Here is a 113,643-nt window from a genome sequence, read left to right on the forward strand (position 1 = left end):
CTCGCTCAAGGGGCTCAGTGGGGGTCCATGCTGTTGAGGGTAGAAGCTCTCATATCATCATATCATCATATCAGGGGATGTGGATTCACCGGCATTTATTGTCTATCCTGTTGCCTCTGTGTTGAGGACACTTGACTAACACATAGACCTGAATGAAACAGTGAACCCGATTACATTTGCTGACAATCTGCTAGTTTCAGGGTCATTATTTTCCCCAAGATTGGTATGTTAGTAAAAATCCACATTTATTCTATGACTCACATGAGCATAGTGGGAAACAACCTTGTGTCCCAGAGCACGGCCTCTCGTTACAGAGCACAGCCTCTCATTACAGAGCACGGCCTCTCATTACACAGCACGGCCTCTCGTTACAGAGCACGGCCTCTCATTACACAGCACGGCCTCTTGTCCAGCGTCGTAATTGCAACCCCAGTATACGGCTCCTCATATGTTTGTACTGTTGCTGGCAGCAACCAACTGAATGCAAAACATCCTCTTCAGAGTTAATTATCTTCTCCTCATACAGTAGTGGTTGCATCGATACCGTATGTCAGTGCACTATAGTCTGACAGATACTGGTTGTCAGTGAGGGTACAGTCTCTCACACATACAGACACAGACAAACACACACACCCTCACACTCTCTCACTGGGGCACAGCTCCCACACACACACTGACCCTCACTCAGGGACGGGTCTGACACACACACACACTGACCCTCACTGAGAGACAGGTCCAACAGACACACTGACCCTCACTGGGGGATGGCCGACAGACACACTGACCCTCACTGAGGGACAGGTCCAACAGACACACTGCCCCTCACTGGGGGATGGTCCGACAGACACACTGCCCCTCACTGGGGGATGGTCCGACAGACACACTGACCCTCACTGAGGGACAGGTCCAACAGACACACTGACCCTCACTGGGGGATGGTCCGACAGACACACTGACCCTCACTGGGGGATGGTCCCACACACACACTGACCCTCACTGAGGGATGGTTCCACACACACACTGACCCTCACTGAGGGACAGGTCTGACACACACACTGACCCTCACTGAGGGATGGTCCCACACACATACTGACCCTCACTGAGAGACAGGTCTGACACACACACTGACCCTCACTGAGAGACAGGTCTGACACACACACTGACCCTCACTGAGGGATGGTCCCACACACACACTGACCCTCACTGAGGGACAGGTCTGACACACACACTGACCCTCACTGAGGGACATGTCCCACACACAATGACCCTCACTGGGGGATGGTCCTAGACACATTGATACTTCCTGAGATATAATAAGACCAAGTGACCATAAGACTCAGGAGCCGGAGCAGGCCATGCGGCCCATCGAGTCTACTCTGCCATTCCATCATGGCTGATTTATTATCCCTCTCAACCCATTCTCCTGCTTTTTTCCCCATAACCTTTGACACCCTGACTACTCAAGAACTTATCAACCTCTATTTCAAATATACCCAGTGACTTGGCCTCCGTAGCCATCTGTGGCAAGGAATTCCACAGATTCACCACTCTCTGGCTGAAGAAATTCCTCCTCACCTCCGTTCTAAATCGATGTCCCTCTATTCTGAGGCTGTGCCCTCTGGTCCTAGACTCAGCCACAACAGGAAACAACCTCTCCACATTCACTATATCTAAGTCTTTTAATATTCAATAGGTTTCAATGACATCCCCCTTATTCTTCTGAACTCCAGTGAGTACAGGCCCAGAGCCATCAAACGCTCCTCATAAGTTAACCCTTTCCTTCCCGGAATCATTCTTGTGAATCTTCCTGGACCTTCTCCAATGGCAGCACACCTTTTCTTAGAAAAGGGATCCTAAACTGCTCACAATACTCCAAGTGTGATCTGACCAATGCCTGATAAAGCCTCAGCATCACATCCTTGCTCTTATATTCTAGACCTCTCAAAATGAATGCTAACATTGTGTTTGCCTTCTTTTCCACCAGCTCAACCTGCAAGTTAACCTTAAGGGAGTCCTGCACAAGGATTCCCAAGTCTCTCGACACCTCTAATTTTTGAATTTTCTTCCCACTTAGAAAATAGTCTATGCCTTTATTCCGTCTACCAAAGTGCATGATGATTCACTTCCTTACACTATACTCCTTCTGCCATTTCTTTACCTGCTCTCTCAATCTGTCCAAGTCCTTCTGCTGGTTTCCTGCTTCTTCAACACCACCTGCCCCTCCATCTATTTTTGTATCGTCCGCAAACTTGGCTACAAAGCCATCAATTCCATCATCCAAATCATTGACATATAACGTGAGAAGGAGTGGTCCCAGTACAGACCCCATGTGGAACACCACTAGTCACTGGCAACCAAGGCCCCCTTTATTTTCACACTTTGCCTCCTGCCAGTCAGCCTATCTTCTATTCATGCCAATATCTTTCCTGTAATACTACGGGAAAGCAGCTGTAATACTCTTGTTAAGCAGCTTTTTTTTTGGCGCATGCCTGCGCGTCTGTGTGTCCGTGCGTGCGTCCGTGATGATGTCTTTTTCATGGCTTTTACAAGGCGCAGAGCGAGGGAGAGACTGTGTGGCGCGCCACTCCCCACACAGACACTTTCGCAGTATTTTCCCTTTATTTTACGAGGTCGAGTTGCGATCGTGACACTCAACCCGGCACGGATGGGAAGCGTACTCGGGAGCAGACCCGACTAGTTTCAAATCCGGGAACCTCCGCTCCTGGGTCCGGCACCGACGTCGTTGCGCCACCAGCCGGCCCTTGTTAAGCAGCTTCATGTGTGACACCTTGTCAAAGGCCTTCTGAAGATCCAAGTACACAACATCCACTGACTCTCCTTTGTCTATCCTGCCTGTTATTTTCTCAAAGAATTCTAACAGACTAATCAGGCAAGATTTCCCCTTAAGGAAATCATGCCGAATTTGGTCTATGTTATCATATGCCTCCTTGTACCTTGAAACCTCACCCTTAATAATGGACTCCAACATCTTCCCAACCACTGTCAGGCTAACTGACCTAAATTTCCTTCTTTCTGACTCCCTCTCTTCTTGGAGTGGACTGACATTTGCAGTTTCCCAGTCTTCCAGAACCATTCCAGAATCTAGTGATTCTAATGCCTTCACAATCTCTTCAGCTACCTCTTTCAGAACTCTGGCATGTAGTGGGTGATTGGGTGACTGTCAAGTGAAGGAAGGGAAAACGTCAGGTAGTGGAGAGCACCCCTGTGGCCGTCCCCCTCAACAATAAGTACTCCATTTTGAGAACTGTTGGCGGGGGGAGTCGGGAAATGACCTATCTGGACGAAGCTATGGTGGCCGCGCCTCAGGCACTGAGTCTGGCCCTGTGACTCAGAAGTATAGGGAACTGAAGACAATGGCAGCAGTAATAGGGGTCTCGATAGTTAGGGGGGTAGGTAGGCGATTCTGTGGGTGCGAATAAGAAGCACAGATGGTAGTTTGTCTTCCAGGTACCAGGGTTCGTGATGTTTCTGAACGCATCCACAATGTCCTAAAATAGGAGGGTGAGTGGCCAGAAGTCGGGATATATCAGTGACATAGGTAGAAAAAGGGAGGGGGTCTTCAAAACAGATTACATGGAGTTAGGAAGGAAGTTGAGAATCAGGACCTCAGGGGAATTAATCTCGGGATTGCTGCCTGTGCCACATGACAGTGAGTATAGGAATAGAATAAAGTGGAGGATAAATGTGTGGCTGAGGGATTGGAGCAGGGGGTAGGGATTCAGATTTCTGGATCATTGGGACCTCTTCTGGGGCAGGTGTGACCTGTCCAAAGGAGATGGTTTGCACTTGAATCTGAGAGGAACCAATATCCTTGCATGCAGGTTTGCTAAAGCTGTTGGGGGTGGTTTAAACTGATATGGCAGGGGGGTAGGAACCAGTGTGATAGAGCTGAGGATGAGCCAGTAGGTTGCTAAGTAGATGGTGGATGTTTTATGAATATAAGGAAGGGCAAGCCAATGATTGGTTACAAATGCAGACAGTGCAAAGAGTTAAGTTGTACCACAGAGGCAAAATTTAAAAGGGTGAAGAATGCAGAACTGAAAGTGCTATATTTAAATGCACATAGCATTCGGAATAAGATGGCTGAACTCATGGAGCAATTAGAGATTGGTCAGTATGACGTTATGGGCATCATTAAGTTGTGGCTGAGGGAATTTGTTGAATGCCTATGAGATGGCTTTTTAGAGCAGCTTGTGCTTAAGCCTACTCAGGAAAAGGCTACCTTAGATTGGATGTTGTGTAATAACCCAGATCTTATTAGGGAGCTTAAGATAGGAGACAATGATCATAATATCATTGAATTCTTACTGCAATTTGAGAGGGAATCACACAGGCATGAGTGAGGAGCTTGTCCAAGTGGATTGGAGGGGGATACTGGCAGGAATGATGGCAGAGCAGAGATGGCTGAAATTTCTGGGAATAGTTCACAAGGCGCAGGATAGATATGTCTCACAGAAGAAGATGTTCTCTAATGGCAGGAGTAGGCAACTGTAGCTGACAAAGGAAGTTAAGGACTGCGTAAAAGCCAAGGAAAGGGCATACAAGGTAGCAAAAGCGAGTGAGATGTTGGATGATTGGGAAGCTTTTAAAATCCAAAAAAAGACAACTGAAAAAGCTATAAGAAGGGAAAAGATGAAATATGAGGGCAAACTAGCCAATAATATAAAGCAGGATACCAAAAGTTTTTTCAGTTAGGTTAGGTGTAAAAGGGAAGTGAGCGTTGATATTGGACCACTGGAAAATGATGCAGATGTTGTAGTTATGGGGGATAAAGAAATGGCAGATGAACTTAATGGGTATTTTGCTTCAGTCTTCACTGCGGAAGACATTAGCAGTGTGCCAGAGGTCCGTGAGTGTCAGGGAGCAGGAGTGAGTGCCATTGCTATTACAAAGGGAAAAGTGCTGGACAAACTGAAAGGTCTTAAGGTGGATAAGTCACCTGGACCAGATGGACTACATCCAGAGTTCTGAAAGAGATTGCTGAAGAGATAGCAGATGCATTGGTTATGATCCTTCAAGAAACACTTGAATCTGGCCTAGTTCCGGAGGACAGGAAAATTGCAAATGTCACTCCACTCTTTAAGAAGGGAGGAAGGCAAAAGAATGGAAATTATAGGCCAGTTAGCCTAATCTCAGTGGTTGTGAAAATGAGGTTTTGGGGTACTTGGAGACTAATGACAAAATAAGACCATAAGTCATAGGAGCAGAATTAGGCCATTTGACCCATCAAGTCTGGTCTGCCGTTCATGGGAAACATCTACTTTCTACTTCTACTCTGTCTAGGCCTTTCAACATTCGAAAGGTTTCAATGAGATCCCTCCCTCCCCCCCCCCCATTCCAGTGAGTACAGACCCAGAGCCATCAAAAGTTCCTCATATGATAACCCTTTCATTCCTGGAATCATCCTTGTGAACCTCCTTTGGACTCTCTCCAATGCCAGCACATCTCTTCTAGGATGAGGAGCCCAAAACTGTTCACAATAGTCAAGGTGAGGCCTCACCAGCACCTTATAAAGCCTCAGCATCACATCCCTGCTTTGTATTCAGAACCTCTTGAAATGAATGCTAACATGGCATTTGCCTTCCTCACCACAGACTCAACCCACAAGTTAACCTTCAGGGTGTTCTGCACAAGGACTCCCAAGTCCCTCTGCATCTCAGATTCCTGGATTTTCTCCCTATTTAGAAAATAGTCCACACATTTATTTCTACTTCAAAAGTGTATGACCATGCATTTTCCAACATTGTATTTCATTTGCCACTTTCTTGCCCATTCTCCCAATCTGTCCAAGTCCTTTTGCATGCTACCTGTTTCCTCAACACTACCTGTCCCTCCACCAATCTTCGAATCATCTGCAAACTTGGCAACAAAGTAACCTATTCCATCATCTAAGTCATTGACATACAGCATAAAAAGAAATGGTCCCAACTCCAACCCCTGTGGAACACCACGAGTCATTGGCAGCCAACCAGACAAGGATCCTTTTATTCCCAACCTCTGCATCCTTCCAATCAGCCAATGCTTTAACCATGTTAGTAACTTTCCTGTAATACAATGGGCTCTTAACTTAGTAAACAGTCTCATGTGTGGCACCTTGTAAAAGGCCTTCTGAAAGTCCAAATATACAGCATCTACTTTATCCCCTTTATCTATCCTACTTGTAATCTCCTCAAAGAATTCCAACAGGTTCATCAGGCAGGATTTTTCCTGAGGGAAACTATGCTGACCTTGTCCTGTGTCACCAAGTACTCTGTCACCTCATTCTTAACAATTGACTCTAACATCTTCCCAACCTCTGACGTCAGGCTAATTGGTCTGTAATTTCCTTTCTGCTACTTTCCTCTTTTCTTAAAGAGTGGAGTGACATTTGTAATTTTCCAGTCCTCTAGCACCATGCCAGAGTTCAGTGATTTTTGAAAGATCATGGCTAATGCTGCCGCAATCTCTAATGCTACCTCTTTCAGAACCCAAGGATGCAGTTCATCTGGTCCGGGTGACTTACATACCTTTAGGTCTTTCAGCTTTTTGAGCACCTTCTCTCTTGTAATAGTAACTGCACTCACTTTTATTCCTTCACACACTACATCAGGCATACTGCTAGTGTCTTTCACAGAGAAGACTGATGCAAAATACTCATTTCGTTCATCTGCCATTTCCTTGTCCCCCGTTATTATTTCTCCTGCCTCATTTTCTAGTGGTCCTATATCCACTATCATCTCTCTTTTATTTTTTACATACTTGAAAAAACTTTTACTATCTACTTTGATATTATTTGCTAGTTTGCTTTCATATTTCATCATTTCCCTTCTAATGATTCGTTTAGTTGTTCTCTGTAGGTTCATAAAAACTTCCCAATCCTTTATCTTCCCACTAATTTTTGCTTTGTTTTATGCCCTCTCTTTTGCTTTTTATGTTAGCTTTGACTTCCCTTGTCAGCCACAGTTGTACTATTCTGCTATTTGAATATTTCTTCATTTTTGGAACACACATGTCCTGCATCTTCTTCATCTTTCCCAGAAATGCACGCCATTGCAGCTCTGCTGACATCCCTGCCAGCAGCTCCTTCCAATTTACCTTGGCCAACTCCTCTCTCATACCACTGTAATTTCCCTTACTCCACTGAAATACTGCTACATCAGACTTTACTTTCTCCCTACCAAATTTTGAAGTTGAACTCAATCATATTGTGATCAAAATAAGTCAAACTTAGCATGGTTTTTGTTAAGGGAAATCTTGCCTGACAGATCTGTTAAAGTTCTTTGAGGGAGTAGCAAGCAGGGTGGACAAAGGAGAGACAGGAGATGTTATTTACTTGGATTTTCGGAAGGCATTTGATAAGGTGCCACACATGAGGCTGCTTAACAAGATAAAATCCTGTGGCGTTACAGGAAAGATGCTGGCATGGATAGAGGAATGGCTGACAGGCAGGAGGCAGTGAGTGGGAATCGAGGGGGCTTTTTCTGATTGGCTGCCAGTGACTAGTGGTGTTCCTCAGGGATCAGTATTGGGACCACGACTTTTCACATTGTTTGTCAGTGATTTAGTTCATGGAATTGATGGCTTTGTGGCAAAGTTTGCAGATGATACAAAGATAAGTGGAGGGGTAGGTAGTGCTGAGGAAGCAATGTGATTGCAGAAGGACTTGGACAAATTGGAAGAATGGACAAAAAGGTGACAGATGGAATACAGTGTTGGGACATGTATGATAATGCATTTTGGTAAAAGGAACAAAAGAGCAGACTATTATCCAAATGGAGAGAAAATTCAAACATCAGAGATGTGAAGGGACTTAGGAGCCCGCGTGCAAGACTCCCAGAAGGTTAATTTACAGGTTGAGTCTGTGGTAAAGAAGGCAAATGCAATGTTGGCATTCATTTCAAGGGGAATAGAATATAAAAGCAAGGAGAGAATGCTGAGCCTTTATAAGACACTCGTCAGGCCGCACTTGGAGTATTGTCAACAGTTTATGGCCCAATATCTCAGAAAGGATGTGTTGTCATTGGAGAGAGTCCAGAGGAGGTTCACAAGGATGATTCCAGGAATGAAGGGGTTAACATATGGGGCGCGTTTGGCAGCTCTGGGCCTGTACTCACTGGAATTTAAAAGAATGTGGGGGTGGGGGAATCTCATTGAAACCTGCTGAATGTTGAATGGACTTGATAAGGTGGATGTGGAGAGGATGTTCTGGGGGTGTCCAGAACTAGAGGGCACAGCCTCGAAACGGAGGGGCGACCCTTTAGAACAGAGGGATTTTTTTACCCAGAGAGTAGTGACTCTGTAGAATGCTCTGCCACAGAGAGCTGTGGAGGCCAAGACCGTGGGTGCATTTAAAATGAAAATTTATAGTTTCCTGATCGGTCAGGGTATCAAAGGTTATGGCGAGAAGGCAGGTGTATGGGGTTGAGTGGGATTTGGGATCTGCCATGATTGAATGGAAGAGCAGACTCGATGGGCTGAATGGCCTAATTCTGCTCCTATGTCTTAGGGTCTTATGGACACATGTCAGTCATAATAAACCTCATTTTGGTTCTTTCTTTTTCAGTGAAATATGCAGTTGATCCCCTTTGTATTTCAATGCTATTAAAGTATTTACTTCTCCTTTCATTTGACCACCATTACATTTCACCTGCCAATTTATATCCTGCCACAATCTCTCACCATCTATACACAATTCATATTACTAAGAAATTTGTCCCTTCTTCAAATTTAAAAACTGTGGCTTACATCCTCAAGTGTAGGTTATTAACGGAGATTGAAAATAGCAGTGCCCAAACACTGATGCTAGAGGAAAGTCATAAATTAACTTTGTCATCGTGACTCTTGGATGCTGGTTACTCAGCCAACTTCGGATCCATGCTCTCGCAGTTCATTTATGGTTCAATTTAGCAAATAAATCTCTGCTGCCCCTGATGTTCGACAGAAACACCTTACCCCATTAACTCCATCTATTACCTCATCAAAAAATTCTAACAGATTGGTTAAGTTCTGTTACCTTAATGTGGCCTTACCTTAATTAATCAATTTTCCTCCAGATGACTATTCATCCTGGCCAAGATCAATGCTTCTAAAAACTTTCCCGATATCAGTTTAAGTGACTGGCCTGTAGGTGCAGATACTCCCTTTTTTGAACAAAGGAGCGGAGTATTTCCTAGGGCAACTCAATAAAGTGCAGCACAACCTCCAATGCACAGAGGATTGATTCACCTCTCATCAGAAAATAGACCATTTAATCATTTTCAGTATGACAGGCTCAGTGGAGACCAGACTGGTTTGAAGCTATACAAATCGTAGCCATATCATTTGGTTTACTGCAGACATCCCACCTCTCCCGGAAGTTCCGGGAGTCTCCTGCAAATTAATAGTGGCTCCCTGATGCCCGCAAATTATATACAATGTCCCGGAAACTGATTTTTTTGAGAGTGAGCGTGAGAGAACACGCGAGAGAGCGAGCGCAAGAGCAAGAAAGCAAGCGTGCGAGAGCGAGAGCAAGAAAGCAAGCGCGAGTGAGAGTGACCACGAGTGAGAGAGCACGCGATAGAGAGAGAGCAAGAGCAAGAGCGAGAGAGTTCAAAAAAAAGTCAGAGTGGCAGAGTGTTCCAAAGAAAATGTAAAACGTATGTCACCCCAGACTACACTAAAGTGTACCCCTGCCTAACAGGGGTCAAAAATAATGACAGTGTTGCTGGCTGCACTGTTTGCAACAGTGGCTTTTCTATTGCCCATGGTGGGTTAAGACTGTAACATGTTGAGGTGAGTTTAACAGGTGTCATTCGTTCACTAGCATAGCTCACGTTATTTAAACTAGCTGGCTAGCTGCTAAGGAGCTACTCTATCGCAGACATCCCACCTCTCCCGGAAGTTCCGGGAGTCTCCCACAAATTGATGGTGCTACCTCCCTGAAATGAGTTTTTGCAGGGTGGGATGTCTGTTACTGAATGAGCAAACATCTTGCAGATGTTGAAAAAATACAAGTTTATCCATTTGATAGGAAGATTAGAGAGCAGAGTATTGTTGAGAGCAGGAGTGAGGCTGCATTGCAGTGGGAAATAAAAGCCAGATACAGATCTACCAAATAATTCAGAATACAAATGAAATCATAAGTTTTATTGCAAATGGGATGGCATATAAAAGTATGGAAATCTTATTACTGTAAAAGATCTTGGTGAGATCATTCTTGGTTACTATGTAGAAGAATGAGAGGAGATCTTATAGAAGCATATAAAATTATGAAAGGGATAGATAAGACAGAGGCAGGAAAGTTACTTCCACTGGTAGGTGAGAATAGAACTAGGAGGCATAACCTCATGATTTGGGAAGTAGATCTCGGATGGAAATGAGGAGGAACTGCTTTTCCCAGAAGGTGGTGAATCTGTGGAATTCTCTGCCCAATGAAGCAGTGGGGACTACCTCAGAAAATATATTTAAGACAAGGTTGGATAGTTTTTTATGTAGTAGGGGAACTAAGGGTTATGGGGAAAAGGCAGGTAGGAGATGAGTCCATGGCCAGATCAGCCTTGGCCTACTTCTGCTCCTATTTCCTATTTCTTATTTAGTGTTTCGGTTTCCGTATTTAGAGATGGAGGCAGTTCAGAAAGGCCACAAGGCTGATGCCAAAGATGACAAGGTTGTCTTATGAGATTGAATAGATTGGACCAGTACTTATCAGAACTGAGCAAGATGAACATAGAAATTTACAGCACATTACAGGTCCTTCGGCCCACAATGTTGTGCCAACCATGTAACCTACTCTAGAGACTGCCTAGAATTTCCCTACCACATAGCCCCCTATTTTTCTAAGCTCCATGTACCTCCATATTACTTCTAGGATTGAAGTATACTAACTGGAATTTAGAAGAAATCTGAGGTAATTTTACAGAAAGATTAAAAAAAAAAGAGACTATTTTTTTCTACTTATGGTCTTGGGATAAATGGTCTTTCTCTGAAATGTTGATTGTTTATTTCCTTCCATAGATACTCCCTGAATTTGCTGAGCTCCTCTACCATTGTTCGTGCGTGTGTGTGTGTGTGTGTTGGTCAAGATTTTCAGCATGTGGAGAATCTCTTGTGTCTATGGTCTTAGAATAGGTCATAGGCTATTTAGAACTTTAAACAAAATCTTTAAAAGGATTGTAAATCTTTGGAATGCTTTCCCTCAAAATGTATGTATACTGGATTATAAACAAGGTCTGCATTGCCTGCTCCTGCTCTTAATAGTTGTAATAGTTGCAACCTGTTTTACTACTTTAGTTGTGTGATCTGTCTACGTCTGAAGCTAGACACTCAAATCGGTGGATCAGCAATTTTCTTGAAGCAAGATTACTAATTTAGTAGCATGTGCAAAGAATTGAGATGATATCATAAAGAAAGCGAGCAAGTTAGTGGAAAATAGGCAAATGTTTAATTTTGCTTTACTTATGCACTGTCCTTTACATCCACATATAATCAACTTGATCAGCAGAATTGATTCAACTTTCTTGGCCTTTGAGGATTTTCATCACTTGCATCTATTTTGTGTAAGTGTGCACACACCACATCAACGCCTTGATCATGTGTGGCAGCAGCCATTGCTGAGTTCTTCATTATCTGATATCTTATCTGGTATAGTGAGTGATTTGGAAGACATCCATTTTGAGCTTTCATTCAATCAGTGGTAAGTATCTGATTCTGTCCGTACTTTTCCTCTTGCTCAATTGAATTTTGGTCTAAAATTGATTAGCCTAACTAAATATAATGAAATTTACCAAGGGGTTAGTAATATTTAAGCATGACCCATACAAGTTGTCCATTTTGAAAAGTAATGAAATCTAGGAAAATATTATTTAAAGAGTTTGAGGTACCAATTTTTAAAAAGCCTCAGGCTCTGTGGTCCATATCACATCATTATATATGTAAAAAGTAATGTTTAACAAAGCAACCTTGAGACTATGTAGTAACAAATGCTTCCACAGACAAATCAATTGATACACGCTATTCTTCTCGGGTACACAGCTTTGTCCTTGGAAACAGTATTGAACACATGAAATATGTCTTGCACTACGACAAAATCCCTGGAGCTCCTCTTCTTAACCATTGAAAACCTAAAATTATCTCCTAACTCTCAGCAACTCTTTATTTTTAAACTTCAGTAATATTCACTTCTATGCAGTGGTCAAGGCAAGTTTGTTTCCAATTTTGTATTGTCGAGTCTTCCTGCAGAGGGAAACCATTGAATTTTTGGAATGCCAAATTTATTTTCATACCTCTGCAATTCCCCAATAGCTAACAATTTAGTCTCTTTGTGCAGACGTCCAATTATGAATTGAAAGTTCCAACGAAATCTGATTTCATTAAGCCTTTAGGTGGAAACGTGCTTCACTTGTAGTCAATATTTTGTTCTATTCAGTGATACAAATTACTGAAATTGATTCTCTTCCAGATGAGTGGTGATCGTATTGAAACAGGTAGAATATTGAGGTGGCTCGACAGTGTAGATAGTGGAAGGGAAAGCTGGGACCATTATCAACATGAGACATCAGTTTCGCTGCTCTCTCTGTGAGAGCTGTGTGACATACCATGCAATATCAGCACTTTCTGACAATTTAGCACAGAGAAACAGGAAATGCTGAATACGTCAGGCCGCTTCTGTGGGAAGAGAAAGAGCTAACATTTCAATACGGAGGTGCTTTGTCAGACATTTCCATGTTTACTGTCAATAGAACAGCATGTATTGTGCTAACCTTTTAATCTACTGCTCTATCAATATAACCACTCCCTCCCACATAACCATCCATTTTCCTTACATCCATGTGCATATCTAAGAATCTCTTAAGTGTCCCTAGTGTATCAGCCTCAACCACCACCCTGGCAAAGCACGTAGACTCTCATCACCCCTAGACTTTCTTCCACTAATCTTAAAAGGATGTCCTCTGATATTTGCCTTTTCCACCCTAGGAAAAAGGTGCTGTCTGTCCACTCCATCTATGCCTCTCATAATCTTATACACCTCTATCAAGTCACTTCTCATCCTCTTCACTGCAAATGGAAAAGCCCCAGCTCACCCAAACTCCCCTCATAAAACACGTTCTCTAATCCAGGCAGCATCCTGGTAAATCTGCTCTGCGCCCTCGCTCAACCTTCCACATCCTTCCTATAATGAGTTGGCCAGATCTAAACGCAATACTCCAAGTGTGGTCTGACCAGAGCTGATCATGGCTCTTGAACTGAATTCCCTTACAAATGAAGGCCAACGCACTATATAGCTTCTTAACTATCCTATCATTTTGCATAGCAACTTTGAAGAATAAATGGACTTGGACTCCAAGATTCCTCTGTTCTTTCACACCGCTAAAAATTCTGCCATTCACCTGGTACTCTACCTTCAAGTTCAACCTTCCAAAGTAAGTTACAGTACTTCACACTCTCTTCATCCTATCTACGTTCCATTGTGACCACGATCTTCTACACGATCAACAACACCACCAACTTTTGTGTCGTTTGCGATTCCAGCAGGAAGCTCAAGATTAGGATATTAGGGAGAAAGTAGATCAGTAGTATAACCTTTCCAAGATCCTGAGTTGGATGACTAGTCGTTTTGGTCAAGCAGAAGCTTCAGAACATCAATGAATCAGAACTTTCACAATTTGTAGAGTTAAAGCCCTGCTAAGTCCCCCGTGTCAATGTGTATTTGATGTTGTACCTTTGAAGCCTTGCCTCATATAACTCCATCTCTCTTCTAATAAAGGCAAGCATGCCTTTACCATCATATCAACCTGTGCTGTCTCGTTCAGAGAACAAAGGACCTGCACCCCAAGATCCCTCGACATCAGCACAGTTCAGGGTCCTGCCATTGACCGTACACTGTTCATTGGGCCTTTTGAGCTTATGCTGTCCTGGGTTCCACAGGGACTACACTTAATTTCAATGTCAGATTGTATTTGTATTGTATTTGCATTGGTATTTATTTTATTTCTTACATCCAAGGAAGTGAAAATCTTTATGTTGCATCTCTGTTGCAATGTACAAGCAGTAAGAAGGGGAATTGTGGGAGGATATTGACCAGTCACTAAAATTGTAAACATAACTGGTTTGTATACATGTATGTAGTCAGATATGCAATCTGATCAATATGTATTGATAAATCATGATGGCCTGATGAAAGAAGCTGTCCCATAGCCTGTTGGTCCTGGTCTTAGTGCTGTGGTACCATTTGCCAGATGGTAGCAGCTGAAACAGTTTGTGGTTGGGGTGACTGGAGTTCCTGATGATCCTCTGGGCCCTTACTATGCACCTGCTGATGAAAATATCCTGAACAGAGGAAAGTCAGAGAAAACATAAATACTTTGTGCACATCCACGGGCACCTAAGACTTTTGCACAGGACTGTACTCATCAACGTGGAGTGGAGAGTGAGTTTGTAAATCTGGCAGGAGCGAAGGATGTTTTGGAATGGCGAGGGAGGGTGGAGCACTGCAGGAGGGGTGTGGGACAGACGGTAGGGAAAGAGTACCTCGGGGCTGGGGGTGTGGTGTGGGTGCAGACACACCCAGCCCTGAGACACCGGGCAAGGTCATTTGATTCCAAACAATTGGTTTATTGATCATCACAGAATATCCCTCTGGAGCTTCCCGCTCCCTTTCCCTTTTCCCAAACATGATTCCCTCTCTCTGCCCCTTTCAGACTCCCAGTCCGCAATAGAAACTTATATCAAAATCAGGTTTATCATTACTCACATATATCAAGAAACGTGTTTTCTTTTGTGTGGCAGCGGAACAGTGCAATACATAAAATCCTGACATAGCTATGTATATGTGCCAGAGAGTATTGCACAGTACTTTAGATGGGCTCAGGCTGATAGGTAGACAACACTACAGGTGGAAATTTGGCCTTTGGAAAACCTGACTATATTCTTAAGTTTGTAAACATGAGGAATTCTGCAGATGCTGGAAATTCAAGCAACACACATCAAAGTTGCTGGTGAACGCAGCAGGCCAGGCAGCATCTCTAAGAACATCGGCCCGAGACGTCGACTGTACCTCTTCCTAGAGATGCTGCCTTGCCTGCTGCATTCACCAGCAACTTTGATGTGTGTTGCTTATATTCTTAAGTTCCTGTATATTCACCTTGCAGGACTTAGTCTGGTTAGTTTCTCCTGACAAAATTATGTTTTAGAATCGATAGGAAATTCATTGGCAGCCCACAGCCATCTGAAACATAAAATAGAAAGGAATCCATTAGTCCCAACAAGAAAATGTAACTGGTATCTCAGCATTTATTCAGAAAAAGACACCATTTGTATCTGAGCTAATCCTTTTGAAAGTGCTCACCAATTATCCACACTTTTATGCATTTCCACAGCCTTGCGTACAACTCTTTAAATGTGGTTTATTGCCTTTCTGCCACAGTTTATTCCTATAAACTCTGTCAAAGCCAATCACACAATCTCATTCACAAAATACAGAAAATATAGACCATTTATAGAATTTTCATTTCATGGATGAAAATCCCTGAGGCATGGAACAACTGAAATAATGAATTGTAACTTCTGTAAATTGAACTCTTTCAAAGGGCAATTCTTTACCCCCTTAAGTAACATGCATTTAGCTGTGTATCGTTAGATATGCACATTGGGTCTCACGTTCTTTGACTATCCGAGATTTCATATCACTCAGCTTTCAGAATGTTACATTGTTTAAACTTATGAAACATCTTTCACAGTCATTGAATGGTAGTCTTCTCATCTTTTGGTCCGTGCGTGAACTCAGCTGACCTTGACAAGATGTAACAGTAAAAATATTTGTCCTGCAGCATTTTGTGGTTGGGCAGGAGGATGGAAAAATTAGAAATAATTAACAACTGATAAGTGTGTGGCAGGTAGTAAACAAAATGTTTACTTCTGAGAAAAACACTTCATGTACGCAGAAAGGACAGTTTTTGGAGGGAGAGGATGTGTCAGGCAAATAGTGGAAACTGAGCACAGAACACAGCTCCATCGTTTCCATTGTTTTACTATCATAATTTCATTTCCTTATGGGAAACTCCAAGGTCTCAAGTGAATATTGTGTTCTAGCACCCAATATCATCGTACTTTTTAAAGAGAGAAAAAGTTTTTGCTTTCAGCAACACAAGAAAATCTGCAGATGCTGGATATCCAAAGCAACATACACAAACTGCTGGAGGAACTCAGCAGGCCGGGCAGCATCTACAGAGACGAGTGAACATTCAACACTTTGGGCCGGGACCCTTCATCAGGACTGGAAAGGAAGTCAGGGTAAGAAGGTGGGGGGAGGGGAGGAAGAAGTACAAGGTGGTAGGTGATAGGTGAAACTGGGAGAGGGAGAGGGTTGAAGTAAAGAGCCGTGAAGTTGATTGATGGAAGAGATAAAAGGCTGGAGAAGGGGGAACCTGATGTAACACTTGGCTCGATCAACTCATGTTCGTCTGGGGGGAGCTGCCGTCTGCCCGCCAAACTGTGTCTCACGTTTGCGTAGATGCTGTGTAATGCACTCCGGTACGCACCCACAATGTAAAACATCAGACAGTACACAATATGCGATTAAATAATTATACTCCATAACTCTTTTTTGGTGATGTGGTTAGTAGAAAAGCAAAATAGTTAAGAAAAAGGCGCCACTGCAGTTAATTTTAATCAGTCAGTGCACAAGTAAATTTGTTGGAGCTCACGGAACCAGGTTTCCATTGGTTAGTTCCCCATTATCTGTAGTTATAACCCAAACATCGCAGCTACAGAGAAATATTACCTCATCCGTTAACATTACAGAGAAGTCATTTTATTATAACACTCCAGAGAAGCCATTTTATTATTAGCAGTTAACATCACTGAAAATCCCCCTACATTCTCCTCCACTGAATTTAGTCATGCCCTCATGACGCTCAGATAATTTGCCAACCCTTCCTGCAAAACACAGAGCCTAATCCAAGTGCAGAAAGCAGTGACATAGCTCCCCAAAACAGTAGAGATCACACGTTGTTCCCCAGGCACTACACAGGCCAACCTATCCGGGGGCGGGGGGGGGGTTCCTTATTCTCTGAGACCTCCATACCCCCTCTTCTAACTCTTCCGGCTCAGACACTACTAGGGACACTTTGGGGCTACCTGGCGAAACCGCTGGTGATCTGTCACTCAAACCCCTCTGCAACTCGGAGCCCCCTGCCTCAGGTTCAGGCCTCCCTCCCTCTCCTTCAGAGTCCTGCTGCACTCCCTGTTGCCCACCAATAGCCCCCCTCACCTCGCCTGACTCAGTGGGAGAAGGGCCAGGAGTCTCTTCCTCCATCACGGGGGAGTTAGCGAATGGCAGCACGTACCACTCATTCGAATCATCATCCTCCGAGTCAGTATTCCTCACAGGGGCTGGGCCCGGCCCAGTCTCTTCCAGGGTGGGCTCTTCCGTCACCCCGTGTGCTCACAGAGTCCTCGTACCAGGTGTAGGCCCCAAGTCGGGCTCTCGGTCTACCCGCACCTCTTGTCCCGGGGGCAACAGGTGGTTCCGATGGAGAATCTTGACAGGTCCCTTCCCCTCCTCTGGTCTCACCCGGAAAACTGGTAGGTTTGGCATCTGACCCTCCACCACATAGTGTGTGGCCGCCCAGGGGTCAGCCAACTTGTGCTTTCCAAGTACTGTAGTCCCAAATTCCTTATGAGGACTCGGTCTCCTGGGGGGAGTTGGGAGAACTTCACTTTCTGGTCATACCTCCTCTTACTTCCTCAATTCTGCTTGGCGGCCGCGATCCCAGCCAATTCATAAACCCTTTTCAGCTCTCTCCTCATATCAGACACATACTTCAGATAAGGCTTCGGCCGTACGCCACCCGTGTCGGTCCCGAAACAGAGGTCAAAGGGCAACCTCGCCTCGCGCCCAAACATCAGATAACAGGGCAAATACGCAGTAGCTTCATTGTGTGTACAGCTGTAACAGTGAACCAGATGCCCAATATGTTGACTCCAACTGCTCTTCATACTGATCTCCAGGGTCCCGAGCATGTCCAGCAAGGTCTGATTAAACCTCGCAGGCTGAGGATCGCCCTGCGGGTGATAAGGCATGGTCCTGGGTTTCTCAATTCCCAGCAGGCCCAGTAACTCATAGATGAGTCTGCTCTCGAAGTCCCGTCCCTGATCGCTATGTATCCACCAGGGAAGGCCATAATAAATGAAATACTTCTCCCATAGCACTTTTGCCAGCGTAGTTGCCCTCTGGTCCTTGGTAGGAAAAGCCTGAGCATATCTAGTAGCGGTCTGTGATGACTAAGACATTCGCCGTGTTGCTGGTGTCGGGTTCTATGGACAGGAAATCCATACACACCAGGTCCAGGGGCCCTGAACTCTGCAAGTGGGACAGAGGAGCGGCCTGCACAAGCAGTGTCTTCCGGCGTATGCAGCGAATGCACGACTTGCAGTACTCTTCAACCTCCGACTTCGTTCTGGGCCAGTAAAACCTGTCTTTGAGCAATCCATAGGTCTTCTCCACCCCCAAATCATGCAATTTCTTCATCGCAATCTTCCGATACTTCTCAGGCAGGACCAACTGCCAACACTGAGGTCAGTCCAGGGGTGATGTGACCCGTTATAAAATTTGGTTCTTCAACTTCAACCGAGGCCATTCTCTCAGTAATGGTAGCACCGAAGCGGGTTTCATCTTCTCTGCCCGCGCCATATCCCCCTTTTCCACTGCGTACCAAATGGTGCCAATGCCCGGTCATCACGCTGAGCAGCGGCCTCTTCCCCTGGACTCAATTCTGGCAGCTGCCCAGTCCTCATAGCAGTCAGGTTACAGTAAACTGTGGGTAGGGCGTCATCAGAAGCCCCCAATGGGTCCACTGCATGATCCGGCCTCTTCTTCTTCTCGGCCTTCATGGTGATAGCAAACTAGAGGCAGGAACGCTCTCCCACTCCTCGTCCATGTCCAGTCCCTCATGCATCCATCAGGACAAAGCATCTGCATCGACGTTCCAGCTCCCCGGCCGGTACTTCAGGCTGAAATCATATGCAGACAAGGCTGCCAACCACCGATGGCCTGTGGCATCCAGTTTTGCCGAGGTCAGGATGTAAGTGAGCGGGTTGCTGTCCATCCACACCTCAAACTTGGCCCCGTAGAGATAGTCTCTCAGCTTATCCGCCACCGCCCATTTCAACGCCAGAAATTCCAACTTGTGGGTGGGATAGTTTCTCTCCGAGGGCGACAAACTCTGGCTTATAAACGCCACCAGCCTCAACCCAGTGCCCTAATCCTGATACAGGATGCCCCCTAACCCCTCTTGGCTGGCATTGGTGTGCAGTACAAAGGACAATTGGGGGTCCGCAAAAGCCAGCACTGGTGCCTGGGTCAGCAACTCTTTCAGCGATTTCAACGCCTCCTCACATTTTGCATCCCACCTCTGTCCGAAGGGCTCTGCCGGGTTGAGATATTCTCCAACCTCCCGTCTCCTTTTCCCTTTCCTTTTCTTCCCCAAGGGAGGGTAACCTTTGGCGTAGCCCTTCACAAATCTCCGATAATAACCGTAGAACCTCAAGAACGAGCGCAGAGCGCTCATGGTCTAGGACTTCGGCCATGTGGTCACCGCTTCTATTTTAGCTGAGTCTGTAGCTACTCCAGTCTGTGAGATTATGTGCCCAACCTAGCTAACAGACGTCTTGCAGAACTGGCACTTGTCCAAGGAAAGTTTTAACCCTTCCTCCTTCAGTCGGTTTAGCACCTTCAGTAGCCTCGCTTCGTGTTCTTCCAAGGTGGGTCCAAATACACCAACACTTCAAGCAAGTTCGTATCCCCCACTGTCTTCTCCATGACCCTCTGGAAGGTGGTAGGGGCTCCTGATATGCCCTGGGGCATCCTTTCGAACTGGAAAAATCCCAGAGGGCATATAAGTGCCGTCTTCTCTTTACTGGCCTCACTCATTGGGATCTGGTAATATCCACTCCTCAAGTCCAGCACACTAAACTACTTCACCCCGCTCAGACAGGCCAACGCGTCTTCGACCCTTGGGACCGTATACTGGTCAGGGATGGTGCACCTGTTCAGAGTCCTATAGTCCACACACATACGTACGTTTCTGTTTTTCTTCCAGGCCACTACTATTGGGGATGCATAAGGCTTTGACTGGGTGCACCACACAGTCCCTTGTTCAAATTCAGTATCCGGCCCAGTGCAGCCCCGCACATCTTCAAAAGCGGCTCAAAACAGTGGGTGCACAGTCAGGTTCCCCAAAATGTTCCTGCCTGCCTTCTCTTTACGGGCCCCCATGAGCCTCCGCACCAGAATTGAAGCACCCCCTGTCTCAGCCGGGTCTGGACAAACCAGCACTAACGTCTCCAGAACTTCGCACACTCCCACATAGACTTCTGAAAACTCCAGTCTCACTGACAAATACCCATCATACGAATAATCACCAACACTGATGGCCCAAATCTCCAGCGCACTGAATGGGGTCAAGGGCAAATGCTTTAAATACTGGTTGTAAAACGAACGGTATAGTAACATGACCTGCGACCTGGTGTCGAGTAGGGCTTTAGCATAGATTCCCTCTATCCGTAGCGACACGCTGGAGCGGGGTCCCACTAATCCTTCTGGAATTGGGTCTTTTGCTTTCGGGGGTTCCTTGGTACATCGCTGGGAACATGTTCCCCCAGAGACACCAGGCCGTTCCCTCACTGGATCTCCTCTAAGTTTCCCGACACCTCTCCCTGCTTGGATGCCCGGGGAGTCACCCGCTGAGGGGCTCCCTGCTGCTCACATTCCCGCCGGAAGTGTCCCTCTTTCCCACAGTTATAGCACGCGCTACCAGCCGCCCCTCTTCTCGCGGTTCCCCCCTGCCAATCGCAGCCCTCTGCGTGGTCCGTCCCCTGAGGGGGGGCCCTCCCTACAAGTCCTTTCATACGAAGGGTCCACACCCACTCTGAACCCCCGCGACTTCTCATTTCTCAGCTCTGCCACCACCTCCTTTACCAGTTCCCGGTGGAGCTGGCTCCGATCACTTCACCACAAGGGGCTACAACTGAGGATTGTACCCTGCTGACAAGTCCTCCCCCAGCCCCAACACGTTCTCATCCCCCCGCACCTCTCTGATCAGCTGAATGAACGATGGAGGGGGGCATGTTTTATAGGACTGCCAGAGACTCCAAGCAATCCTGTCCTCAGCCTGGGCACCTCTAGTTACCTGGTCCATCCTTAACTGATCCACCTCAGCTGCCCGAACGACCCCCCCCGGAGCCGCAGCCCATTTAGTCTAGTCGAGAAAGGTACGTGGATAGCTTCTCACCCTTCTCCTGACGTGCATTTTTAAACTCCCCGAGGAGCTCCCAGTCAACCCAAAAGCACTTTCCAAGGCCTCCGGATATTCATCAAGGGACGTTTGCTCTACCCATGTCCCATAATCCTCTACACCTTTGGGGGTGGGCGTTATCCCAGAGAAAATTCTTATCTTCTGGTGGGGCCCCTCTGCCTTTCTCGCCAGGGAGGTAATGGCAGATGCCAACTCAGAACTCTCGCCTTTTGCTAGGGGACGGAAACTAATCAAGTTTTCCAAATCTGACCGCTCTTTCCCCTCATCCCTCAGTAACGAGAGAATTCGTTCCCTAAGATCTCCGCCCTCATCCGCTGGCAACTCCGCTCGCTGAGCTCCGGCCCCTCCCTCCCTGACAGTTTTCAGACACCATGGTCCCGCCTCCCCTGGGATGCCAATAAGCTCTGGCAACTCCGCCCCTCGTACGTCCATGCTTGTCTGCACCAGCACTAGGTCTGTTCTCGTCTCAAAATCAAATTTGCGCAATACGATTTCAACTTTGTCAACAGCTTTAACCATACTCAAACCTCGAAGTAACACTTCATCTGGGGTATGAACCTCTACCCCACTCAACACGCACGCATTACTCACTGGCAAACTTTCAGCCCGGCACCAGCGCTAAAATGCGGCTGTCACCATAGCAACACTACTTTAAACAGGGCGATCACACAGCATCCACAGAATCCAATCCCGGACGAGCCCCCACAAATGTAACACCTGGCTCGATCAACTCACATTCTTCTAGGGGAAGCTGCCATCTGCCCGCCAAACTGTGTCTAATGTTTGTGTAGATGCTGTGTAATGCGCTCTAGTACAAACCCATGATGTAAAACAGCAGACAGTACACAATATGCGATTAAATGATTACACTTTATAACTCTTATTTGGTGATGTGGTTAGTAGAAAAGCAAAATAGTAAGGAAAAAGGTGCCACAGCAGTTAATTTTAATCAGTCTGTGCACAAGTAGATTTGTTGGAGCTCAAGGAACCAGGTCTCCTTCCCACCAATCGATCTTCTCTGAACTCCGTCGACCCTCAGCTGGGACCACCCCTGGTGATCTGCCAGAGCGCTCCACACGCGTCCTTCCTCTTCTCCTCGACTAAAAGCCCGTGCACTAACTCTGGTTACCACAGATACAAGATAGAATAACATGACTTCCATTGGTTAGTTCCCCGTTATCTGTAGTTATAACCCAAACATCGCAGCTACGGAGAAACATTACCTCATCAGTTAACATTACAGAGAAGCCATTTCGTTATAACACTACAGAGAAGCCGTTTTATTATCAACAGTTAACAATACTGAGAACGCCCCCCCACACTGATAGGAGGGGATAGAGGACCATGGAAGGAAGGGAAGGGGGAGGAGCACCAGAGGGAGGTGATAGGTAAGTAAGGAGATAAGGTGAGAGGGGGAAATGAGAGTGGGGAGTGGAGAAGGAGAGGACGGTGCGAAATTACTGGAAGTTCAAGAAATCAATGTTCATGCCATCAGGTTGGAGGCTACCCAGATGGAATATAAGGAGTTGCTTCTCCAACCTGAGTGTGGCTTCATCTTTGTGGACTGATATGTTGGAGTGGAAACAGGAAGTAGAACTGAAATCGGTGGCCACCTGGAAATTCTGCTTTTTCTGGTGGATAGAGCGAAGGTGCTCGGCGAAGTGGTCTCCCAATCTGCGTTGGAGGGGATCCCACCAGACTCACAGCTGGAGCGTTGCCTCACCTGGAAGGACCGTTTGTGGCCCTGAATGGGGGTGAGGGCGGAGATGGAGGGGCAGGTCTAGCACTTGTTCTGCGTGCAAGGATAAGTGCCAGGAGGAAGATCAGTGAGGAGGGGTGAGTGGACAAGGGAATTGCGTGGGGAACGATCCCTGTGGAAAGCAGAACGTGAGGTGGGGGGCGGGGGAAGGGAAAGATGTGTTTGGTGGTGGGATCCTGATGGAGATGCTGTAAGTTATGGAGAATTATGTACTGGATGTGGAGGCTTGTGGGGTTGTGGGTGAGGACAAGAGGAATCCTATCCCTGTAGGGCAGCGGGAGGATGGGGTGAGGGCAGACGGGCATGAAATGCAAGACGTGGGTGAGGGTAGCATTGATGATGGAGGAAGGCAAGCCCCTTTCTTTGAAGGAGGGCATCTCAGTTGTTCTGGAATGAAAAGAGCAGATACGGCAGAGATGGAGGAGCTGAGAAAAGGAGAAAAGATTATCTTCGTCTGTCAGACGTACATTAATACATGGAGTGAAATGAGTTGTTTGTGTCAAATCAAATTGCTGTGATTGTGCTGGGCAGTCCATGAGTGTCACCATGTTTCCCTCGCCAACTTAACATAGCCACAGCTCACTAAACCGAACCCTACATCTTTAGAACGTGGGAGGGGACTGAGCACCTGTAGGGAGATCACATGGTCTCAGAGAGAATGTACAAACTCCTCACAGGCAGTGGTGGTAATTGAGCCCTGACCGGTGATTGCGGGCGCCATAATAGTGTTACACTAAGCAGTACGCTTCCATGCCTCCCTTTCTCTGGTCTTAATAATTCACACAAAGAATAAGTTGAGGATCATCTGTCAAACTTTCTTTATTCCCCCCAACTTTATCAGTATTTAGAACATTAGAATGTAGAGCATAGAACAGGACAGCACAGGAACAGGCCATTCGGCCCACAATGTTGTGCTGAACCAGCTAAAAAGCAAATCAAAAACACCTGAACACGACCCACACCATGATGTCCGTATCCCTCCATCTTCCTTACATCCAGGTGCCTATCTAAATGTCTCTGAAAAGCCTCTAATGTATTTACCTCTACCACAACACCAGGCAGCGCGTTCCAGGCATCCACTACTCTCTGAGTAAAAGATTTTCCCCTCACATTCCCCTTGAACCTATCCCCTCTCACTTGAATACATGCCCTCGGGTTTTAGACAATTCAACCCTAGGAAACAAGATACACGAGGAAATCTGCAGTTGCTGGAAATTCAAGCAACACACACAAAATGCTGGTGGAATGCAGCAGGCCAGGCAGCATCGCTAGGAAGAGGTGCGGTCGATGTTTTGGGCTGAGATCCTTTGTCAGGACTCAGATACTCCCTGTCTACTCTATGCCTCTCATAATCTTGTAAACCTCTATCAGATCTCCCCTCAGTCTCCAGCACTCCAGAGAAACCAACTCAAGTTTATTCAGCCTCTCCTGATAGCATATGCCCTCTAAACCAGGCAGCGCCCTGGTATATCTCTTCTGCGCCCTCTCCAGCTTCAACATCCTTCCTATCCGACAACCAGAACTGTATGCAGTACTACAGATGTGGCCTAACCAGACTTTTATAAAATTGCAACATAGCCCCTCCACATTTGAACTCAGTACCTCGACTAATGAAAGCAAGCACTCCATAAGCCTTCTGAACCACCTCATCAATCTGTGTAGCCACTTTCAAGAAGCTATGAACTTGGATCCCAAGGTTTCTCTGCTCAGCAAGACTTATTGGAGTTTATAATTTTTTATACCTCTAAGGAGTCTTGATCATAAGCGGGCCGAAACTCCTTGAGAGGTGGCAGATCAACTGATGATCCCACTGGTGATAGCACAGGACAGTTAACATCTTAGTCCAAGTGTATTTTTAAACTCTTGCTGTCTTGCAAAACAACAAATTTCACGACAGCACACAAAACTGCTGGAGGAAGACAGGTCGGGCAGTATCTATTGAAAAGAATAAACAGTCGGCGTATCGGGCAGAACCCCTTCTTCAGGACTGAGCTGAATTAAACCTGATACTTAAAAAAAATATTGTAAAACGTAGCTGAAGTGAACTGTGCTAGGTCAATGCCTAAAAAGGTTTTATTTTATTGTCTTCCCGAAGAAAGAGGAGGAGTATTCAGGTATCGTAGAAACCAGCAGACAAAGGAGAAGGAGAATCTCGACTCCGGGACATTCCAGCCGCACACAGCACATTAACGAGAAATCAAGCTGGTGTCACATGGTCTCACACATGACCTGATGTCACGTGAACAAATCCGGTGGGCTCAGCGGATTCCCGTTCACCCAGTTAGCTTTCTCTTACCCCGGGGGCAGCCCCCTACCCCACAAAATTTCCTCACTTTCAGGGCTCGCATATCTCTCCCCCCCCCCGCTCACCCGAGGTGCACCGACCTCTAATATCACTCCCTCCTACCGCCTTCCCAGCTGGCCCATGGGGTCAAGCTTTCTCTTAACCCGAGATGGTAGCTGACATTGGCAGGGTGGAGGGTGGAGGGTGAGGCTTTAGCCTGCAGTCCTGGCGGTTCTGGTCATTGATAAAGTTTGGGAGCAAAGAGCCTAGTGGTGGTAGAGAGCCGCCTGTTTTCCCCGACAGATTAACGCAAATTCTGCGGATTTTTCGGGTAGTGGTTCGTAGAGCACTGCGGACTATGAACGCCCGGCCCCGGCCCCGGCCCCGGCCCCTGGCTGTGGCCGGTCTGTTGTTCGCTGCCGCCGGCACCGGCCTTGTGCTTGTTACTCCGCTCATTGTATAGCCCCAGGTGAAGGCGGTGAGTTTTGCTGTGAGCCTTCTCTCAGTTCGTTTTAAATTCTAGATTTTAATGTCTGTAATCTTATTCAGCTTCTCTCCCCGTGAAAACTCTATACTTACCCGAGTAAGAGTTTGCTGCTCGATGTAGGAATTTAGATTAATGTTCATTTCTGGCTTAATTTGCTTTTATGCTGGCAACGCGAATTGCTCCCGGCATCAGCGCGGTCATTGCATCCTAGGTCTAGGAGGACCAAGTCTGGAGGACTACAATTAGTGGTGTTCCGTAAGGATTTGTGCTGTGGCCTTTGCTGTTTGTAATGTAGATAAATGACCTGGATGGAAATGTAGATGGGTGGGTCAGTGAGTTTGCGGTGATACCAAGATTGGTGGAGTTGTGGATAGTGGGGAAGACTGGCAAAAATACAGCGTGATACAGATCAGTTGTAGATACCGGCTGAGAAATAGCAGATGGAGTTTAACCCAGATAAATGTGAGGTGTCGCACTTCGGTTGGACAAATACAAGGACTCTGCACTGTTCAGAGTAACAGGGCCTTAAAGGTGTTACTGAGCGGGGAGACCTCGGGATCCAAGTTCACACGTCCTTGAAAGTGGCGACAACGGGTGGATAAGGTGGCGAAGCTGGTTTATAGAATGCTTGGTTTTATTAGTCGAGGCATTGAGTTCAGATGTGGCTTGGTTATGTTGCAAACTTGTAAAACTCTGGTTAGGCCACATCTGGAGTATTGTGTGCAGTTCTAGTCACTGTAGGAAGGATGTTGAGGCTTTGGAGAGGGTGCGGAAGAGGTTTATTCAGGATGCTGCCTGGTTTAGAGGGCATGTGCTATCACGAGAGACTGGATAAGCCTGGGTTGTTTTTCTCTGGAGCACCGGACACTGAGGGGAGATCTGATAGAGGTTTACAAGATTATGGGGCATAGAGTGGACAGAGTTGCTGTTTCCCGGGATTGAACTGTTTTAATAGCAGAGGGCAGACAATGACGCTGAGAGGGGGTTGGTTCAAAGGGGATGTGAGAGTCAGTTTTTTTTACTCAATGGTGGATGCGCTGCTGGTGTGATGTAGAGGCGAATATACTAGAGCTTTTAAGAGACGTTTGGATAGGCATGTGGATGTAAGGACGAGTGATATGGACATGCTGTGGGTAGGAGGGATTAGTGTTTGGCTGTTTTTGATTTGTTTTTTTTTTAAAAACTGGTTCGGCACAACATTGTGGGGTGAATAGCTTGTTACTGTGCTGTACTCTATTAACCCCCAGGGTTTGTCAGGTTCGGTATGTACTAGTTAATGGAAAACAATATGAAGTTTACTGAGGCATTGGGACCTCCTGTTTACTCCTTTCTGATGGGCTAGGGTAAATTAAGAGTCAGAAGAGTACAGCACAAAAACAGGCCCTTCGGCCCATATCGTCTGTGCTAAACCGTTTAAACTGCCGACTCCCATTTTAAACGTTGAAATCGAATTTGCATGCACCGCTTGCCTCCACCTACATCTCCTGGCCTGTGGGGGGGCGGGGGGAGGGTTTTTGCCTGGAGTCCTGGGGGTGGGGCCGGTCTGGGCATTGATAAAGTTCGGGAGCGGGAGCCTAGTGACCGTAGTGATCTGAATGTCGTTTCCCCCAATAGGTTAATAGGTTGTTCTCCGGACAGCGATTAGCGGGGCGCTGTGGAAAATGAACGCCGTGAACCGGCCCCGGGCTCTAGCTGTGGCCGGTCTGTTGCTCGTTACCGTCGGCACCGGGCTTCTCCTCGCGATTCCGTACGTTATACAGAGCCAGGTGAAAGCGGTGAGTTTTGCTGTGAGCCCTCTCTCTGTTCGTTTTAAATTCTGGAATTTAATGTCTGTAATCTTATTCAGTTTCTTTCCCGGTGAAAGCGCTATGTTTACCTGAGTAAGAGTTCGCTGCTCGATGTAGGAATTTGGATGAGTGTTCACTTCTGGTTTAATTTGCTTTTATGCTGGCAACGCGAATTGCTCCCGGCATCAGCGCAGTCATTGTGTGCTAAGTCTAGGAGGACCAAGTCTGGAGGACTACAATTAGTGGCGTTCCTTAAGGATCTGTGCTGGGGCTTTTGCTGTTTGTAATGCTGATAAATGACCTGGATGGAAATGTAGATGGGTGGGTCAGTAAGTTTGCGATGATACCAAGATTGGTGGAGTTGTGGATAGTGGGGAAGACTGGCAAAAATACAGCGTGATACAGATCAGTTGTAGATACCGGCTGAGAAATAGCAGATGGAGTTTAACCCAGATAAATGTGAGGTGTCGCACTTCGGTTGGACAAATACAAGGACTCTGCACTGTTCAGAGTAACAGGGCCTTAAAGGTGTTACTGAGCGGGGAGACCTCGGGATCCAAGTTCACACGTCCTTGAAAGTGGCGAAGAAGGTTTATAGCTTTTATTAGTCGAGGCATTGAGTTCAGATGCAGAGGGGTTATGTTGCAAATTTATAAAACTCTGGTTAGGCCACTTCTGGAGTACGGTGTAGAGTCCTGGAGACAAATACATTAGAGGCTTTTAAGATGCTGGGATAGCCACGTGGGTGTAAGGAAGACTGAGGGACATGGACACAGACCAGGGAGGAGGGAGTAGTGTTTGAATGTTTTTGATTTGCGTTTTAGCTGGATCAGCACAGCTTTGTGGGCCGAATGGCCTGTTTCTGTGCTGTACTCTTTAATGTTCTATTTTCTAATTAACCTTCATGGTTTGTGAGCATTGACGTGTGAGGTGAGGGTCTCCGTCGGTCAGAGTTGACGATGGATATTGTGTCCTAGCTGTCTAGATACGCAAGCCTGGACAGTACAATATGGAGAGCAAAGTGTTGCCTGTGTAGCAAGCTCCCCCTCTCCATCTGATGAACCTAAAGGAATGGCAGAGACCGATACAGTTTGGTACCAGCAGCATCGCAGGAGTTGCCAGTCAGCATTGAACTCAACGTAGGACTGCCTTAGAGACTCCAGCTCCAGATTTTTCCCTCGGGGTTTACTCCCAAAGCCTCCCCCATGAGTGGAAGGCAGCGGAGGTTTGAGATCAGAGTTTTCCTCACAGATGAGCTGCCAACCACGGCTAACAGTCCCATCTGCCCCAAGCGATTGTTGTTAAGGTACCAGTAACCGGTCTTTGCCCCTTCAGTAGAAACAGTTCCGTCTGGCTTAGTAGCTAAACTACATGGAGCTGGAGCTGGTTGTCAGAGGCTATTTGAGATGCACACCATTGGGAACATTTAATAGGTAGTGGGAGCTTGTCCCCATTACCACCCCTGGCTATAGCAACTTTAAGGATGTGTACTAGTTAAAGGAAAACAGTATGAAGTTTCCTGAGGCACTGGGAACTCCTGTTTACTCCTTTCTGATGGACTGGGATAAATTAGACCCATAGAAAAGTTCCTCCCAACTATTCCATTGTCCACCTGGCCCAGTGATTCAATCCCCCCCATGGGGTTGTTTCTCTCACCCTGCGATGGCAGCTGATATTTGCAGGGCAGGTGGTGCAGGGAGGGTGAGGTTTTTGCCTGGAGTCCTGGGGGTGGGGCAGGTCTGGGCATGGATAAAGCTTGGGAGCAGGAGCCTAGTGACAGGAGGGAGCTGAATGTCATATCCCCGCTAGATTAACGCAGATTCTGCCGCTTTTCCGGATAGTGGTTAGTGGAGCGCTGTGGAATATGAATGCCTGGTCCCGGCCCCGGGCTCTGACTGTGGCCAGTCTGCCCCTCACTGTCGCTGGTGCCAGGCTTTCCTCGTTACTCCGCTCCTCCTACAGCGCTAGGTGAGGGCGGTGAGCTTTGCTGTCGGGTCTTCTCTCGGTTCATCTTAAGTTCCAGATTTTAATTTGTAATTTTATTCAGCTTCTTTCCCCCCGAAAGCGTTGTGCTTAGTTTCTGTGGGAGTTCGCTGCTTGCTGCGGGTAATTGGTTTAGTTTTCATTTCTGGCTTAACTTGTACTGTCAACGTGAATGCTTCTGGCTTCAATGTGGTCATTGTTTACCAAGTCTAGTTGTTCTGCTACCTAACTTTCCTTATTTTTTATTTTCGCTCTTTGCCATCTCTCCAAGGGTCCGCACAATTTTTCAAAAAAGCCTTCAATAACGCTCGGGGTTTGTGAGTGCCGAACATGTCCCTACCTTAGAAATTACTAGGCTTCCCTATAGCCCTCTATTTTTCTAAGCTCCATGTACCTATTCAAAAGTCTCTTAAAAGACCCTATCGTATCCGCCTCCACCACCGTTGCCGGCAGCCCATTCCACACACTCACCACTCTCTGTGTAAAAAAACTTACCCCTGACATCTCCTCTGTACCTACTCCCCAGCACCTTAAACCGGTGTCCTCTTGTGGCAACCATTTCAGCCCTGTGAAAAAGCCTCTGACTATCCACACGATCAATGCCTCTCATCATCTTATACACCTCTATCAGGTCACCTCTCATTCTCCGTCACTGCAAGGAGAAAAGACCGAGTTCACTCAACCTATTCTCATAAGGTATGCTCCCCAATCCAGGCAACATCTTTGTAAATCTCCTCTGCATCCTTTCTATAGTTTCCATTTCCTTCCTGTAGTGAGGGGACCAGAACTGAGCACAGTACTCCAAGTGGGGTCTGACCAGTGTCCTATATAGCTGCAACTTTACTTCTCGGCTCCTAAACTCAATCCCACGATTGATGAAGACCAATGCACCGTATGCCTTCTTAACCACAGAGTCAACCTGTGCAGCAGCTTTGAGTGTCCTATGGACTCGGACCCCAAAATCCCTCTGATCCTCCACACTGCCAAGAGTCTGACCATTAATACTATATTCTGCCATCATATTTGACCTACCAAAATGAACCACTTCACACTTATCTGGGTTGAACTCCATCTGCCACTTCTCAGCCCAGTTTTGCATCCTATCAATGTCCTGCTGTAACCTCTGATAGCCCTCCACACTATCCACGATACCCCCAACCTTTCTGTCATCAGCAAACTTACTAACCCATCCTCCACTTCCTCATTCAGGTCAATTATAAAAATCACGAAGAGTAAGGGTCCCAGAACAGATCCCTGAGGCACACCACTGGTGACAGACCTCCATGCAGAATATGACCCGTCAACAACCACTCTTTGCCTTCTGTGGGCAAGCCAGTTCTGGATCCACAAAACAATGTCTCCTTGGATCCCATGCCTCCTTACTTTCTCAATAAGCCTTGCATGGGGTACCTTGTCAAATGCCTTGCTAAAATCTATATACACTACATTGATTGCTGAGGCACTGGGAACGCCTGTTTACTTCTTTCTGATGGGCTGGGATAAATTAGTCATAGAGAAGGCCCTTTGGGCTATCTGGTCCGTGCCAAATCATTCAAACTGCCTCCTCCCATCTTAATTGCTGAAATTGAGCTCGCATGCAACACCTGCTTTGGCAGCTCATTCCACACTCTCATAACTCCGAGGGAAGAAGTTCCCTCACCTTTCACCCTTAACCCTTGACCTCTAGTTGTCATTTCGCCCAACTTTGGAAAAAGCCTGTTTGTATTTACCCTTTCTATACCACCCATAATTTTTGTATACCTCCTGTCAAATCTCCCCTCAATCTTCTACACTCTAAAGAATACAGTCCTAGCCTATTCAATCTTTCTCAAAAACTCAGCTCCTCCACACCCCACACCATCCTTGTAAATTTTCTCTGTACTCTTTCAACCTTATTTACATATTTCCTGTAGGTAGGTGACCAAAATACAAACACAATACCCCAAATTAGGCCTCACTGAAGTCTTATACAACTTCAACATAATATCCTATCTCCAGTACTCAGTACTTTGAGTTATGAAGGCCTAGGTGCCTAAACCTTTCTTTAGGACTCCACTTACCTATGGTGCTAATTTCAATGAATTATGGGCCTGTATTCCCAGATCCCACACTCCTTGGTGCCCTACTGTCTAAGACCTACCCTGGCTGGTCCTGCCGAAGTGCAAAGCCTCACACTTGTCTGCATTAAATTCCATCTGCCATTTTTCAGCCCATTTTTCCAGCTGGCCCTGATCCCACTGCAAGCCATTATAGTGATCTTGTCATCTGCAAATTTGTTGATCCAGATAACCACATTATCATCCAGATCATTCATATAGATGACAAACAATAGGGGATCCCTGTGCACTCGTCACAGAACCCAAGTCACAGGCTTCCTGTCAGAGAGGCAACCATCTACTGCCACTCTCTGACTTTTCCCACAAAGCCAATCTCTAATCCAATTTACTACCTCATTTTGAAAACCAAGTGACTGAACTTGACCAACTTCTGATGCGGGTCCTTGTCAAATGCCTTGCTAAGGTCCATGTAGACAACATCCCCAGCCTTGCCTTCATCAGCTTTCCTGGTAACTACTTTGAAAAACTCTGAGATTGGTTAGACATGACCTACCATGCACAAAGCCTTGCTGACGATCACTGATCAATCCATGTCTATCCAAATTCTCATATATCCAGTCCCTTAGAATAAGTTCCAATAATTTTCCCATAACTGATGTCAGGCTTACTGGCCTGTTATTTCTTTGGTTTATTTTTAGAGCCTTTCTTAAACAACAGAACAACATTAGCTATCTTCCAATCCTCTGGTACCTCCTGTCACTAAGGATGATCTAAATCTCTGCTCGGACCCCAGCAACTTCTGCACTTGCCTCCCACAGGGTCTGAGGGAACACCTGAGGATTTATCTCAGGACAGCAAACACCTTCTCCCCTGTATAAGGTCCACAAAGTCAATCCCATTCTCTCACTTCTGTAGACTTTGTGTCCGTCTCCTGAGTAAATACAGATGCAAATAAAGACTCAAGATCTCGTTTGGCTCCCACACATGGATTACCGTTCTGATTTTCCAGAGGACTAATTTTGTACCTTGCAATCCTTTTGCTCTTAACATGTCTGTAGAGTCCCTTGGGAATCTCCTTCAGCTTGTCTACTCATGCAGCCTTTTAGCCCTCTTGATTTCTCCAGCCCCAACACTCGGGATTTCTAACCTATCTGAGCCGGCGTTTAAGTTGTCTGAGCACCTGGGACCTGGGTCCTGATGCAGCGACACACCTGGGCCGCGTAGCCCGAAGTCGTTCCTGATCTCACCAAATCTGCTCGGCGCTTGGAGTGATCTGACCTCACGCCCGGGTTACGTGGGCAGATATCGAAACTCTTCCATATCGACTCCTCTCCAGATCGTTCACTCCAACAGCGACAGTGGTACCAGCTCGGTCTGCGACCCCGTCTCGAACACCTTGGCTTTGTGATGCACCTGCACAGCCCATCCTTCGAATCATCTTCATCTCCACTTCTTCATTGACACCAGCCCCGTAATGAGCCAGTTTCTTTCCCCTCCGCCCATCACTCTTCTCACTGGTTCCCCTTGCCCTTCCCACCCTGCCCCCCCATTTTGTTCTGTGCTCCATCTACAATATTTCCCGTTCAGTTCCGCGTCTGCAGCCCTTCGCCTCCACCTTCACCTCCTGGCTTGTGTCACTATTTCTGTCCGTCCCTCCTCCAACTGCTTTTCACCCCCCCTTTTTTTTTTAAACAAATGCTTGTTACACAAACCTATACAAACATCAGGTGTTTCCAAGAGGGTGAACAAATTCAAATTAAGACATGATTATTACTGTCTATGTATGAGTCATTGATCGTGGGGATAGCCAGAGACTTTTTCCCCAGGGCTGAAATGGCTAACATGAGGGGGCACAGTTTTAAGCTGTCTGGAAGTGGGTACAGAGGGGATGTCAGGGGTGAGTTTTTCACACAGAGTGGTGGGTGTGTGGAATGCACTGCCAGTGACGGTGGTAGAGACGGATACAATAGGCTCTTCTAAGAGACTCTTAGATAGGTACATGGAGCCTTGCAAAAGAGGGCTCTGTGGTAGGGAAATTCCAGGCAGTTTCTAAAGTAGGTTATATGGTTGGCACAACATTGTGGGCTGTAGATTTTTTTTTAAAAGTCAGTTCCTGGGGGAGCCTAGAAATCCCCCACTGTACCCATGTAATTTATTTTTAAATTTAGTTGTCATGAACATGCTATCAAAAGGTTTTGGGGAGCTGTACCTTGTCATTACTAACACCTTTTCTGGGGTAAATTGTGGTCAAGTATCACCGCAGACAGTGAAGAAGCAAGCGAAGGTGAAGCTGATTTGAAGAATGGGCCGTGTGGGTGCATCGCGAAGCTGAGGGGCGGTGTGTTTGAGACGGGGTCGCAGATGGAGCTGGTATCGATACGGAAGAGTTTCGATGTCCGTCCACCTAGCCCGGGTGCGAGGTTGGATCGCTCCAAGTGCTGGGTCGATTTGCTGAGATCAGACACTGCTTCGAGCTGTACGGCCCAATCGTGCTTACACAATTTAAACTCAGGTCCAGATGGACTGGAGGCGTGGGTTGGACTGGTTATGGTTGCTCTCCTGTGATGTTCATTCCTCTCTCTGGCGGCTGTCAGCAGTGAGCTTTGCCCTGCTAATATCATGACCTGAGATGGGGGCTTAGGCCTACTCCAGCTTATCCAGGGAGCGGATCTGTGGGCTCAGTCTGGTTCGGAATGCTGTCGTTGGCTCCTATTGCTTGCATGCTGTGTGCCTTTTCCCTCTTTCTCTGTGCAGTGGTAATGGTCTTTTTTTTAAAATTGGTTTCCTCGGGTTTCTTGCTTTGTGACTGTCTGCAAGCAAACAATCCTCAAGATGTCTAATTTATACATTCTTTGGTAAGTAACGAACTTCGTTGAAGGTTCTGAGGAGTCTGAGGTGTTTGCTGGTGAGTTCCTTGTGTATCAAATGGGACAGGGAACCTTCCCCATCATTCCTGGTATGGTCCTCGGTTAAAGGGCAAAGTTTCTCCATGTCTTGGTGTTCAGGATATGATAACGTTGTAAAGTGTTTGATACAGCCTCTCAGTTTAGCTAGTCAAAGTTACTGCATTCTATAATCTTGGTAATTTTGAAAATCTGTGGTTGTGTCGGGTGTGTTTTCAAGCTGATTTTAATATTGCTGAGGGGCAGGATACTGAGCAATAGAGCCAAAATAGATCTGACATTTGGGGGGGAATATATTATTCGCCATTCCTTGTGATTCTCATGTATTTTCTTATTTCTGAGAGGCAGCACACTGAGAAATAGACAGATAAGACCATAAGATCTAGCAGCAGAATTAGGCCATTTGGCTCACTGGGTCTGCTCTGCCATTTCATCATGGCTGATCCATTTTCCCTCTCGGCCCCAATCGCCTGCCTTCTCCCCGTATCCCTTCATGCCCTGACTAATCAAGAATCTATTAACCTTAGCCTCCACAGCTGCTTATGGCAATGAATTCCACAGATTCATGACTGTCTGGCTAAAGAAATTCCTCCTCGTCTCCATTCTGGGTGGATGTCACTCTATTCTGAGGCTGTGTCCTTTGGTCCTATATTCTCTCACCCTGGGAAACATCCCCTCCACATCCACTCCATCAAAGCCATAAATTTCAATGAATCCAAACTCATTCCTCTGAGTTCCATTCAGTACAGGCCCAGACCCATGATACATTCATATGACAAGCCTTTCAATTGTGGAATCATTTTTGTGAACCCTCCCTAATGTCTGCGCATCCTTTCTTAGTTAAAGGGCTTAAGACTGCTCACAATTGACTTCAGCTCTGCCTTTAATACCATCATTCCAAATAAACTGATTCCTAAGCTCCGGAACCTGGGCCTTAGCACTAGATCTGCAGCTGGATCTTCAACTTCCTCACAGACTGGACCCAGGCTGTAAAAATAGGGGACAAGCTCTCCTCTACAATCACTCTGAGCACCGGTGCCCCACAACGCTGTGTACTCAGCCCCCTGCTGTACTCACTGTACACCCATGGTTGTGTAGCCAAGTTTCCATCAAACTCAATATATAAGTTTGCTGATGACATAACGATTGTAGGCCGTATCTTGGGTAATGATGAGTTTGAGTACAGAGAGGGAATTAAGAACCTGGTGGCATGGTGCGAAGACAATAACCTATCCCTCAACGTCAGCAAGATGAAGGAATTGGTTGTTGACTTCAGAAGGAGTAGCGGACCGCACGACCCAATTTACATCGGTGGTGTGCAAGTGGAACAGGTCAAAAGCTTTAAGTTCCTCGGGGTCAATATCACAAATGACCTGACTTGGTCCAACCAAGCAGAGTCCACTGCCAAGAAGGCCCACCAGCTCCTTTACTTCCTGAGAAAACTGAAAAAATTTGGTCTGTCCTCTAAAACCCTCACTGATTTTTATAGATGCACCGTAGAAAGCATTCTTCTAAGGTGCATCACAACCTGGTATGGAAGTTGTCCTGTCCAAGACCAAAAGAAGCTGCAGAAGATCATGAACATGGTGCAGCACATCATACAAACCAATCTTATGTCCGTGGACTCACTACACTGCACGCTGTCGGAGCAGTGCTGCCAGGATAATCAAGGACACGACCCACCCAGCCAACACTCTTTTCGTCCCTCTTCCCTCCAGGAGAAGGCTCAGGAGCTTGAAGGCTCATACGGCCAGATTTGGGAACAGCTTCTTTCCAACTGTGATAAGACTACTGAACGGATCCTGACCCGGATTTGGGCTGTACCAACAAAAAATATCCGGACCTTCCTCTCGGTTTTTTTGCACTACCTTACTTTCCATTTTTCTATTTTCTATTTATGATTTATAATTTAAATTTTTAATATTTACTAATTTTTACTATTTTTAATATTTGTAATCCAGGGAGCGGAAAGCGCAGAATCAAATATTGCTGTGATGATTGTACGTTCTAGTATCAATTGTTTGGCGACAATGAAGTATAAAGTAAAATACTCCAAGTGAGGGATTACCAGTGCCTCAATGTTCCATCCTTGCTTTTGTATTCTAGTCCACTTGAAATGAATGCTAACATCGCATCTGCCTTCCTCACCACCAAATCAACCTGCAAGTTAACCTGTAGGATTCCTGCATGAAGACTCCTAAGTCCCTGTGTGCACACACCTCAGATTTTTGAATTTTCTGTCATTTAGAAAATAGTCTGCACTTTTATTTCTTCTGCCAAAGTGCATGGCCATACATTCCCCAACACCGTATTCCATCTGCTATTTCTTTGCTCATTAGATCTAATGTGGAAATATTGAAAATGGGTCTGGCATGGGGTGGGGGAAGAGGCAATAGTGTTGGCCATTCCTCATGATTCTTCAGCTGTAACTGCACATTAGAATGGACCAGGCACGGGTTTCTCACACAAATGGGCAATAATTGGAAAGAGGAAGTGCTGGAGCTGACATTACAGCTGCTTGAGAATTGTGAAGTGTATTGTCTATCAGAAGCATACAGATAATTTCCTATGTTTTATTACACTTTAGGAAGATATGTTGAGGATACAATCAGAAAGTCACAGCACAGAAACAGGTCCTTCTACCAGTTTAGACTGTGCCAAGCCGTTAATCTGACTAGTCCCTTCGACCTGCACCGGGACCATAGCCCTCCATTCCCCTCCCATCCATGGACCTATCCAAGCCTCTCTTCAATGTTGAAATCGACCTCACATCCACCAATTGTGCTGGCAGCTCGTTCTACACTCTCACCACCCTCTGAGTGAAGAAGTTTCCCCTCAAGTTCCCCTTAAACATTTCACCTTTCACTCTTAATCAGAATTGGGTATATTATCACTGGAGTATGTTGGGAAATTTGTTAACTTTACAGCAGCGGTTCTGTCAGGTCATTCTGACGTCAGACCTGATGCAATAGCAATTGTACCACAAATACACTGACAGACGTAATTCTTTTCAAACCTTTATTCTCTACCCATAGCATGGGTAGTTACAGACTGATCTCCCAAAAGAGTCAGTCCAGAAACTGTCCCCGAATTACACAATTCTCCACAATTTATAACATTGATCAGGTAGCAGGAAATCTTACCATTACAAGTGTAGACAATATTAGAATCATTTCAATCACATGCTAAGATACAATTAGATACAAGATGATCATTGGTTAGTTATAATTATTTCAAGTCAAAGCTAGCTCATCGGATCCTCATTCGGACCCTTCCCCTTTTCTCCAGAACATTCTAGCCCCTACACTATACTTCCCATATTTAGCTATACCTTCAGCTGCTTCTGCAAGATCAGATAGTTCCTTATTTGAGCCCTTACCTATCTTTAGACAATAACGACTCGTACGTTACCCATTGTAGAGTGGAGCTTCTTTCTGACTTGTCCAAACTTGTCCAAAGCAGTAAGCTAAGGTGCTTACAAGGTGATTGATCATTAATTAATCATTGTCCTCTGTTTTCCCCCCATTTACCTATCCCTTCATTCCACCATTCCCCCCCTTTTTATCACCTTATGATAAACAATTCAACAGGGACCGAGCAAAGCATCATCAGTCTCTCTGTGCAAAGCCGGCAGCCAGCATTCAGGCAGGTCATTATCACACGGCAAGCAATAATTATAACAATGAGAATAATCAGCCCATGCAGCAAATGAGACCCCCATGATCCTCCCTGCAACCACCCTAACCAGTCATCCCCCTTCCCTGAACCCTGCCTGAAATCATCCAATTGTTTCTTAATAGGCTGAATGGCATGGGCCACGTTGTCTGATCCATCAGTAACTTGGGTGATACTTTTGTCTCCGACTATTGCGCGCACCCCTCCCTATTGGGCCAACTGATAATCCACAGCGTACCTGGTCTGCTGTGCGTAGAGTCACAACTCCACCAATTCTCTGTTAACAGCCTCCAGACCTTCCACCGTACTGTTCCCCAATGCCGCCAGCCCACAAATGATGCAGTTGTGGTTCATCGTGGCCACGGTTCCTGCCGAACTCCCTAGAGAGAGAGTGCTCAGGAACCCATAGCCCACAGAAGAGTCCAGAGTAACGGGATTCCTCCAGTCAGCACAGAATTCTTTACTCACTGCTCGAGCTCTCAGTCGCCGTTGAACGTGGGCAGCCTGAGGGCAGGGAACAGAAAGTGGTCCGATCGTTTCCACTGCTGGTGGTATAGGTGCCATTAAACAATAACGCACATCCTCTCTTGGCCCTGTAGCCAGTATTTTTGTAACTCACTATTTTATCATACCACAAGTGCTTCTGTAGATATAGGGAGGATTATTCAAAAGTCTTTGAACCTGCCGACACACGAGTTCCATTGCAATATCCACACACATACTGAGTTCCCTTAGAGAGGGGCACGCATAGTTCGTGGGTACATTCGCAAGAGAATATTCCCTTGCTCATCCTACATCGGCAGTCTAGACAATGTTTCTTCAGGCAGGGTATCTCCCGGAGTACCCTGGCAAGGACGCACCCCTCCCCTTCTCCCGCAAAACAGAAGGGATAATTCCCAATGTCCTTACCCGCATTCTCATCCCCTACTCTCCAAAGACACTTTCCCCTGATCCCCCTTACATCCTGCCCCTGATCTATCCTCCACTATTAAGTCATTTTCTGCCCAATTTAGCCCCGATGGGTTAGCAACAAACAATGCTTCTACAGATTGTACCAAAGGATAACATGCAGTACGGTTCCCATGCAAACTCATGTGAGCTTTATAAAATAAATTGTCCTTCAGGTTTAATGCCACGGGGGCAATCATAACAGCGAAAAGTTCAATAATAGTCTTTAGTCCACCTGTGGAGCCCATCGTTTGCAATCACTTAGATGGATCCAGCGATTATGCCCTTGAACCTTAACGGCTGTTGGAGTTTGCAATAGTATCTGGAATGGCCCTTCCCACTGGGATACAAGCTTGGGACGCTCCCAATCCCTGATCAGGACCGAATCTCCAGTTTTCAATTCTCGCCACTCCTTTTCCTGGCCTCCAGGTTCCTTAAGGGTATTCTGCACCTGGGAGTGAAGAAACTTTAGAGAGGATGTTGGCGAAAGTAATTCTACAATTCGTCCCCCATGACACTTAGATCAATTTGGGTGGGAGGCTGCATGTCAGTGCCCCACGGGGTCCTTCCAGGGCGCCCATAAACAAGTTCAGCTGCAGATACCCCTGTAGTGGAATGTGGGGTAATTCTCATATGGTATAAGGCCAGCGGAAGGACCTCCAGCCAACTCAGTCCGGTTTCGGACGTTAACTCAGACAGCTTGTTTATCAGGGTGCCGTTGGCCCGTTCCACTATTCCTGCAGCCTTCGGGTGGTAAAGGCAATGAAACTGCTGTTCGACGCGCAGCACCTCCCAAAGCTCTTTATTTATATTTCCTACAAAGTAGGGGCCATTACCCGAACTTATTTGTCTGGGCACTCCGAATCTCGGTAAAATCTCTGTAAGCACCAACCTTACCTCCATAGAGCTTTATTATTGGTGGTCGGAAAGGCTTCAATCCATTTACTGAGCACATCTACAGTCACTAAACAATACTTGTAACAGTACACGCGTGGTAGTTCGATAAAATCAAGCTGAATACATTCAAAAGGGTCACTTGGCAAGGGGGTTTTCCCTGGGGCACACTTTGCTCCCTTTCTCGCGTTTGTCTTTTGGCAAATCAAACAGGCTTGTATTGTTGCTGCAGCAGCCTCCTCCAGCCTGGGGTGCCACCATGTGCGGAGTAAAATAGCACTCATTCCCCCCTTGCCGAGGTGGGTGTCCGTATGCAAGCAATCGAGCAACATAGGCAGCAATGCATCAGGAATGCAAACTTGGCCAACTGGGGTATGCCAGAGGCCTGTGGACACCGAATGCGTACACCCGTGTGTCTTCCAGAGTTGTTTTTCTGAATCGGGGCGTCCCCCTGGAGTTTTTGAACTGTAGCCCTGTCTGGAGTGCCCGGCGCGCGTGGTGTTTTAGTCAGGGTGAAGGCCAGTTACTCGGCAGTTAAAACTATAAAAGTCTCTTCTAGTGCAGCCTGCTTGGCTGCCAAATCGGCCCTGTTATTTCCTTTAGTCACTGCAGATTCGTCTTTTAGATGAGCCGAACATTTAATAATGGCTAATTTTTCAGGGAGGAGTATGGCCTGTAGGAGGTTTAACGGGAATGTGCCATACCTCCTCCTCCTCAGTCTCATTATCATTAAAGAGCATGGACAGTCCAGGCAGGTCAAGAGGTACCTCAGTTGTACTTTTCCCAGCTTCATCATCATCCTTCTGTCTATCCTTAGCCCAGCTATCTCTTTTTTTCCCTATCCTGTTCTTCCTTATTCTTATTGTGATCCTCACACAATCCTTTTAATATCTCCCACGGTTTCGAATTTCCTTCATTGTTACTTAACACTAATCCCTCTGCAACGTGCGTTATGCTCCCAACTACTTTGCTTAGATCTGTGATTTAATTCCTCGGCTGTTTTTCTCCAACTGGACTTTAAAACCTTCCATTTTCATCTGGTGTTGCGCTTCCAAATTGCTGCTTCTGCCTTTTGACATTTATCCAAATCCCAGGTCCCACCCAGAGGCCAAATTTCACTGCCCAATTTCTTATTTAGGCATGCTGATAGCCTTCGGTAATCATTCTCTCTTTCTGGATCATCCTTACAAAGTTTAAACAATGGCGTGTTATTTACAGAATTATCTAACGTTTGCCCCATGCTCCCTAATCGGGTGGGTCAGCCGCCTCCTTTTCTCACTCCCACTTCAGGGTCCTGACCTTCGCGTGGGGGATTTCCCCTCTTAACAACCGGTCTAAGGCAGGGTGCTGAGACAGGCAAATTGTCACAAGTATACCCCAAAATGTATTTACAGCATCCGGTTAGATTGCAGGGGAGAGCCACTTCCCCTGTGTTTGGCCAAACGTCTGCTCTGCCCTGTGCTGGTTAATTTACTGCGTTACACGCCCTGGCCCCCCCCCCCCCGCCAGTTAGAATGGTTACCAGCTCCAAAATGTAATAGGTTGCTGCCACTAACCCGCTGACCAATTTGCTGTAACACACTCAAAGAAAATGTAATAGATCACTACCAATAATCCGCTGCCCAATTTGTTAACACCGGCAGGCCTTAATACTCACAATACTTCATCGGGGACTCCAGCCCCTTACCTTACCTTATACCTTGTCGGGGACTTCTAACCCCTTTTTTAAACTGTGGTACTCGGGCGATCCTCAACTCAGGTTTCGAAGGGGTCCGTCAGAGGACTACCCCCTAGACGAGGGGATTGTCAGGGAGGACAATTAGTGAGAGAGGTTCAAGGTGACTCTTACCTTGTGGGCCCACCTATCTCAGGTCACTGCCACAGATTCGACCGCTGACACCGTCTCACGAAGATACCTCGTTTTGGACTCCGGGCTCGGCTCGCCAAATTGTCGTACTCGATCGGACCCGATGTAATAGCAATTGTACCACAAATACACTGACACACGTAATTCTTTTCAAACCTTTATTCTCTGCTCATAGCATGCTATGGGGGAAGTTACAGACTGATCTCCCAAAAGAGCCAGTCCAGAAACTGCCCCCGAATTACACAATTCTCCACAATTTATAACATTGATCAGGTAGCAGGAAATCTTACCATTACAAGTTTAGATAATATTAGAATCATTTCAATCACATGCTAAGATACAATTAGATGTAAAATAATCATTGGTCAGTTAGTTATAATTATTTTAAGCCAAAGTTAACCCATTAGTTCCTTATTTGGACCCCTCCCCTTTTCTCCAGAACATTCTAGCCCCTGCACTATACTTCCCATATTTAGGTATACCTTGAGCTGCTTCTGCAAGATCAGATAGTTCCTTATTTGAGCCCTTGCCTAGCTTTAGACAATAATGACTAGTACGTCACCCGTTGCAGAGTGAATCATCTTTCTGACTTGTCCAAACTTGTCCAAAGCAGTAAGCTAAGGTGCTTACAAGGTGATTGATCATTAATTAATCATTGTCCTCTGTTTTTCCCCCTATTTACCTATTCCTTCATTCCATCAACTCATCTGAGTGCTACTGGTACCATGTAACCCAGTGCTACCTGTCGCATGGTCGGGTGGTCGGCGACTAAACCGGCTCCCCCACCGGGCTTGCCTGGTGAGGAGGGTGGCTAGACAGCCTGCAGGACGAAAAACAACACCTGTCAAAGGGCGGATGAACCCTCTCGTAGGGTGAACGGCCATCTAGCAAACGTGCCGTGAAGCGCGGAAAGGGCATCCCTTACATCGAAGCTTGGTCTGGCCATTCACTGCAATAGAACATCCCCCAGCTGTCTTGGACCCCACCATGCCGCTGGATCAGGGAGGGGATGTCGAGAGGGTGGGTCCGGACCTGTGCAACCCCCTACTCACCTGAAATCCATTCATGCACACGCTGTTCCTTTCTGAAGAGTGGGGTGTCCCACCCCACTAACTGACTGAAAGGAACCATCATCATCCTATGGGATGGATAACCAGAGAGAGAGAGAGACAATGAAATACATGATAAATAGTATATGTATGTATGTGTATATAATATATGTATGTAAATAATCTTGTTAAATAGTTAAGTTAAAATAAGTAATGTAAAAAAAAAACCTAAAACACTACTGAGATAGTGTTTATGTGTTGAATGTCCAATTAGAAATCAGATGGCAGAGGGGAAGAAGCTGTTCCTGAGTCACTGAGTGTGTGCCTTCAGGCTTCTGTACCTCCTCCCTGATGGTAACAGTGAGAAGAGGGCATGCCCTGGGTGGTGGGGATCGTTAATGACGGACACTGTCTTCCTAAGGCCACACTGCTTGAAGACGTCTTGGATATTAGAGGCTGGTACCCATGATGGAGCTGAGTGATTTTACAATTTTATGCAACTTACTTTGATCCTGTGCAGTAGCCACTGCAGCCCCCTCCCATATTAGACAGTAATGACACCAGGCAGAATGCTCTCCACAGTATCTTTGTAGAAACTTTTGAGTGTTTTAGCTGATCAGCCAAATCTCCTCAAACTCCTAATGAAATGTAGCCACTGTCTTGCCTTCTTTGTAGGTGCATCAATATGTTGGGTCCAGGTTAGATCCTCAGAGATACTGACACCCAGGAACTTGAAAGTGCTCACTCTCACCTCCTATGATTCCTCTGAGGACTAGTGAATGATCTCTAGTTGCAGTCCCACCCAACCTCAGTGGTAAAAAGCCTGCTTGCATATACCCTACCTTTTGCCCTCATAATTTTGTATACCTCTATCAAATCTCCCCTCAATCTTGTATTTTAGGTTCATTTAATATCAGACTGTATGCAGTGAATGTTTATATGTACGGTATGTTGAATAAGTTGTATTCTATTGAAACAGGACCTTTTGAATGACCCATTCTTCATTTTTGCTATGGGATAATTTCTGGTCATTTGAGAGTAGAGAGGACTCGAATGGTTTTTGGACAGGTGCAGTTCTTGTCTAATCCACTAGAGGCCAGTGTTAGCCTAGATTTTTGTGGAAAGCAGAACGAAGATGCTCAATATCTGGAAATCAATATTTCTAGCACTTTGTTTTTATTGCCTACAGAGGTAGCTTGTTCCTTCTCATCATACACTGCTTGCTGTGCAGTCTTTGTGTATAAAATGTGTATTGGACCAATTCATTGAACCAGGTTTGACACCAGTCAAGCAATGCTGAGCTCAAGTATTCCAGAGAAGTTGAGAGAGCTAGAAGCAGACTGTTCTCAGTTGTTCTGAATTCCAGAACAAGGAACTGCAGATAAGGAAGGCCAGAAAGTAAGAGAAATGTTTTCAAGTAGAAACTCATAGAATTGTATGACAGAGACACCAAACCTTTTCTGCCCCCACTGACTGATGCTGATCTACGCTAATCTCATTTGCTGGATTTGGTCTCAATCCTATCTATCAGTCCAAATGTCCTCTAGGCATCATCATCGTTATGTGCCGTGTCGTATGACGTAGGCAATCATGGTTTCATGACTGTGATTGCTCGGCAAATGTTTCTTCAGAAGTGGTTTGTCATTGCCACCTCCTGGGCAGTGTCTTTACAAGACGGGCGATCCCAGCCATTGTCAATACTCTTCAGAGATTGCCTGGTGTCAGTGGTCTCATAGCCAGGGCTTGTGCTGTGCACCAACTGCTCAAACGACCGTCCACCACCTGCTCCCACGGGTTCAGTGACCCTGATCAGAATGGGCTAAGCAGGTGCTATACCTTGCCCAAGGGTGACCTGCAGGCTTGCAGAGGGAAGACATGCTTTAGACATCCTTTGATAGACATATCTCCACCCTGCCACCCGTAAGCATCTCTGAGCATCATTTTTTTTTTAAAAAGAGGCTGTTGGATTTAATAACAAAGGCAGAACAAAATGTATGCACCTGGCTTAAAGCAGTGTTTCCAGTGGAATCCATTTCCAAATCCCTTTTCCATTTCTGTCTCACCCTCTTAAAAGCTAGATCATAGATGGAGTTTTTGGAGTCCCTTTGTGACTTAATGACAATTTTTTCTTTATATCAAAAAGTCAGCAAGACGTTTGCAGAGCAGGTCGTGTTAGAAACCTGACTGAATTTTTTTTTGATGCGGTGTCCAAGATGACGGTTGACAGGCAGTGCATGCTGATGCTGATGACATGGAATTTAGTAAAGCATTTGACAAGATCCCTCAGGGTAGACTAATCTAGACGACTAAGATGCATGTGACTGGATTCAGTATTGGCTTGCCAAGAGAAGGCAGGTGGGAGTGGTGGTAGGGTGTTATCTTGGCTGGAGGTCTGTGACCAGTGATGTTCGGTAGGGATTGGTGCCGGGCCTCTCGTGATGCTCTAACGACTTGGATGAAAATGTGCGTGCGTGGGTTAATAAGTTTGAAACGCACAAAGGTAGGTAAAACCTTGTACAGTGTACAGGGCTTTTAAAGTTTACTGCAGGATTTAGATATGGGCAGAGAAATGGCAAAAAGACTTTATCTGCCAATTGTAAGCTGTTGCTCTTTGGGAGATCAAATGTAAGCGGAAAGTATAGAGTCAATCACAGGACTCTTAACAGCATTGATATATAGAGGGATCTTGGGATCCAAGTCCTTAGCTCACAGGAAGTAGCTAGGGTGGCAAATAATGCACACAGCATGCTTGCCGCCTTTATGCACAAAAGGTTTAGCAGGAAGCTGCCTGAATTAGAGGCAATGCATGAAGTAGACGTTGGACAAATTTGGGTTGAGTTTTTCTTGTCTGGTACATAACCAGAAGTTGAAGGGAGACCTGACACAAGTTTACAAAATTGAGAGACTTCTCCTTTGAATTTTCCCCCTCTCAACACGAATGCATGTTCTCCAGTGTTAGACATTTCAACACTGGGAAAAAGATGCCGATGGTCTACCCTATCTGTTTCTCACAATTTTATGCTTTTCCAAATGCTCATAAATCTTAACTCTAAGAATCCTCTCTGTAATTTCCCTACCACTAATGTAAGACTCATTGGTTATACTTTCCTGACCTCTCATCTTGAGCAAAGGAACAACAGGGGTTCACCTGTAACTAGAGATTTCACAATGATCTTGGTCAAAGTCTGAGCAATCTCATCTCTCGTCTCCCAATAACCTGGGGTATATCCCATCAGGCCCTTGAGACTTAACCATCTTAATGGTCTTCAAAGGCCCAACAACAGCTCCCTTTGACCTTACAGTGTTAACTGGGGAACACCAGTACTTTGCACTGATGGTAGTGTCTCTCGGAATGGCAAAGCATTCCAACACTACAAAATCTTGAATGTTCCGGTCTCTGCAGGGATACTGTTTAGTAACTCGTTCTCCCAATACTATAGGAGAATGGGGACCCCCTTTGTCGAGCACCTCTGCATTTGGCAGATGGAGCGGAACTTCCCAGTGGACAAACATTTTAATTTTGATTCCCATTCCGACAAGTCAGTCAATGTCCGCAGCCTCCTCTTGTCCCAAGATGAGCCACCCTCAGGGTTGAAGAGCAACGTCTTGTATTCCATCTGCGTAACCTCCAACCTGATGGCAAGGATATCGATTTTACCTTCCGGAAATTTTTTCCCTTCCCTTCCCTTTCTCTTGTTTTTCCCACTCTGGCCTCTTACTGCTCGTCACCTCCCTTTGGGTTCCCTTCCTCCCATGGTCCATTCTCCTCTTCTATCAGATTCCTTCCTCTCCAGCCTTGACCTTTCCCACCCACCTGGCTTCACCGATCACCTTCCAGCTAGCTTCCTTCCCCTCCCACCACCTTTTTATTCCGGCATCTTTCCCCTTCCTTTCCAGTCCTGAGGAAGGGTCTCGGCCTAAAACATGGACTGTTTCCATAGATGCTGCCTGACCTGCTGAGTTTCTCCAGGACTGTGTGTGTGTTGCTTTGAATTTCCAGAATCTCTTGTGTTTACTGTTATTTTTAGTTGTTCTCTGCAAAATTGGATAAATTGAAATGGTTACAAAGTATTTGGAGAATGTTATTCAATTTGACTAATATTATCAGGTGGTATTTTATTATCTTTTTTTAAAATCATGCGTAGAACATTCAGATTGATCCTGCGAGTGGTCTGGCTTATACCATGTGGCGAGATATCCCTGTCCCGTTCTACATGTCCGTCTACTTCTTTGAGGTTAAAAATCCGCAGGAATTTCTTCGTGGTGAGAAACCTGCTCTGGCACAGCGAGGGCCTTATGTTTACCGGTACGTGCCTTTCATTCATTTAAATTCGGGGGGTTTTAGATTTGTGAAACTTTATAGTAAATTAGCATCTTTATCACGTACAGAAATTAAATGTGGACAACAGTCGTACCCCTTTATAGCAGTGTACCTTGCAGGATAAGTGATGCGCTTTTTTGATTGGGAAATCTTTGAACTGAAGTGTTTGCAGGTGCTTCCCAACTGGTTAAGTTTCTCCTTCCCTCCTTGTTCTGTTTTCATACATCAGATTTTCAACACTTGTGACATTTTGGTGCTGAAAATAAAGTTGTTTAATTTCACCGATAGATGCTGAAACAATTGGTGAGGTAGTGTCAGCCAATAAGGATTTTTGTTTTGAAGAAAAGAACAGTGATACTTCAGTAAAAAGTCCAGAGCATTATACAAGGATAAATGTAATAGAAGCAAATGATTAGCCAGCTAACCAAATTCTGCACAATTTTTAATGGCAAATCACTTTTGATTAACGTTGACTCTCCCTGGAATTCAAACATTAGAATGTTGAGGTTTTTTTTTGCAGTTGAGGGGGGTCTGAAGGTAATGATGAGGTTTTTGCAGTTGAGAGCATCAGAGAACAGGTGAATGAAAAGGGAGACTACTAACAAGGTAAACCTGGCAAAGGCTGTGAAGCCATTGAGATTTGCTAAAGTTAAATCATTGCAAATAGCTAGCTTGTTGGTTTGTGTTTTTTTTCCCCCAGTAGCTTTACCAGACAGCAAAGTGCGACTATTTAATAGCTTAAGTCTGTATTTTTTTTTTAAACTTGCAAACAAAAGTCAGAATGCTTGATCGGTCAGGTTGTGCATCAATAAACTTGAACACAGCTTGAATCTCTGTGGCTCAGTAATTAATTTGTTGCATTGCCTGAAGATATTATGTGAGAAGCATGTATCTGATCAGTCTAATGCAGATTCAAAGTTTCAGCTTCAAGTCAAGTTTGTCTATTTAACTATATGCATGTATATAACTTCATAATGTATGTAGAAACAAGATGGCAAGAAACCAAAGCACCTCATTTAAAACAAAATAAAATAAAGGCCAACACCCGCTGTGCAGAGAAAGGGAGAAAACCACAAACCAAGCAAGCAATAGAAGCGAGCAACAATATTCCGACCCAAAATGCGTTCTGAGATCTGAATCCTGGAGCAGCCTCGGTACCAGTCCATCATATTAACAGGCACAGAGCACAGCAGCTGGGGTGGTCTTCATAGGCTCCGTGCCTTGGAGAGAGGAGTGAATATCGCAGGAGGACAAGCGAAATTGGCTGTTGCCTCTAGTCCCAACACTCTGTCTTCCGGGAGTTTAAATTGTCCAAGCAGCACATCCTACCTCGCACTAGGACTCGGGGAAAGGCTCCGGGCCTAGACCACGCCACCTACCCACTTGGCCCCCAGAGCGATCTAACCTCGCACCCCGACATCAAAACTTCTCTGCCTCAGATGTCTCCTCGCCCAATAGCTCACTCCATCCACGTCGATTCTGCAACGCACCAGTACATCTCGTCCCCCAAACTTCCTTTACCTTTGCTTCTTCATTGTTTGCGGTGATAATTTAGGTTCAATAGGTACATTTAATGTCAGAAATATATGCAATACACAGCCTGAAATTCTTCTTCTTTGTAAACATTCACAAAAACAGAGGAGTGCCCCAAAGAGTGAATGACAGTTCCAAGCTCTGCACCCGGAGAGCTCGGGTCTCTGGACACACAGCCAGCAGTGACACCACTGCTCCCAATGTTCTGTGTTCTCCCACGAGGCCTCAGTCAGGGGCACAGGCCTTGAATCAGCCCGTCTCCAGAGCCACGAAAATCCGGCACCCTGAAGGCACGCTAGTCTTCCAGGCCTCGTCCTTGGCATATGGAAAAAGCCGCCGGTCGTGAGGCCCTGACAGCGGGTCCCATTTCCACAAAGAACTGAAGTCAGTGTAACTTCAGGTCAGGGTCTTCAAAAGAACCTTGAAAAGGGGGAAAAAAAGAAATATCGAAGATGGAAATCGAGCTGTTTCTGAAGATGCAAACAAAGGAGTTGCCGTTTAGCGCCATCTTGCCTTTACTCCGCCTCCACATACTTCAGAAAAGGTGTTATTAGTCATGTTTATAGTCAAATTCCTTGCCTTTTCACCTACCAGGAGCTGTTACATGCGTTCAGTAACACCGTCTTAAACTGGAAGTCTTTAACCGGAGATTGCATTGATTCTTAATAGACAGGTGCAGGATGACATTCGATTCACGTGACACTATGCAGATAAAGGGGAATCAAAATGCAGCAGAGAATGACAATGTATGGAAGGTAGAGATGGAATTGAGGAAGTTCATGCAGTGTTTCTCAACAACTTGGCAAGCTGAGACTCTGTCCCACTTTGACACATTGTACTTCCTGCTTGTATAGGCTGGATTAGAAATTAGCCAGAGGGTTTTCGAAGCAGGGTTGGGTTGGGGAAGTGGAGGAGGAGAAAAAGTGTAATGTGGGAAAATTTTAATTGGGAGAATGAATAGGAATGCCCAATGGTATGGAGTCCCATATGGTGAGTGTTGAACTGCTTCCAGGATGAGAGAGAACTGATTTTGGTCAAAAAGAGAACAGATCCATGTATGGTTTCAAGTTTCCTGAATCAGGTGGAGCCAATTCCCATCCCACTAATGGGGCTCTCCTTGCACAAATCATCAATGACCATTTGTTTTCTCGTGACATTGTGATAGATGCTCACCAAAGCCAAGGGATCTCATTTTGGCACAAAGTGCATTGATCCCGATTTTGGACCTGATTGCCGTTGTTAGACGTTCAGAGAAAGTGGATCCGTGGATTGTAATCCAACTTATTTTCCAGTTCTCTGGAGAGGTCAGAGGACTGCAAAATCTGCGAATGTTATGCCACTATTTGGGTAGGAACGGGATCAGAAGCAGATTTCTGCAGACGCTGGACAACGACGAAGGAAGGAATTGGATTTCTAGTTAATCCAATATGTGACATTACAAATGTGCCGAAACTATTAAGATAATAGCAGAACATTAAAAAAGCATCACGGGATAATCCAGCAGGCTCGGCGCGGGATCGTGGAGGGAAAGTTGGTACGGTTGTTTGGGGATGTAACACATGGACAGTTGAGTTGGGAGATGTAGTTTTTGTATTCAGAAAGATCTTTGTCAAATGGACTGCGTGAATATGGGGTTGGGAATTGTGTAACAGGAAACAGTTTGGAGGAGTGGGTCATCTTCAGAATGGCCCTCGGTAATGCTGGCAAGCTTAAAGATTAGCTATATTTGCGCACCAAAGTATGCAGTGGAAAAGCAGGCAGGCTTGCTAGAGCTGTTGGGGAGGGTTTAAACTAATTTGGCAGGGGAATGGGAACCATTAGCTATGGCGTGATAGGTCACTGGGAGAAGGTAATGGGTGGGGTTGAGAAGGAAATTAAATCAGCCACGATGGAATTGTGAAGCAGACTCTGGGCAGAATGGCTTAATTCTGCTCCCATGTCTTGTGGTTTTGTGACATGCATTGTTTGCATCAAATCAAATCAGCGGGGTTAGTGCTGGGCAGCCCACAAGTGTCACCACGTTTCCGGTGCTCACCTCACTGACCCTAACCTGTTTGTCCTTTTTTTTTGTTTGGAAGGTGGGAGGCAGCTTGAACACCCAGGGGAAGGCCACACTGCAGAGCGGAGATTGTGCAAACTCCTCAGGGCTGCGGAATTGAACCCGGCCTTTCGGCCGGTGGTGTGAAGTGTTGCACTGACCACGCCGCTACCCTGCTGCCTGAAGGTAGTCCCGTGCGCCACCCAGGCGGATCACGCCATGCACAATTCCATCATGATAATAACAAGATTGCAGAATGTAGTGTTACAGTCGGGGAGTACGGTGCAGTTGGACAAGGTGCAAGGCCAGCAGAGGAAGGCGAATGCAGAGAAATGGGACTAGCCGTGGTCAGAATGGTCCACTGTTGCCACGCTGTAGGGTTGACAGATTGGTAGATGGAAACTCGGGTTGTTGTTGACCCATTCCTTCTATGCTTATTCCTAATTATGTCCCGTAACGTAATGGCCAATTTTACTATTTACTCGGCTTTTGCTGTCGAAATTTATTGGATTGCTGATTGTGAGTAATGTCCGCCCGGTTCCTTCGGATGAACGTTAATTTTATTAGTCACAAGACCATGCACTTCATGTGCAACGCAGGATATCAGCTTTGAGAGGTTTGTGTACAAGGATATCTTGGTTCAGAGATTGCCCGCCTGGCATCAGTGGTCACATAACCAGGACTTGTCACAGGAGCAGCTGGTGCATGTTCCCATTGTCATACTGGACCGACCGATGCAAAGACAAAGTACCACAAAAACACTAACAGACGTAATTCTTTTTCAGATCTTTATTCTTTACTCACAGCATGCTACGGGGGAAGTTACAGACTGGTCTCCCAAAAGAGCCAGTCCAGACACTGCCCCCGAATTACACAATTCTCCACAATTTATAACGTTGATCAGGTAGCAGGAAATCTTACCATTACAAGTTTAGATAATATTAGAATCATTTCAATCACATGCTAAGATGCAATCCAGATGTAAAATAATCATTGGTTAGTTAGTTATAATTATTTTAAGCCAAAGCTAGCCCATCAGTTCCTCATTCGGACACCTTCCCCTTTTCCCCAGAACATTCTAGCCCTTACACTATACTTCCCATATTTAGCTATACCTTGAACTGCTTCTGCAAGATCAGATATTTCCTTATTTGAGCCTTTGCCTGTCTCTAGAGAACAATGACTAGTATGTCACCGGTTGCTGGGTAAAGATTCTTTCTGACTGTCCAAAACAGTAAACTAAGGCACCCACAAGGTGATTGATCATTAATTAATCATTGTTCTTAGTCTATACTCCTATTTACCTATCCTTTCACACTATCATTCCCCCTTTTCATCATACCATGGTGACCAATCAAATGGGTGTCGTGCAGAGCGCCATCAGTGTCTCCGTGCAAAGTCGGCAGCCAGCATTCAGGCAGGTCATTATCACACGGCAAGCAATAATTATAACAATGAGGATAATCAGCCCATGCAGCAAATAGGACCCCCATGATCCTCCCTGCAACCACCCTAACCAGTCATCCCCCTTCCCTGAACCCTGCCTGAAATCATCCAATTGTTTCTTAATAGACTGAGTGGCATGGGTCACGTTGTATGATTCGTCAGTAACATGGGTGATACACTTGTCTCCGGCTATGGCGCATACCCCTCCCTGTTGGGCCAACTGACAATCCACAGCGTACCTGGTCTGCTGTGCGTTGAGTCGCAACTCCAATTCTCTGTTAACGGCCTCCAGACCTTCCACCGTACTGTTTCCCCAGCCCACAAATGAGGAAGTTGCTGTTCTTTGCAGCTGTGGTTCCTGCGGAACTCCCCAGAGCGAGACAGAGTGCTCAGAAACCCATAGCCCAGAGAAGAGTAACGGGATTCCTCCAACCAGTACAGAATTCCTTACCCACGGCTCGAGCTCTCAGTCGCCATTGAACCTGGGCAACCTGAGGGCAGGGAACAGAAAATGGTCCAATCGTTCCTACTGCAAGGAGGTTAGACAGAGCGGTGGTAGCTGTAAATGCCATTAAACAATAACACATATCCTCTCCTGGCCCTGTAGCAAGTATTTTTGTAACTCACTATTTTATCATACCACAAGTGCTCCTGTGGATACAGGGAGGATTATTCAAACTCTCTGAACCTGCCGACACGAGTCCCATTGCAATATCCACACACATACTGAGTTCCCTTAAAGAGGGGCATGCATTGTTCGCAAGAGAATATTCCCTGGTCTATCCTACATCGGCGGTCCGGACAATGTTTCTTCAGGCAAGGTATCTCCCTGGGAACCCTGGCAAAGACACATCCCTCTCCTTCCCCTGCAAAACAGGAGGGATAATCCCCAATGCCCTCGCCAGTAGTCTCACCACTCTCTTGAGGAACTTTCCCATAGCCCCCCTTTTAAGCTTTCCTCTCATCCCCCTACATTCTGCCCCGATCTATCCTCCACTATTAGATCATGTTCCGCCCAAATTAGCCCTGACGGGTTAGCAACAAACAATGCTTCGACAGATTTGACCAAAGGATAACATGCAGTACGGTTACCATGCGGACGCATATGAGTCTTATAAACTAAATTGTCCTCCAGGCTTAATACCGCGGAGGTAGTTATGATAGTGAAAAGTCCAGTGATAGTCTTTCGTCCACCTGCGGAGCCCATCGTTTGCAATCACTTAGATGGATCCAGCGGCAGTGCCCTCGAACCTTAACGGCCGTTGGGGTTTGCAGTAGTATCTGGAATGGCCCTTCCCACAGGGATACAAGCTTGGGACGCTCCCAATCCCTGATCAATACCGAATCTCCAATTTTCAACTCCGGCCACTCCGTTCCCTGACCTCCAGGCTCCTTTCGGGTATTCTGTACCTGGGAGTGAAGAAACTTCAGAGGGGATATTAGTTGGGGAAAGTACTTCTGCAATTCGGCCCCCAGGACATTTAGATCAATTTGGGTGGGAGGCTACATGTCAGCGTTCCATGGGGTCGCATGGTAGTTCGATAAAATCAAGCTGAATACATTCAAAAGGGCCACTTGGCAAGGGGGTTTTCCCTGGGGCACACTTTGCTCCCTTTCTCGCGTTTGTCTTTTGGCAAATCAAACAGGCTTGTATTTTTACTGCAGCAGCCTCCTCCAGCCTGGGGTGCCACCATGTGCGGAGTAAAATATCACTCATTCCCCCCTTGCCGAGGTGGGTGTCCGTATGCAAGCAATCGAGCAACATAGGCAGCAATGCATCAGGAATACAAACTTGGCCAACTGGGGTATGCCAGAGGCCTGTGGACACCAAATGCGTACACCCGTGTGTCTTCCAGAGTTGTTTTTCTGAATCGGGGCATCCCCCTGGAGTTTTTGAACTGTAGCCCTGTCTGGAGTGCCCGGCGCGCGTGGTGTTTTAGTCAGGGTGAAGGCCAATTGTTCTGCAGTTAAGACTATAGCGGTCGCCTCCTGCACAGCCTGCTTGGCAGCCAGATTGGCCCTGTTATTTCCCTCAGTCACTGCAGATTTGTCTTTTAGATGAGCCGAACATTTAATAATGGCTAATTTTTCGGGGAGGAGTATGGCCTGAAGGAGGTTCCTTACACACATGGCATTCTGGATGGGAGTCCCGGAGGAGGTGAGGAAGTGGTTCCATAGCAGACAGTCATGAGGAGGCTCAGTCAACTCAACAGGTGCCGTCTCTATATAGCGGGGTTGAGGTTATCACAGTATGCAAAGGTGAGGAGTGGGTTATTAAGTAATGCTATTTCATAACAGTTTAGTCTGGCCTGAGTCAGATGCTGGGTTTGGTGGGTGGTCAGCAGCGCTACAATGGTGTGGGACGAATACGCTGTCACTGGCTGTTGGAGGGTGATGTTGGAAGCAGCCATAACTAGGGAGTAAATGGCCAGGAGCATCTGCGAACAGGGGGTAATCCCTGCGCTACGGGGTCTAACTTAGTGGAATAATAGGCAACAGGCCTGCGTCTGTCCCCATGAGTCTGAGTGAGCACTGCAGTGGTGCAGCCATCCAAAACCTTCTCAGAAAGCTGGAACGGACGGTCACAGATTGGGCGGCCGAGAGCAGGTGCCCTCGAGAGCGATTTCTTCAATTCCTCAAAAGCCTCTCTCGGTTGCTCAGTTAGCTCCAGGGGCCCCGTAAGTGAACTGGAAGCCAGAGGGCTCAAATGTTTTGTATACAGAGCAACATTGGGAATCCACTGTCTGCAGAAGTTTACCAGCCCAAGGAAAGCACGCATGGCTTTCGGCGCAGATGGCAGGGGCATCACAAGGATTGGGGTTACCCTTTCTGGGGTGAGCTGCCTTTCGGTTGCACTCAAAAGGGTTCCTAGAAGTCTCACTTGCCGTTGGGCTCTGCTCACTTTTCGGGGTCAGATCACATATCCCCACGAATGCAGACCATTCAGAAGCGTATCGGTGTCCTGCACGGTTGAGGTTTCTGACGGGCTTGCCAGTAGGAGGTCATCTACGTACTGTTTTACCGTAGAGCCCCCGGGAAACTGTAAATCTCTAAGCTGCCTATGCAATATCTGCGAGAAAATGGTGGGGGAGTGCACAAGTCCTTGGGGGTAAGCTAGTCCAGGTGTACTGCTGGTCTTGAAAGGTAAATGTAAAAAGGTTCTGTGACTCAGGAGCGAGGAGTATTGCAAAACCAACACACAGGCTGCAGATTGACTATAGTAAAAACTTGGGAGTCCGGTGGAATGTTGCTTAAAATCGTAGCGGGATTAGGGACCACCGGATGCATAGGCTGCACAATTTCATGCTTTACTCTGGTTGGCTTGGAATCCCTACATGACTCCAAAAATGCTCAACTGCCCTCTTCATGGCCTGCTTATTCCTATTGGGCCGGTCCATATCCGTTCTAATAGCCTTGGACACATCCTCGGGGAGGCACTGCAATATCATCGAATTAAACTGGGGCGAAGTATTCCCGGCATTATAGGCGGCATCTCCAGTGTAGGTTGCATAAAGGGAGCAGAAGCGTTCCCAAAAATCGCAACCATCTTCTCCCGCCTTTAGGTGGCGCTCAAGGACCTTAGCGATGTCTACGGGGCGCTGCAAAGCCTTCTTTAGAGCCTTTGTTATCTTATCCACCCGTTCTGCGGGCAGGGTTGCGGTGGAAAAGGACTCCCAATTGGCATGATCCCCTATAGCTTCTTTCCATTTCTCCTGGTCACTGGTCGTAATGGCCATGCAGCACAAGCTAAAAAGATCCTGGGGAGTCACCTGAAACATTTGGGCTGTACCAACCATATAACCCTTGGGATCATTTTTCCTGTTCGGGGCCTGATTCATGATCATACACATTTCTTGGGGCTTCTAAGGAGCATAAACCTGCATAGTAGCCGCCTGGTTCGGCTGTCCTACCCTAGGGTTGGGAACGGTCCTGTTTGGAAATTACCCCGGGATCCCTCTCCCTCTGGGTCTCGAGTCTTCAGAATCATCATTTTCAGTACTCGAGTCATAATCGGTATCCGTCTCAGGGTCTATCAGTGGGCCATCTCCCACCAAAAGGTTTTGTCGCCTCCTAGCCTGGCGCCTATTACTCCCCCGTCACCAAAGTTCTCCCCTGGTTGGGGAGGATATTGGGCTTGGGGACGGTGAATTCGGAGCTGCCTGGGCTTGGGCAGCAGTAACGTTATGTGGGGGTGGTGGTGCCGTGGGTTGGGGTCGACTGCGGGCAACGGGACTGTGCCATACCTCCTCCTCCTCAGTCTCATTATCATTAAAGAGCATGGACAGTCCAGACAGGTCAAGAGGTACCTCAGTTTTACTTTTCCCGGCTTCATCATCATCCTTCCGTCTATCCTTAGCCCACCTATCTCTTTTTTTCCCTATCCTGTTCTTCCTTATTCTTATCGTGATCCTCACACAGTCCATTTAATATCTCCCACAGTTTCGAGTTTCCTTCATTGTTACTTAACACTAACCCCTCTGCGACGTGCGTTATGCTCCCAACTACTTTGCTTAGATCTGTGATTTAATTCCTCGGCTGTTTTTCTCCAATTGGACATTAAAACCTTCCATTTTCATCCGGTGTTACGCTTCCAAATTGCTTCTTCTGCCTTTAGACATTTATCCAAATCCCAGGTCCCACCCAGAGGCCAAATTTCACTCTCCAATTTCTTATTTAGGCATGCTGATAATTCAGTAATCATTCTCTCTCTCTGGGTCATCTTTACAAAGTTTAAACAATGGCGTGTTATTTACAGAATTATCTAATGTTTGCCCCATGCTCCCTAATCGGGTGGGTCAGCCGCCTCCTTTTCTCACTCCCACTTCAGGGTCCTGAACTTTGCGTGGGGGATTTCCCCTCTTAACAACCGGTCTAAGGCAGGATGCTGAGACAGGCAAATTGTCACAAGTGTACCCCAAAATGTATTTACAGCATTTGGATAGATTGCAGGGGAGAGCCACTTCCCGTGTTTGGCCAACGTCTGCTCTGCCCCGTGCTGATCAATTTACTGCGTTACACGCCTCGGCCCCCCCCCCCCACGCCAGTTAGAATGGTTACCAGCTCCAAAATGTAATAGGTTGCTGCCACTAACCTGCTGACCAATTTGCTGTAACACACTCAAAGAAAATGTAATAGATCACTACCAATAATCCGCTGCCCAATTTGTTAGCACCGGCAGGCTTTAATACTCACAATACTTCGTCGGGGACTGTAACCCCTCTTTTAACTGTGGTACTCGGACAATCCTCAACTCAGGTTTCGGAAGGAGTCCGCCAGATGAGGGGATCGTCAAGGTGGGCAATTAATGAGAGAGGTCAAGGTAAATCTTACCTTGTGGGCCCAGCTGTCTCAGGTCACCGCCACCGAGTCGACCACTGACACTGTCTCACGAGACCCTCGTTTTTGGACTCCTGGCTTTGGCTTGCCAAATTGTCATACTGGACCGACCGATGCAAAGACAAAGTACCACAAAAACACTAACCCACGTAATTCTTTTTCAAACCTTTGTTCTTTACTCATAGCATGCTGTGGGAGAAGTTACAGGCTGATCTCCCAAAAGAGCCAGTCCAGACACTGCCCCCGAATTACACAATTCTCCACAATTTATAACGTTGATCAGGTAGCAGGAAATCTTACCATTACAAGTTTAGATAATATTAGAATCATTTTAATCACATGCTAAGATACAATTAGATGTAAAATAATCATTGGTCAGTTAGTTATAATTATTTCAAGTTAAAGCTAGCTCATCGGATCCTCATTCGGACCCTTCCCCTTTTCTCCAGAACATTCTAGCCCCTACACTATACTTCCCATATTTAGCTATACCTTGAACTGCTTCTGCAAGATCAGATATTTCCTTATTTGAGCCTTTGCCTGTCTCTAGAGAACAATGACTAGTACGTCACCGGTTGCAGGGTAAAGATTCTTTCTGACTGTCCAAAACAGTAAACTAAGGCACCCACAAGGTGATTGATCATTAATTAATGATTGTTCTCAGTCTATACCCCTATTTACCTACCCCTTCACACCATCACCAGGGCTTCACATGACCCTGATCTGGGGGGAGCCTAAGTCAGCGTTAAACCTTTCTCAAGAGTGACCTGCAGGTTTTAGCGGAGTGAAGAAGAGTCTTATACCTCCTGGACATGGTAAAAGTAGATTGGGAATAGCAACTTGCAGGCAAGTCTACACTTGACACACAGGAGTCCTTCAGAAGTGAAATAGTGAAAGCTCAGGGCCAGTGCATTCCCGAAAGTGTGTTTGGAATGGACAGCAAGTTCAAGAAACCCTGGATGTCAAAAGTTATTAATGAAGTTGGCCATCGTCCTCTGAATATACTGCTGCAGGGCTGTCCATTAGTCAGTGGGCAGCTCCCAACTAGTATCGTGGAAGCACAATGGGACATCTATCATCTTGCCATAGATGTTGCCATTCCTTTGTCTCTGTGTCCAACTTCTGGAACTCTGCCCAGCTCTTCTCCTGGTCACCATCAAGAGAAGGAGAGTAACTACCTCAAGGAAGTGGATGATCATGGTCTTGCCACTATGTCCTTCACCCATGCATGTGTTTATGAAATTGCACATTTAATTAGCATTTTATCTTTTGTTACAAGTTGCTTTGTTATAATTGGTGTCAGTATTAATTTTTAGTTTTGCTTTACAGAGAATACCGACAGAAAAGTAACATAACCTTTCACAACAATTACACGGTCTCGTACCGTGAATATCGACGATACTATTTCTACCCTGAAGGGTCAGCTGGAAACGAAAGCGATGAGCTGGTTTTCCCCAACATGATTACCTTGGTAGGTATGAACTTCACGCTAGTATTCTATGTCTGGAATGAGGAGCAAGGCTGCAAATGTCATGAGGTTATGATGGTGTAGCTTGTATTTTATAACAGTGTGTGTTCTAGTAGGCTTTTGTTGGGAATCGTAGTCGAATAATTTGTTTAGCTATTCTGTCTGTTTCCCTCCTTCCTTGTGTTTACATTGAGTGGTTTCTAACAGCCCTCTCCTTCAAACTTTCCACATTATAATAAGTTACGGATTCTCATTGCTGGTAAGAAACTTTCTTAAAACAGAGGTATCTAAGACCAGGCGAAGAGGCTTAAGGTGAGAAATGAGAGGTTTGGTGAGGAAGAGGGTGTTTGTTAGAACCTGGGGACTTCTCATCCTGCAGATCTAGTAATTTGTATGTGACCTCTCCCCTGAGTAATTTTCCAAAGCTCCTTTTTTCCAGTCCTAACTTGCGAATATTTCTGGGATGTCATTTGTGCCCCTGTCTAGTTCATCAGTTTTACAGGTGTTTCACTGAGGACCAGTACTCACTTGTGTTCAGGATCAGGAGGCATTTATCGTAGAAGAAAAAGTCAGGAATGAATGGTTTGAATACAATGCATAAAGTATTTTAAATATACACAGTTGAAATATTTCTATTTAATTTCAGGGTGCAGCTTTAATGGTTGAAGACTTGCCCTATCCTTTGAAAGTTGTGTTCAGCACAGCCCTGAAAGCCTTTAAAGAGACTCCATTTATTAAGAAGACTGTGAAGGAGATAATGTGGGGATATGATGATTCATTCATTGATTTTCTTAATCGAATGTTTCCAGGCATGCTCCCATTTAAAGGAAAGTTTGGGTTGTTTGCTGAGGTTTGTATATTTAATCCAGACAATTAAACAGTGCCTGTGGTCGAATCTGCCACTTAGAACAATTCAGAGAGATTAGTCAAAAATGGCTTTCCCTCACATAGTCATAGAAAAGTACAGCACAGAAATAGGCCCTTTGGCCTATCTAGTTTGTGCCGAACCATTTAAACTGCCTACTCCCATCAACCTGCACCAGACGCAATCCAGCTTGTCATCCACTGAGCCTGTCACCCCTCTGGTATCTCCTCCCCCAGGCAGTTGCTATGGGCGACCGCACAGCGCGAGTTGCTGATCCGTGAAACAACCGAGGTCATTCAGCTTCCCCACCATCAGTCTTTGCAATGAACCAACAAATTGGACATGCAGTGTTCTAAGTTATCAACGTACAACAGGGTCTTGCAATCACAAGAAAAAAATGTCCAAAACAATTTGCACCATTTGGGCTATGCATGACATCTCCTTTGCATGGGTGGCTGTAGCAGGTGACGACATGGTACCTAACAGGCCCATACCGTGAAACTCCATCGCAATCCAGCAATTTGTGAGCATGGTAGACCTGCATTTTTTTTTTGTGTTCTTAATATCGAGCAGTGTTTGACATTCATAAGAAACACGTAAAGGACACCATTGTTTGGACTGATACACTGCCATCTTACTGTCTACCTGTGGTGTCACTTTAAGGGAACTATGTGCTTGTAGAACAGAGACCAAGCAGAACGACAATCCTCACGGTGCATGTCATTGACCACGTATGTCCTCCCCTGGTTTAACTTCTCAAAATGCATCATCTTACACTTGTCCAAGTTAAATTCCATTTGCCATTTCTTCAGTAAGTGGAGATGAATGTTCACTCAAAATCTCCTCCACCTCCCATGGCTTTGCCCACAGATGACACGCTGGTCCTCCAGGAGGCCAACTCTATCCTGTTAGATTGGTGCTTAACTAGATCCAGCAGAAATTGCCAGGTGTGATGCACTGGATGGACCAGACAGACAGCTTTTCTCTATATATTATTAATTATTTTGTAACTTTAAGAACCTAAAATACTTGAACTGTAGACCTTCATCTTGGCATGAAAACGTAATGTCAATTTTCTCATTTCTTTACAGATGAACAACTCAGATTCAGGGTTGTTCACAGTTTATACAGGAGTTGATAATATCACCAAAGTTCACATGGTGGATAATTGGAATGGTTTAAAAGAGGTTTGTAAATGATGGATTTGTTAGAGTATTCTTGCTGTGTCATTGGCCAGTTTTTTTTCAAATTCTTTTTTATTCAAATGGAAAGTAATACCAGTGCCCCTCTTTTACCATTTAGATGTGACTGGAAGAGGAGATAAATGTCAGGATTTTGTGAAAGAGCTGGGGAATAGGAGCTTGGCAGATCAGATCAGACGTATTATAGTGCAGGAGAGTAGACAGCTCATCCATCCATTATCTCACGTCATTGTAATGGGGAAATTTTATATTTTATTTTGCGTTACATCCTCTTGGGTTGAATTCCAAGATTTGCTTTCTCACTTTTGGAGTCCAGCAACCCATTTAGCCTGAATGATTTGTTATCTGAGTGGAACACAAATATCGGGATGGCCAGAGGGTGGTAGTAGTTGGTTCGTATTCTGCCCAGAGGTCAGTGAGCAGGGGTGTTCTGCTTGGGTTTGTTCTGGGACCCCTGCTGTTGATTTTTAAAAATATATAATTTGAAAGTTTGCAGATGACATAAGGGCTGGTGGACTTGCAGATAGTGTATAGAGGGTTGTTGTAGGTTACAACAAGACATTGACAGGATGTGGAGCTGGACTGAGAAGTGGCAGATGGAGTTCAACCTGCTAAAGTGATCCATTCTGGAAGGTCAAATTTGAAGGGAGAATACGGGATTAATGGCATGATTCTTAGTGTGGAGGGACAGAGGGATTTTGGGGTACACGTCCATAGATCCCTCAAATTTGCTGTGCAAATTAAGGTGTACTGTGTGATGGCCTTCATTAGTCAGGGGATTGAGTTTGAGTCTGATTCCCCCACATTTGGAGGATTGTGTTCAGTTCTGGTTGCCTCATTTGGAAGGTTTAGAGAGGGTGCAGAGAAGATTTACCAGGATGCTGCCTGAATTAGAGAACATGTCTTACGAAGACAGGTTGAGCGAGCTAAGGCTTCTCTTTGGAATGAAGAAAGATGAGAGGTAATTTGGAGGTGTACAAATTAATTTGAGACAGTGAATAGCCAGATCTTTTCCCCAGGGTGGAAATGGCTAATTGGAGCATAATTTTAAGGTAACCAGAGGAAAGTGCAGAGGGGTTGTTAGAGGCAAGTTCTTTACATTGAGAGTAGGTGTGTGGAATTACCTGCCAGGGACTGTGGTAGAGGCAGATACATTAGTGGCATTTAAGAAACTTAGATTGGCACATGAATGACAGAAAAATGGAGGATTATGTAGGAATGAAGGGTTAGATTGAATTTAGGGGTTAAATGTCATCATAACATCATGGGCTGAAGCACCTGCACGGTGGTCTAATGTGTGTCCATCCTTTCCCATGGCTATCTTCAAACTAATAGAACTAGAGCCAACGTTACTTGCCCTGCTTCTGCTAAGAGGAGCTTTAGTTTTGCACTTTCCTGAGTCAGGCCCTTGAGATTGACTCGGGAAACATTCCTGGACACATTTCATAAATTCCTCCCATCCAGTCCCTTACTACAAAGGACCGTGAGAACAGCTGAGGGGGTCATGGGGGGTCTCCCTACCACCCATCGGGGACATTTATCAGCAACTGCCCATCCATCCTCTTTGAGACTCTACCATCAGGCAGGAGACGCTGATGTAGAAAAACAAGAACGGTCAGGATGGGAAACAGCTTCTTCCATCAGGCCGTTAGGCTTCTGAACTCCCTGCCACATCATATTCAAAGTGTCGCTGGTTAACCTGTTCCGTACCCTACAACATTTAATATAATGCACTTTTGTGTAATTCATCTGTAGCTTTTATCCATACTTTCATAAGTTATCATGTGTTATGTGCTTTTCCCCCCGATTCAAAGAAATGTTGACTCATTTCCATATACATGTATGTAGTTAAATGACAAACTTGATTTGACTACACTCTGGTTCTGGTTGGCCCAGTTAATACTGGGGACTTGCAAATTCCTACCAACGCAACTGTATAATTTTTACACACCACAGATTTCCACTGACTATAGTACAGTCCCATTAGCGATTTATTTTTTTTTTCAAATACATTTCTTCCCCCCCCCCCAATTTGACCTCTCTGGACGATCCCCCCGGAATGTCATCTCTAAGTACTGCTGATATGTGTTCCCTTCCCTCACTACACTGGAGCCCTGCTATGCCTGTGGTGTCTGTGCTGAAACACTGAGCTGCCTGCCCTGCTTTTCTCAGCTGTGTTTGTTACAGCTCAACATCCCCAGCCCTCAGAGCCAATCCATGCTCTTGAGTTCATCCTCTAACCTGTATACCCTGAGCATTGAAGTTGATGCTGTTTAACTGGGTATTCCTTTCCTTCCCTTTACTGTGTCCCAGCTGCCCTGATTACTGATTACTAAACCTGCTCTTGCTGGCAGACTACTTCATCCCATGTCTTGTTCCTGCTCAGCATTCCCCACCCCCCCAGTCTAGTTTGGCTAGGTAGGTCGTAGTGAGGAGCTGACGGGTATACGAGTGCAGTACAAAACCAGGAAATGTTTTACTAAATGCAGACTCTTTCCCTCTTGATCCAGGTAAACTACTGGCACACTGAACAGTGCAACATGATTAATGGAACAGCCGGTGAAATGTGGCCTCCGTTCATAACTCCATCAGATTCATTAACCTTTTACAGCCCAGAATCTTGTAGGTAGGAGACTGAGCACAACTGATCATAATCATACCTTTGCTGCTGTGAAGTATGTTGTCTCTGGCCTACCTGTAGGGCGCGACACATTGCTGGTCAGATAGGACATAGCACAGGAACAAGCCTTCAGCCCACGAGGTATTGTACTAATTAAACGCCTAACTGAACCAATCCCTTCTGCCTGCATAATGTCCATATTCATCCATTCTCTGCACGTTCATGCCAAGAGCCTCTTGAATGCCTCTATTGTATTTTTATGTACCACTGTCTATGCCAGCGCATTCCAGGCACCCACCACTGTTTTGAAAAAAACACTTGCTCCATACATCTCCTTAAATTTATCCCCTCCCACTTTAAATGCACATCCTCTGGGGGGGGGGGAGGTGGAAGATGCTGCCTCCTGCTCTTATCTACACCTCTCATAATCCTATAAACCTTTGTCAGCTCACCTCTCCGCCTCCCCTGCTCCAGAGAAAACGGCCCAAACTCATTCAACCTCTCCTCGTGGCACACGCCCTCTGAGCCAGGCAGCATCCTGGTGAACCTTTTCTGCATCCTCTCCAAAGCCTCAACATCCTATAATGAGGTGACCAGAACTGTATGCAGTACTCCAGATGTGGCCTAACTAGAATGTTATAAAGCTGCAACATAACTTACTGACTTAAACACAATTTTTTTTATATATTGGCATCCATTAGTCTCATGAGACCATGGATTTGCGCCTTGGAAGGTTTCCAGGGCGCAGGCCTGGGCAAGGTTGTATGGAAGACCGGCAGTTGCCCATGCTGCAAGTCTCACCTCTCCACGCCACCGATGTTGTCCAAGGGAAGGGCACTAGGGCCAATACAGCTTGGCACCGGTGTTGTTGTAGAGCAATGTGTGGTTAAGTGCCTTGCTCAAGGACACAACATGCTGCCTCAGCCAAGGCTCGAACTAGCGACCTTCAAATCACTAGACGAATGCCTTAACCACTTGGCCACGCGCCAACACTTAAACACAATACCCTGACTAATAAAAGCAAGCATACCATAGGGCACCTTCACCCCATCACCCTGCACAGCCAGATGCAGCCCAACATCTCTCTATACATCAACACTTAATAATCTTGGCTTTCCCTTTACATTTGATCTCCTAATTTGCAACAGCTCCCATTTGGCTGGGTTAAGTTTCACTGTCCATCTCCTTGCCCATGTTAGTGACTGACCTGTAACCTGGCACTGTTCTGCACTATTCAAAACACCAGCAGCCTGTGACCCTACTAACCCATCCACTTGCATTTTTTATTGGGGCGATCCCTGTAGAACACAACTAGATACAGACCTCCAGCCAGAATGAGTCTCATCGATCACTACCCTCTGCCTTAATAGGCAAGCCAGTTCTGAATAACATTCACCGAGACCTTGTCACGCACCTTACTAAATCCATACAGACAACATCCACATTTATTGATTGCCTTTGTCCCTGGCTCAAGGGAAAAATAATCAAGTTAATAAAAACATGACTTGCTTCACTCAGAACCCTGTTGGCTTTCCCTAATTGGGAGACACGGTAGCATACTGATTAGATTATGAAGACACGTAGTCCTCTTTTATTGTCATTTAGTAATGCATGTATTAAGAAATGATACATTATTTCCGCCGGTGTGATATCACAAAACACAGGACAGACCAAGACTGAAAAAACTGACAAAACCACATAATTATAACTTATAGTTACAACAGTGCAACAATACCATAACTTGATGAAGAAGTCCGTGAGCACAGTAAAGTTTAAAGTTTCTGAAATGTCCCACATCTCACGCAGACGGGAGAGGGAAGAAAAACTCTCCCTGCCACGCCGACCGCAATCTGACTCTGAGTCATCTGAAAACTTCGAGCTCTGATCAGCTCTCCGACACCGAGTACTGAGCGCCATCTCTGTCCGAACGGTTCGACCTCCTTCTCGGTCGCCAAAAGCAGGCAAGGCCGGGGATTTTGAGGCCTACCCTCCGAAAGATTCCTGACCACACAGTAACGACAGCAGTGAACGGGCGTTTCAGAAATTTCTCCAGATGTTCCTCTGTGCTTTCACATCCATTCTGCGTCAAATCAGAATTGTCCACGGCCCCTATTTAACAGATACAATATCATTTTTCACCGGAGGGCTGCGCACGTGCAGGCGGGCCACCATCTTCTCCTCTCGCCTTTACAGTACTGGTACCCTGGGTTCATTTCCCACCACTGTCTGTAAGGAGTTTCTGTTCTCCCGTGAATACATGGGTTTCCTCTGGGTGCTCTGGTTTCCTCCCACAGCCCAAAGTGGATTATTTGATCACTGTAAACTGTCCTGTGATTAGGCTAGGATTAACTTGGTGAATTGTGTGGTGGTGTGGCTCGAAGGGCCAGGAAGGCCTACTCCACGCTCTATCTCAAATAAATAAATAGATGGGCTATGGTTTTCCAAATGCTCAAATCCTATCCCTAACCATTGTCTCCATTAACTTCCCGATGGCTAATATGAGACTCACTGGTCTATAGTTTGCAGGATTATCCTTTCTTCCCTCCTTGAACAGTGTACGTCAGCGACTCGCCAGTTCTCTGTGGCTGGTGGATCCATGTAAATACAGGACTGCGGCAGGTTGAGGAAAACGCTTGTATCCTGGAAATTGGAAGAAGAAAACCATGAAACTCAGTCCTGTTTCCCACCTTGTTGTTCTATCCCATAAGATAGAGAGAAAAACTCGGCCTGTTGTCTGCTCCAACATTTCATCATGGCTGATCCATTTCCCTCTCAACCCCATTCTCCTGCCTTCTGCCTGCAGTTTCTCTCCCCCCATCTCCATGCCCTGACTAATCAAGAACCTATCAACCTCCAGCTTAAATGCACCCAATAGACCTGGTCTCCAGATGCCTATGGCAACAAATTCCCCAGATTCACCACCCTCTGGCCTAAGAAAACCCTCCTCATCTCTGTTCTAAATGGACATTCCTTTATTCTGAGGCTGTGCCTCGGATCCTAGATGCTGTCTTCCCCTTTCCCCCTAAACTCTAGTGAGTACGGGCCCAGAACCGTCAAATGCTCCTCATGCAATAACCCTTTCATTCCTGCAAGCATTCTTGTGAACGTCACCTGAACCCTCTCCAATGTCAGCACATCCGTTCTTAGATAATGGGCCCAAAACTGCTCTCAATACTCCAAGTGAGGCCTCACCAGTACCTTCTAAAGCCTCAGCATTACATTCTTGCTCTTGTATTCTAGTCTTCTGGAAATGAATGCATTTGCCTTCCTCACCACTGACTCGATCTGCAAGTTAACTTTTGGGGATTCCTGCACGAGGACTCCCAGGTCCCTTTGCACTAAGGATGTTTGAATTTTCTTCCCATTTAGAAAATAGCCTGGGAGTTTATTCCTTCAGCCAAAGTGCATGACCACACCCTTCCCGACACCCGCCACCTCTTTGCCATCTGGTGGAAGGAGGTCCTGTTATGCATTTCAGCCTGTCGGTAGTTTCAAGTAGCAAACTATTCAGAAATTTCTCCTGTGTGCTGTTAGGTTGCAGGGGCGCCTGGAACTCACTCTCTGAGAGGAGTGTATGATCAGATCAGACCATGTATATGGGACATATCAGTGGCACTGGTTTGTGATATTTGCATGGGTTAATCAGTCTGTAAGCTGTACTCTGTGTAAATGGGTCCTTCAGCCCAATGACCCCATGCCTATTTACACGTACCCGTTTGCCTGCATTAAACCCATATCCATGCAGGGGTTCCCAAACTAGGATCCATGGACCTCTTGCTTAATGGTATTGGTCCATGGGATAAAAAAGCTTTGGTCTATACCTTTCCTACCCAAGTACTGGCCCAAAAGTCTGATGTTCAACCATCATTTTTGTTTTGTTCTAAGATATCCACTACCTCCTATGTGGAATAACAACCATCAGATCTCCCTTTTATTTCACCCCTCTCACCTTAAGCTCTCTGGTTTTAGACCTCCGACCCTCAGGAAGAGACTGACCATCTACTTGTATGTTCCTCAATCTTATAAACCTCAGTAAGGTCATCCCTTAGCATCCCACTGAGGCCAAATCCACCCAGCTTGTTCAAACTCTCCTTGTACAGCCTTCCAATGCAGGCAACATCTATACTAATCTGTTCCACAATCTTACTACCACATCCTCCCTGCAGTGTGGTGACCAGACTTAGACAATATTGCAGATGTGACCCGACCTGTCCAAACATCTCTTATAGCACCGGAGAGCAATTACAACAGGGATACAGGCCTTTTGGCCCACAGTGTCCATGCTGCCCACAATGCCAATTCCAATTCAATGCTTCTGTTTAATATCAGAGAATGTATACAATATCCAGCCTGGATCTCTTACTCTTTGCAGACATCCTTGAAACAGAAGAACCCCAAAGAGTGAATAACAGAAAGATGTTAGAATCCCTCTCCCCCACACAAGCACCTACCTCGGCAAAAGCATTAGCCCCTCACTACCCACCATGCAGGCAATAGCAGACCCCCAGAGAGACCATGATCTAGTGTCCATCCCAACTCTTCGACATGACACAGGCACATAATGGGGGGGGGGGGTATTGCTCCTGCCACAGCAAACAGCTTGCTGTTTCGATGTTAGTCTGCAGCGTTGCTTTGTGTTTCTCTCTTCCCCCACCCGACTCACGAATTGGCAGCAAAGTCTCTCACCATCGAGCAATCGCCCAAGTGCAGGGGCCTCTGATAGTCATATCCTCTGTCTAGATTTCCAATCTCCTGCAATGCTTCAGTCGGTGACACTAGCGCGGAATCAGGTCGTTCACAGGGCAAACATCTTCCTGACTATTCCCGGAGATATCACTAACGCCAGCTCTGAGAGTGGGAACCCACCACCCTGAAGAACTGTAGCTGTAGATCAGACTCCAACAGGACTAGCCACCTTGAAAAGGGGAAAAAAGAGACATTAAAGATAGTTTAAACTCTTTCACAGATGTTACAAAGAAGTCGACCTTTTACGTTTGTTCCTTATCCCTCTAAGTCCCATCCCTCAATGTATCTATCCTAGACACTATTATCCCTGTTTCAAACACTTGCTTTGGAAGCCTGTTCTGTATACTCATACCCTCTGTGTGGGTAAAAAAAAAGTTGTTCCTCAGGCCCTTTCATAGTCTTCTCACCCTAAAACTGTGCCCCAGAATTTTGGACTACCCTAATCTGGTGGAAACGCTAAAGAATATCTTCTTGATAGTGTTGAGAGTTTGGATGTATCTACTGTGAGAAGACTGTTTACTCTGATTTGCATAAAGACATTTTGCAGCAACTGACTATGGAAGCTTTGTGACTGGTCATCAAATCTATCCATACTATCCTTTATCCTTCACAGTCACATACTTCCAGATACTGACTGCAATGTTTCACAGTAAACCCAACTGTCTTCCTCGGGCACAAGTTAGTCAAAGGACGTCCCTCTAGGGACACTCCTTTATATACCCTCTAGAGTTAGCAGGGCACGAATGGGGATTAATGTTTGATCCTGATTGGCTGGATCTGAATTACCTATTCCTGATTGGCTAGTTTGAATTGGTCTTGTTCTGATTGTTTTTATTTTAAAGGCCAAACTCTCTTTAGGAATGTCTGGTCCCAGATTAGAGCTATCTCTATACTCTTAGAACCTACATTTAGATCCTCTGCATGCTCCATCTGCAGTGATTTCCTAATCTTTCTCTTGCAAGCATTCTCTTCCTTGCCAAGGATGTTGGCCTCATCAAACCTTGGCCTACATGAGCATGATAGGTAGTGTTCAGCAATCCCCATGCCCGGCTCTCTCTCGAGAGGGTATATAAGGGGGACATCATTTGACTGACTTGTACCTGAGGAAGACAGTCAGGTTGACTGCTGAAATGTTGTGACCTGTATCTGTAAGTATGTGACTGTTAAGGCCAAAGATTATTATGGATAGATTTTACAGCAACATCATTAATATGCCTTTTTTTTAAATGAACAGAACACTGGAACTAGTGTATGAGAAATCCGGTTGGACATTTGATATCCCATCTTTCCGCTACATCGCCCCAAAGACCATGTTTGCCAACGGAACGGTGTACCCCCCCAACCAAGGCTTCTGCCCGTGCAGGGAGTCTGGGGTTTTGAATGTCAGCACATGCAGGCACAGTGAGTACCTTGGTGTCTAGGCCTTCATCAAGGCCAAAGAGCAGTACATCATGGAAATGGGCTCGCGAAGCTTCCCCTCAAATCCCCCTTAAATATTTCACCTTTCACCCTAAACCTATGACCTCTAGTTCTACTCTCACCTGACCTGAGGGGAGAAAGCCAGCTTACATTTACCCTAAACAACAGGAATTCTGCAGATGCTGGAAATTCAAGCAACATACATCAAAGTTGCTGGTGAACGCAGCAGGCCAAGCAGCATCTATAGGAAGAGGTGCAGTCGACGTTTCAGGCCGAGACCCTTCGTCAGGACTAACTGAAGGAAGAGTGAGTAAGGGATTTGAAAGCTGGAGGGGGAGATGCAAAATGATAGGAGAAGACAGGAGGGGGAGGGATAGAGCCGAGAGCTGGACAGGTGATAGGCAAAAGGGGATACGAGAGGATCATGGGACAGGAGGTCCGGGAAGAAAGACAAGGGGGGGGGGTGGCCCAGAGGATGGGCAAGAGGTATATTCAGAGGGACAGAGGGAGAAAAAGGAGAGTGAGAGAAAGAATGTGTGCATAAAAATGAGTAACAGATGGGGTACGAGGGGGAGGTGAGGCCTTAGCGGAAGTTAGAGAAGTCGATGTTCATACCATCAGGTTGGAGGCTACCCAGACGGAATATAAGGTGTTGTTCCTCCAACCTGAGTGTGGCTTCATCTTTACAGTAGAGGAGGCTGTGGATAGACATGTCAGAATGGGAATGGGATGTGGAATTAAAATGTGTGGCCACTGGGAGATCCTGCTTTCTCTGGCGGGCAGAGCGTAGATGTTCAGCAAAGCGGTCTCCCAGTCTGCGTCGGGTCTCACCAATATATAAAAGGCCACATCGGTGCTCCCAGAGAAAGCAGGATCTCCCAGTGGCCACACATTTTAATTCCACATCCCATTCCCATTCTGACATGTCTATCCACGGCCTCCTCTACTGTAAAGATGAAGCCACACTCAGGTTGGAGGAACAACACCTTATATTCCGTCTGGGTAGCCTCCAACCTGATGGCATGAACATCGACTTCTCTAACTTCCGCTAAGGCCCCACCTGCCCCTCGTACCCCATCTGTTACTCATTTTTATACACACATTCTTTCTCTCGCTCTCCTTTTTCTCCCTCTGTCCCTCTGAATATACCTCTTGCCCATCCTCTGGGCCACTCCCCCCCCCTTGTCTTTCTTCCTGGACCTCCTGTCCCATGATCCTCTCATATCCCCTTTTGCCAATCACCTGTCCAGCTCTCGGCTCTATCCCTCCCCCTCCTGTCTTCTCCTATCATTTTGCATCTCCCCCTCCCCCTCTAACTTTCAAATCCCTTACTCACTCTTCCTTCAGTTAGTCCTGACGAAGGGTCTCGGCCTGAAACTTCGACTGCACCTCTTCCTATAGATGCTGCTTGGCCTGCTGCGTTCACCAGCAACTTTGATGTATGTTCCTTACATTTACCCTATCTATACACCTCATAATTTTGTATATATCGCTATCAAATCTACCCTTATTCTCTTACTCTCCACGGAATAAAGTCCTAGCTTGTAGAGAAAGGATGAATAACACCCTTGTAAGTTTTCTCTATACTTTGAAGGGGTTGGAGAAGAAAATTACAGAGGGGTGCAGGGCCCAGGCCCAAATGGGGGTGGCATGGTGTTGGGGCTGCTGCCTTTCAAGGATCTGATATCACTCCTGACCTCTGGTGCTGTCTATGTGGAGTTTGCACGTTCTCCCTGTGCAATGCGTGCACGATGCTGGAGGAACTCAGCAGGTCGGGCAGCATCTGACCTAGTGAGGTAGGTGGAGGGGCAGGGAGTGTGCAGAAGGGCAATATTAGGAGAATGAGCAAAGAAGTGTCAAAGGGAATCCAGTGTAGGACAGTTATATGGTCATGCACTTTGTTAGAAGTGAAGGTGTTGACTGTTTTCTAAACAGGAGCAAATTCAGAACTCAGAAGCGCAAAAGGGGTCCTCGTATAAGATTCCCTAAAGGCTAAGTTGCAAGCTGAAATAGTGGTAAGAAAGGCAAATTCTGTTCTGATGTCTTATGGTCTTATTTGTGGAGAGAAGTAAACAGTTGATGTTTTGGGCTGAGACCCTTCATTCCATATTTTATTCCCCTCCACAGACGCTGCCTGACCTGCTGAGTTCTTCCAACATTTTTTGTGTGTGTTGCACAGGGAGAAGGTGCAAACTCCACATAGACTGCACTAGAAATCAGGAGTGAACCCAGATCCTTGGAACTGAAAGGCAGCTACACCAACATCTATACCACCCCCATTTGGTCCTGTGTCCTGTGCCTAACCTGCCTGCATCCTGCAAAGTTGTTGCATCCCTCTGTAATTTTCTTCCCCAACTCCTTGCAAGGGTGCAGGGGAAACTTGCAAGGATGTTTATAACAAAAGGTGGAATAAGTTGGGACTTCATTCTCTGGAGTGTAAGAGAATAAGGGTAGATTTGATTGAGATATAAAAAATTACCTGTAGAATCTCTTGTATCTCCATTCTTCCCGTGAGTTGTCAAGTATTCTTGTGTCTCCAATTTCCTTTCATGTCACAGAGATGGGTTAATAGGTACATTGTCTCTGAAAATTGGCTGTGGTGGATGGAGGATTGGAGGAGTCTGAGAATGGGACGTGAGAATGGGAGATGAATAAAATGGGCTCGGGTAGCATTGGTGAAACGTGGTTGTAGAACTGAAGGTCCAGAGGACCTACTCTGAATCGGTCTCAGTGAGGCTTGGCTTTGTGTCTGCAGAATCAATTTCATGAAACTTCAGTTTGCTATTTGTTTTGTTTTTTTCCTCTCTGCACATCAGGTGTTTGATGGTCTTTTTTTAAAGGTGGGTTCTATTGGGTTTCTTGGTTTTGTGGCTGCCTGTAAGAAGACAAATCTCAAGGTTTTGTACTGTATACATACTGTTAATAAATGTGGTTGTGGTTGGTGTCCATCTGTTTCGAAGGACAATGGGTAATGATCATCATCACACCCTGGGTGGAAGGTATGGAGATCCTGAGATGCCCAGTCGTCAAGATTCCCCTCTCGGCCTCACCAGTGTAGTCCAAGGATACGTTTGGCACAAGCTTGGCTGCAGGAGCTGCTGGAAGGATGTTTAAAGACGTCCAGCCGCCTTAGGGGCTCCACTCCGGGTTTGCTGTCTGGCTTTTACTCCCGTAGCCATCGTCTCTCCCAAAGCTGCCCACAAGGCAGTGGGGCCATTTACCCAATGCTGGGGACCTGGTTCACGAGCACCAGGGCACGTCCACACACTGGTGGGCCTGCGTGCCACGAGTGCAGGGGCCAGACCTCCTCCCCGTCCTCTGTAGTTCAGCCTGAGTTCAGTTTCCGTGTGTCGCCCGTGGGGAGACACTACGTGAGGCTTGCTGCTGGAGAGGCTTGTACTAGCAGGGAGAGACTTGCGCATCCTTTTCGCAGGACTGCCAGCAAGCGGTGGAAGCTGAAAGTGAGAGCGACAAGCACTACCGCTTTCGACACATCACGACAACCATTTTAATAATTGTACTTTAAACTATTGCCACTGACTCTGCTTGTAAAATAATTCCAAGTGGAGCCAATTTGTTTTGGTTTATTAATTTCTGTACACAATAGATTTGGTCCAAATACACACCTTATTTGTATATCTCTTTATAACCTTTTCTTTCCTTAACTGATCATCTCTGAGGCCTCCGTTGGTCAGGCTCGACCATGGATGTTGTGTCCTAGCTGTCTAGGTACTCAGGCCAGGGCAGTACGATATGGAGAGTGAGCTGTTCCCCCCTCTCCACATAGCTGATGAACCCAAAGGAACGGCGGAGACTGATACAGTTTGACACCAGCAGCATCGCAGGAGTTGCCAGTCAGCATTGAACTCAATGTAGGACTGCCTTAGGGATTCCAGCTCCGGATTTTTCCCTCTGGGTTTACTCCCAAAGCCTTCCCCATGAGTGGAGTGGAGGTTTGAGATCATTTTTCTCTCTAGGTGTGCTGATGAGCTTGTTTAAAGCAACCGGTTTTAAGGCAGCAGTAACTCACCTTTGACCCTTCTCCGATCAATAGAAATGTAAGTCACTAAGCTGCACATGAAGGCCAGGAGCTGGACTTGGTTGTCAGAGGGTATTTGAGACACACACCATTCGGTGCATTTAATAGATAGTGAGAGCTTGTCCCCATCACCACCCTGGCTATAACATCCTTGAGGAACCTAACTGATCATATGCACGTGGTAGTCAGTGATGCATTTTGTAGGTCTGCTCTGGTTAAGTGAGCCTTTGGGTTATGCCTTTTCATTTTGTTTTTCAGATTCTCAAGTCTTCATTTCGCATCCTCACTTCTACAACGGCGACCCTGCACTGTGGGAGGCTGTGGACGGGCTACACCCCAGTGAGAAAGACCACGCACTGTTCGTTGACATCCACCCGGTAAGATCTAATTCAATGATGATTCAGATGGAAAATTAACTTAATTCTATTTGCCGACAAGTTGTGTTACGTACACTTCACAGCCGAGATGTAGCTTTCCTCTTTGAAGCACTATAACTTGGTGTATTAGTATGATTGAAATATCAAACAAAATAATTTATTGAAAATGTTTCCATTGTTGTACGTAGCCATGTACACTGAAAATCTGCAGCGAAAACTGAAAATACTGGAAACGCTCCTCAAGCCATCTGAAAACCTGAACCATTGCCTCGCTGATAGCAAAGGTTTTGCTCATGAAGATACATTTGTAGATTGTGCAGGATCTACTCCGGGAGGATATCTTTATTCCTCCAAAATTCACTTATCAAATGACATTGCATTGACCATTGGCCTACCCATCTTAAAACTTGATCAGTTTTGCCCTGCCAAAGGGTCTTGGCCCGAAATGTCCACTGTACTCTTTTCCCTAGATGCTGCCTGGCCTGCTGACATTTTGTATTTGTTGCTTGGATTTCCAGCACCTGCATATTTTCTCTTGTTTATTTTCAGTTTTGTCCTGCAGCTTAAGACTACCTTGCTCACTACTGAGTGACCAGTTTTCATGCAATCCGTCAAATTACTGATCACGTCTCTTTAATAGACAGTATGTAATGAGCAGCAAGGGTCCTTGTGGTACTCCAGTGGTCACAGGTCTCCACCAGCATGTTGCCAGTTTTGGATTAAATTTGCCAACTTGGGCTCTTAAGTTTTTGGGCCAGTCGCCATGTGGCTCCTTGTCAAAGACCTCACTGAAGGTCATGTAAACCACATCTACTGCACTGTTCTGACTGACATCTTTAGTTGCCTCTTCAATGAAGATCTATCAAATGGGTTAGACATACTCTACATAATCTATGCCTGTCTAGAAGATATAGGAGCAGAATTAGGCCATTTGGCCCATTGAGTTGGCTCCACTATTTCATCATGGCAGATCCATTTTCCCTTTCAGTCCCAATCTCCTGCCTTCTCCCCGTATCCTTTCATGTCCTGATTAATCAAGAATCTATCAACTTCATCCTTAAATAGATCTAATGACTGCCTCCACAGTTGCCTGTGGCTACAAATTCCACAGATTCGCCATCCTTTGGCTCAAGAAATTCCTCCTCATCTCCGTTCTAAAAGGGTGCCCCTCTATTTTGAGACTGTGTCCTCTGGTCTAAAACTCTCCACTATAGGAAACTTTCTCTCCACATCCACTCTATTGAGACCTTTCAATGTTCTTTAGGTTTCAATGAGATCCCCATTCATTCTGTATTCTGGTGAGTACAGGGCCAGAGCCATCAAAATGCTCCTCATATGATAAGCCTTTCAATCCTGGAATCATTTCCATGAACTTCTTTTGAACCCTCTCAAATGTTAACACATTCTTTCTTAGATAAGGGGCCCAAGACTGCTCTCAGTAGTCCAAGTGAGGCCTCTCCAGTGCCTTATTGAGCCTCAACATTACATCCTTGCTTTTAAGTTTTAGTCGTCTTGAAATGAATGCTAACATCACATTTGCCTTTGTCACCACCACTCAAGCTGCAAGTCCATTTGACTGATCTTTGTTGAAGAGGTAACTAAAGATGTCAATGAGAGTAGTGCAGTAGATGTGGTTTACGTAACCTTCAGTGAGGTCTTCTTCACGGGGCCGCGTGGCGACTGGCCCAGAAGCTTCGAGTCCAAGGGGCTGTGGGCAAGTTGGCAAATCTAATTCAAAGCTGGCATTATGGCGTGGAGGGTACACCTAAAAGCCTGGGACCTCCTTTCATAATCTTGTATCCTTCAATCAGTTCTCCCCTCAGCGTCTGACACTCCAGAGAAAACAACCCAACTTTGTTCAGCCTCTCCTTGTAGCTCATACTCTTTAATCCAGGCCACATCATGGTGAACCTCTTCTGCACTCTTTCCAAAGACTCCACAAATTTTCCTGTAATGGGACATCCAGAACTGCACACAGTACTCCAGATGTGGCCTAACCAAAGTTTAATACAGCCGCTACATGACTTCCTGGTTAATGTCCCGACTGATGAAGGCAAGCATACCTTGTTCGTTTTTTACCAGCTTGTCTACTTGTGTAGCCACTTTTCAGGGAGCTATGACTTGGACCCCAAGATCCCTGCACAGATCAATGCTGTTGAGGGTCATCCCCTTTAATTAGATCTCCCAAAGTGCAACACCTCACACTTGCTTGGGTTAAACACAATCTGTTTTTTCCCCCTTTGCCCACATCTGTAGCTGGTCTGTATTCTGCTATATCTTTTGGTCTTCTACACTATCCACAGCTGAAAACTCTGAGTTATCAGCAAACTTACTAACCCACTCATCTTTCACCCAAGTCATTATGCAGGACAATACTAGCAAAGTGGAAGTCCCTCCTGTTGTGGAGTTCTGCCTGTCGACGGATGTCCCGTCCAGGGTATCTTCTCTGCATACTGCTGTGATGTTCTCTGCTCCCTTCTCCTTTGTAATGCCTTGTGTCGTGCCTGAAACTTGTATACTGTGAAACGCCGAGCTGCCAGTCCTGCCTTTCCCTCAACTATGTTTCCATAGTTGCAGCAATATCATAATACCCTTGGTATAATCAGCAAGCTCCAAAAGCTGGGCCTCTGTACCTCCCTCTGCAACTGGATCCTTGACCTCCTCACTGGAGACCACAGTCTCTGCAGATTGGAAATAACATGACCACTGGCACACCTCAGGGATGTGTGCTTTTCCCTCTGCACCCGCGACTGTGCAGCTCAAGCATCATCTGTAAATTTGCTGACGATGCAACTATCGTTGGCAGAATTTCAGATAGGCGGCGGCCAGGAGCGAGAGGTCAGCTGGCTGAGTGGTGTTACAGCAACAGCCTTGTGCTCAATGTCGGTAAAACCAAAGAATTGATTGCCGTCATCGTGAAGGGGAAGTTGAGAGAACACTCCAGTCCTCATTGAGGGATCAGTAGTGGAAAGGGTGAGCAGTTTCAAGTTCCTGGGTGTCAAAATCTCTGAGGATCTATCCTGGGCCCCAATATATTGATGTTCCCAAAGGAGGCACACAGTGGCTATATTTAATTAGGAGTTTGAGGAGATTTAGTATGTCATCAAAGATGCTCTCAAATTTCTACCAATGTACCATGGAGAGCATTGTAACTGGTTGCATCACCACCTGGTATGGAGGGGCCACTGCACAGATTGGAAAAATCTGCCGTGAGTTCTAAACTCTGCCAGCTGCACCGTGGTGGGCCCTAGTCTTTCCAGTATCCAGGTCAACTTTAAAAGGTGATGCCTCAAAAAAGCTGCCTCCCTCATTAACGGCCCCCATTACTCAGGACATGCCATTGCTAGCATCAGGGAGGAGGTACAGGAGCCTAAAGACATGCACTCAATGATTCAGGAACAGCTTCTTTCCCTCCGCCATCAGATTTCTGAATAGACAATGAACCTCACTATTTTCCTCTTTTTTTTACACTAATTTAATTAGATTTTCTTTTTTACGCATACATATTGTAATTTATAGTTTTTTATCATTATGTATTGCAACGTAGTGTTGCCGCAAAACAACACATTTCACAATGTTCAGTACGTCAGTGATATTAAACTTGATGCCGGTTCTGGTCCACTGTCTAACTCTGACTTGCTGGTGAAGCTCCTCATATTAAACACCGATGAGCCCATTAGCATCCCCCGCTCTCTGACCGGTGTGTCTGCCCACTGGACTCACTGATTTATCCTTCACATTCTGGTCACTCTCCCACTTGCCACGCAACTATAGACTCCAAACCCACCCGCCCACCCATTAAGGGGTAGCATGAACAAACCTATGAACACGACATTGCTTGTGATATTAAACCTGATTCTGAATCTAAGTTCTTAATGTTCTTTTCCCTGTTTTTACCCTCACTGGCACATGGTGTAAAGATAATTCCAAGGTCATGACCTAGAGGTCCAGTTTTTTTAACCTCTGACTGACTTCACTCTGCAGATCCACTTCCTTCTTTCTAAATGATGTGCTATCACCTTTGGCTGATCTCTCTGCCCGTTTGGAATATTCTGTACATGCTCCGAAACCTTCCTGATCTTGGCACCAGGGACGCAATGGGCCATCTTGGAACCTCCATTTTGACCACAGAAATGCCTGTTTATTTCTCTCACTAACGAATCCTCCACCATTATCACTTAACCTAGACTTCCCCTGCTCTGTGTGTCACTGTCAACTGTAGTGTCACAAATTTGGCTGACATTAGTCGTGTGAAAGTTATTGGAAGGTATTCTCAGGGACTGGATATGAGAATTTGGATAAACATGGACTGACTAAGGATAGTCAGCATGACTTTGTGCATGGTAGGTTGTGTCTTACCAATCTTAGAGTTTTTTGAGGAAGTTTTCAGGAATGTTGCTGAAGGCAAGGCAGTGGATGTTGTCTACATGGACTTCAGCAAGGCATTTGACAAGGTCCTGCATGGGAGGTTGGTCAAGAAGGTTCATTTGCTTGGCATTCAAGATGAGGTAGTAAATTGAATTAAAGATTGGCTTTGTGGGAGAAGCCAGAGAGTGGTAGTCTCGGACTGGAGGCCTGTGACTAGAGGAATGCCACAGGGACTGATGCTGGGTCTGTTGCTTGTCATCTATATCAACGATCTGGATGATATGGTTAACTAAATCCACAAGTTTGCGGATGACACCAAGTAAGGGGTGTAGTGGACAGTGAGGAAAGCTTTTCTTCTATACCTGTAATGTGAAAATGTTTACCATATTCTGAAGCTGAAAAACCTTTTCTCACTGTTCAATTGGGTTTGGGGTGATGATGATATCTGGATAGTTATGGTTTCAAATATGTGTTTCTGGTACTTAATGTTCTCAGTTTTAGAGAACTGTTTTCTGTCAGAATAAACTGCAGATTAAGATTAATTCTGCTTGTTGCTTTCAGTTAACAGGAATCCCTTTGAATGTCTCCATTAAATTGCAACTGAACCTATTTGTGAAAGCAGTGCCAGGGATAATGTGAGTATGATGGTCATCTCAAAGGAAGTTAGTGAACTGGCTGAACTTGCCGGTTCATAGGAACATCTTCAACTGCTTCCTGAACACTGTTATACTTCCTGAACTGTTGTGGTAATGTGTTTGTGCTTAGGGCAATGGGAGACACACACTTCAGTCACACCCCTTGCGCGGTCTTTAGTTTGCAGTGGATGCGTTGTTGGGGCTGGCTGACAGTCTGCTTACTTCCACTCTGGCCTCCTGGCCTGGTGATAAAGGGGTTAATTCTCCAGGTTGAATTCGGGCTTGAGAGGAGTGTCCCCTGGCAACAGATGAAAGAGTCTGGCCTTGTACTTTCTTAAGTTCAGATGATGGAAGGCAACAGTAAAAATGTAAAAGATTCTTTTGAGATTTCCAGGGTATATCTTTGGAGATGCAATAGAGTAGAAATGCTGGAGGAACCCTGTGGTCGAGAAGTATCAGTTGTCAAGACTTGTGGTCAGAACTCTGCATCTGGTCTGAGTGAAGAATGGAGATGGTCAGTCAAGGGAGAGGGGTAGTGGTAAACCGCCTGAGGTGATTGGTGGACTGAGAGTGGAGAGAGAGATGTCTGGTATAGAGAGTGGTAGTGGTAAGGCAATCTGAGGTGATTGGTGGACTGAGTGGAGAAGGGAGATGGTCAGACTAGAAAGACATGGTTGTAGTAGGACAGCCTGAGGTGATTGGACTGAAAGGGGAGGGAGGGAGTTGGTCAGAATATAGAGAGTGTAGCGGTAAGATAGCCTGAGGTGATTGGTGCACTGAGAGTGGGTGAAAAAAGATGGGCACATATTACCAGATAGGGGAGGGGAGTGAGAGTGGAGTTGTTAGATGGTGGCAGGTGGAGATGAATGGAGAGGTGTTGTTGGGTCACCTGGAACTAGGGATCATGCTCTCATAATAAGGGGTCAACCATTCCAACCGAAGTGAAGAACTCTGTACTAGCCGTATGGTGAACCTACAGAATGCTGTAGCGGTTCACTCAGTATTCTACCCAAGGTGGTGCTGGTGATAGGTTTTTGAATACTAAGGAAATCACATGAGAACAGGTTAGAGCAATTGAGGTACAACGTTTGGCCATGATATAGAATAGCAGAGGTATGGGGGTGGGGGGGGGGTAATGAATAGCCTATACCTTCCAGTTCTATTCTCTTCCATCTCTGGAGTCTACTGTTGCAGGGGATGCAGCCAGTTGTGAAGCCTTATCTGCATAATGCGCATTTTCTTTCCAAAGGGAGACTGGGAATATTCGGCCTGTGCTGTTGCCTTTGCTTTGGTTTGAAGAGGTAAGTCAAAAGCTTTTGGTTTAAAACATACACGGACACTGGCTTCACTGTAGTATTATAAATGGGGACGGGGTTGGAAGTTATTCACACTAAATCTGCAGGTAATTGGCCCTCACTGGCTCTGGGGAGGAGGTACGCAGTCTCCATCCAGGGTGGTAGAGTAGCTCATCCAATTCCCTCCTCCCGGTTCTTTTACATAAGCAGGCAATGAGGGTCTATGCCTCTACCGTCCTTAGAAAATGTTCATCTACACCTACCGATTAATTTTACACTTATTTCCTTTTTTGATCCCCATACAAAATGCATTTTTTCTTCCTGTTTCTTCTCTTTAGGCCATTCTTACTCTTGTAGGATGACAAGATAAAAGGCAGTAAATTTAAAGACATTTTTGTTGCCAGGGAGGTAGTACAAGGCCGAAGAACTAGTGTAGAAAGTTGTATCCTGTCTATATCCATTTTTAACAGGATATAGATAGGATACAGAGCTCGACTGAGGAACGGCAAATGGAGTACAATTTGGAAAGGTGTGAAGTGATACACTTTGGAAGATCAACTTTGAAGGTGGAGTACAAGGTTGATGGTAAGTTTCTTATTGTGGATGAACAGAAGGATCTTGGAGTCCAAGTCCATGGATCCCTCAAAGTTGCCTCGCAAGTTGATAGGGTTGTTCATAGTCATAGTCATACTTTATTGATCCCGGGGGAAATTGGTTTTTGTTACAGTTGCACCATAAATAATAAATAGTAATAGAACCATAAATAGTTAAATAGTAATATGTAAATTATGCCAGTAAATTATGAAATAAGTTCAGGACCAGCCTATTGGCTCAGGGTGTCTGACCCTCCAAGGGAGGAGTTGTAAAGTTTGATGGCCACAGGCAGGAATGACTTCCTATGACACTCTGTGCTGCATCTCGGTGGAATGAGTCTCTGGCTGAATGTACTCCTGTGCCCACCCAGTACATTATGTAGTGGATGGGAGACATTGTCCAAGATGGCATGCAACTTGGACAGCATCCTCTTTTCAGACACCACTGTGAGAGAGGTGTATGGTGTGTTGGCTTTGATTAGTCCAGGGATTGTGTCCAAGAGCCACGAAGTAATGTTACAACATTATAAAACTCAGGTTGGACTACACTAAGAGTGTTGTGTTCAGTTCTAGTTGCCTCATTGTAAGAAAAACATGGAAGTTTTAGAGAGGGTGCAGAGGAGATTTACCAGGATGCTCCCTGGATTAGAGGACATGTTTTATGAGGAAAGGTTGAGTGGGCTGGAGGGTTTCTGTGGAATGGGGACATTGGAACAGAATTAGGCCATTCAGCCCATCAAGATTCACTGTCATTAAATATGGCTGATTTATTATACCCAATAATGTGGCCTCCTCAGCTGCCTTTGGCAATGAATTCCACAGATTCACACCCTCTGGCTAAAGACATTCCTCCTCATCTCTGTTCTAAAGGGACATCCTTCTACACTGAGGCTCCGCTCTATTGAGACTTTTCAGTGTTCGATAGGTTTCAATGAGATCTCCCCTCATTCTTTTTAAACTCCAGCAAGTACAGGCCCAGAGATATCAAACGCTGCTCATACGTTAACCCTTTCATTTCTGGGATTATTCTCATGAACCTCTTCCGGACTCCCTCAAATGCTGGCACATCCTTTCTTAGATAAGGACTCAAACTTGCTTACAATACTCCAAGTGTGATCTGATCAATGCTTTATAAAGGCATTATATCCTTGCCTTTATATTCTAGTACTCTTGAATGTAACATTATTTTTACCTTCCTTACGACTGACTCATTGCAAATTAACTTTTAAGGAATCCTGCACAAGAACTCCCAAGACCCTTTGCACCTCATCTCTGAATTCGCTCCTTGTTTAGAAAATAATTGAAACCTTTACTCCTCCTACCAAAGTGCATGACCATACACTTCTCTACTCTGTATTCCATCTGCCACCACTTTGCCCATTCCCCTAATCTGTGTAAGCTCTACAGACTCCCCGCTTCCTTAACATTACGCAGGGCAAAAAGCATTATCAAGGATGCATCTCACCCTAACTATGGACTTTTTACTCTCCTCCCATCTGGTAGGCACTACAGGAGCCTCCGCTCCCACACCAGCAGACACAGGAAGAGCTTCTTCCCTGAGGCTGTGAGCCTGCTGAACCTCACATCACAGCGCTAAGCAGTATTGCACCCGTATTGTACTGTCTCAGTACTTTTATATTTGTGTGCTGTAGCACTAACTTTTTATTTGCAGTTATTTTGTAAATAATACTATTCTTTTGCACTTCTGGTCAGATGCTAATTGCATTTCATTGGCTTTGTATCTGTACTCGGCACAATGACAATAAAGTTGAATCTAATCTAATTACCTGCCTCTCCTCCAATTTTCGTGTTCAGGAGAATGATCGTGGGAATGAAAGTTTAACAAATGGGGGGCATTTAATGGCCCTGGGCCTCGACTCACTGGAGTTTAGCAGGATGAGGAACGATCTCTCATTGAATATTGAAAGCCTGGACATAATGGAGTTGAGAGGATGCTTCCTATAGTGGGAGAGTCCAGGACTAGAGGCCACAGCCTCTTTAGACCAGTGAAGAAGAATTTCTTTAACCAGAGAATGGTGAATCTGGTATTCATTGCCACAGATGCTTGTAGGCCAAGTATTTGAGTATGTTTAAAATGAAGGTTGATTGGTAAGGGTGTCAAAGTTTAAGGGGAGAAGACAAGAGAATGGGGTTGGGAGAGAAAAATAATTCAGTCATGAGTTAACGGCAGAGGATGATCAGTGGGCCAAATGGCCGAATTTTGGTCTTGTGTTCTGAACTGGAGGTGGAAGCTGTTCCAGAGACACAGTACTTTTGGAGCTGACAAGTAATAGGTGAATGGGAACAGAGAACAGACTGGAACTCGGGTGGGGGGAGAATGTTGAATTTGGGAAATATCCAGCAGGTCAACCTGCATCTACAGAGATGAAAACATTTCAGGTGGATGACCATCATCAACCATTTCTTACATGCAGAAAAAAATATCTGAAATAAATTGCAAACAAGAATCCCGACGGTTACAGTTTGCTTGGGTGACAGGGCAGTGTCAAACCTTGAACTCAGGCAGGGTTTTGTGGGACTGTGAGTGAAGAATTGATCATTGTGAGAAGGTTGGGTTTTGTGGGACTGTGAGTGAGTGAAGAATTGATCATTGTGAGAAGGTTGGGTTTTGTGGGACTGAGTGAGTGGGGGATAGATCATTGTGAGAAGGTTGGGTTTTGTGGGACTGTGAGTGAGTGAAGAATTGATCATTGTGAGAAGGTTGGGTTTTGTGGGACTGTGAGTGAGTGAAGAATTGATCATTGTGAGAAGGTTGGGTTTTGTGGAACTGAGTAAGCGAGGGATCGATCATCGTGGAGCTTGGGTGAAAACCAAACGTAGCAAGTGACTGGGAGCTTGGGGTTCTACTTGAATGGAGATGGTCAGCATGTGTTTGTTTTCTCTTAAGGAGACAACATTAAACACCAAATCCATCAAATTGTCCTGAATCTCTGTGTCTCCATTTTCCATCCTCCTAGAATACCATGCCAATGTAATTCCATCCCCTCTTCCTGCAGAGTGTGTGCATTGATGGCCCAGCTGTCAACACTTTTTACTATTTCATGGTGGTGTTGCCAATCGTATTTCAATATCTTCAGTACATCCTGGTTACCGTTGGCTGCCTTTTAGTGTTGGTCGCTCTAGCACTGAAAATTGTACACCTGAAAAAGCAGGTAAAGTTGTTTAACTAGTTATGAGAATGTTGTTTAAATGATAAACCAAGTGCGTTAGAGTTATATAGCAACAAAATGTGCCCTCACATCCATGCCCAATTAGTTGCCCGCCTCAGTTTCGTATGCCTGGGTTTAGCCCGTGTCCCTCTGAGCCTTTCTTACCTGTGTAACTACCCAAGTGTCTGAAACATAGTGACCGTAATTGTCTCTGCCAATTCCTGTGGCAGCTCGAACCTTTGAAACCTTTGATATACCCACCACCCTCTGTATGGGGAAAAATCTGCCATTTGGGTTTTGAAGTATTTCCCCTCTCACCTCAACCCATTTGCCCTCTTGTTTTACTCTCCTGACCCTGGGGAAAAGATTGCAACCATTCATTTTATCAATGTGTCTTGTGACTTTTATAAGCCTCTATAAGAGGAGTTCCCAACCTTTTATATGCCCTGGATCCCTACCATTAACCAAGGGGTCTGTGGACCCCAGGTTGGGAACTTCTGCTCTATAAGATCTTCCATCATCCTCCCAAGATCCAGGAGAAAATGTCCCTTCCTATGTCTAGGTGACACACAGAACTGCAAGAGTGGCCTCACCAATGACTTGTAAAGCTGTAACATGACACCCCTACTCCCGTATTCAGTATCCTGATCCATGAAGGTAAATGTTCCAAACAATGTTTTCACCATCTTGTCTACCTGTATTGCCACTTTTGGAGAACTGTGTACCTATATCCCTAGATCTCCCCAGAGCCCTACCATTTGCTGCGCAAGTCCCAGCCTGGTTAAATTTTCTAAAATGCATCACTTCACACTTGTCAGAGTTAAACTGCATCTGCCATTCCTTGGCCCACTTCCCTGGTTGATCTTGATGCTGTTGCAGTCTTTGACAATCTTTATTGTCCATCATAGCACCAATTTTGGTGCCGTCCACAAACTTGCTAACCAGGCCACTATGCTGTCATCCAAAATGCTGAACTGCAGCAATCCCTGTGGTACACCACTGGTCACAGGCCTCCGATCTGAAAAGCAAATCCACTACCACACTCAGACTCCTGCTGCCAAATGAATTCTGTATCCAGTTGGCTATCGCACTCTACTTCCCATATGAACCAGCCAACTCTGTAAGACACAGACAAAGTCCTTCCAATCCATGTAGATGACCTCCACTGCTTTCCCTCATCAATTTTCATGGTCATCTCTTCACAAAACTCCATCAAGTTGGTGAGACACGATTTCCAACACAAAGCCATACTGACTATATGTAATCAGTCATTGCGTTTCCAAGTGCTGGTAGATCCTTGTTTCTTCACCAACATTGATATTACTCTTACTGATCTGTAGTTTTAGTCCTTCTTGAATAAAAGCACCATGTTAACCACTCCAGTCTTCCAGAACCTCACCACTGGCTAAAGATGATATAAATATCTCTGCCAGGGCTCCTGTAATTTCTTCCTTGGCCGCCACAATGTCCTACGATGCATTTGGTCAGGCCCCATGGATTTATCCACTTTAACTGCACAACGCAGTAGTTCACCCATGATGTGTCAACCTATATAAATGTACTTCACAATCAATCTAACTACAGAGCCTAAAACTCTCCATCCGTGTCTCTTAAATGTCTACAGTGTATTGCCCTCTACCACAAAAAAAAGAAGGGAGTGGGGCAGTCAGTTCTCAAGGAGACATCAGATTGTGAAGAGGGAGGGAAAGTTTAAAAGTGAGCAGTGGCAGTCAGCACATTTTGTGCACCACAGTTCCTGAGGTTTGTGCATAATTGGATCATGCATAATTAGGCACTTGGCTAGGTCCAATAAAAAAAGTTTGGTTTAAATAGAGCGGCCATTGTTTGAGTGGACCAGTGTTAAGAGTGGGGAATTGAGGCTTCAGTTCAGTGAGGTTTCAGCGAGAAGAGACGTAGGCTGTAGGTAGATTTTTTTCCTGTTATTTATTGATTTTTTTTCTTGTACATTTAGAGCAGTGGGGATGTCAGACAGGGTAGTGGGACACTCCTCTTACAGGGATGTGGGAAGGCCGGGAGACTTCCAGTGTTCCTGATGACTTCACCTGCAAGGAATGCATCCAGCTGCCTTTTCTAACATACATTGTTAAGGAGTTGGAGCTGGAACTGGATGAACTCCGGATCATTTGGGAGGCTGAGAGGTTGATAGACAGGACACTCAGGGAGGGAGTTGCATCCAAGATGCAGGTCATGGGGAAACTGGGTGACCGTCAGAGAGAAGGGGATAGCAGTTAATGCAGAATACCCCTGTAGCCATCTCCCTCAGTAATGGGTATACCACTTCGGATAATGTTGGGGGCATGACCTGGCAGAAGAAAGCCACAGCGGGCAGGACTGGCAGCTCACCCTAGATCCTCTCTACATGCATTCGATGTAGGCCTTTCAATATTCGATAGGTTTCAGAAATTCTCCCCCCTCCCCTCTCATTCTTCTAAACTCCGGCCCAAGGCCTTCAAAGCCTCCACATATATTAACCCTCTGATTCCTGGATCATTCTCGCAAACCTCCTCTGGACCCTCTCCAATGCCAGCACACACCACCTTTGATGAAGGACCCAAAACTGCTCACAATACTTCAAATGTGGTCTGATCAATACCTTATAAATCCACAGTATTACATCCCTGCTTTTGCATGCTAGTCCTCTCGAAATGAATGCTAACATTGCATTTACCTTCCTTACCACCAACCCAACCCAACCCGCAAGTTAATCTTTATGGAATCCTGCACGAATACTCCCAAGTCTATTTGCACCTCGAATATTTGAATTTTCTCTCCATTTAGAAAATAGTCTGTGCCTTTATTCCTTCTGCCAAAGCGCATGACCATGTATTTCCCTACACTATATTCCTTCTGCCACTTCTTGGTACCCTGATACTCACATTTCTGGCATTCCGCTAGTGTTTTCCACAGTGAAGACTGACACAAAGTACTTATTAAGTTTGTCCTTTTCTTAGTCCCTCATTACTACCTCTCCAGCATCATTTTCCAGTTGTCCAAAGTTCATTCTTGTCTCTCTTTTACTATTTATATATCTGAAAGAGACTTCTTGTATCCTCTTTTGTATAATCGTGTAACCTACCTTCATTTTTCATTTTTTTTCTCTCCGTGACTTTTTTAGATGCCTTCTGTAAGATCCCAAAAGCTTCCCAATCCTCCGACTTCCCACTAATCTTTGCTCTATTATATGCCCTCTCTTTGGCTTTTATGTTGACTTTGACTTCTCTTATCAGCTGTGGTCATATCATCCTACCTTCCCAATCCTTTTCTTTGTTATGTATCTATCCTGCGCCTTCCAAATTACTCCCAGAAATTCCAGCCATTGCTGCTCTGCCATCATCCCTGCTAGTGTCTCCTTCCAACCAGCTTTGGCCAGCTCCTCTCTCATGCCTCTGTAATTCCCTTTACTCCACTGTAATACTGATACACTTGACTTTAACTTCTCCGTCAAATTTTAGGGTGAATTCTATCACATTATGTTCACTGCCCCCTAAGTTCTCCTTTACGTTAAGATCCTTAATCAAATCTGGATCATTACATAACACCCAATCCAGAATTGCTAATCACAAGCTATTCTAAAAAAGCCATCTTGTAGGCATTCTACAAATTCCCTCTCTTGGGATGCAGCACCAACCTCAATTTCCTGATCTATCTACATATTGAAATCCTCCATGACTATTGTAACATTGCCTACTTGTCATGCATTTTCTATTTCCCATTGCAATGTGCAGCCCACATCCTAGCTACTGTTTGGAGGCCTGTATATAATTTCCATCAGGGTCTTTTGACTCTTGCAGTTTTTTTTAAACTCTACTTACAGGGATTCCACATCTTCCAATCCTATGTTACTCCTGTCTAAGGATTTGATTTCAGTTTTTACCAACAAAGCCATCCCATCCCCACTGCCAACTTGCCTTTCTTTTTGACATAATGTGTATCATAGAAAACGTACAATACAGGCCTTTCAGCCCACAAAGCTGTGCAGAACATGTCCTTACTGTAGAAATTACATAGGGTTACCTATAACCCTCTATTTTTCTGAGCTCCACATACCTGTCCACATATCCTTGGATGTTAAGCTCCCAACTATGATCTTCTTTCAGTCAAGTCTCATCTGCCAGTCTCTAACTGTGCTACAAGGTCATTTACCTTGTGCCGTATACTCTGCATTTAAATATAACAATAGTCCTGTATTCATCACTTTTTTGATTTCCCCACCGTTACACTTTAACTCATGCGACTGACTGCAATTTTGACCCATCATTTGCCTGTCCTTCCTCATAGTCTCACTAGGCACTGCACCTACTTGTATACCAGTAACCTCAGCCGTATCACTCTGGTTCCCACCCCCCTGGTAAATTAGTTTAAACCCTCCCCAACCGTTCAAGTAAACCTGACCACAAGGATATTGGTCCCCCTCGGGTCCAGGTGTAACCCATTGTACAGGTCTTGTTCTCCCCAGAAGAGATCCCAGTGATCCAGAAATCTGAAAGCCTGACCCCCGCACCAATTCTTCAGCCACGCATTAATTTGCCAAATTATCCTATTCTTGCCATCACTGGCACATGTCACAGGCAGCAATCCAGACGTTACTGGAGGTCCCTGTTGTAGCGTGGATGAAATTACTGGAGAGACAGTCACTGGTAGATACAAAGCAGCTTCTTTATTCAACACAACAAAGTACAGCAGGCATCTCGAGACGCTTTCCACAGAAAGGTCTGCTAGCTAAATGTGGGCTTGATATTTATATGCTAAACACAAAGGCAATCGCTACTTAAAAGTTATAGACAATACTTAGACAGTGCTTCCTTTTGAAGCTACATACGAACATCACACCTTTGGATTTCATCCTTTCCTTCTGACGCCAGCATGTCTGGGTTGGTATCCACAGCCTTTAGGAGTGTAAGTTAAATCTACGATACATTTTTTTGGCATTTCCTGTGCTAACATAGAAGACAATTAATATTTATAATGTATAGGTGATACTGCCTTCGAAACTACAGCATCAGGTCAAACTACCAGAAGCATGTGGTATTCACACCTTTTAGGAAGCCCATTGTGGTGGACTCGATCCACAGTCCTTTGTCACACAGTTAAAATAGAAGTCTGCTGGCCAAAGTCATAAGTGTAAACAAATCATCTACCCTAAAAGAAATCCACTCTAACAGTCCCGTTTTTCAGCCTTCCACCTAACTCCGTATATCTCCTCTTCAGTGCCTTCTCCCTTTCCCTCCCTGTGTGGTTGGTACCGATATGTGCCACCACCTCTGGCTCTGCTCCGCTCTCTATCTCCCACTTTAGAATGCTGTGGGCCTGATTCGAGACGTTCCCGATCCCGACACTTGGAAAGCGACATGCCACTCGGGTGTCTGCTTTCTGCTCTAATTATGGAATCCCCTGTCACTATCGCAGTCCTCTGCTCTGCATTTCCTTTCCGAGCCACAGAGCCAGACAGTGCCAGAGGCCTGGCTGCTGCAGCTTCCCTGGTAGGTCGTTCCCCCCGCAGCATCCAAAGTAGTAAACAGTACTTATTATGGAAGGAAACAGCCAGAGGATTACTCTGCACTGGCTGCCTATTCTCTTTCCCTCTCCTGACAGTCACCCAGGTACCTACCCCTTGCAACTTAGGGGTGACTACTTCCCTGCAGCTTCTGTGTATCATCTTGTTTTCCCGCATGAGACAAAGGTCATCAAAGCACAGCACCAATTCCTTACCGTGGTCTGCAGGGAGCCGCACTTTGTGCAGATGTAATTATCAGGGAGAATGGAGGTTTCCCAGTGTTCCCACAACTTGAACAAGGAACATACCACAACCTCCAGATTCATTTCCAACACGCTAGTTATGTACTAACAGGGAAAAAAAAAATTACTAGAAACTTACCTTGAACCTTCGCCTGTTTTTTGCCCAAATCTATTGAGCCAAAGCCAAACCACTCCAACACCACCCCACTCCAACAATGGCTGCACTACATGTACCTCCTTTCCTTTCATTGGCCCAGCGCTGACAGCACCCCACCAAAAAGAGCTGGAAAGCACCCGAACTCTTTTTTTAAACCTCATGGTGCATCACCAATGAGCAACCTCTCACACTGATTGCAGACCACTGGGGGCGGGGGGGGAGAAAAACAATGTTTACCTATCATCATGTGTGGGGGAAAGGTGGACATGGACTTTAATTCTTTGCAAGTGGAACACGAGGATGAGAGCAATAAAAGAGGGGGTGGGGTTTTGAAATCTGAGCGTGTGAGATATGAGGAATTTGCAGATTATTCCCTGATAGTTTTCAGTTAATTATTGTTTTTGTATCTCTCTCCAGCTCCTTCACTGCCACATACTGTTTGTCAGTCACCACCTATCTCCACCCTAATCCTAACACTCCCAGTCTCCAACTAATTGCGGATCTACCTTTGTCCCTTTACCATACCTTGGACAGAAGCTCGTGAACCTGATACGTTAACTGTGTTTCTCTCCACGGATACTGCCTGACCTCCTGAGTACTTACAACATTTTCTTAAGATTTTTCTAAATTTTACTTAAGATTTTCTGCACTTGTATTATTTTGAATGACTTTTATGCATTGCTGTGCTTTGCTGAAATTGATTCCATCGGGGCCACAGTGCGGAGGAATAACTTGTAAATCGTAATCATGTTTTCTGATCTCCTATGGTTGGGTTCCCTTGGTGGGTCTGAAAAGTTTCAAGTTCTGGTTCTAGAATTGCTGCTTCCTAATGGGAAATCTGCTGGCCTCGCTATCTTTTTTTAACAGTGCTGGCCTAGCTACTGAGCTTGGTAAGGCAGCCTACTTGCTGGTTATTCTTGGCCGTAGTTTAGCTGTGGGCATTTTGGCAAGAGACGGGTAGAGTTTTGTCTAAAAAATCTATCCACCTGCTTTCAGTTGTAAATGTGTAGATATGAGAAGTAAAGTTCCTGAGGGTCATTCTGGTAAAAGAGGTGGCTTCATTATCTCTTTAATTTGTTTTATAATTCCCTGTCTTTATCATATTTTCTCCTTATTTTTCACTTCCTTTTATTGCTGTTTCCCTAACTGCATACTGGAAGGATCTTGAACCCTTGCACTTGGTGATGGAACTAAACTTGCATATTAATAGTGGGTTTGTGAGATAACATTTCAAGAGCTCAGAAGTATGAAAAGTAAAGAATAAACTGCAAGATGACAGATTGTCAGATGAAAGTACACAGAACTGGGTAGCAATGCAAGAAAAGACAATGTAAACTAATTAAAACAAGGTAAACTGTTTTCAAGAATAATCTCATCTGGTGTCTCACAAGTCTCCTGTGGAATTAATGAATGTATCTCTGCCTTCCTCCATGAGGAAAGTTGGTGGCACTAGTTGAGTTGGATTGGAGAGGAGAGGTGTCTGAATTGGTGCCCGGCCCAGCACAGGGTACGGCCACTGGACTAACCACTAGCTAGTCCAATTCTGTTATCCTCATCCATGTAGCTTTCGTACATTGTCGGATGTTGGGCCAACAGTCCTTTCAATACAAGAATGGACAATCTCCATGTCTAAACTTCCCACAGTAAGTTACTTCTAAGTGTGATAGATTCAGATTGTCCCAGTTAGTTTTGAGATTCAGTTACGCTGTCACTTTGTAAAGCACAGAGTTCAGAACAGAACTGAACCAGTAGCCCTGAACTACTTAAGGGCTAGTTGGAAGTTCTGAGCTTGGAGAGATCATTGGTAGGTCTCTGCATGGGAATCTGATCCCTCAGGTAAATCTCGTCTTGTAAAATCATGAAGGTCCTTCATTTGAGAAATTGCAGGAATAAGTAGACAGATCTTAAAGAGGAAATTTGGGTATTTTTTTAAAAAAAGTGATGTGGAGAGAGGACAAAGGGGAAAACTAATTAGAGGCTCCGTCAACGAGCCGCCACTGTGATAACTTGTTGGCTTCTGTAATTCTATGATTATGGCAATGAATATAAGATTAAAATCAGTAAAGTGTTTAAAGGGATTTAAACTGATAAACAACCTTTATAAATATAAGTTAAATATATTTGTACTAAACATACAGTAAACTAAATAATAGTCATAATAATTGCCATAAAGATGAAATCAGCTAAAACACAGCTGACCAGCAAAGCTCAACTAAACGTTTAACATTTAATGTAAACTAACCTTAGAATAAATTTTGAGTAATTGCTTTGTAGGACAAAGAGATTTTATTTTGGAATTGTAGACAGTGTACTGAGGATACAGCAGTCGATGCGGAAAAATCAGTTCCAGTGGCTTGTCCTGTGGAAGTCTCGGTGTAGGTGGGTAAAGGTTTACTTTTGATAAATCTGGTTTGAGAGGTGAAATTAAAATAAAATAAATTAGTATCATTTAAAAAAAAATGTACTTAAAATGCAGGTGTGATCTTTCCGTGTCTGTGTCAGTGATATTTTGGCATTCTCTTTCCCTTTGCGACGGCACGCGGGTCTTTACCTACGTTACATCTTCACTTTGAAATGAATGTTTGTGAAACACCAGTGAAGGTGAATGACTGCTGATGTCACTGCTCCAACTATTAGGGCAGCTGGCCCATCTTTTGTATCATTGCCGCAAGCTCTCTGTTCAATGCCAATATCAGGATTGTGGAGCTGAAAGGGGGTTCCTGATGCCAAGGGTGTTTGGAGACTGCCCATGCACTGGAAGAGCTGTGCATTTGCAAGGGATTCCAACTATCCAGAACCTTCTCTGTTGAAAGTTTGTGTTCTTGTCTGCAAAATGGGTCATGACTTCAGTCAGTGTGGGTATCAGTATGAATCAGACGGTCAATGTCAGAGTCAGTGTACAGTATCGTAACAGGTCCTTCACCTCTGCTCCATGTAAACCGCATTCTCATTATAGTTGCTCTGCTGTATGACCCATATTCCCCTCAACCTTTCCTATCCAAACATCTTTTAAATGGCTTTAGTGTACTTGCCCTGGCAGCTTCAAAGGTTCATTTGTTATCAGGGTATACAACTCTGAAATCCTTCTGCGCTGAGTTGCCATGAAACCAAGAAAGAAAAGAAAGGCAACACGATAATCAACCATTCCCCCAAATCCCACCACCACCTTGCACAAAAAATCAAACAAAAACGGAGCAGGCACATCAAGCCCCAAATTCCCCCTCTGCACAAAAAAAAACAAGAAAGATTGGGTGAAAAACACAGAATATTTAAAAAAAAAACTAAGACTGAAAAAGAATCTGTAGTCCATGTCTATATCCAAATGCTAAAAAAAACTTAGGTAACATTCTCCGGGCACGGTGGCAGTGTCTCCCCTCTCCGGGTGCGGTGGCAATCACGTTCCACGTTCCACATTCGCTTTGATGTTTCAAGCTGTCTTCTCGCCTTAATCAGCGCACAACTGAACCTTTAATCGGAGAACAACGGCTTGTGCCCTGTCCCGCAGCCTGCCCACCGTGAGGTTCGCGCACACTGCCTCTGCCTTCCAGAATCCTCTCAGAGACCGCCGAGAGCTGGATCACCCAAAACACGGGCTCCAACAGTTCCAGAATCACATCCAAGTCCGAAAACAAATGTAAAAGACATAAAAGAAATGAAATGTATTGTCTCATGATCTATCCAGAAGATGTTGACCGAAGGAGCATTGTACACAGGTGCCATCTTGAGCATAAGTTCCATTCTCTGAGTAAAAATGTTACCTGTTAGGCTTCTATTAAACCTCTCCCCTCACACCTTAAGCCTGTGCCCTCTTGTTCTTGATCTCTCAGCTCTCGGAAAAAGATGGAATGCATTCACCCTCAGGGCTGGTTGATTATAATGGAAACACAATGCTGAGGATTTGGCCTGGAAGTGGATTCTGACACTGGTTTGTTAATGCGGCCATTGGAGGCTTTTGCTGGGATGGCATTGGTGATCCCTCTCCGGTTCTTTCAGGTGCCTGCTTTGGGGCGTCCATGCCTTTTGAGGTGTACAGGAGACCAGCATCACTGCTTTCTTGTAGCTTCCAGGAGGTGTTGGTATTGGAGAGGGGGCAGAAGAGATTTTAAATCGAGCCAAGGCTGAAGAATTATAATTTATGTGAGCCTATCTAGACTGGAATTGCTTCCTGGAGTCTTAAGTTTAATCGAAAGCCCTGGCGCAGTAAAATAGAAAGTCAACAATTTTTTTCCTCCAGATGCTGCTTTATTTGTTGAGTTCCTTCAGCAGGTTGTGTGTGGTTCTCATTAGGTCAATTTGAGGGAACGCGAGGAACTGAAATAAAATAAAACTTTACAGGCATATGGTGAGGGTCTGGAATTCTCCCTGATGTATAACAAGTTCAGTCAATGCTGAATTATTGGATATATCAAAGAAAAGTGGCATAGGTTTATTAATGCCAGTGGAGTTAAATCAGTTGCTTATGTTGATAAGGCCTGCAAATTCCTGAGGATGGCACAACTGCCATAGCAAAGTTGCACTTTCAAACAGAACTTTAATAAAATGCTACAGATTTGCTTTTTAGCAAGATGGACAGAGTGGTATTTCTCAGAGTGGAGTGTTCTGGAACAGAGGTGCACAAATCTTTGGCAGAACAGGTTGAAAAGACTTAATGAGGCACATAGGGTTCTAGCAGATCAAAGTCAATGAAGTCATGGAGATTCAGCCCACTGTTCATGATGACCAGGTTCACAAACATACTTAAATCCATTTTACAGAACTGCGGCCTCCTATTCCCAGCTCATACCAGTGCTCCAGGTACATTAAGCATTTTTGTGCTTTTCTCGGCGCCTCACTTCAGGAAGATTGTCAGCATTGATCCTGCCCCACTGATGCTGCTGCTGTGTTGGTATTCCGTGGATTAGTTAAGCCTCAATCTGCATATTTTTACCCCTGGATTCCTGTCTTTTCTTCCAGTCTTGAGCATCATTGTTCTTGTAATCAGATTGACCCCTCTCACACTCCGTCTCTCCGAAGTTCACTTGCTAAATTTACTGTCACAAGCCGCCTTTGTGTAACCGAACTATTTCATACTCTCAGATTTTGAAATAGTATCACAAGTTTTTTTGCAAAAAGCGAACGGTAACTGCTCCAGCAGGTATCCTACAGGGATCCCAACCACAGGTTTGAGTGATTAGCTTTAATTCTACCATTTTTCCAATATTAATTTCTGTTTAATTAAATTAATGGATAATTAAATCTAAATTGCATAACCTGTACGTTGGAATGCCAGCCCATTTCCAATAAATCATTGTGCGAGGATGGAACCACTTGGGGTAATCACAAGAAATTGGGATACAACAATATTTACGCATGTGCAAATCCTACTAAGTGTTTACTGTTTCACTGCCCAATTCTCTGAAGCCTCTGCAAACATTGAGCTAAAAGACCAGCCCCTGTTCTGTTAACTTCTGAGAAATCATGAAACTTCAATCAAGAATAAGAATCAATAATTATGATTAATGTGGTGCTCCTCATGCTACTTTTAATGTCATAATTAATGCAATAATTTTAGAACAGCTTTCAAATATAGAATTGATTTTTTTTATCATGGGTATACTGTGGGGGGGGGGAGGAGAGAGTCAGAGCATTTCTAATAATATATCGGCCCCTCACATTGCTAGAACTTGACTCAACTTTCCATTGTTACTTAGATTCCATTCAAGGGCATTTCATCTAGAAACAGAGAAGACAGTCAAGATGCTTCAGAAAGGTTACTGCAAGCTGACAACAGTAACGAGTCACTTGAACAAGCTTGATCTCTGATGGACTGAATTTTAATTACCATTACTTTTTAGATATTGATTTTGGCCGTTCAGTTTGTATTTTGCACTGTTTTCCTTTGTGTGACTTCGCAATTTCCTATTGCCAACGTTGTATATCCTGTGGAAATGTGGAGAAACTTTAGTGATCTTTCATTGAACTGTTTTTACATTAATTACAAAATTAAATTGTATTAACATTGTCAAAGTAGATGACATTCAACCCTATGACTTGTTGAATTGTGGGCTGATGTCACTATACAGGAGTGAAGAGGTTGATAGATTTTCATTCAGACTATCGAATAGTGGAAGTTAAAATGACACTACTCACAAGTAGAAGTTATGTGGGTATCATTTCAAACTTTTTCCTACAATGCAATCAGAAGCAGGTAAAACTCATGCCATGTTTTCAGTGTCTTGATAAAAAAGCAACATTTGATTTTCCACCATTTCACTTGGAACGGCAGCCGTTGTTGCAGCGGCCATTGCTGGAGTGGGCAGTGTTAGAGTGGTGATTTTCTGGCTTTAGCTCTTCGAGGCTTCAGTAAAGAGAGGCTTCAGTCAGGCAAGGCAAAAAAGAAAAACTCTAGGCAGAGTTTTTTTTTATATTTCCCCCCTCCCTTCTTTACATTTGCTCAGTTAGGACAGTAGAGATGCCAGGTAGAATAGTTGAATACTCCTCTTGGAGGATGGAGGAAGGCAGGGAGACCTCCACTGTTCCCGATGACGACTGTGAAAAGTGCATCAGCTTTTAACTAACAGCGTAAAGGGGTTGGAACTGGAACTAGATGAACTTCAGATCATTCGGGAAACTGAAGGGGTAATAGATAGGCCATAGAGAGGTAGTTATCCCCAGCGTGACCCCCTCCCAGGAAACTGACAGTCTGAAAGAAGTTAAGGAGCCAATGCAGAGTACCCCTGTACCCCCTCAGTAACAGGTAGATCAGTTTGGATACTGTTGGGGCGGTGGGGGGAATGACCTAGCAGAGGAAAGTAACACTGGTCAGGTTTCTGGCCGGAGTCTGGCTCAGAAAGGAAAGGGAGAAGAGGAGTGCTGTGGAGATGGGGGATTCATTAGTCAGGGGAACAGGAAAGAGGTTCTGTGGGCCAGAACGAGTTACTCAGATGGTACGTAGACCCCTGTGTGCCAGGGTCCAGGACATCTCAGATGGCGTCCTCGGTATTCTCAAGTGGGAGGGTGAACAACCAGAGGCTGTGGTCCATGTAGGTACCAATGACATGGGTAGGGTGAGTGACGAGGTTCTGCACAGGGAGTTCAGGGAGTTTGTTGCTAAGTTACAGGGCAGGACCTCCAGGGTTGTGATCTCAGGATTGCTACCAGTGCCACGTACTAGAAAAACCAGAACTAGGAAGATTATACAGCTTTAATACGTGGCTAAGGAATTGTGTAGGAGGGAAGGCACAAGACACTTGGATCATTGGGCTCCCTTCATGGGACAGTTTGCACCTGAACTGGAAGGGGACTGATATTCTAACAGGAAGGTTTGCTAATGCTGCACAAAGTGGTTTAAACTAGAGTTGCAGGGGGAAGGGAAACCAGATTGCCAGAACAGTTGGTGGAGAGGTTGTGGGTAAGACCTCAGATAAAGTCAGGAATCAAAAGATTGAGCATGGCACGACTAGCATCCTGAGCTGCAGATATTTCAATGCTAGAAGTATCGTAGGAAAGGCGGGTGAGCTCGGCATGGATCAACGCCTGGAATTATGACATTGTAGCCATTAGTGAGTCTTGGTTGCAAAACTAGTAGCTCAATATTCTGGGGTTCCATTGTTTTAGACGTGACAGAGCTGGGGGGACGAGGAGGAGGAGTGGTGTTACTCGTCAGGGAAAATGTCACAGCAGCGCTCCAAGATAGACTGGAGAACTCGTCTAGTTGAATTGAATTGACCTTATTTCTTTCATCCTTCACAAACATGAGTAAAAATCTTAATGTTACGTCTCTGAATGTGCAAATTACAGTAATTTGTAATAAATAGTATGTACAGTAAGATATACAATGTCAGTCTAAATTATTCTGTCTGTTGGCCTGTGGGATGTTATGGGTGAAACTGAGAATTACGAAAGATATGACCACGTTAATTGGGCTTTATTACAGACTGTTCAACAGTGTTACGTACCCCGTAACTGGGTTGCCAAACCAGCAGAAATGGATCACTCAGTTGGAGTCTGGATTACTAGAACTAAGAAAGTTTTATTAAAGAAACAAGCAACACAGTAATCGCAAGGATAATAAATGCAACAGTTCAGCAATGATAAACACACATGTGCACAGAATTAAGATAACAGGATCAATCAAGCTCTACGTTGTCTAGGGGTAAATGACCAATTTCAAAGTGACGCAAAGTTCAGTCCAATTTAGTTCAGTTCGCAGTAATCGCCGTGGCGATGGACAATGTGGGGGGAAGGAGAGAGAGAACAAGAACGAATAATCATTCAAAACGGCTTCCACTCACAGACCTGCGATATTGCTCACAAGCAGCTTTCGAGCGGGTCCTTTGTGATGTCACTTGAGGTCACCGACTGTGACCCCTCCTCCAGATGCGGTCGATCCTCTGCAGTGAACCTGGCACCCAAGCAAGGGCGGACACACACTGGGTTCCCGCTGATCGTACCTTTCCACCCTGTGCGTTTAAGGCTTGGTTCCGCCACCAGCCTTCCAAAACGACTCCCGCCGACTTGCGGGGGGGGGGGGCACCGCTTCCAGGGTCTCGTTACCTCGTGGTGTCGTGTGTGTCCTGCCTTAGCGAACCTGTCCCTTTTTATCCCCCTGCTGGGGTATTGCCTGTCCATCACTTCAAACAGTTCAGGGTTCAAAGGGGGAGCCGATCTTGACAATACCCAGACTGATGGTTCCTTCATTAACATCTCCAAATGCTACTTCATTGTGTTCCTTATCTCTCCCTCCCCTGAGGACAGGTGGCAGACCAACTGCTGATGCCACTGGTGCAAGCCCAGGCCAGCAAACATCTTAATTTATGTGTATTCTCGTCACAACAGTCTTAGGGATTTAGAGGAACAAATTTGTGAAGAGATTGCAGACTGTTGCAAGAAACATAAGGTTGTTACAGTAGGTGATTTTCTCATTCTACATACTGTATTGACTGGGAATCCCATTCTGTAAAAGGACTAGATGAGATCGAGTTCGTCAAATGTGTTCAGGAAAGTTTCCTTCATCAGTACTGTACATAAAAGTTGCGACATGAGAGCGCGCAGTGCTGGATCTGGTATTAGGGAATGACAGGCCAGGCGATGGAAGTTTGTGTAGAGGAACACTTCGTATCTAGTGACCACAATGCAATTTTATTTCAAAGTAAATTTGCAAAAAGATAGGTCTGGTCTGCGGGTTGAGTTTCCTAAATTGGAGAAAGGCCGGTTTTGATGGTATCAGAAATGATCTGGCAAGTGTGGATTGGGACAGGCCGTTTCTGGCAAAGGTGCGAAAGACTCAGGTCTGTCGGCTTCATAAGTCTAGGGAGGACAATCTCCGGCCCTGCCAAACTTGTAAGATTGAGCTGTAAACTCACCCGGAACCTCCTGTTCGGGTGGCTGCTGTGTGATTTGTTACCCTGTTACAAATCAGTACCACAAAATAACATTTTCAGCTCCCTTCTCATATCTGACACATACTTCAGATAAGTCTTCGGTGGTAGGTTTTCCTCACCAGTCCCAAAACAAAGGTCGATGGGCAACCTTGCTTTGTGCCCAAAGATCAGATTATACGGCGAGTACCTGGTAGCTTCATTTCGTGTACCGTTGTAACAGTGGACCAGATGTCCAATATGTCGACTCCCCTTGTCCTTCTTGCTGATTTCCAAGGTTCCGAGCATGTCTAGCAAGGTCTGATTAAAACTCTTGGTCTGGGGATCACCCTGTGGGTGATGAGGTGTAGTCCTCAACTTCTCAACCCCAAGCATGCTCAGTAACTCGTGTATGAGTCTACTCTCGAAATCCCATCCCTGATCACTGTGAATCCACCTGGGGAGGCCATAATAAATGAAATACTTCTCCCATAGCACTTTGGCCAACGTGGACACCCTCTGGTCCTTGGTAGGGAAAGCCCACACATATCTGGTGTAGTGATCCATGATGACCAAGACATTCGCCATGTTGCTGGCATCTGGCTCTATTGGCAGGAAATCCAAACACACCAGGTCAAGGGGCCCCGCACTCTGCAAGTAGGACAACCGAGCAGCCCTCGTAGGCAACATCTTCCTCCACGTGCATTGAATGCATGACCTGCAGTAGTCTTTGACCTCCAGCTTCTTTGGGGGCCAGTAAAACTGACCTCTGAGCAATCCATAGGTCTTTTCAACCCCCAAATATCCAGAACCATCATGAAGTGACTTCAACACAATCCTCTGATACTTCTCGGGCAGAACCAGCTAGGAAGGCCGAGGTCGGTCCGGGGGTGATGTGACCCGGTATAGGATCTGGTTCCTCAACTCCAACCCGGGCCTTTCTCTCAGTGATGGAGGCACCACAGTGTGATTTATCTTCTCCACTTGGGCCATGTCTCCCTTTTCAGCCGCTGACCAAATGATACCGATGATGCCCGGGTCATCTCGCTGAGCAGCTGCCACTTCCCCAGGACTCAAATCCGGTAACCGGTTTGTATTCCGAGCAGTCAGGTTACAGTAAGTTTGCGGAATGGCACCATCAGAAGCTCCCAATTGATCCACTGCTCGATCCTGCCCTTCCTTCCCTCTGCCTTCACCGTGATGGAAAACTGGCACATGGCTTTCACTCCTGGGGCAGGAACACTCTCCCACTCTTCGTCCCTGTCCAGCCCTTCATGCACATTTTGGGACAAAGCATCAGCATCAATGTTCCTACTTCCCAGCTGGTACTTCAGGCTGAAACCATAGGCAGACAACGCCTCCAACCACCGATGGCCTGTGGCATCCAATTTCACTGAGGTCAGGATACAAGTTAGGGGATTGTTGTCCGCCCTCACCTCAAACTTAGCACCACAGAGGTAGTCACTCAACTTATCCACCACAGCCCATTTCAATGCCAGAAACTCCATCTTGTGTGTGGGATAGTTTTTCTCGGAGGACTCCAGCTGACAAATGCAACAGGTCTCAACTTGGTGCCCTGATCCTGATACAGGACACCCTAAGCCCTCTCTGCATCCATACGCAGAACATACGGCAATCGGGGGTCTGCAAAAGCCAGCACAGGTGCCTGTGTCAGCGGCTCCTTTAGCAACTGAAAGGCCACTTCACATTTCACATTCCACCTCGCTCCAAAAGGCTCTGAAGGGCTAAGATACTCTTTACCCTCTTCTTTTGTCATCCTCCTTTTATTCCCCAAGGGAGGATAACCACACAGAAGATGATTTAATGGGTGACTCACTTTCATGTAGCCCTTCATGAATCTCCGGTAGTACCCACAGAACCCAAGGGATGAGTACAAAGCGCTCACAGTCTGGGGCCTTGGCCATCTGGTCATCGCCTCTATCTTAGACGGATCTGTAGCTACTCCCTCTGTGAGACTATGTGCCCAACATAGCTGTCAAATATCTTGCAGAACTGGCACTTGTCCAGGGAAAGCTTTAACCCTTCAGCTTTTAGGCGGCCCAGCACCTTCAGTAGCCTCACTTTCATGTTCCTCCAAGGTGGACCCAAACACTATGAAGTCATCCAGATATACCAATACCTCAAACAAGTTCATATCCCCCACTGTCTTCTCCATGACCCACTGGAAGGTCACAGGGGCTCCCAATACGCCCTGGGGTATCCTTTTGAACGGGAAGAATCCCAGTGGACATATAAATGTTGTCATCTCTTTGTTGGCCTCACTCAAGGGGATCTGGTAATATTCACTCCTCAAGTCCAGCACATTGAACCACTTAGCACCACTCAGACAGGCCAGCACGTCTTTGACCCTCGGGACTGTACACTGGTCAGGGTCGGTGCACCTGTTCACAGTCCTGTGATCCACACACATCCGTACCTTGCCATTCTTCTTCCGGGCTACTACTATTGGGAACGCATAGAGGCTTCTGGTCTCAGTGATGATCCCAGCTTCCTTCAACTTGCACAAATGCTTCCAAGTGTCTTTCACCTCTGCAGGGGTGCACCTGAACAGAGTGCCCTCGGTCACTGGGATGGTGTGGCGAGTGCCCTTGGAACAACCCACATCAATCTCGTCAGTAGAAAATGCATCTTCCAGTTTCAACATCTTCTCTATCAACCTCCTCTTCCAACCTGCAGGCACCGGGGAGTCCCCGAATTTGACTGCCTCAGCGGACAACTTTCCCCCTTTTGCAGATAGTTTCTTCCTGGCTCGTCTCACAGGGAAACCAGACATTACTGTCACTGGGAAAAGATGCGCCAGGGGCATCCCCTGCTTGAAGGTGACCTCCCTCTTCATAGTGTTCCTGACAAACACTGCCATCTTGTTCACCTGTAAACTGAGGGCTTCTGCAATTCGGGCCTCACCAGTACCTCAGCAGACACGCCCGACTCCTTTTCGTGGTCTTCTGGAGCATCCACTAAGAGGGCCTCGACCTCAGGCATTCTGGGAAATTTGGGGTTTCCCATCACTCCCACTACTTCCCCAGGTCACAACACAATTGGCTTTGATTGGTGAACCACACAGTCCCTCATCTAAGCTCGTTATCCAGCCCAGTGCAGCCACACATCATAATGCCTTACAACAAGTACCTCGGGTCAAGAATGATGAGTTTGGAGAAGGACATAAAGATACAGAAGGCGCTGGTGTGGAGGGCTATGAATGACATTAAGCCAGAGGGCTTAAAAAGAGGATTTTCATAGCAGCCATGGAGTCCATTCTCACGTACGGATGAGAGACGTGGACACTCACCAAGACAACATGAAAGTCTCTAGATGGTTTCTATACATAAATGCTCCGGATGGCTGTTGACGTGAATTGGCAAAAGCACATGACGAATGTCGAGCTCTATGACGACCTACCGATGCTCACCACTAAAATCAAGGCGAGAAGACAGCAACTAGCGGGGCACTGTCTACGCCACCCCGAGCTACCTGCCAGCTTAGTCATCGTATGGGAGCCCAAGCACGGGAGTATGAACCCTGGGCGCCCTCCCAAGACTATGGTCAACATGCTCCTAGAAGACAGCGGCGCGGCTAATGTAGATGAACTGAACACACCGATGAGGGAGAAGTGGAGAGTCTGTCATCGTGCCCGATGCCGGCCCCTAGGCCTGAGTCGACGTAGTAGTAGTAGCAGCCACACACTTCCTCAAAAACAGCTCGAATCACCGGGTGAACGGACAATGTCTTCAGAAAGCTCTTTCCTTGCAGGCTCCCATAAACCTCCTTACAATAGGAGTATCTGTCCTCAAAGGAACTGAAACTCTGCCCTTTTCATCGGGGTCCAGAGATACCAGTGCTAATGTATCAAGGACCCCAGCCACTCACACATCTGACTCTGAAAACTCCAGCTTCACTGACAAGTGACCACCATAGGGATAATCACCCACACTAAGACCCCAGATCTCTAGTGTGCTGAGTGGCGTCAATGGTAAATGCGGCAAATGCCAGTTGTAAAACGAATGGTACAGCAAAGTGACCTGCAACTCTGTGTCAAGTACGGCTCTAGCATGAATACCCTCTATCTGTAGTGATACCCTGGAGCTTGGCCCCACTAAGCCTTCAGGAATAGGATATTTTGCTTTAGAGTGTTATTTGATATATTGCTGGGAATGTGTTCCCCCCGAGACACAAGGCCGTCCCCTCACTGGTTTTTTTTAAAGTTTTCCCGATGTGTGTCTCTCTCTGCTTAGGTACCCGGGGGCTCACTCTCCAAGGTGTTTCCCATCATTCATACTCCTGCCTGGAGTGTCCCTCTTCACCACAGTTATAACAGACAATACTGACTGTTCCCCTTCTTGCAGGACCCTGGCTGCTAGCAGCCCTTTGCTTAGTTTGCCCCCTATCAGCTCCATTACACGGAGGTGGGGGCACACCTGCTGATAACAGCCTGGATATCTCCGTTCTCAACTCTGCCACAATCTCCTCTACCACTCCCCAGTTTGGGCTGTCAACGCAGAGGACCACTACCAAGGACTGTACCCTGCTGATGGAGGCCTCCCGCGCCTCTGACGCATTCTCCTCCTCTCATACTTCTCTGTTCAGCTCATCAAATGAGGAAGGGGGCATGTCTTACGAGACAGTCGGAGACCCCAAGCTATCAGGTTCTGGGACTTGGCGTCTTTCGCTGTTTGGTCCATTCTTAACTGGTCCACCTCAGCCTTCCGAATGGCCCCTCTATGCCGCAAGCAATTTATCTGCCTCTCTAGCTGAAAGATGTAAGCAGAAATCTTCATCCCCCTTTTCCCGATACATGTTCTGAAACGCCGTCATGAGCTCCACTGGGCTTCCCGTCGCACCAAACACCTTCTCTAGTGCTTGCATGTAGGCCGCAGAAGTGGCAAGGGGTTTCTGTGCCTTTATGGCTCTTGCTGCGTCAGCAGCCCGCCCCCTCAAGCTCTCAGCCAATCGCTGTTATCAGAGCACTGCCACTCATCTAACACCTGAGAGGTCTGCTCCGCCCAAGTCTCATACTCCTCCTCCCCTTTAGGGGTGGGCTTCGTTCCTGAGTACAGGCGGAGCCTACGATAGCTGGGACTTTGAACCTGGGCATTTTTCCATTTATTCGCCAGGGAGGTAAGGGCCCCGCTACCAACTCAGAATTCTCACTCCTCCCTGGGGGTCTCATTAGACATTCCAAATCAGACCACCACTTCCCCTCGCTCCGCAGAAACCAGGGCAACCTGTCTTTGAAGTCTCTGCCCCCAGCTGCAGGAGACTTGACTTGCAATTCAGCCCACTCCCCTACACTCTCCTCCCCCCGGAAAGTATGGACAGTCCACGGCCCCCCTCTCCCAGGGCCCCAATAGTACCAGGCAGTTTCACTGCCGTTATGTCAGCACCAGTCTGAACTAAAACAAAGTCTGTGTCCACCATTTTATCAAACCTCCAACCCACAATCGTAACTTTTCCTACAGCCTTAATAGTACTTAAAAGTTGAATTAACAATTCATCAGGAGTACGAATATCTACCATACTCAACACACAAGCATTCGTTAACAGTAACCCCATAGATTCACATCACTGCTCAACCCCGGCAGCATCCATGCCCATGTATTGTAATCACTTTACCAGACAATCGTTTAGCACAGACTTAAACACACAACCCACTGGGTCAATGCTCAGGGCAATCACACAGCATACAACAAAATTGATCCCGGACGAGCCCCCACAATTGAAAGACTCTGGTCTGTCAGCTGCGCACGTCCAGGGAGGACAATCTCTGGCCCCGCCAAACGTGTGAGATTGAGGTGTAAGCTCACCTGGAACCCCGTTTGGGTGGCTGCTGTGTGATTTGTTACCCTGTTGCAAATCAGTATCATGAAATAACATTCAGTACACCATATACAATTAAATGATTTAACTTTATAATCCTTAATTTGACTAAAGGGTTAGTAAAGAAAAAGCAAAAAAAGAAAAGGGCCCACTTTAATGAGACAGTTTAACGTGCACAAGTTGGAGCTCACAGTTTCCCTGTTCGTCGATCCTCCTTCGATCTCCCCAGCCTTTGTCGGATTGTGTCACTGCTCCGGATCGAATACTACAATCTCTCCACTCCGGCGTCTTCTCTCTTCATCTTCCGCAGAACAAGACCCAGCTCACACCAGTGTCAGGCACATGGCATGAAATACACTCCCTTCATTGAACGGTTCACATTCCAAAGCACCCATTATCTCTAACCTTAACCCAAACACTACTTCCAGAGAAAGACCATTACATTAGCAGTGAAACCTTTCCCAACGTTACGTACCCCGTAACTGGGTTGCCAAACCAGCAGAAATGGATCACTCAGTTGGAGTCTGGATTACTAGAACTAAGAAAGTTTTATTAAAGAAACAAGCAACACAGTAATCGAAAGGATAATAAATGCAACAGGTCAGCAATGATAAACACACATGTGCACAGAATTAAGATAACAGGATCAATCAAGCTCTATCGTTGTCTAGGGGTAAATGACCAATTTCAAAGTGATGCAAAGTTCAGTTCAATTTAGTTCAGTTCGCAGTAATCGTTGCCATGGCGATGGACAATGTGGGGGGAAGGAGAGAGAGAACGGGAACGAATGATCATTCAGAAACGGCTTCCACACACAGACCTGCGATATTGCTCACAAGCAGCTTTCGGGCGAGTCCTTTGTGATGTCACCTGAGGTCACCGACTGTGACCCCTCCTCCAGGTGCGGTCGATCCTCTGCAGTGAACCTGGCACCCAGGCAAGGGCGGACACACACCGGGTTCCCACTGATTGTACCTTTCCACCCTGTGCGTTTAAGGCTGATCCCCCAATCAGCCATCCAAGAGCTTCCCACCGACTTGTGCGAGGCACACCGCTTCCAGGGTCTCGTTACCTCGGGTGTCGTGTGTGTCCTACCTTAGCGAACCTGTCCCTTTTTATCCCCCTGCTGGGGTATCGCCTGTCCATCACTTCAAACAGTTCAGGGTTCAAAGGGCGAGCTGCTCTAGACAGCTCTCTCTCCCGTCCCTGCATTACACATCTCCAGATCGCCTGTCCATCACTTCAAACAGTTCAGGGTTCAAAGGGGGAGCCGATCTTGACAATACCCAGACTGATGGTTCCTTCATTAACATCTCCAAATGCTGCTTCATTGTGTTCCTTATCTCTCCCTCCCCTGAGGACAGGTGGCAGACCAACTGCTGATGCCACTGGTGCAAGCCCAGGCCAGCAAACATCTTAATTTATGTGTATTCTTGTCACACTTCCCCCCTTTAAGGATTTTTACCGGGGTAAAAATTACAAACATGAGTACATTATTTGATACGCACAAATATATATCTTTATCAGCTATTTGGCTAATACAGCAAATTTGAAGTTCTCAACACCTGACAGACAGTCAGCCATCACATTTTCTGTTCTCTTTATATGTGTTATTAATAATCCCTTAGACCAGGCTCCAACTTAGCAAACTTCATAGTGGCCAAAAACACTGATGAATTGCGATCAATGTAACCTCTCATTTGGTTTTGTCCCGGACCACAATAACAAGGGTCGTCTCATTCCGACTCAGTTTTCTCTCACAAGGGCTTAGTAGGAGGGGGAGGGGTAGAGACCGCAGAGTTATTGCAAAACTTCCTACAGTACCCCACCATCCCCAAGAGCCTTCTGAGGGCCCTCTTGTCTGTCGGGGTTGGGAGGTCAGCGATAGCCTGCACTGTAGCCTGCATCGCTGCCAGCTGCCCCTGTGTCACCACAATTCCCAGGTAAGTGACCTTCGCGTGGCCGAACTCATTTATTTCAAGGTTCACTATCAAGCTGGCTTCAGACAGCCGTATTAAATTGCCAATACACACCTCTGTGTTCGTCAGCCCTTGAGTCACTGAATTACTCATTCTATATGAATGTTGTTTACTAGGCTAGCCTATTGTAACAGACACCACCCAACCTCCCAGTTCTTTGCATCGCCTCGGGACAATCAAACACACGGGTGCGAGTCGTTTAATTACTTCTCCTAAAGAGTCGCTTTGTTCGGGGATTAAGGGAGAGACCTTACCAGTAGACCTGGCCAAAACAATAGCCTTCTCCCATCTGATCAATACCATACTAATCTTTTCAAAATGGTTTTTTTCTCTTATCAGGGGGCCCCTAGCTTCATTGATTTTCGCGCTAACACCAACTAGGTTTGTTAGCGTATCAAAAGCCTGTGACCGTCCCAGTTCGCGTCGGCCGTAATCAATAACATCCTTCCCCCTGGGAAGCCGGTAAATCTCTTTCATGATTCCACCAACTGTTTCCTCCAGCACCGCAAAGTGTCCACCGGGGGGTACCTTGTGGGCCAGGTTAAAAATCTCATCCTCATAACTCTTTTGCACCACCCCCCATTCCTCATCTGCGGGTACTGTACTGGGTTTCCCTTTCTTCCTTAGCACTTCCTCCTCCACACAATAGCCTACTAGTTCCCTTGTCAAGCCTGTGTCAGAGAGAGCTGTCTCTGCCAAAACCACCAGCCCCTCGTCTCGCTCCCACGTCTGCACAAATTCTTTCCTGGCTACTGCTATGTCTGTCCCAGCTCCCTCACTACCTCTTGTCTCACTACACTCCTTCTTTTCATTTTCTACCCCCGTCTCGTACAAGACTGGCAGAAACGTCTCAGCTAAATTTACTACCGCAGTCCCGTGATGAACCTGTGAGTCCATGGGCGGGGCCTCACTGCTGGCAGGCTGACCTGTCAATCTCACGACCGGAAACATGATTCTCCCGGCGACGTCATTACCGAGCAAGACTTCCATGCCTTTCATCGGTAATTCGGACCTCACCCTGATCGTGACTAGTCCAGAGACCAGGTTGCTTTGTAAGTGTAGCTGGTGCAAAGGGACTGACTCTCTCCCTTCCCCAACACCTTTGACCTTGACCTCCCCAGTCCGGGTCTCTGAGCTAAACTCTAATACACTCTTCAGTATTAGTGACTGACATGCTCCCGTGTCTCTCCAGATCCGCACTTGAACTGGTTTTAACCCCTCCTTCACTGACACCAATCCGGCCGAGATAAACCTCTCGCGCCCTTCCTGAACTTTGGCAGACCTGTCCTTCCCTAGCGGTTCGCTTAACAGCTCGATACAGCCAGTCAAAATCGCTGTCTTCCCTTTTCCCGTCTCCTTCTTTGGGGCAAAGCACCTGGACGCAAAGTGTCCGACTTTCCCGCAATTATAACAGACGACCCCAGGAGACTTCCTACCAGACTGCTCCCGGTCTACCTTATCCTTCTCACTAGTCCCCGCGTTACTTTCTGACTTTTCCGGCGGACTCTCCCCACCGTCCTGACTACCCTTCTGGTAGCCTTTACTCGGGGAAAACTTCATTTTATGTGTCAACGCATACTCATCCGCTAACTTAGCAGTTCCGGCTAACGTGGCTGCCTCCTTCTCATCTGGGTAGGGTCTCATACCCTCAGGGACATGACCTTTAAACTGCTCAATCAGGATCAGCTGTAGCAGTCTGTCATAATCCCCTTCTACCTCCTTTGAGGCGCACCAACGCTCACAATATGTCTGCATCTCACGGGCAAACTCTAAATACGTGCGGTCCCACTGCTTCCTCGCATTCCGGAACCTCTGCCGGTATGCCTCCGGGACCAACTCATAAATCCTGAGGATGGCCTCCTTCACCACCTCATACTTCTGGGCATCTTCCGCGGATAAAGCGGAGTAAGCTTGTTGGGCTTTCCCTTTCAGTACACTCTGAAGTAAAACAGCCCACTTATCCCACCGCCAGTCCTGACTTATAGCCACTTTTTCGAAGTGGAGAAAGTACCGATCCACGTCGGTATTGTCAAATAGGGGAACCAGCCTAACCTCCTGGGTCGCCCGGAACTCTCCACCTTGGTTCAGCACGAGCCCCTGCTCGGCCCTTATCTTTAACTTCTCCAACTCGAATTCCCTTTCCCTCTGTTTCTCCTCTCGCTGCAACTGTCTCTCTCTCTCTTTCTCTTCTCTCTCCATCTGTCTCTCTCTCTCTTGCCTTTCTACCTCTCTCTCCTTCTCTTCTGGCTCCAACTGTCGTACCCGGAACTCGTGCTCGAGTCTCAGTTTTTCAAGCTGTACCTGTACCGCATCTCCAGCAGGTTTTTCAATAGACACCACCTCCAGCTCGCCTCGGGAAAACACACCTTTAGATACATAGTGCTCTACGATAGCTCTGTGTATCTCCTCTCTCCTCATTGTCGACTTCCCCTTAGCAAGATTCAACCATTTGGCCACAGCTACCAATTCCGATTTCCTGGCATCCTCTAATGCCTCCAAGGTCGGCGCCTTTATAAATTCCTCAGCCTCCATTTCTTCTCTTTGTCTTTTCTTTCTTTTGGGAATTTTAACCCAATCAATTTACTCCGTCCCAAATTTAGCGTTCAAAATCGCGGACGAGAACCCCACTTACGTTACGTACCCCATAACTGGGTTGCCAAACCAGCAGAAATGGATCACTCAGTTGGAGTCTGGATTACTAGAACTAAGAAAGTTTTATTAAAGAAACAAGCAACACAGTAATCGAAAGGATAATAAATGCAACAGTTCAGCAATGATAAACACACATGTGCACAAAATTAAGATAACAGGATCAATCAAGCTCTATCGTTGTCTAGGGCTAAATGACCAATTTCAAAGTGACACACAAAGTCCAGTTCAATTTAGTTCAGTTCGCAGTAATTGTTGCCGTGGCGATGGACAATGTGGGTGGAGAGAGAGAGAGAACAAGCACGAGTGATCATTCGAAACGGCTTCCACTCACAGACCTGCGATATTGCTCACAAGCAGCTTTCGGGCGAGTCCTTTGTGATGTCACCTGAGGTCACCGACTGTGACCCCTCCTTCAGATGTGGTCGATCCTCTGCAGTGAACCCGGCACCCAAGCAAGGGCGGACACACACCGGGTTCCCGCTGATCATGCCTTTCCACCCTGCTCGTCTATGGCCTGGTCCCACAACCGGCCTTCCAAAACTTCCCACCGACTTGTGAGAGGCGCACCGCTTCCAGGGTCTCGTTACCTCGGGTGTCGTGTGTGTCCTACCTTAGCGAACCTGTCCCTTTTTATCCCCCTGCTGGGGTATCGCCTGTCCATCACTTCAAACAGTTCAGGGTTCAAAGGGGGAGCCGCTCTAGACAGCTCTCTCTCCCGTCCCTTCATTACACATCTCCAGATCGCCTGTCCATCACTTCAAACAGTTCAGGGTTCAAAGGGGGAGCCGATCTTGACAATACCCAGACTGATGGCTCCTTCATTAACATCTCCAAATGCTGCTTCATTGTTCCTTATCTCTCCCTCCCCTGAGGACAGGTGGCAGACCAACTGCTGATGCCACTGGTGCAAGCCCAGGCCAGCAAACATCTTAATTTATGTGTATTCTCGTCACACCAGGGTGTTACAGCTGTATCTGATAAGTGGGAGGCCATCAAAAGTGAAATTTTGAGAGTAAAAAGCTTGTATGTACCTGTCAGAATAAAAGGTAAAGATAACAAGTGTAGGGATCATTGGTTTTCAAGTGATATTGAAGCCCTGGTTAAGGGGAAAATGGAGGTGCATAGCAGGTAAAGGCAGGTAGGAACAAATAAAGTACTTATGGAGTCTAAGAAATGCAAGAGAACACTTAAGAAAGAAATCAGGAAAGCTAAAAGAAGGCAATAAAGTTGCTCCAGCAGACAAGTTGAAGGAGAATTGTAAGTAATTCTACGGATATGTTAAGAGCAAAAGGATTGCAAAGGACAAAACTGGTCCTCTGGAAGACCAGAATGTTAATTCACATGAAACCCCTTTTTACCAGGTGGCTCTAGAGACGTAGATTGTTAGCCCCTTGCTAACATCCACTGGACTCAGTGACGAGAAAATTACCTTTCTCCAACTCTCAAACACAATGAAATCAGCAGATGCTGGAAATTCAAGCAACACACACAAAAAATGCTGGTGAACACAGCGGGCCAGGCAGCATCTCTAGGAAGAGGTACAGTTGATGTTTCAGGCCGAGACCCTTCGTCAGGACTAACTGAAAGAAGAGCTAATAAGAGCTGTAAATTACAGTAGGAAGTATTTGTGTGTGTGTGTTCAGTGAAATAAGTAGCACAAAAAGAGAGAGGAAATAGTGAGGTAGTGTTCATGGGTTCAATGTTCATTCAGAAATCTGAAGGCAGAGGGGAAGAAGTTATTCCTGAATTCTTGAGTGTGTGCCTTCAGGCTCCTGTACCTCTTCGCTGACGGTGGCAATGAGAAGAGGGCATGTCCTGGGTGATGTGGTTCTTAATGATGGATGCCACCATTTTGAGACATGGTTCATTGAAGATGGCCTGGATGGCAGGGAGGTTAGTGCCCATGATGGAGCTGATTGAATTTAAAACTTTATGCAGCTTGCTTTGGTCCTGTGCAGTGCCTCTCCCCCAGACCAGATGGTGCTGCAGCCCTTTGGAATGCTCTCCATGGTACATTTGTAGAAATACGTGAGGGTCTTTGGTGACATACCAAATCTTCTCAAACTCCGAATGAAATATAACCATTGTCGTTTCTTCTTTGTAACTATATCGATATGTCGGTCTCAGGATGGATTCTCAGAGATGCTGACACCCAAGAACTTGAAACTGCTCACTCTTTCCACTTCTGATCCCTCTATGAGGACTGGAGTGTGGTCCCTCGTCTTAGCCTTTCTGAAGTCCACAATCAATTCTTCGGTCTTACTGACATTGAGTGCTAGGTTGTTGCTGTGTCAACACACCACTCAACCAGCTGATCTATCTCACTCCTGTACGCCCTCTCATCACCATCTGAGATTCTGCCAACAATAGTTGTGTCGTCAGCAAATTTATAGATGACATTTGTGCTGTGCCTAGCCACATAGTTATAGAAAGAGGAGAGCAGTGGGCTAAGAGCACATCCCTGAGGTGCGCCAGTGTTGGTTATCAGCGAGACAGAGATGTTATTTCCAATCCATACAGATTGTGGTCTTCTGGTGAGGAAGTTGAGGATCCAGATGCACAGGGAGGTACAGAGGCCCAGGTTCTGGAGCTTTTTGATCAGAACTGTAGGAATGATTGTAATAAATGCTGCCTAACAAGGTAAGAGCCCATGGATTTACAGGAAAGATTCTTGCACTGTGAGAAGATTGGCTGCCTGGTAGGAGGCAAAGAATGGGTTAATGAGGGTCTCTTCTTATTGGCTGCTGGTGACTAGTGGCGTGCCACAGGGATCGGTGTTGAGACAGCTTCTTTTTATGTTCTATGCCAATGATTTTGGTGAAGAAATTGATGGCTTGGTTGCCAAGTTTGCAGACTGTACAAGGATAGGTGGAGGGGTAGGTAATGCTGAGGAAGCAGAGTGTCTGCAGAAGAACTTGGATAAATTGGGAGAATGGGGCAAAGGAGTGGCAGATGGAATGTAGTGTACGGAAGTGCAATGGCATGCACTTTGATTGAAGGAATAAAGACGTGGGCTATTTGTAAATGGGGAGAAAATTCAAAAATCAGAGGTGCAAAGGGGCTTGGAAGTCCTTGTGCAAGATTCCCGAAAGGTTAACTTGCAGGCTGAGTCAGTGATAAGGAAGGCAAATACAATGTTAGCTTTCATTTTGAGTAGACTAAAGTACAAAAGCAAGAATGTAATGCTGAGGCTTTAAAAGGCATTGGTCAGATCACACTTGGAGTATTGTGAGCAGTTTTGAGCCCCCTATCCAAGAAAATATGGCTGACGTTGGTGAGGGTCCATCAGAGGCTTATAAGGATGATCCCAAAATTATACATATGAGGAGTGTTTGATGACTCTGGGCCTGTACTAACTGGAGTTTAGAAGAATGAGGCGATGATCTCATTGAAACCTATCGAACACTGCAAGGCCTAGATAGAGTGGATATGGAGAGGATGTTTCCTGTAGTGGGGGAGTCTATGACCAG

At 45.8% G+C, this 113,643-nt stretch overlaps 1 protein-coding gene across 8 annotated transcripts; it reads left to right on the plus strand.

Annotated features, from left to right (window-relative positions):
• Positions 1 to 25,332: 25,332 nt before the first annotated feature.
• On the plus strand, positions 25,333 to 98,133 carry scarb1 (scavenger receptor class B, member 1). 8 transcript variants are annotated; one of them, XR_010021231.1, is made up of 14 exons: positions 25,334 to 25,811; positions 27,435 to 27,595; positions 47,129 to 47,289; positions 58,988 to 59,129; positions 59,773 to 59,976; positions 61,083 to 61,178; positions 63,704 to 63,819; positions 69,794 to 69,960; positions 74,276 to 74,394; positions 79,324 to 79,397; positions 80,647 to 80,698; positions 84,303 to 84,458; positions 90,787 to 90,964; positions 96,060 to 98,133. XR_010021231.1 is itself a non-coding variant. In XM_063073990.1 (13 exons), exons 2-13 carry the CDS (start codon positions 27,482 to 27,484, stop codon positions 92,746 to 92,748), a joined length of 1,506 nt encoding a protein of 501 aa, XP_062930060.1. In that variant the 5' UTR covers positions 25,333 to 25,811; positions 27,435 to 27,481; the 3' UTR covers positions 92,749 to 95,944. The 8 variants fall into 8 exon arrangements, 7 of the variants coding, with proteins under 7 accessions (XP_062930060.1, XP_062930061.1, XP_062930054.1 ...); XM_063073990.1 differs by lacking the exons at positions 90,787 to 90,964; positions 96,060 to 98,133 and adding an exon at positions 92,644 to 95,944 and having other exon boundaries at positions 25,333 to 25,811; XM_063073984.1 differs by lacking the exon at positions 90,787 to 90,964 and having other exon boundaries at positions 25,336 to 25,811.
• The last annotated feature ends 15,510 nt before the right edge of the window (positions 98,134 to 113,643 follow it).

The sequence above is a fragment of the Mobula hypostoma genome, chromosome 21 (genome assembly GCF_963921235.1).
Source record: "Mobula hypostoma chromosome 21, sMobHyp1.1, whole genome shotgun sequence".
Taxonomy (NCBI): Eukaryota; Metazoa; Chordata; class Chondrichthyes; order Myliobatiformes; family Myliobatidae; genus Mobula; species Mobula hypostoma.

What these genes read in the sequence shown, in the direction of transcription:
- scarb1 (XM_063073990.1), top strand. Translation starts at nt 27,482, where the DNA reads ATGAACGCCGTGAACCGGCCCCGGGCTCTAGCTGTGGCCGGTCTGTTG. An exon ending in TACAGAGCCAGGTGAAAGCG is followed by an intron (nt 27,596 to 47,128) that starts GTGAGTTTTGCT and finishes AATCATGCGTAG; the next exon opens with AACATTCAGATTGATCCTGC. An exon ending in TCCCCAACATGATTACCTTG is followed by an intron (nt 59,130 to 59,772) that starts GTAGGTATGAAC and finishes ATTTAATTTCAG; the next exon opens with GGTGCAGCTTTAATGGTTGA.